The 123,271-nt window shown below is 34.0% G+C and overlaps 12 protein-coding genes and 2 pseudogenes across 22 annotated transcripts; 4 read left to right on the top strand and 10 right to left on the bottom strand.

Annotated features, from left to right (window-relative positions):
• The first annotated feature begins 1,028 nt into the window (after positions 1–1,028).
• On the top strand, positions 1,029–3,327 carry LOC129311398 (protein-S-isoprenylcysteine O-methyltransferase A). Of its 2 annotated transcripts, none has more exons than XM_054953690.1 (2): positions 1,029–1,229; positions 2,127–3,327. In XM_054953690.1, exon 2 carries the CDS (start codon positions 2,241–2,243, stop codon positions 2,856–2,858), a length of 618 nt encoding a protein of 205 aa, XP_054809665.1. In that variant the 5' UTR covers positions 1,029–1,229; positions 2,127–2,240; the 3' UTR covers positions 2,859–3,327. The 2 variants fall into 2 exon arrangements, with proteins under 2 accessions (XP_054809665.1, XP_054809664.1); XM_054953689.1 differs by having other exon boundaries at positions 2,035–3,327.
• A 6,408-nt stretch (positions 3,328–9,735) lies between these two features.
• On the top strand, positions 9,736–24,006 carry LOC129311072 (myosin-1-like). Of its 3 annotated transcripts, none has more exons than XM_054953039.1 (24): positions 9,736–10,054; positions 10,692–11,040; positions 12,403–12,501; positions 12,595–12,738; positions 12,830–12,980; positions 13,097–13,124; positions 14,202–14,367; positions 14,508–14,571; positions 14,693–14,706; positions 14,795–14,879; positions 15,769–15,872; positions 15,997–16,135; positions 16,427–16,545; positions 17,146–17,298; positions 17,416–17,505; positions 17,745–17,822; positions 18,643–18,801; positions 19,148–19,354; positions 20,591–20,796; positions 20,897–21,032; positions 21,723–21,852; positions 21,931–22,077; positions 22,548–22,615; positions 22,709–24,006. In XM_054953039.1, the coding sequence occupies exons 2-24, from the start codon at positions 10,708–10,710 to the stop codon at positions 23,405–23,407; spliced, it is 3,519 nt and encodes a 1,172-aa protein (XP_054809014.1). In that variant the 5' UTR covers positions 9,736–10,054; positions 10,692–10,707; the 3' UTR covers positions 23,408–24,006. The 3 variants fall into 3 exon arrangements, with proteins under 3 accessions (XP_054809014.1, XP_054809015.1, XP_054809013.1); XM_054953040.1 differs by having other exon boundaries at positions 12,400–12,501; positions 20,672–20,796; XM_054953038.1 differs by having other exon boundaries at positions 12,400–12,501.
• A 302-nt stretch (positions 24,007–24,308) lies between these two features.
• Positions 24,309–35,482, bottom strand: LOC129311171 (uncharacterized). 3 transcript variants are annotated; one of them, XM_054953239.1, is made up of 17 exons: positions 35,083–35,482; positions 33,973–34,171; positions 31,828–32,133; positions 31,454–31,543; positions 30,690–31,163; positions 30,414–30,521; positions 30,133–30,263; positions 29,906–30,050; positions 29,152–29,506; positions 28,566–29,060; positions 28,275–28,456; positions 28,038–28,196; positions 27,626–27,700; positions 26,725–26,842; positions 25,711–25,862; positions 25,229–25,444; positions 24,309–24,999 (listed from the first exon to the last, which is right to left on the bottom strand). In XM_054953239.1, the coding sequence occupies exons 1-17, from the start codon at positions 35,301–35,303 to the stop codon at positions 24,376–24,378; spliced, it is 4,050 nt and encodes a 1,349-aa protein (XP_054809214.1). In that variant the 5' UTR covers positions 35,304–35,482; the 3' UTR covers positions 24,309–24,375. The 3 variants fall into 3 exon arrangements, with proteins under 3 accessions (XP_054809214.1, XP_054809216.1, XP_054809215.1); XM_054953241.1 differs by having other exon boundaries at positions 28,275–28,408; positions 28,515–29,060; positions 29,921–30,050; XM_054953240.1 differs by having other exon boundaries at positions 29,921–30,050.
• Positions 35,483–51,411: 15,929 nt separating this feature from the next.
• Positions 51,412–52,848, bottom strand: LOC129312052 (E3 ubiquitin-protein ligase CIP8). The gene has a single exon (XM_054954615.1). The coding sequence runs from the start codon at positions 52,725–52,727 to the stop codon at positions 51,642–51,644; it is 1,086 nt and encodes a 361-aa protein (XP_054810590.1). The 5' UTR covers positions 52,728–52,848; the 3' UTR covers positions 51,412–51,641.
• Positions 52,849–54,873: 2,025 nt separating this feature from the next.
• Positions 54,874–57,279, bottom strand: LOC129310556 (F-box/LRR-repeat protein 4). 2 transcript variants are annotated; one of them, XM_054952429.1, is made up of 2 exons: positions 56,735–57,279; positions 54,874–55,985 (listed from the first exon to the last, which is right to left on the bottom strand). In XM_054952429.1, exons 1-2 carry the CDS (start codon positions 56,988–56,990, stop codon positions 55,102–55,104), a joined length of 1,140 nt encoding a protein of 379 aa, XP_054808404.1. In that variant the 5' UTR covers positions 56,991–57,279; the 3' UTR covers positions 54,874–55,101. The 2 variants fall into 2 exon arrangements, with proteins under 2 accessions (XP_054808404.1, XP_054808403.1); XM_054952428.1 differs by having other exon boundaries at positions 56,700–57,278.
• A 6,019-nt stretch (positions 57,280–63,298) lies between these two features.
• LOC129310575 (uncharacterized) lies at positions 63,299–66,637 on the bottom strand. 2 transcript variants are annotated; one of them, XM_054952460.1, is made up of 5 exons: positions 66,471–66,637; positions 65,410–66,191; positions 65,190–65,295; positions 64,413–64,603; positions 63,299–63,702 (listed from the first exon to the last, which is right to left on the bottom strand). In XM_054952460.1, exons 2-5 carry the CDS (start codon positions 66,165–66,167, stop codon positions 63,432–63,434), a joined length of 1,326 nt encoding a protein of 441 aa, XP_054808435.1. In that variant the 5' UTR covers positions 66,168–66,191; positions 66,471–66,637; the 3' UTR covers positions 63,299–63,431. The 2 variants fall into 2 exon arrangements, with proteins under 2 accessions (XP_054808435.1, XP_054808436.1); XM_054952461.1 differs by lacking the exon at positions 66,471–66,637 and having other exon boundaries at positions 65,410–66,451.
• Positions 66,638–75,645: 9,008 nt separating this feature from the next.
• On the top strand, positions 75,646–79,235 carry LOC129311206 (eukaryotic translation initiation factor 3 subunit D-like). The gene is given in 3 exon segments (XM_054953330.1): positions 75,646–76,962; positions 76,965–77,470; positions 78,883–79,235. Coding segments are annotated over 2 exon segments (1,680 nt in total). The 5' UTR covers positions 75,646–75,785; the 3' UTR covers positions 77,468–77,470; positions 78,883–79,235.
• A 6,523-nt stretch (positions 79,236–85,758) lies between these two features.
• Positions 85,759–86,896, bottom strand: LOC129311207 (GEM-like protein 6). The gene is made up of 4 exons (XM_054953332.1): positions 86,736–86,896; positions 86,566–86,646; positions 86,196–86,470; positions 85,759–86,112 (listed from the first exon to the last, which is right to left on the bottom strand). Exons 1-4 carry the CDS (start codon positions 86,845–86,847, stop codon positions 85,939–85,941), a joined length of 642 nt encoding a protein of 213 aa, XP_054809307.1. The 5' UTR covers positions 86,848–86,896; the 3' UTR covers positions 85,759–85,938.
• A 1,419-nt stretch (positions 86,897–88,315) lies between these two features.
• LOC129310911 (GEM-like protein 6) lies at positions 88,316–89,257 on the bottom strand (annotated as a pseudogene).
• A 2,126-nt stretch (positions 89,258–91,383) lies between these two features.
• LOC129310301 (GEM-like protein 4) lies at positions 91,384–92,620 on the bottom strand. 2 transcript variants are annotated; one of them, XM_054952113.1, is made up of 4 exons: positions 92,350–92,620; positions 92,173–92,254; positions 91,798–92,072; positions 91,384–91,692 (listed from the first exon to the last, which is right to left on the bottom strand). In XM_054952113.1, the coding sequence occupies exons 2-4, from the start codon at positions 92,225–92,227 to the stop codon at positions 91,519–91,521; spliced, it is 504 nt and encodes a 167-aa protein (XP_054808088.1). In that variant the 5' UTR covers positions 92,228–92,254; positions 92,350–92,620; the 3' UTR covers positions 91,384–91,518. The 2 variants fall into 2 exon arrangements, with proteins under 2 accessions (XP_054808088.1, XP_054808087.1); XM_054952112.1 differs by having other exon boundaries at positions 92,344–92,619.
• A 2,684-nt stretch (positions 92,621–95,304) lies between these two features.
• Positions 95,305–96,937, bottom strand: LOC129310369 (GEM-like protein 4; annotated as a pseudogene).
• A 3,949-nt stretch (positions 96,938–100,886) lies between these two features.
• LOC129310910 (GEM-like protein 4) lies at positions 100,887–102,553 on the bottom strand. The gene is made up of 5 exons (XM_054952803.1): positions 102,536–102,553; positions 101,952–102,078; positions 101,780–101,860; positions 101,297–101,574; positions 100,887–101,198 (listed from the first exon to the last, which is right to left on the bottom strand). The coding sequence occupies exons 1-5, from the start codon at positions 102,551–102,553 to the stop codon at positions 101,025–101,027; spliced, it is 678 nt and encodes a 225-aa protein (XP_054808778.1). The 3' UTR covers positions 100,887–101,024.
• Positions 102,554–103,740: 1,187 nt separating this feature from the next.
• Positions 103,741–104,940, top strand: LOC129310909 (probable transcription factor At1g61730). The gene has a single exon (XM_054952802.1). It carries the CDS (start codon positions 103,741–103,743, stop codon positions 104,938–104,940), a length of 1,200 nt encoding a protein of 399 aa, XP_054808777.1.
• A 2,390-nt stretch (positions 104,941–107,330) lies between these two features.
• LOC129310695 (transcription factor SRM1-like) lies at positions 107,331–116,823 on the bottom strand. 3 transcript variants are annotated; one of them, XM_054952609.1, is made up of 3 exons: positions 116,706–116,823; positions 114,323–115,064; positions 107,331–108,121 (listed from the first exon to the last, which is right to left on the bottom strand). In XM_054952609.1, exons 2-3 carry the CDS (start codon positions 114,700–114,702, stop codon positions 107,617–107,619), a joined length of 885 nt encoding a protein of 294 aa, XP_054808584.1. In that variant the 5' UTR covers positions 114,703–115,064; positions 116,706–116,823; the 3' UTR covers positions 107,331–107,616. The 3 variants fall into 3 exon arrangements, with proteins under 3 accessions (XP_054808584.1, XP_054808583.1, XP_054808585.1); XM_054952608.1 differs by lacking the exon at positions 116,706–116,823 and adding an exon at positions 115,724–116,201; XM_054952610.1 differs by lacking the exon at positions 116,706–116,823 and adding an exon at positions 115,843–116,201.
• Positions 116,824–123,271: the final 6,448 nt, after the last annotated feature.

Genomic DNA, 123,271 nt, shown 5'->3' with positions numbered 1-123,271 from the left:
CTGCCACGTTCTTTTGTCCATTGGATTCTATGGAAGGGGAGGCAATTGAAGTGGATGACATAATTTGAATGTATACGACGACGACATCTTCTCTAGGAAAACAGAGAAGGTAAAGTTATAAATTGGTGTGACAGCTTTTCATAATTCTTAGATTGAAAGATACATTGATTTTAAAAAGAAAATGAGTTTGCTGGAAAGGTAGTTCTGTCTTATTATTCTCCAAATAATGGCCAATATTGTAATTATATAATAAAAAATTATATACACCAAAATTTTTAGGGAGTTCAAAGTCATTTCTCCATTTCATAGGACCTTTGTCAAATTAAAAATTTTTTTATGGGACTTAACAATGATTTTTTCAACGGAGCAAAAATGAACACGAAAAGAGATGACTGTTTTTATTCAGTTTAGGGTTGTGGTCTTTTTTTTTTTTTTTTTTTTAACAATGATGTACATTCACAATATCACGAAGCATAATATTAGATAGTTCTAAGAAATGCTTCCCTCTCATCATTGACTATCTTAACACAGCAAGATGATGGTCGCTCAATAGTATAAAACTGCCTATCAAGTCATCAACATTTTTAGTTAAATAGTGGGCATAATAGTTTGTCACAGTGAACATGGCCGCGCAAGAATTAAATCCAAAGACCCAGTTGGCATTGTTGTCCCTGATTACCCCTTCACACACAGAAGCATCAACGTCCAAACGAACAGCACCTGCTTCCGCCCTCGTCATCGTTGGTGAGCCCGAATTAAACTTCTCCCCAAGGTTCCATAAGACTGTAGCATGTTCAAGCCCCCATTTTGCCTTCTGAAGAGCTGCAAAATTTCAAGCCCTCTCATCTAAATATCAAAAGTCAAACCCCCACCCAAAAATAAATAAATAAATAAAGCATAAAAGAAAAGAAGGGAAAACAAAGCTCTATTCGGGCACGGGGCACGGATACACACATGAACGTGTACCCGGATCGCTAATAGTGTAATGTAATATATATATATATATATATATATTTTGTATTTTTTTCCTTGTTTTCAATGAAATTTCCTCACCCCGGCGCTCGTGAGGATCCATTTCCGATTAGGGCAGCTCGCGCCAACATCCATTCTCATAACCGGTCGCTTCTTTCCTCCTTGCCGCGGCGAAACCCTGATCTCCCTCTTCTTATTCCGCTTTCGGTGTCTGCTGCGGCGTTCTCAGACTTGTTCCTGGTTTTCCCTTTCTTTTGGTGCGTCACTTCTGATATGTAAACTTCTCTTGTGTTTAATGCTTTGCTAACTGCTGATGAAATTGATTTTATCGCTTCATTTCAAGTATTTTCATGGCTTCTTTTGATTTTTGACCTGATAATATGTCAAACCAATGCTCCATTGCATTTTCCATTCTCTGGGAGAGGTCAGGATGGTATACAACTAGGTTAAAATAAATAAATAAATTCATTAGGAGGCGATAAGCCTATAACAGAAAATACATGCATATTTCTATCCAAAAAAAAAAGAAGAAGAAGAAGAAAAAGGAAAGAGAGAAAAGACATGAACGTTTTTATGTATCTTGATATAGCTGGAATATTTGATATATAGAGATAATAGTATTACAGCATCTCGGAGAGGGGGAATGTTGATATTTCTTGGTCTTCGTGATGGAAAAAATTTCTTTCAATTACATTTGGTGGTTTCCTGATATAGAGTGAAATATATGGATATTTCTGCCAAGGGTGTTAGATGCATCCCATGTCATCAAAATTTTGGTTATTTTCTTTTGTTGTATCTAATTCAAAACAAAACTTATAATGAGACTTATTGATGGTTCAAATGCTAGACCACACTATCTGTGGCCTGCGTATCAGTAAAAAGATTTTATTAGAAGTTTAGAACACTCATGAAAGCCACTATCAACGTGAATTGTGGAAGATATATTATCCGGCTTGGAAGTTCTAAGTTTATGGATAATCGTATTGCTGTGCTACATCAAATTACTATGGAGTTATATTTATTGTGTCCTAGGCTTCTGCATTTTGATGTATCCCTATTCAGGTTTTTTTTAGAGATGACCCTCTGGAAGAATTTTCTTGGTGACGAAACACAACTTCCTATGCTAGTTTTACAGTTCTCACCATCTTCTTCAGGTCTCTCTTGACCAGAAAGCTTTGTCATCCAAGTCCTTCTGTGGCATCATATATTACTTTAGAACTGATCAAGTTGCTGCACTGGAGAGACTGATTCACTTTATTGGACCAAAAATGACTGAAATCTATAGTCCCACAGCTTGCAGACAGTTATCTCAGATGGTCATCGCAATCATCTTCTTTCACAGTTCTGAATATCTCTTAGCCCTTGCTATTCATGGAAAATCGAATGTATCTCTTAATTCTCTTTTGATTAGCAAAAGCTACCTTCTGGCGATGTTCTTTTCATTGGTGGAATACGTTGTTGAGATTGCTTTATTTCCTGAGCTAAAGGAGCATTGGGCGATCAGTAATTTGGGACTTGCCATGGTTGTGATTGGGGAAATTATAAGGAAGATGGCAATTATAACAGCTGGGCGAGCCTTTACTCATGTTATAAAAAATTATTTTGAAGAGCGTCACCAATTGATTTCGCATGGGATATACAAGTTTATACGTCATCCAGGGTACTGTGGTTTTCTCATTTGGTCTGTTGGCACTCAAATAATGCTCTGCAATCCCTTATCAACTATAGCATTTTCAGTTGTTGTTTGGAGCTTCTTTGCTAAGAGAATACCATATGAAGAGTTCTTTCTGAGACAGTTTTTTGGAGCACGGTATGAGGAATATTCTCAACGAGTTGTGTCTGGGGTCCCGTTTGTAAAGTGGAGGTCAGCCAATTTTGTGAACTGAACTGTATGCTCAGCTTTTCATACTGATTCCATTCCAAGTCATCAAAATAGGCTAAAGAGTTTTCTTCTCAACTCACTGTGAGATCGACTCCAGTGCACGTCGCTGGAGGTGACAGGATGTCTTGATATGTCCATGTGCTTGTCTGGAACATTTTAACAAAACCATGTTTGTTACAGAGTGGTGATGCAGATGATGGCTTCGCGGTCTAAAAAGAGTTCGGAGAAACCTAGTTGGTTTCGTCCAACCTTGTCCCAAAATATTGCGTGGCATCCAGCAACATTATTACTTTTGCCTGTGGCAGATGTTCTGAAGTGATTCAAGCTTAGGCATGTCTAGTCAAATGATGGGAGCTTAGCATCCATTCAATTAGGTCCCTTTGGTTAGGTTTTGATTATATGCTTAGAATGCAAGATAACCGCTACTCATGACAATGATGTACTTGGTTCAATCTTTACCCTCTTTTTGGTAATTCTTATTTATATTTGATGAAACAAATATGATAACCATCCATATAAAATATAAAATTTGTAAAAAGTAATAAGTTGACAAATCATCGTGATCTCTAAACAAATGTATGGATCTATTCTAATTATAGGAGTAAATATTGTACTCTTTTATTGAAAAATATAAAATATTTTTTTATCAGATCTTATCGTCTAATAAAGTAATTATTGGTCTTTAAATCAATTTTATTTTATATATTTATTCTTATTTAATATGGTATTTTACCATAAAAAAATATAAAGTAATCTATTTAATGGGGATATTTTTTTAAAAAAGTAATGATTACACTTTAAAAAATTTAAAATCCTTTATATTTTGTAATATTAAATTTTTAAAAAAGATCTTATTTAATGGAGGAGTAATTGGTTTCATTACTAGTTGTGCTTACTTTGACCCAATTTGTATAATATATATGTATATACATTATGATTCTACTCTTGCTCGCCAAAGAGGGGGGAAAAAAACTACGTTAAATCCCTGAACATTCTTTACGAGCCAATTTACATATCTGTTAACTTTTTGTTTTTTTTTAGCATACTATATATTAACTTTATCATAGATATGCTCAAGCTTGACATTCCGAATTAAGGTTGAGTTTCTTAATTTCTTCAGTTGTACTTTCTAAGAAAAAGCCTCTCACATTATCTCAAACATAATATCAAGTACTTAAATCCAGTCGCTAGCAACCAAAACATTCTGGAGCCTATTACAAGGACTTTGAGAAATATCAACCAATTCCACAGCAATGATTTATAGGTTTTGTTTCTCTCTTTTAATGTGTTCCAGGGGTCCATAACCCCAAAGAGTACTTATATGAGATGGCTGTAGAACTTGTAAGCTTCACTTTTAGCATGTTGTAATGTAATATTTGCCCCCTTATCATAATATAATATAAATATGACATGAAAGGCAATCAATCTTACTGTGAATTTTGTTATGGAAAACATTTCCAATCCCTTCAAAATTTGTATGTAATGATAATAAATTGACATGCACACGGCACACAAAATATCATAACAAGAGAATCACATTCCAATCTGATGGCACTGAAAAAGGTAATCCTTTTCATAGCACGATGCTGGGAAGAAAAATATCAATGACATATTTATAACCATTAAGCATCTCTTATAATGATTTTTTTAAAATTTAAACTTGTATATTCAGCATTTCAGATTTCACATCTAAAACGTGGCTTTTATTCCTATTTCATTGTCCATTACTCTGATTAAACCAGCCTTCCATCCGCGAGATTATAATAATGAAGTGGGGAAGGGAAAAAGGGAATGGACACTAAGGCCCATTTGTTACAGTTTATTTTATAAGAAAAGATTAATTATTTTTAAAAATTTATTTTGTAAGTTTTTATAATATTTATTTAATTTTTTTAAAATAATTAAAATATAAAATATGTTTAATTATTTTAAAAATATAATAAAATATATTTTAAAGAGACGAGATATAAAAAATATAATAAAATTTTAAAATAATAGAATGATAAATTATTTTTATAAAGTAAAAATTAAGGAAGATATTGTAAAATTTTAAAAAAACTAAGTAATAATTTTTTTATTAATGTAATCAAATGTAAAATAATTTTTTTATTTTTATAAAAATTTAATAAAATAAATTTTTTAAATTATTTAAAAATTATTTATTTTTAAATTTTAAGTCCTGATATTGATTGGGATAAGATGAGGAACCGTGGGGCCCAGTTAATCTGGTTTTCAGATCTTAAAACGACCATACGATGGAGACAATTCCTGTATTTTACACTAGAGCAGCAAATATTTGCCGGCCTTTCCAGACAGTTCTCTGGGAGCTATAATCACCTGCTTCCTCACCCATCATAAGATCCTCCGTAATTGGCCCAGAAATAAAAATCTTGCATAGGTGGTAAATAATCACCTACACTGCATGCTGCTTTGAGCCTGGCTCGGCATCGCTGTCCCTCGCCATTGGTACATTGAATTAACACCTTACCATTTTCTTTTTCTTTTTCTTTTTCTTTTTCTTTTTACACTATTAAAGCCTTGGGGACTCTTTTAAAAAAAAAAGGAATTATTTAAGGAAAATAGTTAATATTCAATTATAAACATAACGCTAAAGCTCTTCGTCTGTCCAATATTATTTTGTACTGGTATTATCTCTCCTTTTAATGTCCATTCAAAATATTCTATTTTGATCATGAATTTTAATAGTTAATTCTTGGTTGGTTGCTAATTTGAGAATACATTTTGAAAGAAGTCTGATGGAAGAAAAAGAGACCAGTAAAAGTATCATTCTTTATTGATATAAAAAAATTATAATATATAGACTATCTTAAGAATAATTAGTAAATATTTTAATAATATTTAATAAATATAAAATAATTTTAAATATAAATAGAATATAAATCTCAACAGAAAACAAATCTCGATGGAATAAATTTTTAGGGATAATATATCCTAACACAATCAATAATTTACAAGCTTATATTTTTTAAATGACAATTTTTAATAGAAATATTTTTTCAGCTTAATTTCATTTGATATGGAACTTTTTTCTCATATCAAGTCAAGTCAATTTATACTCAATATCCTAATAGTTTGTATACATAATTTGTTTTAGCACAAAGTTTTCATTGTCTGGTCAATATAATTAAATTTTCAAGAGTTATTAGCAAATCAAAAGAAAATTATGAACAGTGTGAAATTGTAATTAAAGGAGGAGGAGGAAAAACTATCATTTGGGGTTCTTTCATGACTATACATCATCTATTAATCTAACAATAGCACGAAACCATTTAGCTTTTTAATCAATATGGATCGCATATGCACATCCGATAACAACAATAAGGCATATTGTCTGCAATGAACGTGTCGGGTTTTAAAAGTTGGGATCTTATTTTGGCAAAAAAATATAAAAAGTTGGGATCTTGCCTAAACAATTAAAAAAAAAGATTTAAGATTAAACGACTGCTTAACAATTCCTCATTAAAAAAATACGCCTCTCAAAGAAAATAGCCTCTGATAATTTAAAAAACCTTTGCCAACTAATAAAAAAAAGAATTTAATTTTACCGCTAGTTAAATATTTACGAAAAGGTTGCCTGTGTCTATGTGAGGAAGACTGTAAAATAATAAATATAAACGATAATACAGTTTCTGCCAAATAACACTATAGTTATATATCACTTCCTCCGTTCAAAAATTATAAAATATTTTTTAAGAAGTTTGATATTAAAAAATATAAGACATTTTTAATCTTTTGAAGTTAATTATTAATTTTTTTAAAGTATTTCTATTAATAAAAAATTATATTTATTGTTAGGTATTTAATAGGGATAAATATAAAATATAAAGTTAGCTTGAAAATAAATAATAATTTATTAGAAAGTAAAATTTAATTATAAATATTTTATATTTTTGAAGGAAGGAAGTATAATGTACTACAGGAGCATAAACAAATGTATTTACTATGCTGGTTGAGGAATAATCAAATATAATGATTTTTTTTTTTTTTTGAGTGAGAATCGAATGTAATGAAATCGTCAATTCATTGAGAGGGGATGGCGATTGAGAACCTCCTTGAAAACCCCTGTTTTTTTTTTTTTTTAAAGGCCAGCTTTAAAACTCAATTATTAGTCCCACATGATTTGACCCCCAAAAAAAAAAAAAAGTCCCACATGATTAGATTTTCGACAATGGACCACCCCGCAACTTCTTTGAACTTTCATTGTGAATTTGTTATTATTTTTAGGGAATTGCACTTATAATTACATGTTTTTGTAAATTAAACATATATAATTAACAGCTCACGACCTCATTATTTATTCTTGTTTTAATTAATGTCAAGACACAAATTTAGCATTTCTTATTTAAATATCCTCGTAATTCAATCAATAAGCAATTTTATGTGTTTTTTTGGTGATCCGCAAGAAGAAAATAACCAGGAGTTATTTAAAGGACCTCCTAGCCAGATACAGACACTGACATTATGAGAGGGTAATTACATTGTTATTAATCATGAGTCTTCATTCAATACTTTGACAACTTTTATAAATTTGCTTGATAGATATGTTAACATTAATTGCATCAGCGCCTGCTATAATATTTAAGTTTATTCTAATATAAAATATGTTCTTTTTTTAAAAGCTACCTCCACGTAAGCTTATGATAATTGCATATTATTGATTTTAAGTGTGTGTTTTTCATGCAAACAGTTCTCCGGTAAAAGTAACAATTCCTTGCGTCTCACGAAGGTAAATTTTAAAAACTGTGCAAACGAAGAAAGTTAGATAGAAATACAGAAAATAAACACGTCATAAATAGATAAATCAAGTTTTGAATAAGAAATGGCAGCAGGGTTATTAAAAGTACTTGAATCCAACGTATACATCTATTTGGGAAAAAATACAAACAAATATATGTTAAGTTTGATTTGTTGAATAATGAAACACCATATCAAATGTTTTGGTCTCGACTCTGGATTAAATCACGCACAGGAAAACGTATAAACGCTGCGCGTTTGTCTGTACATACATAATTTAATTAAAATTGTCAATGTCAATATTGACTTATTCAAGGGGGGAACGGCTTGTTTACATCACAAGATTAAGGTCACTATGGTCTTTGAAGCAGTCTGTCAACCAATAATGTTTGTATTTGTAGCTCGCCAAGATTTTTTTCTTGCAACCGCACAAATATCTTATCAACACATGGGTGCATTGAGTCTCATTCCCTCGCCAATGTTTACTTTATATCAATCTATTAGCTCTCGTAACAAATAAACATACACGAACTTCACGGGCCAACAAAAGAAAAAACATGAACTTGTCGGCAAAACCTTATAAAATAAACCTTGTTGGCAACAAACAGAAAAAAAAAAAACACACATTAATTATCCAGTTTGACCTAGAACCAAACTATCCAATAATTCTTCGTCGTGTCAAATTCTCCATCTCCCAAATCGTGCATGCAACAAGGGATTTTCCTCTCTCCAATAGGGTAAAAACTAGCTTTATATATATATATATATATATATAGTATTTTTAAAAAATCAAATACTTGAAAGTAGAATTGAGAATATAGATCAACTCAAACCATATAAGTTGAAAAAATATGGATTAAGCTGGGTTCAATTTATTTGTGTATGAGTTAAAAAGGACACAATTTAATTTTTGAGAGTTGGCAAGTTTAGGACTGTGCACTATACTCAAATACTTGATATCCAGCTTTGCTCGATTCAAATATGTGCTATTTTTTTCTTTGTAAAATTTTTCGTGAATAATATTTATCTTAATAGTATTATTTTTTTGTTAAAATTTATTATAAATTATATTATTTTTATGATTTTTTAAAATCATAAACTTTTAAATCTCTTTCAAAAATTAAAATTTATTTTTAATCTATTATTATGTAAAAATAATTGATAGTTGTTGTTTATTAGAACTTTTAAAAAATTACTTTTGATTATAATATTTATTTATAAAAACATGTATTATAAATGATAATATTAATTTTTTTTCAAGGAATATATATATATATATATATTAAAAAGTATATGAAAAAAATGTTTTCAAGTCAATAGGGCCAAACTCAACCCAAACAGTCAAGCATCGGATTGGTTTGAACTGCACGTTGGGTTGGGCACTGAACGGGGGTAATGTCTAGCTGTATCCTACCCATGTGCAACTCTAAGTGGGTTAAATAGATTAACTTGTTAACCCATTTATTTATTTTTTTAATTTATTTTTATAATTTTTTTAAAAATATACTTAAATGATGAGTTTTAATATAATATTTTTTTCATGATTCATTCTAAATACATTAAAATATTAACTCATAATATTTGTATAAAATATATGAATTGAGCTTGTTAAGTAAGTTATATTTTATATAGTTTGTACCCTCTTCTTGGTGACAAAATTTCTCTCTTTTTATTTTTAATTTTTTTAAAAAATAATATGAATTGAACGAACCAATCGTAACACATCATGATTAACTTATATGATTTACATGTTATATATTTTGGGAAAAAAACTCATTTTATTTAATTTTTTTTTCAATTTAATTCTATCGTTATGTTTGGTTATTTGAGTCAATCCAAATAATTCAGCCTATATCGAGGACTTTATTTGAAAGAACACGAGCCTAAAAATTTGCGAGCCTAGCTAGTACTGTATTGTGTATGTATTGAATTAAAAGCACCCGCCTCCCCAAACCGCCATTTCTACTGGACAGGGGTCGTTGCGTCATTACAATCTTTCAAAGTTTCCGAGGGTATTGGCGTGCTTTGAATGTCCATTTTCACTTTGTTTTTATTTATTCATTATTTTATTTTATTTTTTCAAATCTTTATTTTTTTTTTGTTAACTGTTTTCAGCTCTGAGAAGAAGAGAAAAGGCAAAGACAAAAAAGCTGCTGCTGCTTCCCCCGCCTGCGATCGTTTGCATATATTTTTCTTCTTCTTCTTAATTTTCCTTTCTCAACTTTCTCATCAACCAAACTCCTCCTGTCAGACTCTTCCTTCCTCAACTCCACCTCGTACAATTCTCCTTCCTCCAAGATCTTGCTCTTCAAGTTCTTGCTATCATTTGATCTTCTTGGCCCTGCTGTCTGAATTGCTTCTGCAATCGTCTTCACAGATTGTTCACGGCTTCATCTGCTCTATCTAAGGCTGGTAGATCGGCTGAAGCATAATCGGATAAACTAGGTGCGTTTACGTGTGTCTTTCACCTTGCTTCTGCATTGTTGCTTTTTCAATTTTTATTCCAGTGTCCTCTTGTTGCTGGGAGAAACGATGGAGAAAAAATCGGAAAGGTTGAGATTTGATAACTGGAGTTCCTTTTTTTCTTTAGTGGTCTTTTGTTTTTGGTTTCAACTTGAGGCATTGGAATTCTAGTGAAGTTTTTGCTTTTCTCGTTTCATGGAGGAAAAACTTAGATCAGAATTTTGGACTTTGGTCTTTGGCATACTCAGTTCTGGTAAAACAGATGATCAGCTAGAGCAATTTTTCCAGCATTTTCAAGAAAGAGTTTGCATCTTGAAGACCATTTCGACTTTTAAACGAGTCAAGTATGGGATCGTGAAGTTTTAGATTACGTAAACTTCAAGGTCCTTAGATTAGGTTTGGTGGGCTTTTGCTTTGTCAGATTGATCATGTACAGCTTAGTATGAGGTTAAAGACGTGCCTATGACAATTCAGGAGCACTAAAGAGCGGAGTCTGCATCTTGAATGGGACCTTGTTAAAAGTGGGAAAGGCCTTTTTGCTTCAAAAAGCGAACCCTTTAAATAATAATCTCTCTCTTATTTGCAATTGTTTGAGGGTATCTATTATTTGTGGTGGCAGGGCTGTTTAAGGGAAAATGTCTCAGACATCTGGCCTACTCCCTGCTTACCAGTCTCTGGAAGCATTGCCACCTAATTTTAAGTTCGCAGCCGATCCAACACTTGTTTTTGTGGAAAAACATGAAAACGATGCGCTAGGAAGGGAGGTTTCTGAGGAAGTTCAAGACCTTGCTGGTGATATGGATCTATTTGATGAGGATTCGCCGTATGGTGAAAGAACTACATCATTAGAAAGCAGGCCTTCAGCTGGTGATGATGGCACAGAATCTGCTCCCCAGCCACTCCCCTCAATCTCCTCATCTTCCAATGACCACAAGTGGAGTGATACAACACCTTACGCTTCAAAGAAGGTATTTTTGGCTCTTGATTCCAATTTCACTCTCCTTGTTTTGAAATCAACTAATCTCATTTGTGTCATAACGTTCAGCCCTGAAGTTTGATGACTAACTTAATTATTCTGGGATAATGTCTCAAGCATTATGGAATCAACTCAGCCTTTGTTTTTATTTGGGTGTAAACTTCTTTCTATGATTATTCTGTATTATCAGTGATAAATTAATTCTTATTTCATTTATACAGAAATATTAAGTTACTTCTTCATGTATTTATATATGCTTCTGTTTTTTCTACCTGTTTAAGAAAAGTTTACACTTAAAGAAGTTGTTGGTTATTTATGTTGTTTATAAGATCACACATATCTCACATAACTGTGTTGATTGTATTTAGTAGCCCTTCAGTAATCTTTAATTTAAATTGTTATCTGTCCTATAAAATAGATGTGTTAAAACAGTTGCTGTGCATGCTTCCAAAGTCATAGGACTTATAGGTGGTCGAGCTTTGTAGGTTTTGGAACATCTGTACAAAAAGATGGATGCTTAGAATTGAGTGACTTCTTTTTATTCGTGAAATAGCCTAAGATGCAGAAATAATGTTGGGGAACCATCGGATTCATATTGATTTATGATCTTTTGATGCAGTTTCAAATTTTATTTCAGATTTGGAAACATGGTCAGAATAAGTTGTATATTGAAGAATGAAGATACATGTTAGATTAAGGCAACTCATGCTTAACCATTATAAAGCAACTAGGAAGTAAACAATATAGTACTCATGAATGTTGCGTTGACATATAGGAATTGTTTGCCAATTACTTGGCAAATTTTGAGGGCTGGTATTCACAGATATATGATTTAGCTTTATCCTTCCAAATGTTCAATTTGACTGGTGCCTTATAGGGTGTTGAATTTAGAAACAACTGATGGAAGACATACACATATTGTAGGTGTATTGCCATTAGTATTAACAGCAAAAATCAGTGGCAATTCCCAGTACGAGAAATTTCTGCTTTTTGTTGGCTTTACTATTCTTGTCTTGTCTGCCGAAATTTCTTGGTGAAGAGTAATTCATGCAAAATTAGATGTTCATATCTTATATTTCTTGCCAGTATTTGGGCGTTAAAGAAAAGCATCTGTACTTTTTTTCCTTCAAAGCCTTAGTTTCTGAATATTTTTGGATGCGTATGTAAACATTCGTTGCTCAGGAAAGGATGTGCTTTTTTGATGCTATATATGTTCTTTTTTCTTTTTTTCTTTTTGGTTGATTATTTGTCTGTTAGCCAGGAAAAAAGTTGTTTTGTATGCACGCCATTATTAATTGATAATTAGACATTCATTACTTATCTTCCTTAGTTCTGAAATTCAATGTTTCAGAAGATTCATTCTTGGTTTCGACTTCCAAATGGGAATTGGGAGCTGGGGAAGTTAATATCCACTTCTGGGACTGAATCTGTTATCTCACTGCCTGAAGGGAAAGTAAGAAAAGCTTTAAAATTCAAAAGAGGGGTGCTCTTTATTTTTCATCCCCAACGTCTGATTAGTTATACTCCTTTCCTCCCTTTATTGTAGGTTTTAAAGGTTAAAGCTGAAAGTTTGGTTCCGGCAAACCCTGATATTCTAGATGGAGTGGATGACCTTATGCAGCTTAGTTATTTGAATGAACCCTCAGTTTTATACAATCTGCAATACAGATACATCCGAAATATGATTTATGTAAGCCTCTTCTTCTCTTTGAAGTATTGTCTTCAATTGGTGCCCTCCACCTAATTTAACACCTTTATGTGTATGACTGTCTGCAATTCAGACAAAAGCAGGGCCCGTTTTGGTTGCAATAAACCCGTTTAAGAAAGTCCCTCTGTATGGAAATGATTATATTAAAGCATACGAGAATAAAGCTATGGAGAGCCCTCATGTATATGCCATTACAGACACTGCCATCCGGGAAATGATAAGAGGTTCTTTTTTGTTGTACCTTTCCATATATGTGCATAAATATAGGCTGTAATTGTTAAGAGCTCTGCCAATTTTCTTAAGCACGAAATTCTTACTCTGTCTCTGCATTGTTTTCCAGATGAAGTGAATCAATCTATAATTATAAGGTTAGTAAATTACTGAACTTTTGATAACCTTCATGTAAATCCTCCTTATGAATTCATTTTCTTAAGTAGCTGCTTACCACTTAACTATATCCAACCGCACGACGAAATAGATACCTGGGTCCTGTTTGAGGTGTTGTTTCTTATTTGAATATGAATGTGGCGTTTTCCCCCTGAAGTGTCTGCTTCTTCATCTCAAATTGTTGGATGTTTTACTACATATTTTCTTTGCTGTAAGCTTATGCAATCTGAGTTTTATTTTCTTTGCTTAAGATTTTGCCATAACCTTTCTCTCAATGTTATGGATTGAAATTTGTCATAATCATTGCATTAATTATTATCTACACTTCATTCATGGAAATATGATTGAGCATCATCATTCCTTTCATCTAGTAAAACTAACAATAGAGGATCTGCTCTTAAAATTCTTTATATCTTTCCATATCAAAATAAAATTATAATTTTTATGGATAACTGAGAAATGCACATTCGAAGGGATAAAGACTACACAAAAGAGAGGATAAAATATCTTAAATATTCATGCAGCTGTCCCTGGAGAAACAAAAATACTTGCTTTACCTCAAATGTACAGGTGACCTTATGTATTCCTACAATTTATAGTCAATGATTCTAACTGGATATTTATGTCTTATAAAAATGATTATTTTAAAAACTTTTTTATTTTAATGTCCACTTAAGTGTATCAGCTAACGTGTATATATATATATGTTTTTTTTTTTTACTTTTGAATGCCTGATATGCAATTCCTCCCTTTCCTTGCAACCTTTTATCTTGGACGGTCCTTGCTAATAAGTTCGGCTTTGGGTTTCTATTACAATAGAGGAACTTTGCCAGACTTATTGGATGTGGCGAAAAGAATGAACTCCTTTTTTTACTTCATCTCCCCCCCCCGTTTTGTTGGGCTGAGACTGATCTATTAAATGAATATCAAGGCTTCCTCGTGCTATCATCAGTTCTCTCGGTTTATTGACCTTGTTAACCCTTCTATCTGTGATCATTGAATTGTCTATGCAATTTAAACCGGGATCAGTAAAATAAATTTTACTGTCTACTATTCAGTGGTGAAAGTGGAGCAGGGAAGACTGAGACAGCAAAGATAGCAATGCAGTACTTGGCTGCCCTTGGAGGTGGAAGTGGAATAGAGTATGAGATATTAAAGACTAATCCAATACTAGAAGCCTTTGGTAATGCAAAAACATTGAGAAATGACAACTCAAGTCGTTTTGTAAGACTCCCTACTCTTCATATTGGTTCTTAGTGTACCCTTCATGAGCGTATGGAGCAGTGATTCTCTTCATGCTTAACTTTTGATATTTTATTCTTTTGACGCGGAAAGTTCTCATAGTTTAATGGAATTTGTGACAGGGGAAACTTGTTGAGATTCACTTCAGTGAAACTGGAAAAATATCGGGTGCTAATATTCAAACATGTAAGTTTACTGCTGCATTTGTGGTTTAAACCACATCTTTGATTCCATTTGAAGGCCTTAACTATTATGTTTGTATTCACATGTCGAATCTATGTGGTGTTCCCTGCATAATCATAAACAGTTTTGCTAGAAAAGGTACTTATTCGTTTCTCTGAGCTATGTTTAAGTTTTATTTTGTGCCCTGTACATAACCACGCACTGTTTTGGTTTGGTATTTGAATAGTCTAGAGTAGTCCAATGCAATGAAGGGGAAAGGTCATATCATATTTTCTATCAGCTGTGTGCTGGGGCACCGCCTTCTCTGAGGGGTAACTATCGGCGTTTAACCTTCCTCTTCTCGTCTTTTTATATAATAGTTGCATGTTGTGGACAAAAAGAGTATAGGCTTTTGTGCAGACATTTTATCTGAGGTTGTTCGTGAAGAATAAAACTGTGGCTACAGGTTACAGCATATTTTTTTCTACAGTGGTTGTTCGACTCCAAATTTTTCTTCATATAATCATAGAGCGTAGTGACTTGTAGTGCACCTAATTAATGGGTATTAAACTATATAGATATTTTTATGCTTGGAGTACACCTAAATATTCGACAGAAACAGGTTCATTTTGTCTCAGGTGACCACGGCACTCCTGTCAGATAGTATTTCCGGACTTTAGAAAGCTTTCCCAATTTTTGAACATCGAAAGTATCTCTCAAAAGCCAAGCCACACAAGGAATCGCTAACAATATCACTGGAGTTATGAGTCCCCAAACTTCCTGGAATTTATTCTTAAAATGAAAAACTCTCGCTGAGCCGTAGAAAATAAGCTTTCTGAATATCCTAGCACTAAAGTCAGTGCGATTTACCATAGAAACTTAGATTTCTGAAGGCCACCACATGACGTACAAGGGTTATTGAAGTTTTTGAGAGCAGCAAAGACATTGGCTTTTTGTCATGTTTTTAATAATCCTTTCTTGAACGACCGACAAACTTCTTGCTCCCACTCTTTTATCAGCTTACAAGTGTTTGAGCGCAAGTGACAAACTAAAAAGAATGCTAAATAATCTTCCACGTATGGTGTTTTCATAACTGATTTTTAGTTTTCAAGTTTTGTTCCTTTTTATCTTTATTTTCTCTGTAACATTATTCGTTCAGTAAATTAGCTTGATATGTTTGTCTAATCTATGTATTATTATTGCTCTTATTTTATAACTCAGAGAAGCTAAATCTTCAAAGTGCGGAAGGATACAAATATCTGAGGCAGAGCAATTGTTTTTCCATTACTGGCGTTAATGATGCGGAAGAATTTCGCATAGTCATGGTACACTTTTTTGACGATTACTGTCAGTCAATTTGCTTCCGAATAAGCTCACAAGATTATTAGTCTTCCTTTGACCTTCTACAAAGGTGGTTTAATGTGCATTTGAGCTCATCATAAATTCCAGGAAGCCTTGGATGTTGTCCACATCAACAAAGAAAATCAGGAGAATGTATTTGCAATGCTTGCTGCAGTGTTATGGCTAGGGAACATATCATTCACCGTGATTGATAATGAAAATCATGTTCAACCCGTGGAAGATGAGGGTAAGAAATTTCCAGAACCTCTACTGAAAGTATCTACAGTATATCTTTTCTGTATGATAGACTACAGATCATAATAGCGGCACTCTTGTGGCATTGGAAACCCTGGATCCTACGTGGCAGGCATATAAATTTATATTACGCTTCCATGGATAGTAACACTATTTGTTTGATCTCTAATATTCAAGTTTTGAAAATATTTTATATCCTTCGCTTGCTATAAGTTATTAACTTTGCTTCCGAAGCTTTCATCACATAAGCTGAAGTTGTATTTTCAATTGAACACTTTTAAAGGTTTGTTCAACGTTGCTAAATTGATTGGCTGTGACATTGGAGATCTGAAGTTGACTTTATCAACCCGCAAGATGAAAGTTGGTAACGATAACATTGTCCAAAAGTTGACGCTATCACAGGTAAATTGAGTGTCAAATTGAACAATATAAATGCTTATCGCATTCTTCAATCAGCATTTGGAATTTAGGCAAAATTGATATCAGGATAAATGAAAGGGTAAACATGAATCGCCGTTGATGAGGACTGCTTCATATTTTATCTTTCTCTGCAGTCCAAGCAACATTTAAAGTGTGATTATTTTTGCAGTAGTTCATTGTTATTATACCATTATTAGGGCCGTACGATGTAGCTTATTGGATTTGTATTGATCATTTTTAGGGCCCAAGTTCATTTGTAGTTCAACATCTAAACACATTGAGGGACTTGCGCTTGACACAGTTACATAGGTTATACTGATTAAAGGAGATGAAAAAGGAGAAAACACTATGCTGAACGACATACATAGGTTATACTGATTAAAAAGAAGTGAAAAAGGAGAAAACACTATGTGCTGAACCATATATGGCTCTGTTTGGGTATGCCCAAACTCCATGGAGAAATTATGCACAGCATAGATAGATTGGACGGCCATTGTTTCTGTAATATTCATTATGAATATACCTTGATGATACTTTTGGTTTTCCTCATTAACTTAAGTTTTACATTTTCTTTTCTTCTAGGCAATTGATGCAAGAGATGCTTTGGCAAAGTCAATATATGCAAGTCTCTTTGATTGGCTGGTTGAACAAATAAACAATTCACTTGCTGTTGGTAAAATACGCACTGGTAGATCAATCAGTATTTTAGACATCTATGGATTTGAGTCTTTTGAGGTTTGTTATTATCACGCATTAACTTTTGATTGTGTCTATCTTAAAATCCTTGTCTTGTTTCGATTTTGAAATATTTTTCCTCTTTTGATGCTAGTCATTTGTCTGTTATATCTGCAGAGGAACAGTTTTGAGCAGTTCTGCATAAATTATGCAAATGAGAGATTGCAACAACACTTCAATCGTCACTTATTCAAGTTAGAACAAGAGGTATGGCCCACATGTTTGTGCTGTGTGCATATGACATTAGTGAGAGCTTATGTGAGATCATTAGATAATTTTTTCCATTCTTTTCTTCAAGACCATTTAGCTGCTTCCATGGCCATGGAAACCATCCTATTGAATGCTTCCATAAAAAGATGAAGGTTTATTTTTTACTTTGATTATTGAATGCTTATCTTTAAGCTAAGCATATTCTTGTACTTGTGGATTGAATGCTGTTGTTTCAGGAATATATACAGGATGGCATTGACTGGGCTAAAGTTGAATTTGAAGACAACCAAGACTGTCTTAATCTTTTTGAAAAGGCAAGCTTAATCAGAACAATGTGCTGTGTGGTTTCATTATCAACTGAATTGGAAGTATTTTCTATTAGGTGACTCGGGAATTGGAATGCTGCTGGTTCAGAGCTTGGCTTGTGTGTGCTTTGTATATATCTGTCTCTGTAGTAAAATTAATATCTTGGATGTAATTCTGTATTGATGTCTTGTGGAACTTCCTCAGGAGGATTTTTCTTTTTGGATACTGAATTCTGAACACTTGATGGGTACCTAAGTGGGATGGAGAACCCTACCCCAAAAGCTAGCTACTGAAGTGAGAGAACCAACCCACTTATATATCCTATTGAGTATCCCATACTATTAAATGTGGGACTTGGTATCCTATACTACCAAGTCTCCATCAACACTCTACCTGCATTCTTTTTGGATCTGATTGTTCTTGTAAAGTGTTTTTGTCAAGTCTGTGGTGCTTTGGCAGAAATAGTTCTTCCTCGGTTTAAGTAATGATATTACAGAGAATGGTTAAGAAATGAAATTTGCTATGAAAACTATTATTCTTGTCTAAACCAACATGATATCCAGATTGTTAAGTGAGAACCTGAGCCCCAAAAATTGGAGAGTGAACTAGTTAGCTTCAGAAAATAACAAATTTGTCACTTGTTATTTCTTTTCTCAAGTGTCCCACTAAGGCAATAAGGACTACCATGAAACTAATTTGTCCTTTTCGGAGGACTAACTTTTCACTTGATAATACAGGACCAAATTGTTAGTTTAACATTTATTATTTGCTTGGAACTTTGCCATTAGTGGTTAGAAATTTGAATTATTTTTTCTCATGTTTGTGCAGAAGCCACTGGGGTTACTATCCCTTTTAGATGAGGAGTCTACTTTCCCAAATGGTACAGATTTGACATTTGCTAACAAGCTTAGGCAGCATCTGAATTCAAATTCATGTTTCCAAGGAGAACGAGGCAAGGCCTTTGCTGTGTGTCATTATGCAGGGGAGGTATTACTCTTGTCATTATCATGATTTTATGAATCATATATGTCTGAGATGCTTGTAAGTTGCCATTATACGTGAACATGTCAGTATGATTTACAATGTGAACTTCCAGTAGTGCATTAGGTTTTCTCATCTGGTTTGGACGTGACCACTATGATTTGATGCCTCTGTGTTTGTGGACTTTTTAATATTAAGTGTGTGAGACACTAGATTCTACTAGGTTTGGATCCACGCATTAATTAACCGTAATTTTGATTGAATTTTCATATTCTATAGCTCCTAAATGCCATCTTTTTTCTAAAATGCGAAACAGTTTCACTGCGATAGTTCCACTTGTCCCTCCCCACAGGTCACCTATGATACAACTGGATTTTTGGAGAAGAACAGGGACCTAATGCACTTGGATTCCATTCAACTTTTATCCTCATGTACATGCCAACTTCCTAAGATATTTGCAGCCCATATGCTCTTACAGTCCGAGAAGCCTGTAGTTGGTCCCTTACACAAGTCAGGTGGAGCAGATTCCCAAAAGCTGAGTGTTGCCACAAAATTCAAGGTACATTACCAAATATAGAGCTTTCCAATACTTGAATGATCGTGAAATAGTTTTATGCTTAGCAAACTAGTGTATAGATTCTCCCAGTCTTCAATTTATTGTCAATGTAAATTCTTATATGCTACTGAAGTATTCCTCTTGTTCAATGTTTAAACATTACATTTTCTGGGGAAAGAAAGACTCTCTCATGTATTTGTTAATGGTACTTTTCGAGATCAGACTCGTGAGATGTCAAACTGATGGCCTCTCCACCAAGATGCTCTAAATTGGTCATTTTAATTGTTAAATACTTAATTTAATTCATTTTACATGTAAATATATGCAACATATTTTACTGCAAGAATAGTGCTTGTGGCTTGGTTTTGGTTCTCCAGCATAGGAGAGGGTGCAATTATGCTAATGTTCTTGATAGAAATATGGGAAATATTATTCTAGAAAGAATTAAGTTGCTTTTGTGTTATTTTAATACTTTTGTATGGAGGGAAATTGATCATTAGCTTTATATGGACAAGTTATTAAGGTTTCTTTAATAGGTAGGAAAGATTAGTTTATAACTTGACCAAGTTGGCACTTGTAATGGCTGATTAGTGAAATGGATAGCCAGCCACCGTAACTCCATAATCTCATGTTAACCACATCCGTTGACGTCCGTGTTCCAATAACGTTCCAGTGCTAACAATGAATAATAAACCCATTGCATGTAACCCCTGCCCCTTTTAGTTTCAGATTTTTCAGTATAAATATAGGCTTGTTTCCTCACCATTAGGGACACGACAGAATTATCATGACAAATTCTTTCAGAGAATTTCCTTTCTTTCGGTTTCTATACCAATTTGGTGAATGAATGAATTTCTGAGTTATGTGAATGCTCTCCCCCTCAACCTTGCTTTTCTCTCTCTGTTTCCCTCCTTCTCAGTTTCGTTCCCCTCATCTCTCTTTCTCTGTTCTGTTTCTTCTCCCATTTCCTTTCTGTTTGAGTTAGTGTGAGTGTGAGTGAGTGAGTTTTACATCAGGTTTTCTTTGTAGGAATGAAAATTGTAGTGGTGGGAAGTGGGGTGAAAATTGCCAAGTACCAAAACCATACATTATACTTTGATAAATTATCCATATTTATTCCTTCCCTCCTCCACTCCGTCAACTTTATCAGGCGCATCTTTGGTCTTTAATTTTTCCCCCTTCCGAAATGGTGATATTTTCTCTCTTAAATTGGCTATATAATTTATTGTTGGCGTTTAGAGTCAGCTGTTTCAACTGATGCAACGTTTGGAGAGCACCACACCACATTTTATTCGATGTATTAAGCCTAATAACTTCCAGTCACCGGGATCATATGAGCAAGGGCTTGTACTTCAGCAACTGAGGTGTTGTGGTGTCCTAGAAGTGGTTCGAATATCAAGATCAGGTTTTCCTACTAGAATGTCTCATCAAAAGTTTGCCCGAAGGTATGAAAGAGGAAGTATATAATAGTTCTTATCCTCTCAATTCCTTCCTCACTTTCTCCACACATCTAACCTTTTTCTTGGCTTGGGATTGGTGAATCAGATATGGTTTTCTTCTCCTTGAAAATGTTGCATCTCAGGATCCACTCAGTGTTTCAGTTGCAATTCTGCATCAGTTTAGTATTTTGCCTGAGATGTATCAAGTTGGCTACACAAAATTATTTTTCCGAACAGGACAGGTAAATATAGGTTTATTAGTGTGTTGCATGTTTTAATTATTTTGATTTTTTTTAGTGTATCTTCTAAGGAGACTGATTTAAATTTTTATGAAGATCATGAATGCAGTTGTATTGAATTTATACCAAGAGTTTCCATGATTCTGGAATTGTAGTTGGCATGACCAGCTTAAATTGGAATTTTTGACTGCATACAGGATTTAAATCCTACATTATCCTCCTATACTAATTAAGCAGTGTATTCTACATGTTACATAAATATGGTACAGGTAACAATACTAGCATGGGAAAAGGGAGTTGTATGGATGAAGAATGATTGATATTCGTGGATTTTTTTAATAGAAATAAAAGAATTATTTATGGCAAATGAGTATTTGCTTCTGGATCTTGCTGAGGGTTGCATATTTGTGATTTTGGGTTTTCATTCACGCTGGTACTTGTTTGAACCTGACATCTTTTAATCTCATGTTAGAGTTGCTAGAAAAAAGTAGTTCCTTTTTGTTTGAGAGAAAAGAAAGTCCCCATTACATCTAATTTGGATCTGCTTCGTCAGTCCTTGGAAATATGAACTGGCTGCGAAGTTGTCAGGTTGTATCTAGAGAATACAATGAGGGCCAAAAATTTGAAGAGGGGGAGTATGTAAGTTTATGATATTTCAATATGTCTTCAACATGCCTCTTGAACAAACTGCAGATTGGAGTGCTTGAAGATACTAGGAATCGTACTCTCCATGGCATCTTACGTGTCCAAAGTTGCTTCAGGGGTCACCGAGCACGTTGTTATCACAAGGAGCTTAAGAGAGGAATCACTACTCTCCAGTCATGTACTTCGTTTCTCTCCTCACTATTCTTTCTGCTTCTCATTTTCTCTGGGAACTATATTTTCTTACCTATTCATGCAGTTGTTAGGGGAGAGAAAACAAGAAGGGAATATGCAGCTTCACTTCAGCGACATAGAGCTGCTGTTCTTATACAGACGCAGATGAAAGCAGTATTTGTGAGAAACAGAATGAAGAATATTTGTGATGCTTCGATAGTCATTCAATCAGGTGACTACTCGTTCCCTCCCCACAAGCGACTATCTGCTTGGATATATGTCTCCGTTTCCATTGTTTGTTTGTATGAACTAATGCTCCTTTAGACTGATAGCCGTTGCAATCTGTTTTCAAGTGTGACGGGCACTCCTTTTTCCATGTATCTTTTTTTTCCTTTTTTGTTTCCCCGGCGTACCATGTCATCTTATTTTAACTATATTAAATTGTGGGTTAGTGAGGTGTTTAACAATAAGCCTTATCCCACTAATTGAAGTTAGCTACGTGGATCACAATCAAAATTCCCTTAATTCATTTTAGAAATATGGTACAAAATTGCAAATTAATTATACATCAATTTTTTTTTTTTTTAGTGTAAAACTGCTTTTTCCAGCCTAATGTGTTTATTTTCCCTTTAAAAAAACAAAATATGTTATTATAGGACCTTTTTACAGATAATTCATAAAAATATTTGGTTAAATTTACAGCTATTCGTGGTTCGCTGGCCAGAAGATGCTCAGGAGACATGGGATTGTTGAAATCTATAGGGATGAAGGTATCGTCCTCTTTCGCAATGAATGCTCTCACGGAATGCTTGTGAATATCGCAATGTGATGGCTATAACCTGAAATTATGAACTTGAAAACAGACCAACGAGTCAGACGAAGTGCTAGTCAAGGCTTCTTTCCTGACTGAATTACAGCGTCGGGTACTCAAGGCTGAAGCTGCTCTGAGAGTGAAAAAAGAGGAAAATGACATTCTTCACCAGCGTCTCCAACAGTATGAGAGCCGTTGGTCTGAGTATGAATTGAAGATGAAATCAATGGAAGAAGGGTGGCAGAAACAAATGAGATCCCTGCAATCTAGCCTCTCCATTGCAAAAAAGAGCTTAGCAATTGATGATTCCGCGAGAAATTCGGATGCCTCTGTCAATGCAAGTGATGAGAGAGATTACAGTTCAGATATAGGAAGCAACCATAGGCGCCAAGAAAGCAGCTCAAGTGTAGGAAATTATCACAGACGCCAAGAAAGCAATGGGTTTAGATCAATGGGTGCAGGTTTGAACGTCATAGGTGGGTTGGCTCATGAATTGGAGCAGAGGCGTCAAGTGTTTGGTGATGATGCCAAGTTCTTGGTTGAGGTGAAATCCGGTCAAGTGGAGGCAAATTTGAATCCAGACCAGGAGCTTAGAAGGTTGAAACACACGTTTGAAGCTTGGAAGAAAGATTATGCGGCGAGACTACGTGAAACAAAGGCAATTTTACATAAGCTTGGAACTGAAGAAGGTGCAATTGACAAAGTGAAGAAAAGGTGGTGGGGAAGAAGGAACAGTACGAGGTTTGGTTGATTCTTTTTCTGGTATTTTTCATTTTGGTCTTTGCACTGTTTCTAGCGCGTGACCAACTATTATATATTGAAATATCGGGAAAATTACAATAGGGAAGATAGAATAGGAGTGGCAGGAATTATTCAAGGGCTATTGATTTTATTTTTTTGCCTTCACTATAATTGGGCTAGTTGTTGCTAGCCGCGTGCCTTTTTTTAATTTATTTTCGGTTGAGAAATTACTGCACGAGAGGAATTGGTGATAGCGAGTTGTTCATTGGAAAACAGTGATTCATGCTACATCTATCTTCACCCCCACAATTGTATGTTTCAAGAATTCTATATCAGTTATGTTGCGTCGGACCAAAAGGTGTGCTATCAAGTGTCAAGCATGCAGATTGGCCGAGCGGCGGGCGGGAAATCTTTGTATACCACTTTCTCTCTCTCTTTTCATGTTATATATCTAGAAAATAGAAATTCATATATTGTAGGTTCCCATATGAAATTATTTGCATTGATCGATACAGCACAAATGCATATCCATCCAGTTGACGACAAAACTTGGAATGATTTTGAAGGCACTGTTAACCTAAAGAATATGAAGATGTAATTTTTCAGTGACGATGTTTATGATGTAATGGAGTTTTAACTTCTAAGAAAAAGGGCTTTTACTTTGGAAAATAAAACCTCGATTTTTCACCCAACAACTTATATTACAGTGTTTCAAGTCTGTAGGAAGAGCGAGTGCATGTTTGATATGCAAAAAAATATTTTATAAAAGGAAATGGAGAATCTATCTAGAGGAAAAATGGAATATGTGCATTTATCATTTCCTTTTTTAAAAAATATTTTTCTGTCTACCATACGTTGTATAAATTCTTCATCCATAGAGAGACAGTTCATGTCTGAACAAAATATTGGGAGAGAGAAGGAACAGAAAATCTTGCGTAAGCGAATTTGGATGTTAACTATACATTTGATTGGGTTAGCTCACGAGAAAAGTTTTGTGAAAACAACCTCCACAGAGGCAAAGTCCAAGTCAAAGCCATAACTCTGTCCTCCATACTGCACATACATATACTCCTTAGGGGATGAGGGAGGAGGAAGGATTTCAGAGATATGGGGTAAATCTGATCTAGGTGGGGCCAACGTTTCTGTCTTCCTCATAGTGTAGTAGACATCAGCTAAAAGAAGCCATACAAGATCAGGATCAATAGACGCAAGTCCATGAAGGGCTTTCAGAGATGCCTCACGAAGTCCAACAACCCCACTACATGCCATCCCTACCACCAGGCCACTTACCTTCTTCAGAACACTATCTAATGATGAGGCACTCCTCTTATCAAGGCACAAATCAGCTATCATATTCAGCACTGCAATCTGAACCTTGAGACTGGAACCCTCAGCTACTGAATCCTCTGAAGCTATGGGACTGCTTCTATAAGGGAGTTGTAAGCGGACCTTCTCATCTCTGGCATTGCCTTTTTTGTGAAATGGGGACATGCTTAAAAGCTTCCAGAAGTGTGTCCCATCAGTGAGGAAACGACGCGTGAAGAAGCTTCCACCGCAGAGTAGCACTAGGTTACTGATAGTATTCAAGCATCTCCGGACAGCCTGCCAATGAGTAAATTCAACAAACAGTAATGGGCAAGCCATACTACATAAATCAAATGGTCAAAAGCATACATCGAGAAGTTTTGTGATGAGGAGGGGAATTGCATGCAAGAATTGCTAGATTAATAAAGACAAGAGAATCAAGTTATCATTTACATTAAAACATGGAAATTAGAATTCAAAATCCCCCTTTGCAGAAACGAATGAGCATGAAATTAGGATTTCTCACCACTGGGTTCTTGTTCCGAATACAAGCAACCAGGAATGGCCATATCTTGTTCATTGCAGGAAGCAACCTGTTTTCGTCAGTCCCTTCTTCAACAGCATCCAAAGTATCCTTCAACCAATACAATGATTGTGACTGCACGGCTTCATCCATTGATTCTTTTGTTTCTCTTTCATGTTTGTATGCTGCTTCCACTTCTGCTAAAGCCAACATTCCACCCTTGGACCAGAAAAGATAATTGAATTACGCATCTGAATTTTCATCATTTTCCTTTGATAAGGAAGACTTAATACACCAAATAACAGCAGACAAACGTTCAGTCACTAATATATTTTAAAAAACAAAAAAACTGCATCAACGTCCAAAATTGGTTCAATATCTAACCAATTTTCCGGATACCCGGAAAGTCGCAGATGATGCGTACATCCTTATATCATTTGTTATATGATTGGAAGATAAGTAGAAGAATTTCCAACATGAAATACCTCAATTATGTCCAGGGCTGCCAAGCAAGTCTCTTGCTTCAATGAAGCTATAAGGGGGGTTGCTGTAGTGATACACGAACTAGCAATAGAACCAACCGTTCTTCTATATCTTCTGGAATCATTCAGCTTGAATAAAATGGCCTCCCACTGGTCTAAAAACATAACATTTCCATCAGCAGAATTTAAAAAACCTTCATTTCCAAAAGAGAGAGAGATAGTATGATCTGCTACTAGTTAATGGAGGAGGAACGAGTCTTTATATGCTAATATTATTGACATAGTCAAGGACACTAGAAATAAAGTCATACATTTCCAGAAGACAAATCCCAGCAGAAGGGAAGGGCTAAATGTCAAGGTTAATAAGCTTTTACCTTTTTTTCACCCATCAGAGCACTTGTAGTAATTTACAATTAGATCCTGTAGTTAGGTGCTCGTTTGTGTCACATGAGAATTATTTCTCAGGAATTTCCCTAAGTTTGAATTTTCATTTGTGTTTAATAGTGATCTGTTAAAACCATGGCTCCAAGGACCTGAACTTCTAGGTCTCCATATATGGTCACTTCTACTATTTATATCTAAGAAATGCAAGTACTGAAATGTAACGAACAAATGTCCACTTTTTTTTCCTTTTCAAATAAAGAACCATCCGGTATTTGATATTATAGATTAAACTGAATTTCAATTGAGTTGAGCCTCAGATAAGGTAAGTTCCACAAATGTGGCGTTTCCGAACTTAAAACCCAATGTTAAGTCCCTTATCAATCAATCTAACAAGCATTTGTAACAAATATCTGCCTTAATATCACAGTAATGAGAAGCAGGTAAAATCTAACAAAGAGGACCATACATATATGAAGAGGATCTCATCACTTTCTTGTCACAACTCTATTATGACTGAAATATAAGATCTGAATGAATTTTATATTCAAGTTTTAAAAAATCCAATATTCAAAATCAATTATCTTAAAGAACTTAAAAAACAATAATGCCATAAGTCAACAGCAATTTTTTGACCTTCTTTTTGTTCCTTTGCACATGAAATTATAGACCTGACATATACAGCAAATGACTCTGCTTGAGGGGTCAACAAGCAAGCTTCCTGCCTTGAAGCCTTGGCAATTTCAGCTACAGCCTGAAATCAACAAATTTAAAAGACCTTTGGCTGGTACTACCATTGACTAGATTTCATTCATATCAAGTTATGCAAATCCACATGCTTAAAGACATAAAGTTCATCACAAAAAGGATAGGCATAGGAGTTTACCCTAAATCAAGAGTGGTATAAACAAGTGGAATTATCATTATTTCAAACACTAGCTTCAACGAATCAGAATTCAGAGGTTATATTTGAGAATACTGGTTGCAAGAAGATTTGAGAGAGAAAGACAATAGACAGATAATGATTTGGATTGACCAGGATTTGTTCTCTCTCATTGGTTAATGGATTATAGCATGCATCAATCACTGCACCCCAAACATATAATACCTGTGATGGAGGCTTGGAAATTTGGAAAACTAAATCCCACATTGAGTAATATGGGATACTCAATAGATATTTAAGTGGGTTGGTTCTCCCACCTTAACAACTAGCTTTTGGGGTAGAGTTCTTCATTTCGCATCCTATTTAAGTACCCATTACTTGGTACTAGAGTCAGGTTGTTGGTGGTTCCAAAGAGAGTTACCCACAGAGGGCTCTAGCCAGCATTGATAGTAGGGGATACTAAGTCCCACAATTAGTAGTATGGGATGTTTAATGGAATATTTAAGTGGGTTGGTTTTCCCACTTCAACAACTAGCTTTTAGGATAGAGTTCTCCATCCCACTTAAATACCCATCAGCCTATAAAAATACTTCTGCATACATATGTGCACACTTAGATGGAAAGTGAGGGAGAAAGAATGAGATGGTAACAGACCTTTAAGAAGGGAATGGTTAAATCAGGATGCTGATGCCTACCAAGTATCTCGAGCTCCATTGACACAGAGCGCATCTGTTTGATTGAACATCATTTGACCACAAGATCACAACTCAAGAACTCCAAGCATGTTAAAGATAATTCTTTACTATGCACCTCAACAAAAGGAACAAAACAGTGACATAATTGATAGTACGAAGCAACACAACTTTGAAACATGTCAAAATAAATACCACCATTATAGTCATACAATGCTCAATAGATGTGTGCATTGTTGGGAAAACCTGCCTATCTTTTAAGCGCAGGATTGGAAACATTAGATAATTGGAATGGCAAAAAAATTATCATATCATACTACGAAGTCAAAATAATTGCTTGGTTACAGCAATCAGAATCGAGGGCATGGTAATACCGGTTCCTCTAGAAGAGGCAATATCTTAGAAGCCACTCCAATGTAGGAAAGTATAGAAGCTAGCACATTTGGCACATGATGGTTAAGGTCCAAATGACACAACTGTCGGCATATTGAATCAACGACATAGTCTGCATTTTCCAGAACTAGCTGTCCAACCTACATGAATGAATGCATGATAGTCATACAAGGAAAATATGGGAGAAATATATCCAAGTTTCAAACAGAGAAACTAACTGTTGAATAGCCATATGTGGTGGAAAGTATATGCAAGACACAGTCTGCAGCATTTCTAACTTGGAAACTTGGAGAGCTGAGATTCTCAAGCAACAAATAAAGAGATGAATGAAGAAACCCACTTGAAGCAAAATCTCTTCCAAGACATAGATTGAAGATTCCTAGTCCATCAATAATAACCTGTTCCAAATAAATGAAGCTATATCTTATTCAGTACAGGTGATCATATAATGAAAGGACCACAAATTACAGAGAATAAATAGACAGTCAAAAGGGAAATATGAATTTCCTCATGTAGCATCGCAGTGTCCTGGAAAAAGTATGGGCTAAGTTCTTCATCTTCAACATTAAGACGCATCTCCACAGACCTGTAGTTGACTGGAACACTCCAAACCTCAGCAGATAAATACTCGTGCAAGATCCCACCAATGCAATCCACTAAATGACTTCTTACACCTTCATCCTGTGGCATCTTCCAAACAGATTCATGAAGTGCACAATCAAGTTTGAAAGACTGAGCATGAACGCCTTCCCTTTTCGTGGCAGATCTATGAAACATTCTAGCAAAATCATTAATAGCTTGATCAGATAGACCAAACATTATCTCATTGAGCATGCATGCAGCTGTGCTTGCTTTCCGCAATAGCTGTCCTGAACCATTTCTCTCATACCAAGATTGCCAGCTTTCTTTATTGTAATCTTTCATACGGAGATCAGAAACCAATTTACGGATGTAACCAAGTAGAGTCTCAGTCACATATGACAGAAGCCCTTCACTTCTACTATCTAGGGACAACACACAAATGTAATGAGTGTGGGTACTAGTTATAGATTCACAGTCTGAGAGGCACGAGAAAAACATTGAATTAGAAATCACCTGCCACTAAAGATAATCCAACAAGTCTGAGAATCCTAGCAAGAGATTGGTACAGTTTAACACTACCCACATTACCAAACCAAGGGGGCATACGAGGAAGCTCATAGCCCTCTGCTTTTGTAGGTTTTTGTCCAATATTTTCCTCAATATGGCTGTACTTTGGAGCTTCCAACAAACCAGCGTTCATAATAGGAAGACCATGACATAAGAAATTAACACCAGATTTCAACTCATCAACAGAGGGTAGGTACCCCAATGTTGATGATCTTGAAATGATTTTGTCAAGTGAACCAGAGAACTCTGATCTATGGCCAAGGCATGCGGCAAATACATCCAGGAATCTAGCAGCTCCCACCTAATCAGTTACATGCGAAAGGATAAACGTCAACAACAAGAAATAGGATTAAGAAATGCATGAATATAAGATGTGCTAGTTATATACAGAAAGCAAGTTTGTTCAAGCAATAATTTAATGGCATAACCAAACATGAAACTAATTATTGCAAACTAACTTCATCCAGAATCAACTATCACATTAGAGAGTATTCCCAAAGCAGAAAAAATACAGCAATCCAAAATAATAATCATACTGTTTCTATATATACTACATAACAAATAACAGGCAGTTGATATGTTTTTTTTACTCTCGTTGAAATTGCAAGATACTACAATTTTGCATCGTAATGCATAATCAGTAGCCAGCACATACAAATCCGAAAAACAGAAATCTATAAAAGAACATAAGAAATATTACAATGGGAGAACATACAGGAGACTGAAGTTGATTAACTATCAGACGAGGACCAGAATAATATATTATCACTAATAACTGTTGCGCATTCAACATTGCATGGGACTCCTCATTGCCAAGCACCACTTTTGGAAGCTTTTCAACATGCCTAATTTCAAAGAGGTATCAGGAAGAGAAAAGGGAAAACCATCAAGAGTTAAGCAACCTGCATTCAAAAAAAAAAAAATTACCTGCTAAATATTTCAGAAGCATCTTGTTCTAGAGGAGGCTCCCAGTTCAGAGAGGATAAATATTCAAGAAACTCTTGAGCAGTAGAAGATACATCATCATAATCATCAACAACTAAAGCACATAAGCACTCCTGCATAATTAACAAAATGAAGATTAAAATGAAAAAACAAAGAAAAAGAGACCAAATGAGGACAAATATCCTCTAAATGTCAATCAAGAAAACTGTTGAGGACAAAAAACCTATCAGAATTAATTTCCATGTAACCAGTTCAGAGCTCACCAAAAGCATCAGTCTACTCTCTCCCAGAGTGTAGTGGCAGTTCAATAGAAGTCCTTGTACAGCATTAACAAGTCCCTTTCTCACCTTTTTAGAAGGGTGAATGCAGATCTGAAATTCAGTAATTTCACCAATTACATTAAAAAACAACAATAACAAGCCATTAAAGCAATACATTTAGACGCACGCATGCACAAATGCAAGTATGAATACAAACAACTGGAAGACAGTAAAAAGGCCAAGCAAATAAATTTCCTTAAATAATAAGTGGGAGCATACATGTGGAAATGTTACAGTCAACAACTTCTTTAAATGTGCTGATGTTTTCTCCAACCAATCTTTTGTTCGATTCACATGCAAAGATCCAATCCCTTTACTACAATCAGCACTCCCCATTTCTTGCAGGTCAGGTTTTGAACAAGGGATTTTCCCCAACTTCCCCCTTGTATCTTCAATCACTTCATTTTGAAGTTGAGCTTTAACAGGCAAGCAACGGAGCTCCTCCAAAAGAGACACAGTGGATACAGAGCTATCAGAACCAGAGTTAGATGAAGGTTCAATACCCAGGATCGGTGCATTAGCATCATCAGTGAGAACTATCATAAGATACTCGGTCAACCCTCTAATTGCTTGATCAATAGCCTCTGCACTTCCAGCTGCACCACTCATCATTGTTTTTGCACTGTGCAAAACTTTGGCAAATTGACTAACAACACCAGGTAAAAAGAAGGCTAATGCATCTGCAGTACCGACCTGCAAAAATTCAGTCAGATTCCCTTGTAATAGAAGAATTTATGAGTTCAAGAAGAAATTACTTAAACAGACCACAAGAAGGAGAAAAGATCACAAAAAAGGGTAAAAAAATTTAGCTCAACAGAGATCTCCAATTTCCCAGCTTAAAAAACAACACCCCCCCGCCCCAAAAATCACGCTTATCTGATCCAATAGCCTACAGAATCTAACTATGTGCACCAAACGCCTGCAGAAAAGAAATTTTCCACAAAACCTTGCAAATTGTTCAAAGATCCTGTTTAATACACTACCTTAGCCACCAGCAAGCGCAGAGTTCTGAAGGCTTCAATTCTCAGCCTTGCAGAGCCTCGATGTCCTCTCGCAGCCTCTGTATCTGCAGCCTTTTCAATAAAACCAGGTATTACAAACTTCCAAAGTATGATTTAACCAAATTTTGACAAAAGAAAAGGCATGTCCTCATATAGGTTCCTTTAAAGAAATTGTTTTCTACTTATTCTTAAAATTGTCTTGCACTATGGAGAGAATGCTTAAATACCAGTGACAAATTTTGGTTATTTTGTTATTAAATGAAATTTAGGAAACAAAGTGGGAAATTTCATTGTTTTAAACTGAATTCCCACTGGAATTTTCGTGGGAATACCCAAAAACAAAAGAATCAACATACTTTAAGAAGAAGAGACAGCCAGTGTCCAATAGCTGCTGATGCAGCTTGAGAACGAAGAAAAGCAAGTAAACAGACTTCTGATTCTGCAGTAGATTTGAAAGATTTCCAAAGAGGTGCATCGTCTGTATCCTCTGAAAGTGCAGGCAAACCAGGAATTTGTTCACATAAACAAGACTCATCAGAACAGGAATGTAAACTCAGAAGCAGTGCCCTAAAACACAAGATAATTCCTTCACGAAGCTCCTCTGAAGCCTGAGATGGTGAAAGCAAAGCCCCATACGTTAATTTCTTTAGCAGCACAACCATCTGTTAAGGAATGTTATCACAGTTCAGTTTCATCAACTCGATCCCACTTGTGTAAATAAACATCACTGCTCAATTTGAATAGCATCTCAAGTTTTCAATATGGCCTCTGCAGTGTATTTTCACTAACAAAACAAGCATGCAGCAAGGGGAAACTTAACAAAAGACTATTCCTACCTTTTAATATGTTTGAGACAATGAAACACTTACTCATCTTCACTGACTATGCATTACTTCATGCCTTTTAGATGATAAAGAATTTGTACTTCATACAATTGCAAGTCCGGGACAGTTAAAAGCTTATTGATTCTCATTGACCATGCATTGCTTCAAGACTTTCAAATGATTTTTTTTTTTTTTTTGCTTAATACAATTACAAGTTACTAGCAAACATAAACAAAATACAACTTCTGCTTTAACACTTGAGAGTATTATACTTTGCACATCATTCTATCTCATGTATAAAATTATGGAGCAGAATATAATCCCAGTAACTTAAAAAGCATTTGAATCAAAGTAATTTTATGCTATATATTGATAAAAAAAAAAAAATATATATATATATAGGTAAAGCTTACAAGATAAAGAATGTAAAACCACCTAAGTGAGTTTTTAAATAGCATAACACAAAAAATTGATTAAAACTCCAATAGTGGTAACAAGTATCTCCATCTTGCTGAATATACATAAGTGGGATTCTGTTTAATAAACCATGAGCAAAACCAAAAGGAGGCCAATATGAACATGAGCTCTAATAGTATACATTTATATAACAATAATGCACTAGAAATCTTTATTTTTTCCCAGTTTTAAACTTATATGGAAAGTAGTTCCCCATATTAGAGCAATTCGGGTGAACCAAGCTAACTCGGAGTCAGGCTTACTTAGTTTGGGCTTAAAAATTAAAATACTCTAACATATTAAAAAAAGGGAGAATCACATCCAAGGACCGTTCAAGCAAATTATTCACCGACAAGGGTTAACAAGTCCCATTTGAAAAAAAACAAGTTGTGTACCCATTTTTAACAACAATCCATTTTGTATTGGTCCTTGTCTGTGAATAACTTTTTTAAGTGATCCTTAGATATGATTCTCCCTTCAAAAAACCCATATAGTCAAACCTGACCCTAACCCCTCGGGCTCTTAGACTTGTTCGAGCTGGCCTGAATACCCAAATTGTTAAATATTATTACTATTTTATTTTTATGCAATTTCAATTTTTATTTTAAAAAATAATATTTTCAATTTTTTATCTTATTTGTACATTATTTTATAAATAATAAAAAAAAATTCAAGTATTTGAGGCTAAACATTGTCAGGTTCGGGCTTGGCTTGGATTTATTTAGGTTTATTTGGGCAGCCTGAATAAGCTCGAAGTAAAGAAAATTTTCTAAATTCTCAACCCAACCTTAAGATTTTTTGGACTTATTTGGGCCGGCCCATCAAATTTGGCCTAAATTACTGCCTCTATCCTGTATTTTCTTCTAAAGCACGGTGAGTGTGTGCTTTGGGGACCAAAAATTCAATTCTTAGAATTGAAAACCAAAATACTTTACAAATTCCTCGTTTCATTATGTTCAGTGCAGCATCATCATGCATCAAGAGAGGGTTTCCACATTTTTCCAAAGCCCATTTCTATTTGATTAATTTCTTCTGCTCTCATTTTCTTATGTTAAAATGGTCAGAGTCAATTACCCCAATTGCATATCCTCAACATATAGTTATTCAGATGTAGTTCAGTAACATATAAAATATAAAATGAAAAGTAAATAAAGGCTCAAAGCAGCTTTTCAGATATTTGTATTGCAGTTATAAAAAAATTGTGAAGGAAAATCAACTGACCTGATCCACGGATTTCAAATGACACTTCCTCAGAAGTTCCTCTAAACAATTAACCACACCTTCTGCCACAATATCGCTCACTCGATTAGGCACTTTTGGCACATCAGACATAGTAAACTTTTCTGTAGAGTCTAATTTTGGCATAGATCTGCATTCAATTGCAGCATCCAGGAGCAAAAGTAATGGGAACAAAGTGTAACTGGAAAAAAAAAGTATATATTTAAAAGTTACATAAGGCTGGAGTAAGCAACAAACTATCATACAAAAAGAACCAACGGAATTCAACAAGCAAAGCTTCATGATTTAAATCATGACATCTTATATTAAAGCAGAGAAAAGTTTGGAAAACACTGAAACAGATGTCCATTTCAACTGTATTTCCATAAAGGTCCAACAAGCTCAGAATCATCATACTCATCTTTCGCGTCATATCCATATAAAATATGTCTACATATTGACCACATAAAAAACATGCCTGGCCACGAATGATTATTTTTACACAACTATTATCAGATTTGAATGTCATCGGGTCATATGGGGTGCCTCTCCCAATGTATCATTTTTATTTTCCTGGTAAAAACATTTCAGAGAATGGCACAATGCCCAAATGGGACAGGATAAAATTGAGTCAAAACGTTGTGGATTCGCGAAGTGAAGGGATTGGAAAGCCCTTTAAAGCCAATTTTCGTGTAAATTTTCCATTTTTTTCCTCTTATCATGTTCTGGGAGGATTACTTCTCCTGTGTTGATGTATTGCCTTCTAGTCTCGTCAATGAACTGTTTCTGTCCACACAAAAAATGGCTTGAAAAGGATTTATCTGCACTATCCTCAACCAAAAGCACGATCACCATCAAGATTTAGCAACATAATTAAAACATATCAATCGTGAATTTAATAGACAATGAAATCGAACGCAAACATTAGAAAGCCCCAGTCTTTTCATGGCCATTTCATCCTTTTTTATACATTTAGTATAAATCTCAGTAAATTGCTACCTCATCATAGTATTGAAAGTTATGCTAGTATAAAGAAGAAATTTTCTTTAAATAAATAAGACTTAAGGTGGGTGATGCATGAATATGTAAAGATTTCTATGTAAGTAGTCATACTCGACGAAGGGCTGTAAAGTACTGGATGAAGAACTCTGAAGAAAATGACGAAACGCAGGGATTACAGAAGCATGCTTCTTGGGGTTCCGCACAAGCTCCAGAAGCTCTAAACAGAAAGATTTTAACTGTAGGAAGGCGCTGCTTCTAAGCGCTTCGCCTTGTTGACCACCTTCTAATTCTCCTATGCCTAACCCCTCAATTATTTTCTCAATATCTTCCATCGGAAGCACTATTTTTTGCTTCCAATGGATTGTAAATGTAACAACGGAAATTCTGAGCGATTAGTTCGGTCCAAAAATGAAATCTTTCAGTTCGAGCCAAGCATTGCGTAGCCTTTAACGAAGAGGTCAGTGTTATATACAATTCGGCTTTCTTCTCCCGCCCCCGTCTCCGCGTTGGATGGACTCTGGAGTTGGTTCTAGAGCCATTTTAACTTGGAAGTCAGAAATTTTTAAAATATTCTTCTTTTACATGTTTCTACTACCGGAAAAATGTCAATACTTAAGTATTAAAATTCTTTCTAGTTAATAAATTTCAACAGGAATGACAATTTGTAAGTTGTATTTAAGAAGTAATGATTTTTTTCTTGAAACATGAAATCATACATCAAAACCCAAAAATCATGTTTACCCAAAAAATAAATCACCTAAATTTTCTTATCAATTCATCACCTTCAAACAACAATGCCGCTTTAGGTGAGAAAAAAACATTTGATCAGTTACAAGTATGTACGTGTGTATAGTAGTGGCAGACCTACACAAACATGAGGGTGGGCAATTGCCCCCCTCAATTTCACTATATATATATATATATATATATGAACTGAGTTTTGATTTATTCTTATTGATATGTTAATTTTGAACCTACTGAGAGGAACCAAGGAAGAGGAAGAGAGAGGAGAGAACACTTGGATTTAGGTGAAGAATTAGGAGTGCAAAATGTGGAGAAGAGGAAGTATAATTGAATTGAAAACTTTAGATTTAAAAGATTAGAAAGAGCGAAATTGATGATAAGATCATAAAAATTTAGAACCGTTGATAGTAAAGGAGAATTGTGATTTTAGAATAATTTAAGCATTATAAATGATTATTTTTATTGAGACTTAATTTTATTTGAAACAGTTTAATTATTATATTTTTAGTGAAATTATTTATTTTATTTTTTTAAAATTTTTATATATTTTTACTAAAATCATTTATATAGTTGAAAATAATTTTTGATCTTTGCATCTTCAATTTATTGTTTAATATTTTTAACCAATTAAGTTGTTATATGTGATAGAGATTTCATTATTATTTAAATTTAAATAAATAAATAGTTAGAGTTCAATCTCTATTCTTGTAGGTGTAATAAAATTTAGCTTTTATGGTTCTAAACACTACTAGCAAATTAAAATGAAAAAACAACAATAAAACTTTTTTGCATTATATAAATAATAAGTTGATCTCTCAAAATGTCATAATACCAATAAAGCCTTTAGGGATCTCTTTGTTAATAAATTTTTTAACAAAAAGACCATTTTATCCTGGTTTGACAAATTATGATTTCTTATTTAATTCTTGCAATTCTTTAAAAAAAAGTTATGATTCTTTAAACAAAAATTGTGAATAGAGTTTGTTATTTTAAAAATTTATTTTTCAATAATAAAATTACACTTGATAAATTATGATTTTTTGTTCAAATCTTGTGATTCACAGAATAAAAATTATTATTTCTTAAACAAGAGTTGTGATTAAAACTTATTTTTTAATAACAAAAATTACTTTTGATAAGTTGTGATTTCTTATTCAACTCTTGCGACTTATAAAACAAAAGTTGTGATTCCTTAAATAAAAATTGTAATTGAATCTTATTATTTTTATTAAGGGTAAAATGATCTTTTTTTAAAAAAGTTATTAATAAAGAGGACCCTAAGAACTTCATTGGTATTATACATTTTGTGAGATTAAATTAACATTTTCATAATTTGAAAAAAATTTATTATCATTTTTTCAATTAAATTTGTTTTCAATAAAGTATTGCATTTCACCAAAAATAATTTTGCTTCCACTAGTTTCAAGTCCAAGATCCACCACTGTATATGTATGTAATCATTTCAATTTACAAGCCCTAATCTTTAGCCCAAAAGCATTTACAAGCCCTGATTAACAGGTATGAATACAAGTTCTATTTGTTTACACATTCTAATTTATAATTTACAACTCAATTTCACATTATTTACATGTGGTGGTCTTGTAATCAATATTAATTTTTATGAATTAGAACTTTGCTAAAATGACTTATACAAAGTTTTCTAAAATTTTCAAGTGCAATTGATAAGACTACCAACATAGTTATCCCAATTTACAAGTCTTATATGATCAATAAGGAATCATCTGAAACAAGATACGTGGAAGTGTGAATATAGAGTTTATATTTAAATTCACCTTCACATTTTACAACTTCATTTGATGCAGTTTTTATATGATTCTCAGTTATTTTATAAATAAAACATGTAAAATTATAAATATAATATGGAGCTATATCATTTAAAAAATTATAAGTTAAAATTACTTTTAATTTATTTTTTTCAATCTCCGATTTATTTTCCTGCTTCTATTTCTTTATTTCTTTCTTTTTTTGGAATACAAACTGAAAATTCTAAAACAAACTAAAACAAAACAAAAAAGATCCATAATCTATAAAACACATCTTCTCATAATCCACCAACTCCCTACATAAAGCAGGGGGATCATCAAAAGAGCAAAAGTCATACTGAAGGTCGTGGGATATCTTAGCAAGGTAGTGAGCACATTGAATAGCTTACCAGCAAGAGTATTGAAAGGAAATTTGCCAATTCATTTAAAAAAGAATCTTGCTATTTCAATGATGTCACTAAAAGGATGATTGGTATTGACTCCTCCTATAATAAGTCAGATTGCTTCAGCATAGTCAGAATAAACTTCAATTCTTTACAATCCAAGTTGGGAGCAGACATTAAGGCCTTCTATGACTACAATAACTTCCACTACAGCTGCTGAAAAATCACTAGTCTTGTAAGAAAAACCTCTAACCCATTCACCCTTACTATCCCTTATAACCCCTCCACAACTTGTTTTGCCAGTAATAAGAACGGATCCATCAACATCAAGATGAAAGTGACCCTCTTGTGGAGGTGTCCACTTAGTCCTAATATGGGACTTGTGACCAAAAAGAGAGGGGGAAGTACAAAGTTGGTAATCAATGCAAGCGTTATAAAAACTATTAAGACTATTGGAGGCAATCTCAGTCTCCTTCTCATCAAAGATAATTTTGCATCTGTTACACCAAATATCTTAGCAAATATATCCAAAAAGAGACTCCTACCTACCTTTTGAGTAAAATCTTGTCCCACTTGATGTTTTAGATTCCAAGCAACCAATCCTAGCCTTAAAGACATATAAATTTATTCCACAACTCAGGTTTGACAAACATTTTCCACTCCTCTAAAGCTTTTTCACAGTCATAAAGCAACTGCATAATAGATTCTTCAAACTCGCATCCCTGTAGGCAAAGAGCAAAGTCAGTAAGACTTCTTTGATGTTTGAGTTCTACCATATGCAACGTTATCGAGCAACTAGCCACATAAGACTTTATCTTCTTAGAAACCTTGCACTTCCAGATTTTCTTCCAAAGAAATTGTTCTTACTCATGGTACTTCTAGAAAGAAAAGAATAAGCAAATGTAACAGAAAAAGAACCATCAGTGGATGGTTTCCATACATATTTGTCCTATCCACTATTCTCACAAGGTGGTCAAATGTGAGTAATTGTGTCAATAGTAGATTGGTTAAACATATCCTCATCTTTTCCTTATCCCACCCCTCAGATCATCCATATAATCAACCACTTTTTCATTATTAACAATAAATCCCTCCCAGAATCAAATGAATAAGAGGCGTATTTGTGCCTGACCAATTTTCAAACCAAAAGGAAGTAGATTTGCCAATCCCAAGCCTCTTTCCTAGAATATCATTGAATTTCTCCTAAACAGAGTAGATTCCTCTCCAAGAAGTATATGCACTTTGACGTTTTGAGATTGAAGGAAGAGGATGTGGCCTACATTTATGCTTAGCCCTCAATACTTGAACCCAAAGGGCTCTAGAATAATTGATCAATTCCCAACATAATTTCATCAAGAAAGCAAATTTTGTTTCCTCATGTCTTTAATGCCTAGACCCCTAAAATTCTTGTCACCGATAACATCTCTCCAAGACATAAGATGCTTTTTTTTCTTATATTTAGATTCACCCCACAAAAATGTTCTACTCAATTTTTCAACATCATCTATCACTTTTTTTTGAAGAAGCAAGGTTTGCATATGATAACTAGGAATAGTTGTGAGAACATATTAATAAGAGTAGTTCTTCTAACAAAAGATAATGGACTACATTTCCAACTCGTAATGCGCTTACGAGTTTTTTCAAAAATAGGTACAAACATCACATATGAAGCTCTCTTATGAAGGAGAAGAGTTCCTAAATATTTAGCAAAGTTAATCTTAAAGGGAGGAAAAGATGATAAAAAAGTAGGCCCAAAGTTCTGTCACCACTGCTGAAAAGGAAATTTGTCTTAAGAGCACAGAATGTTGTCTTTGGGTCTGATTTATGTATTAGGCCTTTAAACTTGGGGTAACATTTAGTTGGGCTAATAGAGTTAAAAGCTGAGATAGAAGGATCAAGAAACACAAGCAGCAAGAAGATTTATAATAGTTGCTTGAAAGATGCAGAGTTAAATGCAATAATCAATATGAATAATATAACCACACCAAAAGAGCCTCCAAACCCTGTAAACATCTCAAATGTTCAAAATATAGATGCAAACACTGGTGAGTCAAATGATCAATGATTTGAGTCCTAAGAAGAAAATCAATAAGTAGAAGATGCTGAGATTGAGGAGGTGGTATTGTCTAAGGCCAAATTTTAATTGGTTTACTTGTTCTCATATCTAGATTTATGAATATATTAGCTTGAAATTGTAAGGGAGCTATTTCCCAATCCTCTTTAGGAAGGTTTAATGATGTTGTCAAAAACAGAGATGTGAAGATTGTTATTTTAGTTGAGACTCATGTTAGTGGGTTAAATGCTGACTTTATTATCAAACGTGTGAGGTACTCCAACTGGATTAGAATTGAAGCAACAAGATATGCAAGGGGGATTTGGCTACTTTGTAATGAACATTTTGTGCTCTACTACTCAATTATTGCATGTTTTTATGGAGTAGAATTGTGTAAATAGTAAATCCTTCTGGCTTACTTGCATATATGCTGAACTTAATTACATTCTTCAAAAGGAATTATGGGATAGCCTTATTAATATTAGCCTCAATATGTCTAGGCTATGGGTGACCATGGGTGATTTTAATGCTTTTCTGTCTATTCAAGACAAAGTTGGTGGTGCTAGCCCAAACATGTAGTCCATTCGTAACTTTAATGATTGTATCCAAAAAGCTAGAGTTGTCTACATGGATAGTATTATAGATCATTTTACTTGGGAAAAGAATCTTGTTAAAGAGCGTTTGGGTTGGGTTTTTGGAAATTGTGCTTGGTTTGATGAATTCTCTTCATGGAAAGTTCATCATCTCAGCAAATTTGGTTCTGATCATAAGCCGTTGATCTTTCTTGCTCTATAACAAATAATCAAAAATGGAATAAGCCTCTATTTAAAAGTCAAGCTGTGTGGCTTCTGGAGGATAGATTCTCTGATGTGATTAAAAGTTCTTGGAAGGAAAAAGAGTAGACTGATAAGGTAAAGTATTTTGAAATGAAAGTGTCTGCTTGGAATAAACAAAGAATTGGTAATATCCCAACAAAGAAAAAAAAAGCTTCTTAATCATAATGAAGGAGTTGAACGAGCTTGTGCTTGTAAGGAGAATCAAGTCCTCAAGCAAACTGAAAAAGAACTTTAGAAGGAGTATAATAAGGTGCTCACATAGGAAGAACTCATTTGGTACTAGAAGGCTCAATGTAATTAGCTAAAATAGGGAGATAGAAATACCAAATACTTTCATACTTTAACAAAAATTAAGAGAAGCAACAATTAAATTGAAGGTCTTGAAGATAAGTTGGAGAATTGGTGTTTCAATCAAGACAAGCCGAGCTTTATGGTTGTGAAATTTTATAAAAAGTTGTTCAAATTAGAAATGCAGGGAAACCAAGGATTATCAACAATTAATTCTTTTCCTCCTCTCAATGCTATTGAAGAAGCTAGACTTCATGTTGAGGTTACTAAAGAAGAAATCAAGGTTGCTTTATTTGATATAGGACTTTTTAAAGCACCGAGATCAAATGGGCTACAAGTTTTTTTCTTTCAGGATCACTGGAATACCATTAGAGAACCTCTTTGTGAGTTAGTCAAAGATTTGTTCCATCATCCAGAATGCATTAGGGACTTAAATGAGACTCACCTTATTCTTATTCCCAAGAAGGATCATCCTGAAGTGTTAGCAGATTTTAGATCAATTTCTCTTTGCAATGTCAACTATAAGGTTGTCTCTAAAGTGATAACCAATAAACTCAAAACAACAATAAGTATTATGGTTGGTAATCACCAATGCAGCTTTATCTTAAGAGGGTAGAGTAGTGATAATGTTATCATTGCCTAAGAAGTGATCCACTCCATGAGAAATAAAAGAAGGAAGAAAAGTTGGCTGGCTATGAAAGTAGATCTTGAAAAAGCATATGATCGACTAGAATGGTCTTTTATTTTCAATACTTTAATAGAAGTAGGAATTAGTAAAAATCTTTGTGTAGCAATTATGGCTTGCATCACAAGCTCCAAAATGAAGATCCTATGGAATGGTGTACCCTCTACCACCTTCTTCTGGGTTGGCTGATCCTGAAGGCCCATTCTTTCTTTTAGAGGACTTGCTTAAAGATGCCTTGGAAGGTTCTCCTTTAAAAGTAAAAACTTCCACATTTACTCTATATTCCTTACTTGCCGTGTTGTCTCCTCCTTATCCCTCCTGCACTGTATCCAAAAGTTTCCCATGGTCAGTTGTACCATTGGTTTCCTTTTTGTTATATTCTACTGCCTCTTTTAAGGTTATACCAGCTTTATTTTCCTCTTTCTACCTCTATTCTTTCACAGTCATCTTTCCTCCCTACTGATTTTTCTTCTCAATTGTCCCATCATCCTCTTTTAGATCAGCCAACACAATAAATCTTGAATCTTAAGCAAATTTCTATCCTTTTCCAACTGCTTTGCCCATACTACTTTGTTTACCTATCCCCTTCCTATCATCAAAAGGTCTAGGAGGTCCATGCCCATAGAGGTGTCTTTCCAACATCCATTTGCCATATTTAGACTCTAACAAAACACTAGGAATAGCAACCAGAGAAGTAATCTAAGAAATTACCGGCGTAGGACTTGAAGAAGGAGCTTTTGGAGTATCATCATTAGACATTCTTAAAGGTGTAGAAAATTTAGGCGGGCAATTTTCCTAACTATGCCTAAAAATTCCACAATTAAAATAGATGATATCAAAGCCTTCTTACAGCTAAGTAGACTTTCCTTCTAATAGCAAACTTTGATTTCAGCTGGCTTTAGAGATCTATTTCAACACTTACCCTTACATACCTACCTCTTTCAACAGCCATGCCTTTGTTATGGCATCTAGTAAGAGTGTTCATATCAACTTTAAGTGCTTTTCTCGCTAAATTACCCAATTCTAAAAGCAAATCTTCTGTATAACAGTGCATTGGCAGATTTAGGATTCTAACCAAAATAGTGAGCTCTCAGATGCTATTAGTATATGGGTTGAAATTAGGACTCCAATGTTGCACTGCGAGGTAGTAATCCTGTAAGACCTAAAGCCCTTCTGTTAATAACCTATTCGCTATATTCTCATCAGTTATTCTAAAGACAAAGTAGTTGTTAGCAAGATCATTGAGTTCAAACTCTTTAAGTTTGATTCTAAGCATCCGGGCTAATCTGTGTCTCATCTTTCACACCCCCAGACTACATCCCAAAAGCAACACTATAAGAGCATCTTTCCACAGCTTACACAGTTCCTTAAGCCTTTCATTTGGCATATCAATTTTTAGGAGGCTCTATATTAGTTTGATCTGATCATCAAAAAGGTCTGGTGATAACTCTTCCTCCTGAAGCCACTCTGATAGAACCCGTTATCTTCTTAAGACTTATATAAGGAAGACAAAGAAGGTGAATGACTCAAGTGAAAACACTTTGACTGGTTTAGTTGTTTATCCTTCAGATCCTAGCCGTAAGGAACAGTGACTTATGATCTTGTGTGATGATTATTATCTTTTTGGGCATATAGGCTGAGGGGAAGCCATGTTGTAACTATTAGAAGTCTTTTACTGGTATAGGGGGAGGGATATCTTTAGTGAGGATTTGTGAGGAGAGACTAGCCTCTCGAACGCCAAAAGGAGTGAACCCTCTTTTGTGAGGCGTATAACTTGTAATGCTATTACTTTTGTGATCTTTTAAGGAAGATAAGTTTTTGGCCAGAATCAGAGGAAGTCTTGTAACTCTAATTCGATTTCTTTCAAACTATTAATATCAAAAAACCTCAGTATTTTTCCCTTATTTGTTGCTGTTTTTGTCTTTTGGTTTCTGTTTGTTGTAATACTGGTTTGGCTCTTATTACTTGGTATCAGAGCAATGCAATCTCTGAGTGATTTGTATAAGGAATTATGGCAAAAAAAAAGTACAATACTCTGACCGAAGGTACAAGAATTGAAGGAGACGGTTGGGGGACTAACCAAGGATGTAAATGGTATCAAAAAAACCTTGAAGAGTATTCATGAAGCTCTAGTGCAAATACAAAAGAAGATGACAGGGTCATGAGGAGATGAACAAGAAGGAGATTATCATGAGGAGACCTTTACAAGTAACCCAAGAGGCGAGACAGAAGTGAGCAAGTACTGAAAATTAGAATTACCTGTTTTCATAAGGGAGGACCCTCTCGGATGGCTTTTTCGAGTGGAACGATATTTTCTGGTAAACTCCATAATAGAGCAGAGTAAACTTACAGCTGCTGTGGTATGTTTAGAGGGTAAAGCGTTGAATTGGTACCAATGGCTTGATAAGAGAACCCCTTAAGTTGCTATGCAGATTTCACTCCTCTCAACCAAAGGGAGAATACGAGAGGCTTTTCACAACTAAGCAAGAAAAGTCAGTGCTAGAATTTATTAAAGAATTTGAGCTTTTATCTACGCCATTAAAGGAGGCTTCGAAAGAGTGCTTGATCAATGCTTTTTGTTATGGATTAAAAGCAGAGATTAGAGCTGAGTTAAAACTGACAAAGACCCCCACGTTGCGAGAATTAATAGAGATGGTCGTGTGTATAGATGAGAAGAATCAGATGCTGAATGAGTGCAGGAAAGTTAAGGTAAACCGAGCCTAACATCCCTATTTTAGGCCCAAACCTGAACTGTAGCACTAACTTATTCCACACGTGTTTCGCATGTTTTTAAAGGAGAGAGAAACACGAGCACACTAGCACTTGCATTCACGAGTAACACGAAGAGGACTGAGACAAAAACAGAGCAATTAAAAACAGGGAGCTCTTTAAATCTGGGTTATGTAGTGAAGAAGGGAGGAAATTCTTGACGCCTTCCAGATGCAAAAATCACAAGACAATGTGAACTTGGACTGTGTTTCAAGTGTAGTGATAAATACAGCCCAACCCATTAATGCAAAAACAAGAACCTCCAAGTGTTAATCATGGAGATGGGGTCGGATAGAGCAGAAGTAGACGAAGCAGACGCAGCACCTGAAGAAGAAGATGGGAAAAAACCAGAATTTGGAGGAAGGGGTACAAATGGAATTATTACTCAACTCCATGGCTGGGTTTGGTGATCATTATACAATGAAGGTGAAAGGGGCTATTGGGGGCACAGGATTAATCATCTTGATTGATAGTGGGGGCCACTCATAACTTCATAGCCGAAGATTTACAGAACATATTGAGGTCAATAATTGATGAAATTTTTTATTATACCATTATGGTTGGGGACGGATTTACCGTGAAGGGGAACAAACATTGCAAGGATTTAAAGATAAGCTTACAAGGTCTCAATATCACACAAACCTTCTACCCTTTTCCCCTAAAAAGGGTTGATGCAGTATTAGGCATGGAGTGGATGAAATCACTTGGCGATGTGGAAGTGAATTGGAGTCATTTAATAATGAAGATTGGTAAAAAGGAGAAAAGAATATGTTTACAAGGAGATCCAACTCTCTCTAGAACACAAGCCACTTTTAAATCCTTGATGAGATCCGTGGGAAAGAAAGGGGAAGGATTCTTAATTGAATATAATGGTATCCAGAGTAATGAGGAGAACACAACAACTCTGAGTATTGAAATTCAAAATTTGTTAAAAAAATTTCCTATAATCTGTCAAGAGTGTGAGAGCCTTCCTCCACCCAGATCTAAGAATCATGCCATTGTCATCAAACCTGGAGAACAGCCCCCCAACATAAGGCCTTACCGGTACCCTCACTTATAGAAGAATGAAATAGAGAACATAGTAAAAGATATGTTGAAAGCCGGGATCATTCAGCTAAGCAACAGTCCCTATTCAAGTCCAATATTATTGGTGAAGAAGAAAGATGGAAGTTGATGATTTTACGTTGACTACAGAGCCTTAAATAAAATAATCGTCCCCGATAAATTTCTAATTCCAGCTATCAATGAGTTGCTTGATGAATTGAAGGGAGCGACAATATTTTCAAAGCTGGACCTAAAATTGGATATCACCAAATCTGAATTAAAGTTGGGGATAAGCATAAAACAACATTCAGAATACATGAGGGACACTATGAGTTCAAGGTGATGCCTTTTGGTTTAACTAAGACACCCTCAACTTTCTAATCCTTGATGAATGAGGTATTTAAGGAATATTTACGCAAATTTGTGTTAGTATTCTTTGATGATATTCTTATATATAGCAATGACCTAACCTCACATTTAGAGACTGTATTTGCTACTTTGAAAGAAAATCAGCTTGTAGTAAATTTAAAAAAATGTAGCTTTATACAGTCCAAGATTAAATATTTAGGACATCTTATATCAAGGGATGGGGTTCAAGCAGATCCAACTAAGATAGAGAGCATGATGAAGTGGCCTAAGCCTAAGAATGTGAAGTCCTTAAGGGGTTTCCTAGGGCTGACAGGATACTATCGTCAATTTGTCAATAATTATAGGAAGATTGCTAGTCTGCTTACTGATTTACTAAAAAAAGATGCATTCAAGTGAACACCTGAGGCAGAAGAGGCTTTTGAACAACTTAAAATTGCCTTGACCACACTTCCGATGCTTGCCATGCCCGATTTCACCATTCCTTTTGAGATTGAGACAGATGCATCCAGCATAGGTGTAGGGACAGTTCTGATGCAACAAGGTAGACCGGTAGCCTATTTTAGCTAAAAACTTTCAAATAGAGCCCAATAATGTTTCATTTATGAAAGAGAGCTCATGGCTATTGTTATGGCCATTAAAAATTGGAGACACTACCTTTAGGGACATAAATTCATTATTCGTACTGATTAGAAGGACCTGAAATACTTGGGAACAATGAGTGATAGAGGAAAATCAATAAATGGGTATTTAAATTAATGGGATTCAAGTTCGAGATTGTGTACAAGCTAGGCAAAGAAAATAGAGCAGTTGATGCACTGTCAAGGCAAGAAGAATCGTTGGAATTAATGGGATTTTCTGCATGGCAGTTTAATGATGCTGAAGAATAGGAGAAGGAGGTGCAATTCGATCCTAAATTGAGTCAGATTTTATAGCAAATCATTACTGAAAAGAAAGGAGTGGAAGGATACAGCTTGGTACATGGTTGTTTACACTACAAAGCAAGGCTTGTTTGCCCAAAGGACTCAACCAGAATTCCTATGCTACTAAAGGAATTTCATGACTCACCAATTGGTGGGCATTCGAGGTACTTACGCACTTACAAGAGGCTGTCTAGTGTTGTGTATTGGGAAGGGATGAAAAGAGACGTCCAACAATATGTAGCAAATTGTGAGGTGTGTCAAAAGAATAAATACCAAGCTTTATCTCTCGCTAGCCTGTTGCAACCCTTACTATTCTAGCAAGTGTTTGGGAGGATATTAGCATGGATTTTATTACCGAGCTCCCTAAGTCTAAGAGGTTTGACACCATACTGGTAGTTATGGACAAACTCATAAAATATACCCATTTCTTCTCTCTTTCCCATCCTTTTACCGCAAAAGACACTGCCAAAAAGTTCACAACAGAAATAGTTAAGCTGCATGGTTTTCCTAAAACCATAGTCTCCGATCAAGATAGAATCTCTATCTACCAGTTTTGGCAAGAATTGTTCAAACAGGCTAGTACTCAACTTTGCCTCAGTTCAGCTTACCACCTGGAGTCTGATGGACAAACTGAAGTGCTAAATAGGAGCTTAGAGACTTACTTACATTGCTTTGCAAATGAAAAACCTACTCAATGGACTAAATGGTTATCATGGGCTGAATATTAGTATAACACTTCCTACTATGGTACAGTTAGTATGACACCCTTTAGGGCGGTCTATGGTCAAGATCCTCCTACATTCTTGAAATTAAGTAAGGAACCTTCAGTTATTGAAGATGTGAATGAGTAGATTTAAGGGCGAAATCAGATCATATCTCTTTTACGAGATAATTTGGCTAAGGCTCAAAGTAAGATGAAAGAACAAGCCGATAAGCACTGAAGGGATGTGAAGTTTGCTGTTGGGGATCTAGTTTATGTGAAAATCAGGCCTTATAGGCTAAAAACTTTAGCTAAGAGGTCAATGAAAAGCTAAGTCCCCATTTTTACAGCCCTTTTAAGGTTCTTGAGACGGTTGGGATGGTAGCCTACAAACTCGAATTGCCCCCTATAGCTCACATTCACCCTGTCTTTCATGTTTCTCAACTTAAAAAATCTGTCTATTCGGTGGTTTTGAATCCTACCATCCCTTCAAGTCTTTCTAATGAGCTTGAATTGCAAGTGCAACTTGAGGATATTAGGAAGGTTTGAAAGCTTTTGAATGGACAGCGCGAAGTGTTGTGAAATGGCATGGTTTACCTGAGTTTGAAAATTCTTGGGAGTGTGCCGACATGATCAACAAACAGTTTCCAGTTTTTTTCCTTAGGACAAAGTGAAACTTTTAAGGGAGGGTAATGATAAAACTCGTTATTTTCCTAAGACTTATATGAGGAAGACAAAGAAGGTGAATGACTCAAGTGGAAACACTTTAATTGGTCCAAATGTTTATCCTTCGGATCCTAGCCGTAAGGAATAGTGACTTATGATCTTGTGTGATGATTAGTATCTTTTTGAGCGGTATAGGCTGAGGGGAAGCCATGCTGTAACTATTAGAAGTCTTTTGCTGGTATGGGGGGAGGGATGTCTTTAGCGAGGGATTTGTGAGGAGAGACTGGCCTCTTAAACGCAAGAAGGAGTAAACCCTCTTTTGTGAGGTGTATAACTTGTAATGCTATTACTTGTGTGATCTTTTAGGAAAGATAGGTTTTTGGCCAGAATCAGAGGAAGTTTTGTAACTCTGATTCGGTTTCTCTCAAACTATTAATATCAAAAACCTCAATATTTTCCCCTCATTTATTGCTGTTTTTGTCTTTTGGTTTCTGTTTGTTGTGATATTGGTTTGGGTCATATTACACTCCTCCATAAGTTCATCAAAATTACTGAGGTTTCTGCATAGTAACCCCCAAAAGCTTAGCTTTATACGAAATCTGTGTTTTAACAGGTCCATTCTTTACTTTTTTCTCTACACAGTGGGTATGGTTGGAACTCCCACCATCATTGTCCAGCATAATTTCATCTTGAAGTCCTAAAGGGGCTTCCTCCATTCTAGTATCACTGTCGATCTTCTTTTTCCTTCTTGCCAAGGCATCTTCTCTTCCTTTGACATACCACCCTTTTCTTTACCTAATAAGGATCCAGTCGAGCCCTCTTGAAGGACACTGCTACTCGCATTCGCAACACCCGGAACTGAAACACTCGCTCTCGGAACAAGTGCATTTTACCAAAAGAACAGGTGCATCATAGAAATTTTCTCTAATTAGTAACTACATGAACGTGAATTTTGAAATAAAAAAAAAAAAGAAAATATTGTTTTATTTAATTTAAAAATAGGATCTTTCGTTCTTTTCATCAAACAAAAGGATCTGGTGTTACCGTGGCACTATTGAAGTATTGATCAATTCTTCGCTCAGAGTAACAAATGTAGTTGAAGTGGGTAATCCCACGCAATTTCCTGGCTTCGCTGGTTTTGCAGATTGAGCCGACTATAAATAAAGTAATCATAAATAACAAAAACGAGTGCGCCTATGAATATTTATATTTATTACTAATGATGACAATTAACTTAATCGACAATTTATTCTCTTACAAACTGAGTCACCTTTAGAAATAATTTCTGGCAGTTCGCAGCTTTCACACCCAATCAGCTCACAAAGAACCAAATTTGACATTTAACGTTTTCATTAATTGGAAGCACAAAACCATAAAACTTCGGCTGAGATAGCTGGTTCCAACATCATAGTCTATTGGAAACCAGAAAGCTGAATTTAACCAGCAAAGTTCTGCTCGTTTTACTTGAAAAGAAAAAGTGATGGGAACGCAGTTCTGTTTTCAGAGGAATGCTGCCCCAACAATACTCATTACTCACTTCCCTCATGATTGAAAAAAGACGATCCGAGAAAAGTTGGAGCGAAGGGCATAAAGTCGCATCGTGACAATCAAGTGGCTTCCTGTTTCCTAGTAGCAAAAGAAGCGTTTTTCATTTGGTGGCGCCTACGCAAAGTTGTGTAACTGAAAAAGACAACCGCGTCAGACAGAATCTTCAATATCAGTGGATTTAAAGGGCTCCCAGGAAAGAGGATCACTGCTTAGCTTCCTGGGTTCAATGCAATGAACCTTCATTGCCATCACAAAGGAATCAAAACTAACAAATAGGAACACTACTCAGTGGAACCTGACCTAATTTTTTAGAGCCTGTAGATCAGAGTAGAAAATAATAAGAATGCCTTATTGTCCGTGTGTCACAATTTCAGTGTTGACAAGCGCACTAAATGGAAAATAAGCACCAGGAGAAGAAAGTGGCAAAGAAGCAGCAGTATTGTTCACCTCGTGTTTTCCAGATCAATTTCTGAAGTTTACATGGTCTCTAAATACCAATACAAGATTTCAGTGTTCCAAGACAGAAGGCTTTGGAAGGAATTCCATGCCAAGAAACAGGAATTAGCTATAATGATTTTTTTCCAAAGGAGCATCTACAGCAACCTCCCGATTATGTCCCATGCATATCAGTTATTCTAAATGGAATAAATTGCAAGACAAAACGCAAGAAATTCATTAAGTTCATCAAGTTACATAAATACCTTAGTCGAAGAATTTGTAAAATGCAAATAGCCACCCTTTTCAACTTTGAGCCATTTGTGATCATTCCTTGACTTTGAAAAATTGAAAAAACATCTCCTTCGGCTATCACCCTTTAAAGTTTAAACCCCTTCGCCCATTTTGGCGTTAACTCCAAATTCTATCATTCCTTGTTTCCAGAGGGATAGGAGTGTATTACTTTACATATAATAGTGTCTGACATGATACCTGTTAACATGAATACTCACAGAAGCAGATGGTTCCAAAATCTAAAAGGCAAGGGTTGGTGGGAGTAATATTTTTTATGTTCAAAGTTGAAGGTGTTAGCAATTGGCTCAAAGTTGGAAGGGTGATATTTGCAATTTTCTTTTCGAGGAGAATTTTGATTGGTAAAGAGCAGCTTATTATATAAGGCCTCAAGAGACAAGTTTCAGAATCTTCGTTGAAACTTGGTTCATTTAAATATTCTCAACATAGAGTATGGTTTTTTGGTAAAGCAGACAATCAGATTTATGTTTCAGCTCGTTGAACTTTTACCTCAAGTGGGTAGTACCTGGTTATAATCTAGGATTCTGCTGTTTTCTTGTTTCCTTGAACTTCAAATATTATCTACACAAATTTAGAATAAAGAATCTAACTCCAACTTAAAGCTTTAAATCTCATGAATTTCCAATACTGAAAACCCATAATCCTTGTGTGTACATTTGACTCAGCCAGAAATTATTAGGTGCTGTTAGTCAAAACTCAAAACATTTAATTTCAACAAAAAGTAAATGGAATACTAAACGAAACCTAAGTAAACTTTGAAAAATCATATACCACAACCTAGGCAAGGAGATTCAACCAATCAAAGTTCAATTTTGTTAGGATTATCTCCAGACAAGACATAACTTTATAATTCCAACAATCCAAGTGTCCACAAACAAAGGACATGCTTGGCAAGATCATGTCATAGGAGGAAACTTGAAATTGCATTGAAGCAGTATGATCACATGGATCCAAATTCTATATACAAAGAGAGTTAAGGAGCTAGCTTCATGAAACTTCCAGTAAATAAAGAAGAAGGAGAAAAAAGAAACAAGAACAAGAAGCCCGTAGTAGGCAAGTGAAAAAGTTTGCAAAGAAGATGTAAATCACCAAATATAATATATTACATAAATAGTATAGAACATACATTTAGAATCAACCCGATACCGCATCAGTCCCACCAGAACCCGATGCCCCATTAACGGTAGTGGCAATCACCTTCTTCTTCTTTTCCTCCTCATAATCCAGGTCATCCGTTGGAAGCTCAAATCTGCATACCGGGCATGAATTTCTGGAGCCCAGCCAAGGCACTATGCAATCCCCATGGTACTGATGTCCACAGAGCAATCGCTTTGCCATGCTTCCCACGCCCACCATATCTTTACATATCGCGCACACCAAAACTTGATCCTCTGACACAATCTCCACCGTCGGCAGCGACTCCACCGCAGATTTTGCTGCCGGTGGGGCTCCTCTTCTCCCACTTCCATCGCTTTCTGCCAAGGTCAGCAGCAGAGCTTCATAATCAGCAGCATCAACATAATCTCCCGGGTTCCCAAAAAATCGATCCGAATCAGGCACTTGAAGTCTCAGTTCTATGGAATTGTCTTCAAGACCCATCAGTATATCAGCCCAATCCAAGATCCTGTTCCTCCTGCTCCTTGTGCCGGTTGCCAAATCTCTGATCCGACTGGTCAAGTCTCTGATCCGGTTACGCATGCTCCTCCTTCGCAGATCTTCTTCGACTTCGTCTCCACTTGGGTCCTCTTCTCCCAGCCGATCTTCATGCTCTTCGGCACCTTCGTGCTCTTCTCCTTCATCGTGAAACTCCACCCCATCATCTTCTTCGTCCTCGTCGTTGTTATTGTTGTTGTTGCTTTCTTCATCGTCATCCCAATCCTCGAGCTCAACCCTGAGAAAATCATCGCCTGAGGAGAGGTTCCGAGACGGAGGAGGAGGCCCATCTTCATCACGCGCTGACTCTGCAAGTAGCCGAAGCACTCGCAAAAACTGCGATTCAAAATGAGGATCGTCGATCAGATCAGAAGTCGCAGAGGGCGTAGCCAACGACGGCGAAGGAATCGATTCGACGAAACCACGCTTGCACTCGCGGCAGAGAATGTCAGCGCCCTCAGGATGCGTTTCTACTGACACACGCTTGTCGCAGTGGTAGCACCAGTACTGCGAATCATCGGATTCCGGCAAGGGCTGCTCAGGCGTCGGAGAGGGCGACTCGGCCATTTTTTGTCCGACGAGTAGATACTTAGATACGGCGGGAAGGGACCCACCCGAGTTTCGCTGAGAAGCGAGAGAATGAGTAGAAGCGTAGAGAGAGGTGGGGGGAGGGGGGAGGTTGTTGGGTGTGGAACGAGGATGATTAAAATTGACCCAAAACAATGGGCTCAATTATTTCTTAAATTAATTAATCAATCAATCATCGACAAGTAACTGCACGCTCAATCTGGATCGTTGATTTTGAGAATAAAGTCCTACCACTATAAAACAATCAAAGCAAAAGAAGATATTATTTGTGTCACAGACCCAGGGGAGAAAAAATGAAAAACCAAAATATTTCCAATGTTGTGCTACTCAATTTGCATGATCTGTTTTTTTTTTTAAGATTTGGATTGTTTGTTTCAGTTTATTTTATAAACAAAATATTTAATTTTTTTGAAAAAAATTATTTTATAACTTTTTATAATATTTAATTAAATTTTTTAAAATTATCAAAATAAAAATATATTTCTAATTATTTTAAGAGATTATTTTAAATAATTTCTAAAAATAATTTAATATGATAAATGAAAGAAAATGTTTTAAAAATTAGGGAAACACAAAGATATTATTTAATTTTAAAATAATTAAATAATAAATTATTTTTATAAAATAAAAATAAAAAAGATATCATAAAATTTAAAAATAAGTAACTCACTTTTTTATTGTTATAACCAAACATAAAATAAATTCTGTTTTCTATAAAATTTGTAAAAAATAAATTTCTTTTTATAAAATTTTTTAAATTATCTAAAAATTATTTATTTTTTAATCTTAAAGTTGGTTGAGGAGTATGAAATTAATGATGAATAATTGGAATTTATTCTATATTTACTATTAACTTAAGGTTATTTTTACTATAAAAATTAATTGTAATTTAGATTATTTTATTTTTTAATAAATTTTCCTATTTTAATAATTGTTTTTGCTTAAAGCACAAGCTAGCTTTAAGTTGCTTTTTTTCCGTGGCATAAAAAAGAAAAAAGATTTAAGTTGCTAAGGGCTTTGTAAATAGAGCAGGAATTATTATCATGGTAGACTTTCGATTATATAATTACATAAAATTAATATTTGATATTTGAACACTTCCTTCTGTTGAGTTTATTATGATTCCGTTCTTCTCGTTTTTTTTTTTTATTACTATTCTTTCTCATCTATTCTCTTTCTTTTCCCTCTCTGTTGAATTTAGAATTAATATCGCATCTAAGAAAAAGTGAAACAAGCTCGACATTTTAATTCAATTTAGTAATTAATGACTTGTGATGCGTTAATTTATTGTTTTCTTGTTGTTTGTGCTTCACAGCCATTTGAGAGAGAAGCACCATTTTTCAACAGTATCCTAAGACTTCCCGGATTGTGAGTTACTTCAAGCTTATCTGGCGAGGATACTGACGTTTTCTCCGCCAAATCAATTCCATTGACTGTTCATAAAATAATCATTTAATTCGTCTGCTCTATTCTCCAAACTACTAATTATTATATGAACAATATATCATTTTATGTTATACCTATATTCACAGCAAATAAAACCTCAAAATCAATTCAGTTCATTGTTCATAAAATGATTAGTTAGTTGTTAAAAAAATGATAGTTGATAAATCTTAAACTATCTATATTCAGTTAGAATAGTTTGATTGAAAAACTACATAGAATAATTACAATTTCCTTTTTTTAAAATGGACAAAAACGAATTTCCCTTTCGGTAACTTTGTTATTATTATTTTTTTTTGTTAACCTCATTTTTAAACGAGCGTATTACAACGATTGAAGGAATATACGCGCTGAATCTGCATCTTGAGTGGATACTTTTTTTCGGCCAGGAACACCTCAAGTAGATAAATTTTTTGAAATTTGAACTTTTGGTATTTGTTGAATAAATAAGTATTGGAGAAGAAATTAAAAAATAAAAAATCAATTATATTATATTAAATTATTAAAAAAACAATAATAAATTAGATTATGTTTCAACATACATCCATGCACGCGAAATTTTGTATAACTAACCTTTGGTGGAATGATCATTGATCAGTCCAACCTGCACCCAGCATTAAGGGTCAGAAAATGCTAAACAAAGTTCACCCACCAAGCACGCATCGCAACACCGAACAACAAATTTTGAGGTGAAATAGGTGCAAACGATATTAGGATTCTCATGCATGAGGTGAATCAAGGAACAAGTGCAAATAAAGGGAGGATATAACTTGCAATGGCAGAAAACAAAATACAGATACAAGCCCAATTTACAGCTCGGGGAGAAATGGATAAGATACAGATTATAGAAGCACCCACTTCACATCTCCAGATGTCTTCATCTCTAGATGAAACCAAGTCACCAACCTTCTTAAATTATCATAGCATCAGGTTCGCTGAAGTTAACTTTACAGCATTCAGGAAAATGCAACCCAGCCTCGTCACACCCAGCCTTGGTAACATGCGGGCAGGACCTCACATCCAAATATTCTAGATAACTGCATTTACCCAAAAGAATGCCGATACCTACCACAGTGATCTTTGGACAATTATTCACCTTCAGAACCTTCAAATTCAACGCAGCTTCTTCACTGCTTATAAGCTGGAATGCAGCATCTGTCACCTCTTCACAGCAACCGATGTCCAGAGCTTCAAGGCTCCTGCACTGATTTAATATACAGCTCAATGATGAGTCGGAGATGTTTAGACACCAATCCATCCTCAAGTTCTTAAGATTTCTTCTACCAGAAGCAGCCAATGACTTCATTGCATCATCAGAGACATCACGGCAACCGCCAATGATTAAGGTCTCAAGATTATTACAGAATTCGGCTAAAGATATTATAGTTTCATCCCCAATTTTATAGCAATCTAATAATTTCAGTGTCTTGAGAGAAGATGAACAAGCCTTGGAAAGGCAAGAAACCCCTACATCACCAACATTGCTGCATTTGTTGATGTCCAAATGCTTAATTTGTTCACAACCACTTGCAAGGCTAGTCAGTCCCTTATCTGTAATACTCATGCACCCTTGCAACTCCAACTCTTCTAAATTATGACAGTTCTCAGAGAGAGCTTGTAATATACCATCTGTAACAAACCTGCATCCCGCCAGATGCAGTATTCGCAGGTCAGGACACCCCTTGGCAACTGCTGATAATCCCTTGTCTGTCAGCTTTCTGCAGTACGATACATCCAAAGACTGCAATGCTGAGAGGTCCTCACCAATTGCAGCCAGTCCAACATCTGTGATCCCTGTATATCATTACCAACACAAATAGTATCCTGTCAATTTTGTTTTGAGACTTTCAAACTAAATAACCAGATGATATTCCAAAATCTTAGGGACTTAATATCACTACAATTTGATTATGTGAAATTTTATGATACTACTACAGTCTACACCTACCAGAATGCAAAATTTCCCTTCTTTTTTAATTCTTTTCCCCTCCATCTATTTATTTATATATTGCTTCTCCATCTGCATTTACAAATTACAACTGCGAGACCATAAAAGAAGGTCGGAAGAATAATCCCTTCACCCTTTAGCGTGCGGCCGTGATAGCATAGTATCTATGCTTGAAGTCATACATCACATGAAGATAGGTTCAGATATTAGACTTCAACATTTTCTGAACCAGGACTCAGTGCTTGAGGGTTACAACTTACAAGTCATCTAGTCAAGTGAGTGAACATAACGTGTCTACCAACAGAAAATGAAACCAATGTAACAGTGGAATAAATACTAAAGCATTATCATTACAACTCCAATTACCACAGACCATAGGGTGATGCTCATTGCTCAAGCTCCACAGGCAGTAAATACTAGAATTGACACTTCATCATCATATCGTCATAACAGACATAACGCGATAAAGAAAGTTGAAAATGGGAGTCAATATGAGTTCATTCAAGGATTGCAACCGCAAAAGAAAAAACATTAAAAAAAATAAAAGAAAAGAAGACAACCTTTACAATTATGCAAATTAAGAACCCTCAAGCACCTGAAGCCATTGGCGATAACAGAAAGGTCGGAATCGGTGACCCCTGGATAGAAGGAGCGAGAAATTGATTGAGAGAGATCCAACTCGACCAAGCGATTGAACCTGGCGGCCATTCGGCGGAGCATGTGGGGCCCAGCACGAGCAGCAAGCTTCTTCCTCTCCGTGCTCTGCAAGTGAAGCCATCTCTTACATACAAGCCCAAAGATATCCTTATCCTTGTCGTTGTCGAGCCTGGACAGGATGGAACGGAGCTCATCGTCCGTCAGAACGTCGTTTATGCAGAGGGCAGAGTCCGAAACGGCGTCGAACGAGGCCATTCAGGGAAAAACCGATCAAACCCTAACCCTAATTCTACCCCCAAATATTCGTTGAGGACTAATCGCAGCGAGATTAGCACATGAGACTAACAAGCTTAAAAGAAATAATGCCCGTGAATGACGAGTTCCAACTGATTTCTTCCGCTGTTCAGCCAAACGTAAAGTGCACATAAAGCTCCCGATCGGTTGAAACTGGAGTGAGACGACCCCCTTCTTCCTTTTCACTTTCACCTTCTTTATTTATTTATTTATTTATTATTATTATTAGTATTTTCTTTATCATTTGTCGTGCCTCCGAAGAAACTGAATCTCCCCCAAAGCGCACCCACTGAGAAATTCCACCTTCTTTAGTCCTTTATTCACACACTAAATAGGAGTAAAATCTGATATGCTGCATTAACAGAAGAGAGGAGGGAAGTAAATGATAATTAATTATGAAACTTATGTTTTGTGTACGACGCCCTAGTGTCTACATTCATTGATTTTAGGATGAAGGAATGAGATCCAAAAACATTTTCCGGCCAGAAAAGTGATCCTCCTTGGTTAAAGAGTCTGGATTCAATTTAATTAGTAAATTTTAATCGTTTAAATTATCCAGTAGAAAATAAAATAATAAATAAGTTCAAGTAATATTTATTTGTCCAAGTAAGCGTTCAGTCGGTAGGTCGTTTAAGGATCATCTTCATGCCTTAATTTATCATTATTTCTTGTTGGTTGACCACTAACCACTTCGCCTTCTCTTTTGCAATTCGGTGTTATAACATATTCAGTTTCACTTTGATGGATTGTAAAATTGATCATACTTTAAACAGTGATGGTGAATCATATGCATTTATTATATCTGGACAAACTTATCATCATATAAAAAGTTTACTACCTCCATTAGGAGCCCCTCCTATCTATTATCAACTCTACATTTATGACACAGAGAATGAGACACTTAATAGAATTAATGCTATCAGGTAATAAAAAAATAGACTCACGTTTTATGTATAATTCTTTCTTAATTTCATTCACTCTATGTGACATGCATTAACTTTGATTATTCTTTATTCTTACCATTACATGCAACATTCAAGGAAAATGACATTACAACCTCAAATTGTTCAGTATCTCAAAGATATAATTGATCGTCACAATTCTTTGGCTACAAAGTATAGAATGGCAAGAGACATATTACAAAAAGATCCAGAAGCTCATGTAAGGATATGCTTGCTTAGACATAACAAAAGAGAAAGTAGGAATTTTAGTTTACCTATTGCTTCAAAGGTGGCAGCTCTTATTGTTGGGAATTTTGATGAAATTTATTACAAGTGTGATATAATAGCTGAAAAAAGAGGCCAACTCAAACATTGATGAAATTCACAAGTCATACCTCCCTCTTCAATATTCTCTACTATTTTCTTTTGGAAACAATGGATATAATTTAGAAATACTGCATGAAAAAGAAAGTCTAAACCATACATCAAAGAAGAATACACTATCCATTAGGGAATACTTGTGCTATAGGTTGATGGATAAAGATGATGAAATTTCTTTGATTCTTCATGAAAGAAACTATTACAACAATTCATTGTTGATGGATATGCAATGTTGGAAAGCCAAAGATTGGATTTCATTAAAAATCATCAACAAAAATTTAGAGTGGATCTATATCAAGGTCTTTCATATGCTTTGTTCAGAGGTGAAACTAAAGCTGCTGCAACTAGAAAAAGGATAACATTGCCTTCATCTTTCACAGGAGGAGCTCAATACATGATAAAAAATTATCATGACGCAATGGTAATTTGTAAATGGGCAGGATATCCTGACATATTCATCACTTTCACATGCAATCCAGCATGGCCTGAGGTTAGAAGATTCTGTGAAAGAAGAATTTAACACCAAGTGATCACCTCGATATCTTGTGTCGTATCTTTCAATTCAAGCTAAACAAACTTATGAAAATTATAAAAGATGACAAGATTTTTGGCTCAGTGAAAGCAAGTTTGTACTTGAAATTTTTATGAATTTAAAATTTTATGTCTTTCAATTTTTGTCCCAATTAAAAATGTTATATCTTTTCTCACCAATCATTATTATATTCCCATTTCAAATATATATATATATATAATTGAATTTCAAAAAAAGAGGTCTTCCACATGCTAATATTATTCTATTCCTTCAAAATAAGGGTAAAATTACAGTTGTTAGAGAGGTTGATGAAATAATATCTGCAAAAATCCCAAACAAGGAGAGGATCCAATTCTTCATGAATTAGTAAGCAATTTCATGACTCATGGACCTTGTGGACATGCAAAGAAAAAATTTCCTTATATGAAAGAAGGTATATGCAACAAATACTTCCTCAAAAAACTTTCTAACAACACAGTTATTGATGATAATAGTTATCTAACATATAAAAGGAGAAGTGATAGGAGGAAGATTATGAAGAATGAGATAGTGCTAGACAACAGATACATTGTTCCTTACAATCCAAAGCTACTAAAGATGTTTCAAGCTTGCTTAGATGTTGAAAAGACTAATCAATCCACATCCATTAAGTATCTGTTCAAATATGTCAGCAAAGGCAATGATCGAGTCATTGATGTACAACAACAGTGATGACAACAACTCTCAGACAATCTTTGATGAAATTAGTCATTACTTAAATTGTAGATACATCTCATCATGTAAGGGGTGTTGGAGAATTTTTGGATATAACATTCATCATCATTTTCCTTTTGTGGAAAGGTTAAAGTACCATCTTCCAAATGGACAACCTGTAATATTAAAAGGAAATGCAAATGTGTAGAACTTGATGAATAAAAACAATTAGAAAATCAATGTTTTAGCTTGGATGGAAAATAATTCAGATCCTCATGATCTCAAAGCAAGAACTCTAACTTATTTTGAGTTCCCAGCACATTATGTATTTGATAAGAACATGAAGATATGGAAATCAAGACAAACGAAATTTTCAATTGGAAGAATTGCGCATGCATCTCCATCTCAGGAATAACAATATTATCTTCATTGTCTGCTTACTAAAGTCAAAGGCCTAACTTCTTTTGAAGATATAAGAGCTGTTAATAATGTTCAATACTTAACATTCAGATCAGCATGCTATGCTCAAGGACTTATAGATGATAACCAAGAGTATATTGATGCCATCAAAGAGGCTTCTATATGGGCTTCAGGGCATTATCTGATGAAATTTTTTGCAAATATGCTGCTCAATAACTGTTTTAGCCAACTTGAGTTTGGAGTCATATGTCTTACCTAATATACAAGGATATGTTTTACTCAAGTGACGCTAGACATGATGAAACAGGTTAGCCTCTAATCCTTTATTATACTAATGTTTAGCTGTTATGCTCCTTCAAACATTAGAAGTTATAAACAAAGAAGGACAAGGAATCTCTTCATGAATATGAATCTCTTGATGAGTATGTAATTTAATCGGCCAGTTCTAATAATATGTCTTTGACAAAAATACCCTTCAATAACATGAATGTGATTTGGAAAAAAATCATTTACATAAAAAAATTATTGTAATTCATGTATTTTTATACCTTCTCATCACATTTTAAAATTTTTTTAGTTTTGTGAACTTCATTATTTAGTTTTCTTTTTTTTCGAAAATTGAATACATAAGTAAGATAAAATACAAAGTTAAGTGAAATACTATTTCAAACATAACAATAAATTAACTATAGTGAGTATAATATTTGATACAATGATGACAAATTAGCCAACTTAATTACTGTATATCTTTTTTATTTTTCTTAATTTTAAAAACATTTTGAATCCACTTATTTTTTAAATACAAATTTAAAGAGACCTATTTTAATGTTACCATATTTAATGATTTAAAATTGGGAAATACAACATTAGGCAATTATATTTTCATTACCTTTTTGTTTTTAATTCATACAGCTTTATTTCATATTTGAAATCCATTTAGTTTCACATATTTACAATATTTGTCCCAATAATATTTCTTCACTTCAAAGTTTTTTCATTTCTAGCATCTATTTTCACCAATAAAGACAAGGAAAATGCTGCACTATCAGAGATTAACAAGATCCTTCTTCAAAATGGAAGGTCTCTAAATGATTTTCCTTCATTGCCTAAACCTATAGTTGTTATTGAAATGGAAACAATTAACCATCTTGTGATAGAAGAATTGAAGTTGATGCAGAGTTTTACAAGACCAAAACAACAATGTATGAACAAAAAATGACTGATGAGCAAAAAAAAACATTTATCATAAAATCATATCTACTGTTCAATCCAAAGAAGGAGGATTCTTCATATATGGTTTTGGAGGAACTTGGAAAGACATTTCTATGGAATGCTATAATAGCTTACATTAGATCCAAGAAAAAAATTATCTTAAATGTTGCATCAAGTGCTATTGCAGCAATATTGTTACCTTCTAGAAGAATTGCCCATTCAAGTTTCTATATTCCTATTGACATAAATGAAGATTTTACATGCAACATCATGCATGATTTTGCAATTGCCAACTGGCTGATATCCACAAATCTCATAATGTGGGATGAGGCTCTCATGATGAAGAAACACTGTTTTAAGCATTAGATAAGACACTAAAGGAGATAATGCGTTGTGATCAAATTTTTGGAGGAAAGGTCATTGTTCTTAAGGGAGATTTTCAGCAAATTCTCCCTATAATACCTAGTGGCTCTAAAGCAGACATCATTAATGCTTCAATAAATTCATCCTATCTATGGTATCATTGTAAAATATACAAGTTAACTATGAATATGAGGTTGCTTGTGTCAAATTCTGAATCAAAAAAGGTTAATGTACAATCTTTCTTAAATTGGCTTTTAAGCATAGGAGATGGCTCAAATAGTACTAAAGGAGATGGAAAATCAATCGTACGTATACCAGTTGAATTTTTAATATTTGAGTTCATTAACCCTTTGAAGAAAATTGTAAAAACAATTTATCCCCAAGTACAACAAAATTTCATACATGAAGATTTTTTCACTAGCAGGGCAATATTGGTGCCAACCTTAGAAGTTATGGATCAATTGAATAATTACATTTGCTCAATTTTCCCAAGGGACATTGTTACATATTTCAATTTAGACTCCATATGTAAAGTTGATCAACATTCTAACTGTTTTGATGATATTTACAGTGCAGAATTCCTAAACACTATTAAATGCTTAGGAATGCCTCAACACAATTTGACTCTTAAAGTAGGAGTCCTTGTCATGATTATGAGAAATATAGACCAGGCTAATGGATTATGTAATGGAACAAGATTGAGGATTACTTTGTTAGCAGACCACTGTATTAGGAGAATAACCCTGAATGGATCAAAATCAAGCGAAGAAGTCCATATTCATTGTATGGACTTGAAACCTTCTAAGGGAAATCTTCCTTTTCTCATGCATCGTCAACACTTTCCTGTTGTCCTCTCATTTGCAATGATTATAAATAAAAGTCAAGGACAGACTTTGTCAAGAGTAGAAATTTATTTGTCAAAACTAGTTTTTACACATCGTCAATTGTATGTTGCTTTATCTAGAGTTACATCAAAGCATGGCCTTAAGCTTCTTATTCATGATTCTGAATTTCAGCCATTGACATTTACCATAAATGTAGTTTACAAGGAAATTTTTCAAAATGTTGTATGAGGGGACAAACAAGACGTTTTATATTAAAGTTAAATAAATTTATTCATATTATATATTATTTACATAAATAATGCATTGTAAGAAAATTTTATTTAACCAATCTCCTTATTTGATTTTTATTAAAATCCCATTTTTTTCGCAACTCACTCATGTATGATGGAATCATCAAATATTAGATATTTTTAACCTTTACCTATAACTTACTATAGGGTTGAGAAACAAAGGCAAAATGTTAACAAATCAAATATCCAAGAAAGAAAATGGTGAATAGAATAACACTTAAAAATGTAGCAATCTCACATTCATTTTTATCAATAGTATCAATTATATTTTTTTTTTCAAATTTCTTAATTCTAACCCGTGCAATGCTTGTTGTTGTTGTTGTTGTAACCCGTGCAATGCATGAGCAAGAGTCTAATTATCATTGTCCTCTATTGGTTGACCACTAACCATTTCGCCTTCTTTTTCGTAATTCGGTGTTTCCCTTGACTTCTCTTTTGCTTTCAAAAATGACGGATTGGGTCTTTCAAAACAATTTCTCACATGTTATGGTTTTTCTGGGGCTCAATGGCAAGAAACAGCACAGTATAGTGTAGGCAGAACTACGTCTCGTTTGCATTATAAATGCACCAGTTCAACCATTACAGTCATAAGCACCATCAATCAAGGACGGCTGCTTTGAGAATGAATCAACTATAGGGCTTGTGAGTAAAAGACAGCCAAGAGCTAGTGAGAAGACTTGGAACGAGTGAGCACACACTCGTCAAAGAATTGGACAAGCTGAGAACTATACAGTTTTGGGTCATTTCTGAAGTGATCGACATGGGGTGAGGATACGAAATTGCATGCCCTCACATCATGCCCGGCCTTACGCTGTTTCTCCACAAATGATTCCACTGAACCTGCTGGTATAACCCTGTCCGCTGAGCTGTAGATGTATAACTGAGGACAGCTAGGTTGCTTTGAAGACAACATGTTCAAAACATCAGTGAGCCTCCTGCAAATATGATTTCACATTATAATCGTAGATCGATCATGCCATTTCATATAGAAGGTTGCTGCAGAATATTGTCTTCTAGTAAGAATGAAAAGATCCATGTATCTGTTAGGCAAAATACAAGAGAAGTAGGAATATAACCGACGAGTTGATAATCATGTTGAAGGTTGGTAATCTGTTTGGGAAGGTTAGTTCGTTAATTATTACAATGTATCAGAGAATAATAGTGACAATTTCAGATCATCCTAGCGTCTCTCTTCTTCCTACCTTCTATAAATAAGCACACAATGCCTCCCCCGAAGCAATTTATCGAGAATTAGTCGTCTCCCATGAATCAAAATTATATAAGATTAATTACACCTAGGTTAAATAACTCTGTGCTGGGACTTCTCCGATGCCAGCTTTCCAAACATCACATTCACTAAGCTCTTCAGATGTGAATTTTACTAAAGTAATTCATTAGTTTAAAATAAAAAGGGCATTGCAAAATATCACTGTTCTAAAGTACCTACTTCTAGTGCTTCTTAATAGAATCCTATTCCAGAAGTTCTTACAGACTTAATCCTGAATTCTCATCTTTGATTCAGTGAACTCGCTTTCTAGAAGAGTACTTGGGATTGGATGGTATCAAAGACTTGTGAGATGGGGATGGGACCAAATATCATCTTTTGTCAATTAATCAGAAAAATAGGAGTTAGTGTAGTAAATACCTATTCACCGCCGGAAGATTCAGAACCACCTTGAAAAATTTCTTAAGTATTAACAGCAAAGCTGCTTCAGTTGCTGCAGGTTCATCCCTGGCAAGTGATGCCTCGATGTCTTTATAACTTGAGGATGAGCTTCCTCTTGTAGCCATACTATTTTTCTTGAGAAATGCTGCAGAGAAACCTGAAGCCCAGACCTGAAAAGACAATCAGATGATTTATCATACCTAGCATAGGAAATAAACATTTTAAAAAGCGGGCTGAGACAATAAAAGAATAAAGGAATTATATGTCAATTCACTCTAATTTTTGAAACAGCCCGAGAACTTCAAGGGCTTAAATTGAAAAAAATCATTGCATCATATTTTCTGCATGAACCCCATTGGTGACAACAATAAACTGTTTTAAAAGTTCAAATCTTAATATATCCTTCATCAATTTATTGCAACTCAACAAGTGAATCCATTTGATAATTTTAGATTTGTGGATATACAGCACAGCACTGAAGCAGGAAGGACTCAGAGATAGTGATAAAAGTATTAACAGAGGAGAGGATAACAAACAGTTTACAAGTTGCCTTTGCAGCAAACTGCTATGTTTCGTAAAGAGAGCATTAACGCATTAACATCAATACAAATTGCCTGTGCAGCAAACGGCTATGTTCCGTAAAGAGAGCATTAACGCATTAACATCAAGAATATTAGAAAGGATGGCAAACAACATATGAAACATTCCCACAACAAAAGGCAAGTTCACCAGAATCTAACAACTGCAAGTCTTTACCTCTGGATCAGGGTAGGCAACAGGCGCAGAATCTACAATGCAGCCCCTAATCCTATTCGTTATCAACGGATCATGCTTCTGAAACAGCTCCAAAATAACCCCATATCTGCAGGGTTTACCAAACCAACCATACATTGACAAATAGCTTCCTCAAAAATAGAAAAAGTGAATAATAATGTGCATTTGCTTGTCTAGAGCAAAGAGCAAAGAATTCACTCACGTTAACCATCCAGTGTTGCTGAAAGTGTGAAATACTAGATTCTTTTCACCTTCCCCTTCCAGCCAGCCTGCCAAGTGGTCCACTAGCAACTGAACATTTTGTTCTGCTTTCCCTCCTGGCTGGTAACTTAGAACCTCGCCCATTGGAAAGGTAAACGTAATGGCATGAAACCCTCTTGAAGTGTACCAATCTGCATACTTCTTAAGATGCTTCTGCTTTGATCCCAACCATCCCAATAAAACCACCACTGTCCTTGATTTCTCTATTGAACAGTTGGAATCACCTAAAAGACCCGAAGCATTTACCTCAGGCAAATGCCATAGGTACATAACCTCAGAAGGTGGAGACGATATACTTTTGGAATATGCCAATGGCCTGGATGCTTTGGGCAAGCCAGCAGAGTGATATAAACTGTGAAGCAGTGGAGACGAAGCAACAAAAGAATAGTGCAAATTTGAAACGTAATCGGGGTCCAAAGTTGGCACATGGAAATATACATTAGGAACTGGCACTCGAATTCGGGTAACAAAAGAAAGGTTAGCAAGCTTAGAATCGGAAATATGAGAAACCCATGACGAACTTGAACCATGAATGGGATTAAAAGCCGAAGAATTCGCCAAATCCGTGGTAGAACAAACATCCGATGCACCACGAGATGGCAACGGCAATTTATCCGAGAGGTCAACAGAGAAAGAAGCCGCAGCAACAGCAGCAGCAGCTACCAGAGGACGCTGAATGGCCCCGGAAAACGAACTCATCGAAGAAATTCAATGCAAAACCTCCTAGGCAAAAAAAAATTACAACAATCAAATTTCAAGAAAACCCAGATCTCCCAGAATGTGCGTGAAAATCGAGACACGCCAGCGGGATATGAAAGAACAATGACGAACTATTAAGAAAAATCAACGAATGACAAAAGGGTAGGTGGAGTTGTATCAAAATTGAACAAGCGAATAAACTGGAACCGCATAATTTACACGTAAAGAAAACGCGCAAGAGAAGCCACGCAAGAATCTAGAACAGCATGAGGATATTCGATCGCACGAAAAGATTATTCGTACCTTGTCGTTGGAATCCCTCCAAGAAATCGGGCTGTCAACGTCGTTTTGACAGCCCGATTGGAACTCTTGACGTTCTCTCGACTACCAAGAGGATTCGTTCGTGCTTTAAAAGGGATCGTTATCAGCTTTGGCCTCGTGACTTCTGCTACCTGCCAGTGAATCCCAAAACTCGGCGAAATATTAGCCTAAACTATTGTAAATGTAGTTTTTTCCCTCAAAGAAATGTGACGTGACGCCGTGACGGCTCTTGATTAATTAGTCAATACAAATTTTTTATTACACACGTGCGGAATCTTTTTACAAAAACAAAAACAAATTGAACTTTGAAGTCAAAATTTTCAATTAATAGGAAAATTAAGGCCATTTGTTAACATTTTTATTTATAATTTTGTATTGTAGAGTTACTTTATCGTTTAAAAATATAAAGTATTTTTAATCGAATCTCACTTCAATAAAGTAATTATTTATTTTTAAACTAACCGTATCTTTTCATATTTATTTCTAATAAACACTATATAATAAATATAAAATCTCTATCAATATGGATACTTTTGAAAAAAAATAATAATTGCATCTCAAAAAACTAAAAATATCTTATATTTTTAAACATCCAACTCTTTTAAAAAATACCTTACATTTTTTAACGGAGGGAGTGAGTGAGATTAATTGGTCCATTTTAAAATCATATTCAAGTTTCCAGACATATGCTAGCATCACTCAAATTTATAAAATTAGGTTATGTTTTATAAATAATTTTTATACATATAAAATTTTTATAAAAATATAAATATTGTATTAAAACAAATTTTTTGGCCAAAATAATAAATCAAATTTTCTATAAATTTTAAAAGTATTTTTTTTCTGAAAAATTTAATCATTCCTTAATAATTTAAATTTTAGAGATTAACATGCTTCATCATCAAATTGTAATGGCTTAATTAAAATAAGATAGATTACAAGAACCTAATTTAAAAGAAAGAAAAAATAGAATGATTTACAGATTAATTTTGTTGACTTTTATAAAAAAGAAAAGATAATATACTCCTAACACAAGCTTTTATAAATAAGAATAGAGGGAGTGATACTTTTGTCCAGCGATCAATTGATGGAGACCTTAATTATTGAGGAGAATTTTTCCTGTCCATTGAAATTATTAGTTAAATAAAAATTAATATGCGAAACTATCATCAGTAAAACAAATAGTGATATTATGATTAATATTAATAAAAGAATTATACTACAAGTCACAATATCAGGCGTGTTTGAGTGGAAGACGCGTATAATTAGCAAATTCCCATACTTTGTCCAATTCTTAAGAGCGTGGGGAAAAAAATTACATACTGGCCGTCGAGTTTCGGGAGAGAGCGTGGAGAATGCTCCCCATGCCGCCAAGGTCAAATGGACGGGAGCCCCCGCCGCCAATGAAAAAATAACGAAGATACCAAACCAGGACAAAAAACACAGGCAATAAATATAGCATATTTTCTTAATGTTGGAAATAAATAACTATTCATGATGTCTAGAGAGAGTTATACCAAATATGTGGAACACTTCACTCGAGAAGTCACGCAAAAAATAGACTGCTTACTTGAATCCTGAGTAGACGCGAGAAAAGAATTCAGTTTTGGTATCTCTCCCTTCACCCAAACACCTCTATTTATAACTACATTGTGGATGTTTAATATAAAATGAAAAGTCATATCATATTAAATCCTATCTTATCATAAGAGGATGATTACAATATGATGAAATTCAGTTTCTGTGGATTCTATCCAAAATTAATCCTTGATTACAATCAAAACTAATTTAACCATGATTTAATATAATATAATATTCCCAATCAAGGACGGATATGGTATTTAACACTTTAAATTAGAAGCTACGGTATCCCATTTTACACCAACCTTTTTTTTTTTTTTTTAGCGTCGTCGTGTAATTTACTAATCTTGAGAGAATACTTTATGAGCGGAGTTACAAGTTTGCCCCTTTTCCACGAGGAGGAGTGCTCGAGCAGTCAAACAGTCAAGCCGGTGCACATGAAATGAAAGCTACCACGCCTCTTGCAAGCATGAAACACGTGACCTGAGGTTTTTGTGAAGACGGGGGAGGAGCCCGGTCAAAGGAAAGGCGGTTGGCGACCACCGACCACACGCCACCAAAAAAAAAAAAAAAAAAAAAAATGGGGCCGTCAAGCCATAAAATATAATTAAATTAATTAAACAGGACTCTATAAAATAATAAACAATCAAAAAAGTAAACTATACCATCTTTCCCTGATCTATGTAAATATATAATATAAAAAAAAACAATAAGCTTTACTGTTTATAATTATAAAAATATTTTTGAAACTATATTATCATTATTATTGCTGTTGTTATCATTGCACGCATAAAAGTAGGATAGCAGGTCACATATAAATGTCACGTGCCCTTTTTCAGGAGTGTTGTGATTCTATTTTTGAGATATATTTCCTGCAATCATGTGCTTTATATTCAAGTTTAAAATTAGATTTAGGATAATTTATTATTTTTTATACACTCAACGAACTTTACTATGTCATTGCTGTTCTTGTCAAGCTTCTAAATCAAAGCCTCAAGCTGGTCCTCGCTCAGCTTCAACCCTGGCAATTGGAGTAGAGACCCAAGCTCTGTCCTTGTTCTTGTTGAACAATCAAAAAATCTAATGTGTCATTATATTTAATGGCTTTATTTTTAAAATATAGTACATTTTTAATTTATATCTTTTATCTCTTTCTATCATTGTAAATAGTGAAATTAATTTATATTTACAGTCATATGATATGTTATGTTTTTATTATATAAATCACAACTGATATAATGCACTGGATTCATATAAGTTTTTTTTTAATATATCAATCATATACATTGATCATCAAGGCTAATGTCATATAATTAAAAGCCTAAGGGAGTCATATCCATATTACCCATATTCCGTATAATTTATTCTAGAATAAAATATACTAATAACCTTTTTATTTTACCTAGATTACATAAATCTTTATCTCTATTCTATCTTGAAAACTTGTATAACCCTTAATTGAAATTAAAATGTATGTTACATAAGCCTTTCTTATATATTTTTTATTTTATTTCCACCTAAGCAACTAGTAGTTAACCATCAATTTTGATTTTTAAACTTTTATTTTGATCAAATTACCCCTATTTAATATAAGTATTATCTGAATATTTACATTTGTCAAACTATAGTTTTTAATACAACTAAAAAAATTGCAATACATGCATTTTCGAACTTTGATTACGTTATAAAATAATTTTTTATATTATAAAATTTTATGATTTTAATTTTTACCAAATTTATTCAAACTTATTTATTTATGCTTAAAACCATTTTTTATATACCATATAATATAAAATGATGTACGTTTGAAAGACCTTATAAATCCTTTAAATTTATAAACACGTTGTTTGCTACAAACATTTACAATCGCAATTAGTTAAACATATATTTATTAAATAAAAAAAACTGATTCTCCAAGTCTCTCTTTCTCAGTTGCTTCTTTTCTTTTTCATTGCCGAATGAAATTCCTCTAACTGTAAAAATACTTAATAATACAATTTAGGGATTTATTAGAATAAGAGGTAAATAAGTAAACTAAATTTTGTTTCAATATAAATTTTAAAGAAAAAAACATAATCATTGGTCCATATATTTTTATCAGGTTTTACTTTTAGTCCTTACAAGCGTTTCAATGTTTTTAGTATACATAGTTTTAATAAAGTTGGGTAATATTTGTTTTTCAAATCTGTGACGATGTTAAATTATTGAGACTATAAGGACTGAAAATCTTGAAAAAGAACTATAGAGATTAAAAATAAAACTCAATAAAATTATAGAGACTAATGATTGTGTTTTTTAAAATTTTAATTTTAATTAAAAAATAAGTTTTAAAATCTTATTAGAATGTTCATATTGTATTCAATGAATTGGATTGTATTATATATTTTTAAAATAGAATGAAGACATATATGATTAATGCAAACTAAAATGATGAGCAATATATTTTCCTCTTTATTTTATTTTAATAAAATTGTTGTTTGGATAGAAAAGGGGGCTGAGCCCAATGTATTGATCAAATAAGAAGGCAGGGGGTAATTAAATCCCATACAATCAGCAAGCACTGAGTCCCTTAAAAGGGAGGGAGCACTATCTAAGTAGGAAGAGATGGCCAATGCCTCTTTAGCAAGATGGTCGGCAATCTTGTTTTGGTTTCTTGAAATATAGAAGGCTTATTGGGATTTGAGTAAAGGAAATCAATGAGGTTCTTACAGTCGAATTCAAAGATGACACTCTTAAGGTCCAAATCCCATGCAAGTTGGAGCCCTTTCAGGCAAGCCCAAGCTTCGGCTTCAAAAGGAGTGCAATGACAAACATTCAGTCCCAATTTGATATGTGGAATGATTTTTAATGGAGTGAGAATGAGAATGAGAATGAGAATAGAATTTAGGAACGAGAATAGGAATATAATAAAAAAATATGTCTAGTATGTAATGGGAAAGGTTAAATCTTTTTATTTAATATTTGTAATTATAATGTTGAAATATCATTTTAACCTTATTCTTTCATTAAAAAAAAAATTGATGAAGCCTACCACATCAACAATCCATCATCCATCGATAATTAAAGACCCCAATAAAAAATAATGATCCAGGCATAAATAGTCAAAAATCCCAAATCAAAAGCAATGAATACAAGAACAAACAACCAAAACCCCGGAAAAAAAATAACCAACCATTGTTAAAAACTGCAAAGTGAAGACAATCAATGATATCAGAAAAATAAAAACCCAAATTGAAAATGATGAACCCAGATCTTGGTGCTTTTGTTTCTGGGTAATGGCTCACGAAGACATGCTTGAGTGAAGAGAGCATTATTAGAAAAAAAATAAACACACCATCCCTCCTCACTCTATTTTATCCACCGACTTCTTCTCACACGAGCTTGTCACATCATTGCTGGCATGGTGGAAGATCTCAACAATGAGCAGTAGGAAAGGCCATTTAATGAGGAGCGAACGGATTAGAGGAACAAGGGCGATAGAGATCTTCAATAGCAACAAATGGATGAGGGTAATGACAGTGAAGGGTAGTCGAAGATGAAGGGTGACTGGGTGAGACGGAAGAGAATGAGATATTATGGTAGAAGTGAGTGGGGTAACTTTGTCCATAAAATTAATAATCAAGGACACTTTTGTCCAAAAATACTCATTCCTATGGAATAGCCTCCATTCCCTTGGTCTAGTGAAAGATTGTTTATTACCTCATTTAAGGTAAGAGGCCAAACCTTGGCAATAAATTTTAGTCCTACCAAATAGTCAAAGTTTATGAATCCCTTTTCTATTCCTGTTCAATCCAACTCATTCAATCAAATCAAACATGGCTTGCAAGTATACCCTGCTATCCAAATTTCATTGTGAATTCTCTAAACTCCACCACACCTAGCTTGGAAATCAAATTGGAAGGTTGCACCATCCATGTTAATTTTAATCCATTCGAGAGGGGGTGGATGTAACACTTTAAACGTTACACCTTTTTTTTTTTTGCAATTTATATAACTTCATGATGAATTTTATCCATTAAGTACATATAATGGTAGAAGAGTTCTATCATAATATTAAAGAGTAAAATTACTTTTTAAATACTACCATGATAAATAAAGATTTATTATGATAGAAAATACTTTAAATAATATTTTAAAACCTTTCCATGATAGAAAATAGGCTACCATGGTAACTAAGAGTCGGAATTATTTTTTATAAAAGCACACTATGTTAGAAAGATCTTTTCTCACAAAAAAAAACACATTCTTTTCAAATTGGACTACCGTGTTAGAAAATATTAAATATAATAAAATAGACTTATCATGATAAATAAAGAAGTAAGTAACTTAACTAATTTGTATTAAATAAAGTACAAAGTTAAATCTATAAATAAAATAAATAAACATATTCTTTTTTAAAAATCATATTAGAGTTTTGGTTGGATTTTGGATTTAGTGAATCCAAAACTAGGCTTAAGTTAAAACATTCACATAAAAAAGTATAAATTTTAAGGGTTATAAAATGTTGGGTCTAGAGAGGATAAAATAACAAACTCTATACTACTTATTTGTAATTTCTTTTAGATGGAGGGAGTGCATATGCCCCCTTTAATTATATGTGGCTTTGCCACAGTTTGGGCATCACCTCACTCAACATCTCTTAACTAATTCACACCAATGAACATGAAAATGATGAACTTTATATGCTTGCTTTAGATGCATGCCAATTTTATTACATTAAAGATGAAAAACATAAAGACTAGAATGAAATTGTTCATTTAAAGCCTTGAGATCTTTATGATGTGGGCGGTAATGATGCTGATACGATGATAATGAGTCATACCAACCAAATAACTTGTAAGATTTCTTATTAGAAGAAGATGATCACTTACCATTAGTTAGGTAAAATTCTATTTTTAGAGTTACAATGTTTAAAAAAAAAATTCATGTTTTATTTATATACTAATAATATTGTAACAATTTTAATAGAAACTTGGATGGAGAATGACGTCAATAGAAGCCAAATAATTTGATTAAATGCTTAATGTATTTTAAATTCATCGAATGTATTAACATTTGAGAAAATATGAATGAAATAAAAAAAATTAATTTTCAAATTTTCAAAGCGGTTCACCAAAAGAAACTGCTACTATATTTTTTTTATATAATGGTTCTAGATAAAAATTGCTACAATATTTTACATTTATAGTGACTCCAAACTCAAACTGCTATAATAAAAAGTTAAAAATCCATAGCTCATGTTGTGGCAGTTTGGAGAAAATCACGACAATTGCTATTTGAATCGCTCTGACCTTTGAAGTCTATAAAAACTCGCAACAACCCCTCCCATTTGCTCGTTTCCTTTGTTTCACCCCTCTCCTCTCCTCTCCACTAATCAAGAGTCTTGGTAATTTTTTTTTTCTTATTTAATTTATTTCGTTTATTTCATTAACAATATTTAAATTATTTAATATTTTTATTTCATCTAAATTTTTTCTACCATTTAATATCTAATCTTCTGCTTCTTGGTTTTTTTTTCAGGTTTCCCAACTCAATATCCCAAATTTATTTTTTATATTTTAATTTATAACACTAAAAATAATTCAATAAAATATATTTATCCATTAATATTTTAAATAATATTGGTTAAATAATATACTAAAATTAAAATAGTCAATAAAATTTATATATTCAATTAAATATAATTAATTATATTTAATAAAATATACATATTATTAAATAATAAATATTCAAAATAAATTATAAATATAATATAAAAAATTAAATAAGAATTTTTAAAGAAAATGTAATAATAAAAAAAAATAAAATATGAATTTTTAACAAAAATAAAATATTAAAAGCTGTTTTTTTTAATAATGTAGCTATTTCGCAGCGGTTCCTGAACTGTTACCAACGTTGGTGGATTTTCTGAAATTTTTACGCGTCACAAGGGTTCTATAAACTGCTACCATGTTCACGCCAAAAATTCAAAAAGGTGAACAAAATTTTGAATCATATTTCATTTTGGCTCGGGCTTAGCGGTTTGCAGTGTTTTGACTACGATGGTAACAGTTTAGAAAATAGTTACTGTATACCTAATTACGCTTTGTATAGTAACGGTTTGCCAAACAATTACTAATATCATCTGTAGTTATTTAAACTAGTACTAAAATAGTTCTAAAACTGTTATTAAATATTTTTTTTGGCTAGTATATAAGTATTCCCCCAACAAGTGCAATCCTCTCTGGCGCAAGACATCATTTTTGCGCCAGAAACATCTTACTTGTGTGCTAACACCTTTTTTGGCCAGCCTTTCTCTCTTTTTTCTTGGTTGTGAATAGAGTCGGAAATAAGGGCCGGGCTTGACGGGTCACCCATTTAAGCCCGTTTTAATAAGGGTTTGGGCTTAAAAATTTAGCATTTTTTAGGGTAACCGGGCTTGAAAGCCCGGCCCTTTTAAGCCCTAGAAAAACGGGCTCGGGCCCGGGCCCGGGCGGCCCGTCAAACCCGTTTTACTATTCACAAAGTATTTTTTTTACCTCTTTCCAGATAATGTGCAAACATTGATTTGTATTTTGTACCAACAATTGTTTAAATTGTTTTGTGCCATTTTATAGTAATTTTTATATTTTATCTTGTGATATATGTATAGATATATATTTGATAATAAAACAATTTAATTAATAATTATTGTAGGTGATGATGAAGAAGCTACAGAAATAATTAATATTGAGTCTCCGCCTTTATCTTTCACAAGTAGACCTACATCTAAGGGTTTTAATATTTTATTTATGGATAATAATGAGGGAGATCTTGATTAGGATTTATGATGATGTTTGCCTTCATCTTATTTGGACTGTTAATTTTTTTGTTCATTTTTTAGATTATGTGAGACTTTGGTTTGATATATGTTAAATTTTAAAATATTTTAAATAAATTTTAATGTTAAATTTTATTTTATTTTATTTTTATCCGGGCTTACGGGCCCGGCCTTGAGCGTTATAAATAAGGGTCAAGCTTCAATTTTGAGGTAAAATTGAGGTAACCGGATTTTAGGGCCTAGGCCCATAAGGGCCGGGCCCATATGAGCTCGGCCCGCCCGTTTACCAACTCTAGTTGCGAACACTGAATGTCTAGACACACTAGTATTATATATTTTGATTTGATTTGATTTGTTTTGATATCTTGACCTGAACTCTTATATCACTGAAATATGCCTGTTTGTTTTTTGGGTATTTTTTAATGCAAAAAAATCACTTTTTATGAAATTTCATGATTTTTATTTAATATTTTAAAATAGTCATGCTCTAAATGGAGCAAATGCATTTGATTATTTTTTAAAATATTTTGGGTAACTTTTAATAACAGTTAGAGATAGTAAATTAGAGAATATACGCATGAAAATACAAAGATTCAAAAAATATCATAAAAAATTTAAATTACTAAATAAATTATTTTTACAATTTTAACAAAACACAATAAAATTTTTAATTTTAATATAAATTGTTTTTCATAAAATCTATCAACTATTTAAAAATGACTTTTTTTTTAGTTGAAACATACAGTATGAGAAAAACAAAAACTCTCCTTTGAAGCTTCAATTCCGTTCCCTAGACAAACGGGGCCTAACCGAAGAGCACTGCATCGGTTACTTACTGATAAACTAGGGTTTTTCTCTCATCTTCAGCCCAACCTGCGTTTTCCAAATCGCAGACAGAAATCTCTTCGTTCCCATCAATGGTTGGAACCCTTGAAATCGGAGCTGTACCTTTCAATCCAGATGGATGGGGTCCACCTGACGCCGCCGCCAGCAATCTCCCGGTGAATGTACCCTACGCCCCATTCTCTCGCTCAGACAAACTTGGTCGAATTGCTGACTGGACCCGCAACTTCAACAACCCTACACGACCCAAGAACCCGGCTGACGCCGTATTCGACTTCACCATCGACGATTCCTTCCCCGCCTCTGCCGACGATGATTCCTCCTTCCGCCTCGTCGACGGAAAGCCCCCTCCGCGACCCAAGTTTGGTCCCAGATGGCGGTTCCAGCAGCAACGGCAGCTTCCTCAACGACGTGACGAGGAGGTGGAGGCCCGAAAACGTGAGGCTGAGAAGGAGAGGGCACGCCGCGACCGTCTCTACCATCTCAATAGATCCAACGCGAATAACACGCGTCGTGAAGCCGCGGTCTTCAAATCCTCTGTGGATATCCAGCCCGAGTGGAACATGCTGGACCAGATACCATTTTCAACCTTTTCAAAGCTGTCATTCGCTGTTCCTGAACCCGAAGACCTTCTTCTTTGTGGTGGGCTTGAATACTATGACAGGTCGTATGATAGAATTACTCCCAAGAACGAACGTCGGCTCGAGAGGTTTAAGAATAGGAACTTTTTCAAAGTTACTACAACTGATGACCCAGTGATCCGAAGGCTTGCTAACGAAGACAAAGCGACAGTTTTCGCCACTGATACTATTCTTTCAACGCTCATGTGCGCACCCAGGTCTGTTTACTCATGGGATATTGTTGTTCAGCGAGTTGGGAACAAGTTGTTTTTTGATAAGAGGGATGGGTCGCAGTTGGATTTGCTGTCCGTCCACGAGACCTCGCAGGAGCCATTACCTGAGGCTAAGGATGATATTAACTCAGCCCATTCATTGAGCGTTGAGGCTGCGTATATTAACCAGAATTTTTCGCAACAAGTTTTAATCAGAGATGGGAGTAAGGTGACTTTTGATGAGCCTAATCCTTTTGCAAATGAGGGTGAGGAGGTTGCTTCTGTGGCTTACAGGTATAGGAGGTGGAAGCTCGATGATGACATGCATCTTATTGCGAGGTGTGAAGTTCAGAGTGTTGTTGATATGAACAATCAGAGGTCCTTCCTCACTTTGAATGCATTGAATGAATTTGATCCCAAAATTCTGGTGTTGAATGGAGACAGAAGTTGGAGACACAAAGGGGTGCAGTCTTGGCTACAGAGCTGAAGAATAACGCAAATAAGTTGGCTAAATGGACTGCCCAAGCTCTGTTGGCAAGTGCAGATATGATGAAGCTGGGTTACGTTTCAAGGGTTCATCCTCGTGATCATTTTAATCATGTGATCTTGGCTGTAAATGGTTATAAACCCAGAGATTTTGCCACTCAAATTAATTTGAACACATCTAATATGTGGGGAATTGTGAAGTCGATTGTGGACTTGTGCATGAAATTGAATGAGGGGAAGTATGTTTTAGTGAAGGATCCATCTAAGCCCCAGGTTAGGATCTATGAGGTTCCAGCTGATGCATTTGAGAATGACTATGTGGAGGAGCCACTGCCTGAGGAGGAACAAGTTCAACCTCCAACAGAGGGTGGTGATGGTGGGGAGGCAACTGCCACAGCTAATGATGTGGAAGATAAGCAGATTGATGATCAAGCTTAAATGGTAATTATCTGAAGCTCCCTTTCATCTAGAACTACAGGTTCATGACCTATTTATATCTTTGTATGATATGTGCAATGTGATTGTGTTGTTTCGACCTTGGTTTTTGGGAAGTTGGGGTCACAGTATAGCCTTTCTTTGCAGGTTAGTTTAGGTCATGCTTTGAGCCTTGATTTCTTGTGTTGATGGGTACTTTGATGAGGTTTGCACTTTTTTTTAGGCGTCTTAGTTGTAATAAGTTGAACTTGTACCAAAGTTTGGTTTTGATTCATGATGCCTTTAGATTCAATGTTTTTCTCTTCTTATTATTTGCACTTTGTGGATTATTTGTTGATTTTTGTTCAAGAAATTGTTTTAACCTCTCATCTACGAGAGAACTTAGGAGGTGGTTCAAAAATAGCTTCTTCATCTTGATGAAGCAGGACTTTATATTGAGGATTACTTCATTATCAAAGTTTTCCAAATGATGCACTCTGAAGATCATTTGGTTTTTGGTGCTACGAATACATGTTATATGTGTCTGCACAGCCATATAGATGTGTTTGAGTCTATAGGCTATGATTGTGGATTGCTTGATTTAGTCACTGGAACTTTTGTGACATGACAAAGTCTTTATACATTTAATTTTTTGTGGAAAGAGGTTACCAGGCTCTAAGTTTCAGGGTGATACCCTGTCTGTTTCTGTTATGATAGAAAGAGATGAAGAGAGAAGAAGAAGAAAGATAGGTAGACGAGAAGGAGAGAATAGAGAGACGAGTAGACGAGACGTTCTGAATAGTACGTTTTTAAAATGAGTTTCAACAACAACACTGTGCATCTGGACTTGGGTATTTATAGGGCTGGACCATTAGACTAAATATTAGTAACAGTACCGACCCAAAGAAATAACATTTATACCCCTGCCCTAACTAATCCTAATATTTTCATATCAGTTTCTTTGCTCTAAGGGTTGAGGGCTAGGCTATGTTTGGATGCAGTAGTGAAATTTTGAATTTGAGGCATTCTATTCCCTGTCTTAGGAGTTCCTCCCATTATTAAGATCCCAGCATCTATGTTTAGTAACGAGTGAAGCTGGAACTGCCTGTAGTCCAACTTATCTGCAAATCAACTTCTACTAATCAGCTACAAATCAAACATTCAAACTAAAAGCCTAATGTTTAGATTATATTTGAAACTAATTGAAATTATTGTGTCATTATCTCTCCTATTTACGGAATCAGGTTAATTAATATTTCCTCATGAAGCATTTTGCATAAATTGGAACTAGTTTTTTTTTTTTTTCCAAGACCTTTTGGGCCTTCATAGATTATCGATGAGTGGGCAATGCATGCACTTGACCGTCTTTTGATGTGTACTATTAGTTATACATAAGTTGGACATGTTATTTATCAAGTGGCGTTTTGTGTTGAGTGCAGGAGATAGCAGGTCCAGAATTTTTTTTAGATTCTGGACATTCACTTGAAAGCAGATTAGCTTGCCCTTCCCCAGATTCGTTGCACGGCAGCTTCGCTTGGACCAAATTTTTGCAAAAGCCTTGGCTTGACTTTGAGTTTTTTGTTATTTTTTAAAATTAATTTTAGGGATGTTACAACTATTTATATGGTTGCTGGGCATTCAGGAACACGTTTGAGCGGAATCATAACGCTTTAGTCGTCCAAACCAAACTAGCAGTCTGCTTTTTCGATCACAATGTGTGATATGGCTGATTGGTTGTCCTAATGCACTCTGTCCAGGATATGTTGTCAAGATAACCCCGCTATTTTACGTATATCTTGCATTTTTGTTTCCCCCAATCATTGTTATCTGTGGCCATATAAAGAAGAGAAGCCATTGAGGCTCAATGGAATTTTCTGGATAAAACTCGACAACTCTTCTTTTCATTTAATATGAGGAGAGTAGTGAAGTTGGAGAAGCTTAAACTCACCTCCCTGTCATGTGTGCTAGTAGAAGGATATGTCGTTGAGGTCGGTCTAGGTGGCCGCGTTGAATGCCAATATGGTTGTTGATGCGCAGGAGTAGAAGGAATGATGACGATGACTCCTCCGGTGGCGGCAGCTTGAGAAGAGCAAGAGTGTAATAGAAATTAAAGCTAACCTGTATCCCATCCCATGAGTCCCTTGCACATTTTTATTTCATAGTTTTGCCATTTGAGAAAGGAGCTCAAAAGTGATGGTGCGATTGGGCTGTTGAGATGGGTTCCGATGGTGATGGATTGCGAACTAGAAGATCAAGACAGAGGAGACCGAAGCTAGGGACTAAAGGGGGTGGCAGTGCTGGGTAGGGGTTGGTGTGGATTGACGAGTTGCAGATTGAGAGCTAAACCTAAAAGATAAGTTTGGATTTCAGAATCTGATGCTAGGAGTTTTGATGGAGTTGAAATCCATATAGCATCAGATTCCTATGTATCAACCTCTCCAAAATAACATTCCTATTCTGCCTCCATTTCCCTTCTTTTCATTCCAATGTAACAAATGTGGCCTAAGGTGCCGGGGGAGTGTGTTCAAATCAAACGGTATCTGGGGTCTCTTCATCTTTATTTTTCTCATAAACGAGTTCTGGAATTTGGGATTTGCAGATGTGTTCTCGCTGTATTGCACCTTTTTTTTGGGAGAATAACATTTAAGGTTGTCTTAAGAGAATTTATATAATAAAGGCTCATCAGTTTTGGATTGAATATTGTTTATAAATGTGTGTTTGTGTATAAGTTATTGTTAAAAGTTGAATTTTAACTTATTAAATTTTTAAAAAAATCATAACGAAAAATATAAGTTAAGATCTAGTTTTAACAATTATATATACGCTTTTACAAAATAATATCAGGTGCAAAAATTAATGAGACTTTACTATGATAAACTCTGAGGGGGTTTTAAATATCATTATTTTTTTTAAAGTGTTGTGTAACACTCCAATTTTAATTTTCATAATTTAAGTTATGCTAGAAATTGATTTGTTGAGTAAATTGATATGAATTTATTAGGTAATTATTTAAGGAAAGATAATTGGGTTCCGATGGTGATGGATTGCGAACTAGAAGATCAAGACAGACGAGACCGAAGCTAGGGACTAAAGGGGTGGCAGTGCTGGGTAGGGGTTGGTGTGGATTGACGAGTTGCAGATTGAGAGCTAAACCTAAAAGATAAGTTTGGATTTCAGAATCTGATGCTAGGAGTTTTGATGGAGTTGAAATCCATATAGCATCAGATTCCTATGTATCAACCTCTCCAAAATAACATTCCTATTCTGCTTCCATTTCCCTTCTTTTCATTCCAATGTAACAAATGTGGCCTAAGGTGCCGGGGGAGTGTGTTCAAATCAAACGGTATCTGGGTCTCTTCATCTTTATTTTTCTCATAACGAGTTCTGGAATGTGTTGGATTTGCAGATGTGTTCTCGCTGTATTGCACCTTTTTTTTTGGGAGAATAACATTTAAGGTTGTCTTAAGGAATTTATTTATAATAAAGGCTCATCAGTTTTGGATTGAATATTGTTTATAAATGTGTGTTTGTGTATAAGTTATTGTTAAAGTTGAATTTTAACTTATTAAATTTTTTAAAAAAATCATAACGAAAAATATAAGTTAAGATCTAGCTTTTAACAATTATATATACATGCTTTTACAAAATAATATCAGGTGCAAAATTAATGAGACTTTATTATGATAGATTCTCTGAGGGGTTTTAAATATCATATTTTTTTTTTAAAGCTTGTTAACACTCCAATTTTAATTTTCATAATTTAAGTTATGCTAGAAATTGATTTGTTGAGTAAATTGATATGAATTTATTAGGTAATTATTTAAGGAAAGATAATTTACACAATATATGTCAAATTATAAGGACATAATACCAGTCGTAATTTTTTTTAAAAAAAGGAGAAAATTAATCTGGTTGAATGGAATCAAATAAAATTTGGTAAATTATTTTTCTACTTAAGAGAATACACTTATTTAAATATTAAGAAAATTATATTTGAGTGAAGATGCAAATTAAGTTTACTCGTATGAATGTTATAAGAGCTTTAGAAATTATAGAAGATGATTGGAAAACTTATTAAGCCATGATATAAGAATTTTGGAGTAAATATAAAATTATATAAAATAAATTCATGTAAAAAGGGGAGGGGGAGAAAGAAGAGGAATTGAAAAAAAAAGAAGACGAATGACAAGTAAAGATCTTATAAGATAGTAATATCAAATTAAAAAATTTTAGTATTAAAATATGGTAGAAGGAGTATTGAAATTTTAGAACATCAGTGTTGAAAGGTTTTAATTTAAACCATTAATGTTCTTACAAGATTCTTATTTATTATTTTTTCAAAAAAGAAGGGGGGCCTCCCACAATATAACATGCACACTTCAAATATATACTCCATTCGTCTTCTTCGGCAACAAGGTAGAGGAGCTCGCATGTGGAAACTCCATTAATGGTTCAGAAGGATGCAAACTGCAGTATTTCCAGAAAATTAATTTATTCCTAGATTCTTTGGTTGCAGCAAACATGATTTTTAGAAATTGGTGTGCTAATTTTGCCATCAGGAATGAAGTGACTATAACTCGAGAACTTATCTATAAGGATTAGGATGTTACTGTCAAACAAACATCTAGAGACAATTTGAGACATGCTAACTATATAGCAAGTACTACCCATAGAGTAAGGGTAAATATTGAATTAATTTAGTCTGTCCTGTGAGTTGTCTAGACTTAATATTGTCTGATATGAGTGCCTCTTAATTACATTCCCTATCTTCAAGCCTCATCTTGCCTTTGTATTAAAAAAAAAAAAGAACTATTAATGGAGTTTCAAGAACTTCTGAGTTTTTTTTTTTTGTACTCATAATGTCTACAAATCATAAAACTCCCTTCATAAATATTATTCTATGTGACAAAAGCTTCCTAACGATAAGAATATTGTGAGTAGTAGAGCAATAAAGCTCAAAACAAGTATCGAGTTTCAACAATTAGGAACCTTATAATCATTGAGATAAGTGAGTACTTAAATATAATTGTTTTAATTTGTTAAATAAGATTGAATTTTTACTTGTAGTTATGTTGAGATTGATCCTAAGAATAAAAGAGGGATCTTGATTTTTGGAGTTAGTTAATACTTTGAAGGGAAAAACTTATATATTTAATCTTGTATATTTAATGTGCTTGTTTTTTATTTAATCAAGATATGTGCATTTTCTATAGATTATTTATTTTATAATTTTTTTGTAAGTATTATTAATACATTAAAATTCATTTATCTTAATTTGATTGAATAAAGTATATTTAGTATATAAGGTTAAGTATCTAAGTCTTGCCTTACTTTGAATTAGGATAATTGGTTATGGGCTTAAAAATACTTATTAAAATTTGATTGTGTAGTTGAATCACAAGTTTAAATGCTTTTTTCTATTTATAGGAGAATTTATGCAATTTTTTTGAGGTAATTTGGGTATGAACAATCTGGACAATGTTTGGCTAAAAAAAAATATTTCTGTTAAAAACTTTAAATAATAATGATCTATATTTAAATTTTCAAAATAATTAAGCTTGATTTATTTTCTATTGAATACTTGAGATTATTATTGTGAAAAAGGCTTTTTGACATAACTATGAAAATTGAAATTTGTAGGCCTTCTAATAGTTTAGGATGTAATTTGGGAATGAATAAAAGATTATAAAATGTTTAGAATTTGCAAAATTTATTTGGTATGCTTACATGGAAATTTTAAAGGAATGATCAAGAAATTGATAAGAAAATTCGAGGTGAGTGTGTATTGGATATTGAGCTTTAAATTGGAAAATTTAGGTGTTTGTGATGAATTAGCATTGGATGGTAATTTAGGGCTCTAATGAAGTATTTGGGGTTGTGATAAATTGAATTTAGATTGAAATGAGAAATTGATGTTAAGACAAATCTTGAGAATTTGGATTTAGAGTTAATTTAATTTAACTCTTTTAGCTTTGTTTTAATTATTTGTGATATGGATTATGTATATTTGCAATTGTAAGAGATATTTAGTACATGAAAGCACCCAATGGTTGGTAATTGTATCGTTAAGGTGAAAGGTAATATTAGATTATTTTTTCTTACAATGGGATATTTAGCGTTTTATTAATATGTATAAATATTTTTTGTTGGGAATGCTGTTGCACCCATTGAAGGCTTATTGACTGCTTTGTCTCGAGAAGATATTTAAACTGTTTAGCATACTTGTTAATATTTGAAATCAAGTATATACTACCTTATCCTTTTTGGCTTGCTAATTGTTGTGAAATGCTGGATATTTGAGAAAATTGCCTGTTTTCAAGCATGTTTTGGTGGTTAAAATTTTTATGAAATGAGTTTAAAGCTTTCAAGCATGCTTGATTGACTCTAAATATATGCAAAGAAGAAATAAAGTGGTTGATAATTGATGTGATGACTATATATAGGAGATTATGATTTGGTATTCTAATTGTCATGTGGTACACCACCACTATGTTTATAGTGGTTGGCTTTTCTCTTGCAATCTCTATTACCCTAGTTTGGGTCTTGGGATACCTTCTTTTAAGGAGGAGAGTTTTACTCTATTGGTAATGTACACTTGATTGGGTGTACTTGTAGTTTAGGCTCCAATTAGCGATAATAAGATATAAGGGACAAGACATAAGGTGTGATTGGGATAAGTATCACTTATTGATTTAGTTATTATTTGCTGTGAATTGTTTTGATTATGAAAAGCTGATATTTCCTTGCTTGAGAATGGTTTGTGAAAGGATTATGAAAAATAAGTTTGTGTATCTAAATATAGTTTGCAAATTAATTTTTAATTGATATGCCAGTGTAAGTTAGAATTTCAGTTGTTATTTAGACATTAAATTTAACATGTTTTCTCTTACCATTTTTAGGTAAGCAATCCAATAGTATTTTGGGAAAGGCATGAGAGTAGTGAGCTATTAGCTTCTTATCTCACGGTTTGGCACATGCTTTTGTTTATGATTTTGTTGCCATGATGTAGAGCTTAATTGTATTACAAACATTTTTTTTTTGTAATTATTGGGTTTTTGTTTTGGATAATGTTATGAAAATTAGGGGTTCGTCTTGCCTTGTTGGTTGGGGTTCAAATGCCCTAGGTTTAATTGTTTTATTTTGGGATTATAGATACTTATTCTGAACATGTTTTGGTTAAATTGAGCTGGTAATATGTCATATTTTTTGTGGTTGTGACAGGTTGCAAACGTTTATTTGACTTATTTTAATTTTGGTGAGGCTGTTGGACACTATTCATTGAAAGCATTTAATTCACTATACAAAGTTATAAGGATTGTCAATTGGAAATTTAATCAACAAGTCAATAATATGATAAAATATTGTTAAAAAATTCATAAAATCATTAGCCAGTATCAATGATCACAATAAAATCAACCTTAATTATAAATTATACTGTTATTATTTATATTTTATTAAAATTATAAACTTTTATCCCAGTTTTATATTAAAATTGAAATTATGAAAACTTTATATGAAAACGCATTCCAAAAAAAAAAAAAGAGCTACTCAAAACTCTCAAATAAATTATATTTACTATATTTGTTTTAGAAATATTTATATAGTGGTTTTATAAATAAAAGAGGTATGCATATTTATAGTATCTAAAAATCAACAATTTAGTCAAATAATTAATGGATCATATATATATAGTCTATTAATATCAACGTAATTTTAAAATAAAATCATTGATTATTATTTATTTACCATTTACTAATGTGAAATTAATATAATATAAAATAAAACTTCTTAAAAACATTGAAATTATATTTCTCTTATTTTATACTTATATTTTTATTAAAAAAAATTGAATATCCTTGTTCAATATATTATATGGAACTATTTTCAACTTAAAGAAAATTAAAAGTAAAATGCGCCGTTAGATTTATTAATTTATTATTCTCATATATGATATTTTAGTAATTTAGCCCTTTTCTTCTTCCCCTCTCTTGAATGGTTTTCAGCATTGCATGCATTTTATGATTTTATGTTGAAAACCAATTTTATCTTCTAACAACCCCGATTTGTAATAAGCGTAAACCGATTTTCTAATTACAGCAACCAAATTTTAAATGTTTTTTTTTTTAAACAACAAAAAAACTTTGATGAGTAGAGTGAAGCCAAATAGTAATTTTTTTTCCTGAATAGCTCCAAATAGTAATTTAACATGAGAAGTTAATGACAATATACATTATATTGACATTGGCGCTTTGGTTTGGTTTTGGAAGGGATTTAAGGAAAGGCAAAAAGTGAGAGAAAGAATAATGACAAAATGACATCTCTTTAGAAATAGACCTTGCGATGTTTTTGTGAAAGCTTTTCTATTCTCATTTCTTATTTCTATTTTGTCAAAAGGATCCTGGGAGGAAAGAAGTAAAAGGAATCTGAGAATGAATTAAGCACAATATCATCTCAGAAAAGAAAGAAAAAATTTTGTACAATCTTCCAGGCTTTCTCTAAGCTGATGAGAGAGCTCTCTGAAGATACTTCAAAGCTTTCTGATAGTTGAAGAAACCCATGAACCAGAAATCAAAATCATCCACTGTCACTATTTCCATGTACTTCTGCGAAGGCTTCTTCACATTTTCACTCTTGCTGACACACTTGATCTTTTCAAGTGGAATCAAGACCTGCCAAAAGGCCCTAAATTACACATTGCTATACATGTTAAGCAAAGCTTCAAGAGACTAGATATAGAGGCTCTGTGAGCTACCTTGTAATGGATTCTTGTGAGTGTTCCTGTTGGAGAAGATACCTTGATGGATCTGTCACTGCAAAAGGCAACTTTATGAGTGGATATGAAGAGGAGGCCTGCTATAGGGCCAGACGTGGTTGATAGATAGCACTGTGATGCATTCAACAGTCTCTCTCCTTCTTTAACACTAAGCATTTCAATGAAAACTTTCTCCACTCCACCAACTTTGAGAATTTTAGACCCTAATCTTAGCTTCCCTTTTACTGTCTCACTCATCTTTGGCCCCACTCTCACTGCATATCATTTCACAACATCATTTATCAGTCAATTTTAAAACTTCATTGTATGCATAGCTCAGCTTGGTTAATCAAGAACACATGGTACATACCGTGTTCTCTGACTCCATTTACAAAACTGTCTGCTCTTCTGCTAAGCTTGTTCATTTTAGCAAGAACTGGATTCACTTTACCTGATGAGAATAAGATCAGACAGGCATTGATCAGATGAGGTTTCACTTTTTTTTTTTTGTGTATAATTTTATGAGAAACAATGTCTTACTTTTCTTTGAATTTGTGGTGGTGACAGGACCAGGCAAGTATCTGTTTGATGATTTCCCAAGCTTGCACGTTGCTGCTAAATGTTGAAGAAGTGATGCCTTCATGTTTAACATTTTCCCTTCACTGGTTCTGCCGCTATCTGTAATGAGATACCAAGGGAGATTTTCTCACTTGGGTTGATCAATCCTTGCATTCTCAACAGGCTTATATAGGGATAAAATGAGTGAAAGATGAAAGAAAGAGGATGTTGACTTTTATTTTGGATGAGTCACCTTTAGATCATCATGAAGAATAAAAGGAATATAACTACTCATTGGTTTGAAGATGGCTTGTTTGGTCTCTTTTAGAAAATGTCAGATCCATGTCATCATATCTAATATATGCAGATTTCAGATTAAATAAGGAGACCTTCTTCCCCACTAGCTAAGCGTAGTAAATTCTTAGCCTGCAAGGCAGTTCTTTAAGAAGCAATATCTTTATAGAAAGGAAAAATATTTCCTGAGACGGTGGTAGTTTAAAATCCCATAAAATAATGTTTGGTTGACAAAATGAGGCATTAAAGTTTCTATGATGTCCTATATTTGCTACGCGAATAAGTTGTTGAAGTTTTATGAGTTGGCATTTTTAGCTTTCTGATGCCAGGTTACTTTGAGCCTTTTTTTTTTTTTGGGGGGGGGGGGGGGGAGGGGGGTGGGTGTGTGAGAAAACCAAGTGAAAGAGGGCAGGAAAAAAGACGTGCTACATCAAACTGAATCACATCACATGACATGCTAAACAATAACATTCAGAAATTGTAACTTCTAACAAGAATCCTTTTTGATGTCTTCTTTTAGCCTTGAATTTTACGCTTTCTATGATCTATACATATATTTTTTTAAGGCTCTCAACTTTTCAATTCATTCACCTAAATTGACTTAATTCACTATACCGTGTGATGAAATAGGTGAGTCAGGTATGTATGGATGCCATGTGAGGAAAGAAAGAGATGGGACATATATATTCATTATTTTTTTAGGAAAAGGGAAAGCCAAATCATTCCCACATCAGCCACATGACCAAAAAATGTGTGCCCACACTCTAACAAGATTTTGTAATATGGAGTATGAATATCCAAGATTTCAAAACAACATCACAGCAAGGTCTAGAGAGAGAGAGAGTGAGAGTTTTAAATTGGAAAAATCTAGGTTCATTGATCCTAGTCAAGCATAAGCATAACATCTTTTTGGTGGAAATGTTTCCAAGTCTAATACATGCCCTCTCTTTCCGATTATGCAAATTTAACACATCGGCAAAGATGATTAACAAAGATGGTTTCATACTTTCATTTCCGAGAAAGCAGTTGTTATGATATTCAAATCATATCATGAAAGAGTCAACAAAAATCTCAAGGCGAAAGAATTTTTTTTTAGTAATAGTATTGACTTCTAGTAATTCCTACACAAGATCTTAGTTGAAATTGTATGATGTAGATGAACCGGATCCTCTCCCTATTTTGTGCTCAGTACTCCTCCAGCATTGGTTTGAGAGGAAAATCATCTCAGAAAAGAAAGAAAAAATTTTGTACAATCTTCCAGGCTTTCTCTAAGCTGATGAGAGAGCTCTCTGAAGATACTTCAAAGCTTTCTGATAGTTGAAGAAACCCATGAACCAGAAATCAAAATCATGTACTTCTGCGAAGGCTTCTTCCACATTTTGTCACTCTTGCTGACCACCACTTGATCTTTCAAGTGGAATCAAGACCTGCACAAAGGCCCCAAATTACACATTGCTATACATGTTAAGCAAAGCTTCAAGAGACTAGATATAGAGGCTCTGTGAGCTACCTTGTAATGGATTCTTGTGAGTGTTCTGTTGGAGAAGATACCTTGATGGATCTGTCACTGCAAAGGCAACTTTATGAGTGGATATGAAGAGGAGGCCTGCTATAGGGCCAGACGTGGTTGATAGATAGCACTGTGATGCATTCAACAGTCTCTCTCCTTCTTTAACACTAAGCATTTCAATGAAAACTTTCTCCACTCCACCAACTTTGAGAATTTTAGACCCTAATCTTAGCTTCCCTTTTACTGTCTCACTCATCTTTGGCCCCACTCTCACTGCATATCATTTCACAACATCATTTATCAGTCAATTTTAAAACTTCATTGTATGCATAGCTCAGCTTGGTTAATCAAGAACACATGGTACATACCGTGTTCTCTGACTCCATTTACAAAACTGTCTGCTCTTCTGCTAAGCTTGTTCATTTTAGCAAGAACTGGATTCACTTTACCTGATGAGAATAAGATCAGACAGGCATTGATCAGATGAGGTTTCACTTTTTTTTTTCTTGGTATAATTTTATGAGAAAACAATGTCTTACTTTTCTTTGAATTTGTGGTGGTGACAGGACCAGGCAAGTATCTGTTTGATGATTTCCCAAGCTTGCACGTTGCTGCTAAATGTTGAAGAAGTGATGCCTTCATGTTTAACATTTTCCCTTCACTGGTTCTGCCGCTATCTGTAATGAGATACCAAGGGAGATTTTCTCACTTGGGTTGATCAATCCTTGCATTCTCAACAGGCTTATATAGGGATAAAATGAGTGAAAGATGAAGAAAGAAAGAGGATGTTGACTTTATTTTGGATGAGTCACCTTTAGATCATCATGAAGAATAAAAGAATATAAACTACTCATTGGTTTGAAGATGGCTTGTTTGGTCTCTTTTAGAAAATGTCAGATCCATGTCATCATATCTAATATATGCAGATTTCAGATTAAATAAGGAGACTTCTTCCCCACTAGCTAAGCGTAGTAAATTCTTAGCCTGCAAGGCAGTTCTTTAAGAAGCAATATCTTAATAGAAAGGAAAAATATTTCCTGAGACGGTGGTAGTTTAAATCCCATAAAATAATGTTTGGTTGACAAAAATGAGGCATTAAAGTTTCTATGATGTCCTATATTTGCTACGCGAATAAGTTGTTGAAGTTTTATGAGTTGGCATTTTAGCTTTCTGATGCCAGGTTACTTTTGAGCCTTTTTTTTTTTTTGGGGGGGGGGGGGGGGGGGGTGGGGTGTGTGAGAAAACCAAGTGAAAGAGGGCAGGAAAAAAGACGTGCTACATCAAACTGAATCACATCACATGACATGCTAAACAATAACATTCAGAAATTGTAACTTCTAACAAGAATCCTTTTTGATGTCTTCTTTTAGCCTTGAATTTTACGCTTTCTATGATCTATACATATATTTTTTTAAGGCTCTCAACTTTTCAATTCATTCACCTAAATTGACTTAATTCACTATACCGTGTGATGAAATAGGTGAGTCAGGTATGTATGGATGCCATGTGAGGAAAGAAAGAGATGGGACATATATATTCATTATTTTTTAGGAAAAGGGAAAGCCAAATCATTCCCACATCAGCCACATGACCAAAAAATGTGTGCCCACACTCTAACAAGATTTTGTAATATGGAGTATGAATATCCAAGATTTCAAAACAACATCACAGCAAGGTCTAGAGAGAGAGAGAGTGAGAGTTTTAAATTGGAAAAATCTAGGTTCATTGATCCTAGTCAAGCATAAGCATAACATCTTTTTTGTGGGAAATGTTTCCAAGTCTAATACATGCCCTCTCTTTCCGATTATGCAAATTTAACACATCGGCAAAGATGATTAACAAAGATGGTTTCATACTTTCATTTCCGAGAAAGCAGTTGTTATGATATTCAAATCATATCATGAAAGAGTCAACAAAAATCTCAAGGCGAAAGAATGTTTTTTTTAGTAAATAGTATTGACTTCTAGTAATTCCTACACAAGATCTTAGTTGAAATTGTATGATGTAGATGAACCGGATCCTCTCCCTATTTTTGCTCAGTACTCCTCCAGCATTGGTTTGAGAGGAAAAAGATGTATCTCATTTGAAGAGCATAAATTAGAAACCTAATATATTTGAATCCAAACCTCTTTACAAGTTCAACATGTAAAGTTTGTGTTACCCTTAGGGTACCAAGAGGAATCACTTGAGTGAACATAAATTCAGGCCTCACAGAAAAATGGGCCATAGTATTACTACTAACAAACTCTTACTGTTATCTTGATCCAGTTTCTTGAGACAATACCCAATTCTTCATTTTTCTCTTGATTTCTTGACACTGGGAATAATCTGTCTTTTACCTTAGATTGATACTCCAAATTACTTATTAAAGTATTGAGAAAGAGCAACAACAGCAACAAGCCTTATCTCAATAGTTGGGGTTGGCAAGTACTGAGAAAGAGCACATGGACAATTTAATTCCCTGATGTAAAACATCTAACAATTTATAAAAAAGTAAAGAGATACACAAATTTCACAAAAAGAAGTCTAAATTTAAGTTAAGCACTATGAGTTGATATGGTAGAATTAGCTTATTAATGAAAAATAATTATGCATTTTATAATTCAATGCGGTATTTGATAGTGCTCCTCCTAATCTTTTAAGCGTTTGAAAACATTGCTCATAAAGGCCTGCATACTTTAGTATCCATTCCATTTAGATTTTAACAGAGATGGTCTGTGTCTAATTATCTCTGTATTTAAATGTTTTAAGGCTAGTTAGAGTCTTAAGTTTGGATGCAAGAGTTCAGGATATTGATACCAATAAATTAATACAAGAACAAAAACATGAAGAACAAAGTAACTTTTTCTCATCCACAAAATCATGTACAACATTTGGACTTATATTGGTCCCGTTGCCGCATTACAAAGTAACATCTGATGAAGCAGGGGATAAACAATTATACATGAACTTTCTCTTCTTCTAAGATCTAGAGACTGCATGCTGAAGGTACTTGAAATTTTTCTGGAAATTTAAGAAACCCATAAACCAGAAATCAAAGTTGTCCGTGGTAACAATTTCTAAGTACTTTTGGGAAGGCTTCTTCAGGTTCTTACTTTGGTTGACACTCTTTATCTTTTCAAGAGGAATCAAGACCTGCAAATGAGATAGATTTGATGGTTTAATCAGATTAGAAAAGCTCAATGAAAAAAAAGATTAGAGAGGTTTTATGCATATGATATTAAGGTTTGCAAGAATTACCTTATAGTGGATTCTCATCACGTCTCCTTCAGATGATGTGAGCTTAATAGATTTTTCACTACAAAAAGCAATCTTTTCTGTGGATATGAAGAGAAGTCCTGCTATAGGACCAGATGTGGTTGATAGATAGCATTGCGATGCTTTCAGCAGCTTCTCTCCTTCTTTAACACCAAAGAATTGCAGAAAGATTTTCTCCACTCCACCAACCTGAAGAATTCTAGCTCCTAATCTTAACTTTCCTTTCACAGTATCACTTATCTTTGTTCCTAGTCTCACTGCATGTTCAAATAACAGCTTTAGGACATCAGTTAAATGATATAGAGATGTCACATAAGATATATGGAGAAAAATTAGAAGTCCTTCTAGGGTATGTACCATGTTCACGGAATTCATGTGCAAAACCGTTAGCCTTTCTCCCAAACTTGTTCATCCTACCAAAAAACTGAGGTTGCTTTGCCTGGAAAATTCATAATGCTTAAGCTTAGTATTATTTCAAAATCCAAAGGAAAGCTAATCAATCAAGTTTGTAAAGAAAGGATGTCCTACTTTGACCTGAAATTTGAGAGGACTTGTTGTACTGGCCAGCAGAATCAGGCAAGTATCTAATTGACGACTTCCCAACTTGGTAAGTTGTTGAAGCGAATGGAATTCTAATAACTAGATCCTGAAGAAGTAAAGCCTTCATTTCTGATATTGTTCTTCCACGAAGATGTTACTGAGCAACAATTAGTTTCTGAAAAGTATCGAGGACGGGTTTTCTCACTTTGGTTGATGAACACTTCTGTTCTGCAGAGACATATATAAGAATATTAGGAAAGAAGAACCTTGCCTTTTTGTTGGATGAATCATCTCGGGATCATCAAGAAGACTTAAACAACTAAAGTTTGTAAAAAGTTCAAATGGCTTGGTTGGTTGCTTTTAGCAAAAGACATGTCATCTTCAACAAAGCATACAGAAGATCAGGCTATCAGGTAGATGTTGAGTCAAGTGCTTAGACAAGGAAACTTCTAGGCATCATCAATAACAAATCCTTGACGACAAGGATGATCTATTGCCACTGTTTGTTCACTTTATTTCCCCCTCACACACACACGCTTCTTAGGTGATGTGTTTGAATTTTTCTGAGCAGAGTATGGGCCATTCTGATGTGAGAATTCTTTAAAGTTTACTTGTGATTATCATTGTTCTTTTTATGTTTAATTGTGATAAGCCCAGGAAAAGATAAATACAAAGGGTCATTTACTAGCGCTTGTTGAAGCTATAAACGAAGTAGTAAATCTTGAGAAAGATTCTGCTACGGGCTTTTCCTTTTTCCTTGTTTCCCCCTTTTTTTTAATTTTTATCAGTCTATAATTGTCATCGAAAAATTAGTTGTAACAGAAATAACTGAAGAATATTTAATTGAAAGCAAATATTTTATCTATGAAGATCATTGTGGAATGTAAAATCCAAGGAAGAAAAGGAATATTCCAGAATCTTAGAATCTTCATTGATAGAAGAAGCACGTGCAGCAATTAGAGAGAGTCATTAGTTTTTCTGGATGGGTCAAGAGGCTATATCATAAAGTGAAGAAGCTGACAGGGCTATGAACACCAACTTTTTGAATCAGCTAATTGAGATCAAGGGCTGGCTATGGACATCATGTGGTGAGACATACTTTAAGGTTTTGTGAAAAGAGGGATTTGCCAAATCATGCTTTCATCATCCCCATGTCCGACATGTGAAGAAAGTTTGTAGCGTCGAATGCCCCATATTTCAAAAGAAGTAATGGGATTGGATCAAAGGCTTTTCCTTGTTTCTTGGTTACCAACGATGCACGGGAGCTAAGCTTTTGAGAATATTAGAAGGACTAAGCATTTGTTGGGATGAAAAGATAGCAAAGTTTAGGTCTACTTTGACTTCAAGGAAGCTCTCACATTAATAAGCAACGAGTTCTCTACAAATCACCCGTTAACTGTTACAATCAACAAAATCAGAGATCTTATTATAAAAGATTGGATGGTCACCTCTGATCATGTCTACGGAGAGGCAAACAAATGCATAGATTAACTGGCACATTAGGCTTCTACTGATAATTTTAATGTTCACATTTTTAACACTCCACTATTTGGATGTAGGAATTTTTTGTACGCTGACATGACATAACATGTCGTTTGCAAGGTGTTCCCATAGCCTTTTATTCAAAAAAAAGAAAAAGAAAAGAAGTAATGGGAAGAGTATGGCGAGACACACTTCAAGTCTGAAGAAAAGGCAATAACAAAACTCAACAATCCATCCTCATTACCTCATATGTGTGTGTGTGTGTGTATCTCTATATCTATATGTGCACACCAACTAACAAGTTTCTCAGTATGGAAGATGCAAGATTTCAAAAAAGAAGTATTGAGGTGCAATTTCCCTTCTATGTTGAAAAAACAGTGTTTGACAATCAAACTTTTTCAATTAAAATGATAAGGTGATAAGATAAATGAGATGGAACTTCTCACTTGATAAAAACTCTCTTTAACGGTCCCCCCTTAATCTGGAGCATGTGTCTTATATGGTCTTGCTCCGAGCTTGTTACAAATTTATTTGATCTTCAGACTTTGTAAGGTGAGGCATACTATTTTTTGGCAATATTAATTTTCTTTGACAGACTTCTCAATTTATGTCCAAGACTTCAAGGTCCAAAGAAAGAGAAAGGGGAAAATGTACTTTCTCAAAAAAGAAAGAAAGAAAAAAGGAAAGGAAGGGAAAGAGAGAAAGTTTCATGGTTTAACAATGATATCTATATTTAAGCGTAACTTTTAGAATAGATTGTCAATCCCATAGACACAGGCATATAGCAGCATTTGCAGGGGCGGAGCAAAATTTTTTTTTAGGGAGTTAAAGATAACAAAGCATATATAATAATTGAAGAAAAATTTTATATATATATATATATTATTAATATAATATAAATATTTTAATGTATATATTTATATTCAATTTTACAAATATAATAAAAATAAATATATACTTTCATTTTTTTTAAGTTTTTCTTAATGATTTTTTATGACATAAAACTATTAATTATCATGTAAATGATAAACTTTTTAGTAATTTATTTTTCAATATGAACTATAATTAAATTGGTGAAAAATTTCATATTTCCTATAAGCATTAAATAATGATTTAAATGCATAATCAGGATATAAAGTTCCCTTCAATTTAAGAAATTTTATTATTTACTTACTCAACTTATTATTTAACTCTTTCAATTAATAATCGTAGTAAATAAATACATCAATATGATAATGATATTTAATTGTTACAAAATTTTTATGTCAATTATATCGTGTTGTTGTGATGCTTTGTACAAATGTGGATGAGGCCGTTAGATAATACACGAATGCTGGTAATTATACGAATTTTTTTTTGTTTTTTGGCCTGAACGTAATTATATGAATTTTAATTGTAAGGCTTCAAGAAATAGATATGATCTAATAATGCTTTTAAAAAGAAAGAAAGAAAGAAAGAACCAGAGGCTGAACATCAAGGTAACTTTTTATTACTTACATCCAGAGTTTTTAAAACCCTACTCACTACTTACACGCCCACCATGCTTTTACAACTTGATTTAGCCTGACATGGCTAGAGTAGCATTTTTCTTATCAATAAAATTATGTACAATATTGGAACACGTATTGCTCTCTTCGTTGCTATACGAAAGAATAACTGATGAAGCAGAGGGATTGAGCATCTATGCTTCAACTTTCTCTTCCTCTAAGATTGAGAGACAGCATGCTGTAGGTATTTGAAAGTTTTCTGATAATTTAAGAATCCATAAACCAGAAATCAAAGTTGTCCACAGTAACTATGTCTATGTACTTTTGTGAAGGCTTCTTCACATTGTTACTTCGGTATACACACAATGTCTTTGCAAGGGAATCATGACCTGCAAATGTGAGATAGATTTGAAGGTGTATATTAGCAAAGCGTGATGAGATAACCCCAAAAAAAAAAAAACAAAGGGGTAATGCTCGTGTTTCTATAAAATTTGGGAAAATTACCTTATAATGGACTCTCATCACTTCTCCTTTAGGTGATGTGATCTTTATGGGTCTGTCACTGCGAAAAGAAACCTTCTCTGTGGATATGAAGAGGAGTCCTGCTATAGAACCAGATGTGGTTGATAGATAGCACTGTGACGCTTTCAGTAACTTCTCTCCTTCTGTGACACCAAACAATTGCATAAAGATTTTCTTGAATCCGCCAACCTGAAGAACTCGAGCTCCCAAGCTTAACTTCCCTTTTACTGTATCAGTTATCTTTGGCCACAATCTAACTGCAAGTTAAATGCACGGTGTTAAGTTGATATAGTCCTTCCTATGAATGATGCTGTGTAGGACAAAAGTAAGTGAAAATATAAGTGTCACCTAAAGACTACATACCGTGCTCTTGAAATTCATGTGCACAATGTTAGTCTTTCTCCCAAATTTGTTCATCCTACCGAGAACTGAATTTGCTTTACCTGGAAACGTCAAGATGGTTAAGATTACTATGATATTGAACTTCACAAGAGAATTAATTAATCAAGTTTGTTGAAGAAGAATGTCCTACTTTGATTTGAAAATTCTGTAGACTTGTTGTATTGGCTTGCAGAGTCGGGCAGGTATCTGTTTGATGACTTCCCAACCTGGCATGCTACTGAGATTGGAATTCCAATAACTATATCCTGAAGAAGTGAAGCCTTCATTCCTAATGCTTTTCTTACTGGAAGATGTATTGCTGAGCAACTACTAAGTTCTGAGAAGTATTCAGTTGAGATTTTCTTGCGTTGGTTGAATCCTTGTATTCTGCAGAGGATATATATAAGAAAGCAAGGAAAGAAGATTAACCTTGCCCTTTTGTTGGATGAATCATCTGTGGCTCATCAAGAAGACCAAAAGACATCAAGTTATTGGAAGTTAGAATGACTAGGCTTTTCGCTTTTAGCAACAGACATTATCTAGAGGTTCATGACATGTTCAAGAAAAAGCATCCAGATGATGGGGTAAAGGATGAATTAACTAAGATAAGAAATATTAAAGGTGCCATCAATACCACATTCTTGATAACAAGTATGATCTACCATCTCTCTTTCAATTTATTTTTTTCACAATATACTTGTGTATTTATATTTATGTCTAAGTACGTGCTTCTGTGGCTCTGTCAGTAAAGCATTGTGAGCTGGCAATACACCTTTGCAATGCGAATTCTGTGAGTTTTTTTTTCCTGAGATATGTGAGTTTATTTGTAATAAGATTGGAAAAAGTAGAGAGGAAAGGAAAAGGTCATTTATCTCTACCCACATGCTAAAAGTATTGATAAAGTAGTAAATCTAGCAAAAGATTCTACTGCAACTTCTATTTTTCCAAGCTATGTAAATGGTAAGAAAGTGCCTCAGCGTTGTGTGTACTTCTGCTCCATATATTTTAAGTCCTAATTGTGACAGTTGAATAATAGTTAGTTGAAGGTCCATATTTTAAGATAGAAAATGAATTGTCTGGATTCCTTTTGAATCTTTGTTTATAGAAACTCATGCAGCAGTTAATGAAAGTCATTACTGTTTTTTGATGTCTTAAGAGGGGCTATATCATAAAGTGAGTAAGCTGACAGCACTATGGACAGAATCATTGGAAGTTTACGAGGCAGTTAACACAAGACTCAAAGGCTGGCTAAGGAAATCATGTGGTAGGGACAATATGCAGAGACATAATTTAAGGTTTTGAGAAAGAAAATTTGCCAAATCATTCTTTTATCATCACCATAAAATTTGCCAAATCATTCTTTTATCATCACCATGCCCTACAAGTATGCCAACCAGGTTCTTAAGTGTGGAATGGCCAAGATTTCAAAAGAATTGTTTGAGAAAAAGGGAATGCCAAATCATTCCCACATCACTCCCATACTCCTCCGCATACTAACTATCAAGTTTTGCAGCATGGAATGTCCAAGATTGCTGCAAAGGGAGGGAGGGAGGGAGAGATTTTGCATCATTTGTTATGTTGCTACATTTTTTTTGTTGTCAAAATTTCAAGGTAATGTTTAACATAAGAGATTTTATATAAAGAATAAAAAAGACAGCCCTATAGTGAAAAGCAGCTTCTTTAGAAAGTATTTTGGAAAAATTATTCTGAGTAATTGAAGTGCATTTGAATCATATATTTGGCTGACAAAAGATGACGTCTGATGGCACTTTGTTCTCTGCATATTGCTTCGTGAGGATATTATTTAAACTTTATGAGCCGGCACGTTAACTTTCTGATTACATACCTCTCCTAAGCTCTCTTATGATAAGATAAGAAAACCAAATGAAAAAAGTGAAAATGCCATTTACACCTGAGATCTTACTTTCCCTACCTACTTTCATTTTGTGTTTTCCTATAGCCAAAGAGTCATGTTAATTATATATATCATTTGCAGTCATCACATTTAACTTCTATATATGTCAAAAACATTCTTGTGAAATCTCTATCAAGATGCTTATAATTTTTTTTTTTTTATATACGTTACCATGAATCTCCTGAGTCCGGAGTTGGCTTCTCTCCATTTCCTCCCCTCTCCATTTTCCATATCAACCATTAGATCTATTTTTCAATGGTTCAGATTTGATGTTTCATAAAATTATTATTATATTTATTTTTTATAAAATTTTACATTTTAATTATAATTTTATGAAACATCAAATCTGAACCATGGAAAAATAGATCCAATGATTGATATGGAAAATGGACAAAAATGGAGAGAGGAAGAAATGGAGAGAAGCCAACTCGCCAACTCCCCTGAGTCCTGAGTTAGGGTAGAAACATAAGCAGTCAACAGTAAAATCCATGAGTTTTGATAGTATTTCCAAAAGGAGGGGGGGAATCAAGTTTTTGCGGCAGCAATCACAGTTAGCCTGATATGATTATGAAATATGTTTATTCAAACAACAAAATTACAACTCCAATCACGGTAGCTAACTGTAATTTAAACCTAGCATGTACTGCCGTTAATTTGGTTCTATTTTGCTTCTTTGAAAATAGATGGGTCAACTGTAGATGGATACCATGTGAGGGTGGGAATGTTTGATGAAAATGAATACAACCAAATCATTCCCACATGAACCTCCAAGATTTCAAAAGCAAGATTACAACAAGGTCCAAAGAAAGAGAAAGTGGAAAATGTTCTTAATAAGAAAAGCTCCAAGGTTCAATGATCCTTATCATGGAAGTCTAATATCAGCAAAGATAATCAACAAAGATATTTTCTTTTCCCAGAGAAATGTTTGTAGTGTTCAACCAAGGTCATGCGGTAGTACACAGAAAGCTTTAAGATGACAGAGTAATTTGTCAACAGTTCCTCTTGCAAATAAGGAAACACCTTGGTTCCATAAATACTACTTGTCTTTTGCCTTTTTCCCACTTGTGCATGCTTCTGCAGTGGCGTCATTAAAGATTTTTGTGATGGAAATGCACCTTTCTGATGCGAGAATTCTCTATGATTACTTGTGATAAGATAAGAAAAAGTAAAGAGAAAAGGCCATTTGCTTATATCACCCACGATTACTTGTTAAGCGAACAGTTAATGTCAGATTGGAGAATTCAGTATAAAATGCTTAGGTAGGTAATTCAAATGTTTCTTATCATTGTCTATACTTGTCCTCGGGTTCTAACTATCATAGTTAAGGAATATTCAGCTGAAGGTCCTTATTTGTTTGAGAGATCATTTAGGTATATGTGGAAAGCCCAAAAAACAAAAGAAACGGTGAAGCACTTATCAGTGTTCTTCCAATAGTTTGTGAATTTCTCCCATAACATGTCCCAAAATGTGAGTAGGAATGTCACCATCTTGATATGATGCATTGCCGAAGGAGAATCTGTCTCAAGCTCAACCTCAGCATGCATGATAATGCTCTGATCCAAGCATAAGTGTCATCACAGACAAGCCCTTCCATATCGTAGCTTGAAGTCAAATCCGCTCCTATAATACATTTATGTTATCCGAGAAATGGTGATACAAAAGAGTGTGTGTATAGGGTTTGCCTCTTTATTGTACATTCGTTGTAGTCAATTTATGATTGTAAGCCATCCTTTTTGCTGCTCTTGGATAAGTGTTGATCTTCATTTTCAAGAATTTAAAGCCAAATGCAACAAATCGAAGTGGGATGTGTTCATAAGATGGGTCAGCGGAGATTTGATCTTGATTAATGTGTACGTTATTCTCAGAATATTTTTAAAGTTCCAAACAACAATTGAATAATTATGCATTAGTGCTGTTTGGCGGGTCATGAGACAGTATCATAAAGTGACGAAGATGACAGGGCAGTGACAATAAACATTCTGAGTCAGCAATTAAGATTAAAGGTGGCTATGGACATCATGTGGTTGGGACTGCAAGTTGAGACATGCTTTAAGGTTTTTTGAAAGAGGAAATTTGTCTAATTATTTCCCCATCACCACCATCCACGAGAGCCAAACACCATGTTTTGCTGCATGGAATAGCCAAGATTGAAGCTAGGTCCGATGATAGATAAGATAAGGGGGAGAAGTTTTTTCATTTTTCTTTAAAAATAATTAAGGTTTAATGATCCTGTCCATTTTTAACTCCAAACACTAATCCAGCTGGCTATATTTATTTTAATTATGCGGAGTGGGGATGAGTGACTGTTATAAGAATAATTATAAATTCCTAGTTGTCCTTGAATTGGCAATGAATCACCACCAATTTATGCATGGTAACAAAGGAGGGTACAATCAATCTACGAGTTAAATGCCCTTTTTTGCTTCTTCTTCTTCTTCATGTTATTATGAGTTGTCATCATTGTTGGCTTCATCTAGTGTAGCTTCTCTTGATTATTTTAGTGGGGTTTGTTGAGTACCATAGCTTAGGGCCTTTCTTGAGGGTAACATTTAGTCTGTTAAAGAAACTTTCTGCTCCATGCCATAACATTTTGAATATCCATTCCATTCTGATTTTAACAGAAATGGACAGTCCTGGATGAAGCCATTATTTAAAGTGTAAATGCTATAATTCTCTGAAGTGTGAAGTTTTCAGGAAACTGAAATTAAATCATTAAAAAAAAGAAAGAAAGAAAGAACCATAACTTGAAGGAGAAAGTTGCTTTTTCTTATCAACAAAACTTTGTACAATAGTAAAACATACATTGGACCCTTTGTTGCTCCACAAAATAATAACTGATGAAGCATTGGGTGCGAAAAATTACAATTCTTCTTTATCTTCCTCTAAGATTGAGAAAGCGCATGCTGAAGATATTTGAAAGTCTTCTGGTAATTTAAGAAACCCATAAACCAGAATTCGAAGTTGTCCAAGGTAATGATTTCTATGTACTTTTGTGAAGGCTTCTTCACATTCTTACTTTGGTTAACACTTCTTATCTTGAAAAGTGGAATCAAGACCTGCAAATGAGAGATAGGTTTGAAGATGTATATTAGCAAAGCTTGACAAAAGATAATACAAGATTCAGTGATGTTTTGTGCAGAACTGTGAGAATCACCTTATAGTGGACTCCTCCAATCACTTCCCCTTCAGATGATGTGATCTTGATGGATCTGTCACTGCAAAAAGCAACCTTTTCTGTGGATATGAAGAGGAGTCCTGCTATAGGACCAGATGTGGTTGATAGATAGCACTGTGATGCTTTCAACAGTTTCTCTCCTTCTTTGACACTAAATAATTGCAAAAATATTTTCTCCACTCCGCCAACCTGAAGAATTCTAGCTCCCAACCTTAACTTACCTTTTACTGTATCAGTTATCTTTGGCCCCAGTCTCACTGCAAGTGAAAATAGCAGTTTTAAGAGATAATTTACACTTCATTTGCAAGTTTCAATCACAAAAGACTATTTGACATACATGTTTGAAAAACTTGTTTAGGCCAATGAATAATGGAGGGTAGGAAAAGAAAAGGTTTAAGCTTCACAAAGGCATTTTTAAAATTCACATGGGGAAAATCTAAAAGTCACTTAAGACTTTCATACCATGCTCTCGCACTTCATGGGCAAAACTGTCAGCATTTTTCCCAAACTTGTTCATCCTCCCAAGAACCGAACTTGCTTTACCTGGAAACATGAAGATGCTTAGGATTAGATGATGATCAAACATCACAGAAAGGATTGATCAAACAAGTTTTGTAAGGGAAGGATCGCTTACTTTGATTCGAATTTTTGTTAAACTTGTTTTGGCCAGCTGAATGAGGCAAATATCTCTTCGAGATTATTGGAATTCCAATAACAAGCTGCTGAAGAAGCGAGGCCTTCCTTTTTGTATCACTCTTTCTCTAAAATATGCCTTCTATGAGATTTGTGAAGGATGTTAGCCAAAAGAACTTTGCTCGCTTACGCTGATCTTGTATTCTGCAACGTTATGTAGAAGAATGCAAGGTGAGTAGGTGAACCTTGACTTTTATGTGGGATGACTCATATATCCATAGTCAAGAAGAAGAGAAAGTTGATATAAAAAATTGGACAGCTTGTTTGGTTTCTTTTGGTAAAAGATATCATCTACGTATGCATGTCAACTTTGATAAAAGCATGTAAAAGATTTGGTATAAAGGTGGAATCAACTTGCATCAATAAGGAAACTTGTCAGTGTTATCCAACCTCTTGTATTTTTTGATGAGCCAAACCTCTTGTATTTTATTTCCCTTACATGTGGTTCAGTGGTGGTGTGAAAGAAAGTTTCTGTGCTGGCCAGCTGGCAATGAAACTTTCTGATGCAAGATTGTCTAAGTTTACCTCTGATAAGAAAAGCATATTAAAGAACTATATATATATATATATATATAAAAAGTAATTAAAGAGAAAAAAACCATTTCCTCAGACCACCAAGAAGAGATTTTGAAATGGTTTTAATTTTCCGGTTAGCATAACTGGCGGCTTTTACGTCAAAAGTGATGTCAGCGTCAAAAATACTTTTGCAAGATACAAAAGTTCAAGGACATTGTAATTGAAAGTCCGTACTTTGATTCTGAAACCAGTGAGGCATCCATTGAAATCAATGAAAGTCAAGCGTATAGATCTTTTGAGGATATATATCATTCCATTTGTTTTCTTCTTATACTCTTCATTGTCATCATGATATCTTAGTTGCTAGTCATGAATATCTAAACCTCTTGGATCTGACGCTTTAGATAAATTCATTTGTCTAGCTGGATTGATTTGCGATGACTATAAATTATATTTCTATCCCATCTCGTTAATGAATCTATCGCCTTTTATTTATTTATTTATTCATTATTTCGGGTGATATTTACATGGTTTATTCATTATGTCATGTAGTAACGTAGTAACGGGTGAAATACAATATTGAATTATCAGGCATACAAGAAAAATAAACGTTGGTTAGACAGATGCATGTGACATGCATGATTTATGCATGTCAAGTTTTTGCGAGATAATTATACCGGATTTTAAAGAAATTATTGAGTTTACATTATTAACTCTTGTGATTGGAAAAGTCGACGTAAGACCAGTGAGGTAAAATCGCAAGGATATTATATTATTTTCCCTCGTCAGAAAAACATTTGTTTAATTTGATAATTTCTATTGTTATTGGTCATGCCTTTTAAATTACACCCTTTTAATGATAATGATTTATTAAAGGCAAAAGGATATACATAGATATAAATATAATATATATTATACCAACTAATAGGGGTGTGTGTGTGTTGATTGATATTGCTATAGTGGTAAGAATAGTGATATTTCGTGATTTTGAATTTTGATATGATAATCCTTATTTAATTTTAATTAGATATATATGGTCAAAAATTGAATGCATTTTATTGGGGGGAAAAAATACTATTGCTAGATGCATTCATCAGATTTTGATCTGAGGTTCAGGAGTTAAAAGCGTATAGTGGAAGAATAATATATTTTTTTTGAGGAGGCCGAAAGACAGGGTTAGCCACTTAGCCTAGCTTCTGAAACCCTAATCCTCAATGGCGCCGAAACGTGCTTCTCCTTTGGACGAACCGCCCTCAGCTTCTTCCTCATCCGAAGAAGAGGAAGCTTCATCCGAAGTTGGATCTTCATCTGAAGATGACGATCAACCTTCAAAACTTACACAACCTCTTTCCGCTGAAAAGAAGCCCACTTCCAAAAAGCCTCCACCTGCTGCCCCAATCGCAAAATCTCAGCCAAAAGCTTCGGTTTCGGATTCTGAGACTGAATCTGATGCCGAATCTGACTCCGATGATGAGCGCCCCAGTGAGAATGCGGATCTGATTGTCAAACCCATTGCCTCCAAGCCCAAAGGAGAGACGCCTAAAGGAAAGAAGTCAAAATCTCAGCCATCCGTTACGCCGGCCAAAGCAGCTAACAAGCGACCAAGTGATAACAATCGACCGGCCACTGACTCAAAAAAGGCAAAGAAGGGAAAGGATGCTGGTGGAAACGATGAGATCTTGGCGGCGGAGGAGGATGGGAGAAAGGCCGGAGATGAGTCCAAGAAGCTGTTTCAGAGGCTTTGGAGCGAGGACGACGAGATTGCGATCCTCATGGGTTTAGCGGAATATGCAGCCAAGACAGGAGAAGCCCCGCTTAAGGATATTAATGGATTTCACGATTTCATAAAGAAGTCGGTACATGTTGATGTATCAAATGAACAATTGGCTAATAAGATTAGGACATTGAAGAGAAAGTACGTGAAAAATTCCCAAAAAGGTAAGAATGGTGAAGGCCCCAGTTTCTCCAAACCATACGACAAGAAAGTCTTTGAATTGTCTAAGAAGATCTGGCCTGATGAAGGAGCCAATGGAGGGATAGACCTTACAAAGTCAAATGGGAAAGAGAAGAAAAATAAGAAGGAAGGTAACAGTGTCGTGGCTTCTCGGAAACGAGAGCCTGATCTGGTTTCAGATTCGAAGGAAGTTCGAAAGATAGACATTGATCCGCATGCAGGTTCGCCGCTGAGTTTAAGTGAAATGATTAGGTTTAACAAAAGTCTGGGCCTGTCAGGGTTGGATGATGATGTTATTAAGAGGGGATATGAATTGATTGGAGCATCCAAGAAGGCAGAGTTGGATGACAGGTGGAAGAAACTGCAAATTGCAGAGTTGGAGCTGTTTGTGAAACGAGTTGAGCTTGTCAAGGATGAGGCTAGTTTGATATGGGAGGCAACCAAATCTTCAGGCAATTAGGATTGTGTTACTGTTAGGTATATCATATGTTTTATTGGCGAGCTTTGTAATTTTTTGGGCTGACATGTGGTTGCTTTATGTTGTATTGTTAAATTATTGTTTGCTGGTACAAAAGAGGAAGATTAGAACTAGTGATCCTTTACTGAAGCTCGCATCTGGGACACCCACCGGAGGCTAGCTCTGTTGGTTAGCTGTTATGTCAATTAAATCAAGTTATGAAAATATGTAGGTGAATTTTTTTTTTTCTTTTCAAAATGATTTACTTTTGTTTCTTTATAGTGATTACTGAATTATTTGACATGTTTGTGTGTGTGTGTGTGTGTGTGTGTGAAGAAGAACCAAGAAATTGATTTTAATCACACATTCCAAATGACTGATTTAACTTGACTCCAGGTATATTGTTCTACGAACTAATACCAGAGTAATTGTGATATTGAACTTGGAAGTCTTTCAACAATCAATATTTCTTCTCTTTTCGGGGATCATGTGGTATTTTGGTTTTCATAATTTGATGATTTCTGGGTAGTGTTCTAGCTTCAGTTTTGTTTTAGTCACTAGATTATTGTGTATTTGTGTGTTTGCAACATTTCAGTACTGCGTGTGTTAGAGTTGTATTTACATGTCTTGAACATCATAGCGAATGATGAGGATGATAGTTTTGCAGTTATCTGTGAACACTGTTTGGTGGCTTGCTTTTTCTTCCCTTACCCCAATAAAGCAGAGTCTGATTTTCTTGTTCCTGGAGCTAGTGTATAGATTTTTTTACAACATGCGTTCTCACTGTTTTGATGTCACGTTCTGTTTGATATAATATCATGTGGTGGCTGAGATCGTTGTTGGTAGTGCCTCCGTGATATATCTTTTAAACGTGGGTTTGCTGGATGGGTATCGTTTGTTTCCAAATGTGATTGGTTTGTTAATCGTTTTAGAATGATCTTTATATGATTCTACTTGCGGCGTCCTCTGCTTGGGGCTTGCTTTGGTTTTGATTGAGTTTAGGCTTGCATGCTAAATTGCTAACTAGCTATTCAACTTTTCTATGGCGTTGGATCAAATGCTAATTTATTGGCTTTACTGGTTCCAAGATGAAGAAATTTAGCAGACATCTCGATTGGGATATATCAGTAAGAAATTCTGGTTAAAAAAAAAAATCAAGAGAGGACATAATTTTGTATTTCTGTAACGTTTTGTCATTGATTTTTTTTCAGCGTTTTAGGTTTTTATATTTTTATTTTTTATTATTTTAAGTCTTTTTATAAATAAAATGTGGAGATTTTGGAAATATTTAAAACAATGAAAAACAATAGTATAAGAATTTAAAATACTAAAAAAAAAGACAAGGATGAAAATTAAAGTGCAAGTAAAATGTAAAAAATTTAAAGTTATGTTTTTTTCCCTTCAAAAATCGATATTAAATGCTGTTTTTGTAACCCAAATAAAAATACCGTTTCACAGATCAAAGGTTGCATGGGACACTTAATTTTGTAGGTGTATGCTTAAGTTTTTTAATAATTTACCAAAAACAAAGTCTGCATGTTCTGTATTTATTATTTAGTATAGGAAATTTATTCAGTAGATATAGTAAAGTTAGTGTCTTTCACATAATATTGGTTGACAAATTCAATGAATCTGAATATGATTTTCTTGGGGCATTTGGCTGGTGATTTTAGCCCATTCCAACTAATAGGATAAGACTTGTTATTGTTATTATTTGGCTAGTGATTTATAAGACAGAATAAGTGAAAATTTATATTAAAATCAAGCATAAAAAAGTTTGGAAAATGGATTTTAACACTAGAAAATTACTATTAAAGTTTTTAAATTGAATTTGAAAATTTAAAGTCCTAAGTGTAACTTAAAGAGCACATAAGAAAGATGCCTAATTTATAAGTTTAGGCACTTGTATTTTAAATAGTTTGGGATACAAAGCACAGACCACAGTGGAGTGTTATAAGACCAAGAGAGGTATTTGCTATTTAGGTTATTCCTCACTTTTATTCAAACAATGCGCGGCTTTTATTACCAAAAAGTACACTTAATAAAAAAAAAACTGATTTTGAAATTGGATTCTTAGGAGACATTGTTAAAGTGAGATTATTAAAAAAAATTAATAAGATAATCTTGCATAAATATAAATGAATCTAATCTCCTCGGATTTCTGAGTAAATTTACTTTTAGAGATTGTCTATATCATTATTTTTAAAGGCGATTTTAAAAATAGGCTATTGATCTTATGCATATAAATTTTTAATCTAAAATCACATCGAGTGCATAACTTGGTACCGCATCGGCAGTACACTTGTAAACCTCACGAAATTTGCAGAGTCGTTTTGCATGAAGAAGAGGTGAGGGGTGCCGTAAAATTTAAAGCCATGAAACTTTCCTCTACATAAGGAGAAAATTCTATGAACAAAATATCAATTTAAAGATCTACAGAGCAACCAATCCTTTTATGGTATCACGTGGCAGGACTGCCAAGGACTCTAGTGCAGCTGATAAAGATTCATGTGCATTTCATTCCAGTGCTTCACCGTAGTGAAGCTTAAGCTTATTTGAATATCACTGATCAAGCATGATATACTCAACTGTCTAGCGAAAGAATTAAATTAAAGTGAATAGGCCTGCTAGTCTGCTGTTTCTTTGTACATATGGCCTTAAAATACCAATACTAGAACCTCACCTATGAGCAGATGTGTGTGGCATAGGGTATGGCATTGGACCCATGTTCATTGGGGCACCGGGAACAACTGTGCCGGACACTGGTGCTCGGACCCCATATGCCATGTGTGCTGGTCCAGGAAGATTTACTGGGGTGCCCACTGCAGAGACAAGGGGTCCTCCTATAGGTTGCCCAATAGTTGGAGTACCATATATTCCTACACCAGGAGGTCCGTTTGGAGTTTGAGGGGCTTGTTTGGTTGACTTCCCAGCAGCATTGGATGTAGAAGAACCATTTGTTTGACCAGTGATGGGTCCTTGAGGAGCTGAAATGTCTCCGTTGTTCACACTGGTGATATCATGTATACTGGATCTTCTTCTATCTTTATTCATCGAGTTCAAACGAATGAAGTATTTTTGAGCATGGCTTGCTACTTGAGTGGGCGTTCTAGTCACCACAAAGTGCCTAGATATACTTCGCCAGTCACCTTTTCCATACTTCTCCAAGCCAAGAAGAAATAGCCTGTTTGGCAAATTTTAAAATTTCAAAACAAAAAATCAGATGAATTTGAGCTTATCATGCGTACATGGAAGCAGATTTCTGGTACAAGTACAGCAAAATTAATATTAACTACAAACATGCTTTCCTGATAGATCATCTTTCCCATCAAATATAGTCACTTAAATTATCAATCACATTGCGAGTCTTTGATAGCGAATTTAATTCCATCAAGCAAAACTTTCAAACCAAGGTACATGAATAGCAATAAAGCATTAGATAGACAAGCACCTGTGTTGACAAGTGGAAGTTAATGAGGAATAGATCATGTAGCTAAGCACTCTAAAGAAACCAAGTTCAACCTAAATATCATACACAAGGGGAAATGGATCGCATTCTTTCTTTGAGGAATGCGAAATTAGTAAACTCCAATTGTCTGTAATTTCCTGTAAGCTTGAAGGAACCTATGAAAGAAGTTAAAATATGGAGCCAATTAGGTTCGATTCCTCAAGCATGCTAGAAGGAGAAAATTGATGTCACAAATTCAAGACAAGAGAGTGGAGATAATATGTTGGTATTTGGTCCAATTCAAATTTCTCTTATTTTTAGCAAAATAGTAAGTAAAATACTGGAAAGGAATTGCTAAGGTAGGTGAATCCGCCAGTCTCCCAGAAGTATTCTTCTATCAGAAGGCTTCAAGAAATTTCAAAAGAGAATCATACCTCGTAGCGGTTTTTTTTTTTTTTTTGGGGGGGGGGGGCGCAAACAGCAGGAACTTTCATCCATGATGAACTCTACTAAATGAATTATTTTCTTGTTTCTCATGGTCCCATGGAGCCCCAGAAGTCATAGTGGAATGGCTCTCTATAGACACTTTTAAGGCTATCGCATCATTTAAACAGTATCAGAATTGGATTCACATTAACTGTTTACAAAATTTTGAAAACCAGAGACCACATTAGTTAGTAACGAGAAATGAAAACAAAGACTAAGATGGGGGCTGATAGGAGTATGTTGTCAAAGGATATATAACTGGATTTTCCATTGCTCATAGTACCACTGTGTAATAGACTTTGTATCAGACACAACTGTAAAGTTAGCAACTGAAAGTCAAAGCAGTTACGGTGCAGTCACCTATCTCTTTGGTTTTAATGACCCAAAAAGAGACCACATCAGTCATTTTGCAGTATGGAGAAGTCTAGAACAGAGTGGATGGGGAAGAAGTTGAACAGTGTAACTTGATAAGACTGGTTCTGAGGGAGTTAAGGAGAGAGGGTCAGATCTGCATAAAACATGTACCTCGTGAGGGGAATCAGTCAATGTTTTCAAAATCAGACCGAATATTGAGTTGGAAAGGCCAATGGTTCGCATGGTCCAACATGATTGAACTGGTGACGTAATAATTAAATTAAAAAAATTATATGTATATAATAATCTAAATATAAAAAATAAATATGAAATTGCTACTTAACTTAAAAATAAAACCAAATATTTTAAGTTTATTATGACTGAACAAATCATATGATACAATATAACATCAAATGACTAAAAAAAATTATTTGATAAAAAAAATTTAAAAAAATAAAGGAAAAGAAAAAAAGGTATTTTTTAAGCCATTTGGTTTTTAAGAACTGGATCCAATTCCTGACTTGATTCTCGGTTCCCAGTCTAAAAGCTGATCCAAAGCGACCTAATCCAGCTCAACTCTCCCAACAATTTTTTTAGCTTGACCGAGTTCCATTAGCCTAACTGGTCAACAGTCCGACCATTCGCTCCATCCAGTCTAGTTTTTAATCATTAGAATTAGTGTGCTACACACTTACAGGTTACAGCCTGGAGCTTGAGTTGGGGACCCATGTGTGGAAGTCTTGTGGTAAGGGAGGGCTTGATTGTTTTTGCAGACAAATGGGGTATCCAGTTCGAGGGGGGATCGTTTGTTTCGTTTTTTCCTTTCAAGGCTTCAGGACTTGTCTTCTTACCCCGAAAAAAAAAAAAACCTCAAACCCTCGTGCAAATTAGAAAGACCAAAATTACAAGAAGCCAGAAAGTGGTAATGTGCTAAATAACATGCAACTATAAAATCCATTCAATTCATTTACTAAGAAATTTGTGAAAATGAAATGAGAATGAAAATTTAATATAGTTATATACTGCAACCACCATCTATAGACACTGAATATTATTACATCATAATACCGATGTCAAGGTGCTTCCAATTTAGTAACCCATACCCTCATGCTGAAATTAAGTCCAATCACCCCTTGATAGGAAGGATAACAAGGTTAGAATATGATTCTTGAAATGATATTATACTAAAGCCTTGCATTTGTCGGAAGGGGATTTCAAAAAAGAAAGATGCAGAAAGAATTTTTTATTTTGATACATCTAGTTACCAAAGAATTGATGCTTCCTTCACTTAAACCAAGGAAAGGTACTTCCTACCACCCAAAATATATATATATATATGTATGTATGTATGTATTGCCAATCTTACCCTAACTCATAAAACAGTTTGACTATTTTATCCCTTCTTTATCTAAAATATTCAAATTTTAAATTTATAAAAACGACTATTATTTTATATCTTTAAATGTCATTTCTCTTAAAAATGTTAGCCTCATATTTTACATTGAACTAGTGCCCTGATTTTGAATGCTCAACTTCGGTATTCTAATAAAGGGTATTCATATCTCTTGGCTACTTTAGCTCTTTCATGTCCTTTCTTGATTGCTACAAGCCCAACTTCCAATATGAAGGGAGGGGGGATGATTTCTTCCAGCCCACCAAGCACATTTTTGGTCCAAAAATCACATTTCCATGAAAGCATCTCTCCCTTCCCATTCCCCACAAAAATGGTTCCATCCACCCAAACATGGTCTAACAATGGTTTTCTTTTTTTCTTTTTTTCTTTTTTTTTTTTGGGATTATGGATGTCTATTTCAAGAGGTATAATGTATGAAATTATTGGCCGATTTGCCTATTTCACCGTAAAACTTAGACTGGAATTTTCAAGCTTCAATATTCCAAAGGGTGAGATGTCATAGTCTATTTGTCAAGACATATAAGAACAGTATTAAGTAATTAAGAAGGGCTTAAGGTGCTGTTCAATACATAAGAAATATATTTTCTCAACCAGGTAAAATCTATAAGATTTTTTTTTTTTTGGCCAACTATTGTCAAGAGGTTTAGATAAAACAAATATAATAATTTTAAAATTTGTCTTGTATGTCCGAAGTAATATAGGAATAGTATTTTTCAAGTTTGTAATGAGCTGGTTTAGATCAATCCTAACCCGATGATTATGAATTACTTATATTCTATATTACTTTATTACTTTATTTATATACTCATTTAGATTTCTCAGAATTCTCGTTTTATTTTACCTCATTTCATTCATTCAAAACAGAAAATAAAAAAATTCGAATTTATCTAAAAATTTCTATACATTTATATACATATGACTTGATACTAGCGCCCAACCTATGGGCTTTGAAGGGATAGAGGAAGGGAAGAAAACAAAGATGGTCACTCCTTTTAGTTTAGGAACATGGCTCGTTCATTCACTTGCTCATGAACTCGCTGCTTTCTACTTCCCAAGGCATAATGACAGATCGAGAGGCTCGATTAGAAAGAATCGGCGGAGAAATTTTATGTTATATATGGTAATCTTTCGGATATCCGAATTCTATGAGAAACTTACATACATTTTTATGCAAAAAGAGAGAGAAAAAGCGGGTTTCTAATATCACTCCACTCCACATATATTAGTTAATACGGGAAGATAAAAAAATCCAATGGATTTCAATTTTATGCAAAATGCTTTTCTATTTCTAAAATGTCCAATATACGTTTTACATCTTCTATGCGAAGATGTTCCATTTTCATAAGGTCTTCTTGACTGTTATTCAAAAGCTCCAATAATGTATGTATATTGGACCATGTTCGTATAAACATTGGACTGTCTATAAAGTCGTCTAATCTAGCATCAGGTGCCAAAGCGACCTGACAGTACCTTTTTAGGTATGAGAGACACTGGCGCATCCATCCTTGATAGAGAGAGTATTCATTAAAATCTCTCATACCAGGGTAAAAGATAAAATCTCTCTTTGGGGACCATAGTCTCCCGCTCATTTTTTTATTTTACATTTATTTTAAAAGATAAAGAAAGATTGATGAGAAAAACGTCTAAAATAAATTAGTAAAAAAGAAACAAAAAGTATGAAACTCCAATATTTTTTTCTTATCTTAAAATAATAGTATAATGGTAAAGAATGTTGAAGTAAATACAAAATGGATGTATCAAGAAAAAGACTACTAAAAAGTAAAGGGGAAGAATCCGCACGAATCGGATTTTTTGAGGAACATCTCGAGAGAGAATTGGATTTGGTTAGACAATGTTTGGTTGTTAAACAAGGATCGGTTTTTTAGCAAGGTACGGAATGTATCGTCAAATATTCAATATGATTCCACAAGATCTAGACAACTTAACTAAGAAATCATCAGAAGAAGACGTAATATAATTCCAACATGATTACTAGGCTCCTGATCCTACGTTATTGATAAAGAAACCCCAAACCGCCAGTCTGCCACAAATTCCTACTCATAAATCTTAAACCAGGACCACAATCAAAGCCATAATTAATATTGATATTAAATTCTATTTTCCACACTGCACCACAAACTATTTTGCCTCACAGACTATAGTACACATCTCTCAATAGAATCTGATATCCTATAGGTGTATTCACAGACACTCATATGACTGAGGAGCATAAGCTCATTCAATGAGGTTCAACATAAAGATTGTCAGCAACAGAAATAGCATCTAAAAGCAACAAAAAAAAATGGCAAGGACTCCATGATGTCCAAAGCAAAATAACTCGATGTGCCTTTTTATCTGCCTGGTTTCATCTTCTGAGTCTCAATAACCACAAACCATTGACGTAACTTAAAACAGATAGCTAACATCATCCAAATGAGATTAGCATCGGCAATATATCAACCACTAAAAAACAACAGTTTGCATAAACCAGTGTGCAGAGAAAATCTACTTGCAAGAGTCATTGTTGCACTCCAATCATAACTTGACGTTTTCCTGGTTGTTATGTGCCAAAAATTGCCGCAAATACAGATTCAAATAAAAAGTATACTCTCATTCAAAACAGAGTTGAGGCTCCAAATGCCAGTTAGGACAGGAAACATTTGCAATATTTTTATCCCCAAAGGATATAAAATTTCTCAATTTGGAGTGTCCATTTCTGATTTTTCTCTACTAAACCCTCATAACTTGTAGTTCACCTAAGTTTGGTCCCTCCACAATGCTGAACTGGAAATGCGTGGTTTACATGAAGAACTAGATTTGAAATTGACGTGAATTATACACAAATTCAATTGGCTGAATCAGAAACGAAAGGACAAAAACCAGAAACATAACTTTCAGATACCCTCTTATTAGAAAGTTCTCCTTCTCTCACACCTGCCTCTCCCTCTCTCTCCAATAATACAAGCCATTTTTATTACTAGTGATTTGAATCTAAAAATCCCATCACTGAACCATGTAACTGTTACATAGTTCATCAGCTCCCCCCCCCCCAAAAAAAAAACAAGAAGACATAGCATCTTTGGATTAAATTCCATATTTTCCAACTACTTTGTTACTCTGGATATTAACTTTAACGCAACAACCATGTGTTGGAAACAACAAATACCTCTAATCTACAAAGCTTATTAACCGTAATCCTCAATACAAAATAATTAGGCCTTTATGGTATCATAAAACTAAATCCTGAGAGACGAGAATGGTCATTGACCCAACAAAGAATAGCAAACATTAGAAATAACAACACACATGAAGAAACATCAAAGAAGTTTACCATACAAAATGTTTAGTAATCACAATGCCATCGTGTGGATGGAAACACAACCTTTGGATAACCATCAGAAAAAATAGGGGTTACCAGATAACATGTTAAACCAGCCAAAATCATTAAAAAATTGATTTAGTAAGATTAATAATGAACCATTGATTATAGCCATACGGCAACACCGGTCAATTAGGACAAATAGTCCACAATCAGATATAACTAACCTCAGAATTATATAATTAGACACGCTTGTGTTAACAATTATACAGCAAATTTAAAGTGAGAAAACATCCTTCAGCAAGTATAACCATCTATAAGCACATGTAGGTTTCTGTAAACATATAATCAATGACAAAATTACCTGTGTTCGTCTTCTGTCCAAGCAATACCCTTTCGCCGTTCCTGATCTGATCTTGAAGCCTTAGTTCCATGATTAGACTCACTGTTATAATGCCCAGAACCCTTCTTGGCCAAGCCTTCATCACTAGCATGGCTGGTTGACCCCTCTGAAGAAGAATTATAAGAAGGTATAGGCACACAACCAGATTCGATCTGGTTAAGATCCTCAACCAAGAGCTCATAGTGAAGTTTAATCTCTTCTACAGTTTTCCCTGGTACATCAGCTGCAATCTTCTCCCATCGATCTGATGCATCTTCAGGATGAGTTGCTAGGGCATTTTCAAATGCTTTATCTTGCTCTCTGCTCCACACAGAGCTACTACCCACTTCATCCACAGTCATCAAGTCTTGCTTGAACCGACTAGAGTTTTATTATAGTAATAACCAAAAGGTTTCTAGCTAACTGCTCTAAGATCTAGGTTAAACCCATCTTAAATTCCACAAATTCTCCGATTTGCGTGATGGGAAAACAATTCTAGAATATCCCCATGGAGAGCAGTGCTATTAACTTTGGTGATCTGCTAAATAACGGGTGGGGATGAGCGTGATATGTTGGATAATAAGTGCTAGTATAAAGTGACTAATTCCAAGGAGCTGAAGCAGAACAAGAATACTGATAAACTCCCAAAACTCTGAGATAGGCAAGAATTGAATGAAGATTTGCTTCAGAATTCAAAACACACGCGCTCTTGTGAATTGCCAGCCTATAGATGAAAAGAAAAGAAATAAAGTTCAGTAAGAACATGAGAAATATCTGACAACTATAAAGCCATAGATGCAGCAAACGGTGTTTTAAGGCAAGTGAAAACTTAAAAAATAATGTAAATGTTAGTCAATGGGATGGTAATTAAGGCTACGATTTAGATATACGAAAGAGACCTTTCAAATACAAACAAATAAGAAAACCCGAGAAGACTGTAATGGATAAGAAGAGTATTCAAATTTGCTATTTCCCGTTCCCACACCCACCCACAAAAAAATCTCAGTTTACCCAAACACTTCTATTGATAAGAACAGTTTTAACAGCGCAGGACCACAAAAATATATTCTTCCACCATGGATATTAATTTTGCAAAGCTCGTTTCTCACTTTATGCATCCCGCATTCTCATATTCCAAATTCTGTTCTTTATATAACGGCAGAAAATCACGCAAATGAAAACCAACAACGAGACAAATGTTTTGAAAAGAAAAGGAAAAAAAAATTATTGACCGGTAAATAGGTTTTAAGTGGATTCAAAGTGCATTTAAAGCTTCATTATCAATAATGACATCTTTAAGATAAAATATTGAACCCACCAAATATCCCAAATCTCAAAAGTTTTGATCGAACACCAAATTCAGGAAAACCCACCACAGCGTACCTCGGTAAAATTCAATGAAGAAAGCAACAGTCGGACAACAGTAGATTCCATTAAGATAGAGGGTTTATGGTTATTTATCAGGGTTCAAGATCACCAGCAGGTGATTAGAAAATAATCACCTCTTGAAAACACGGGATGCAAAAGCTTAGCAGGGAAACCCTTTTCCTATTGCTATTACTCTGAAGTTTCTGACGCCCTCACCAACAATCAAAAAGATATTTAAGGTCCAACACTAAATAAACTACATTCACAGCCAAGTTAAAAACCTAATCCCGAGCGTGACTGTGAAAGGCTCACTGAAGCACCCAATTTTATGCATAAAATTCTAGCCCACAAAACTCCAGTAATTACTGTTACATCGTACATGATATAAAAAGATGCACAAACAAATTAATCTCAGCCACAGGAACCAGAAGAGTTTAAAAGGAGGGGGGGAAAAAATCAGAATTGGAATGAAAGATAATCTATCAAATAAGTGAGGTTTAAGAAAAAGCCCTAATATTTGATTGAAATTTACGAAGGTAGAACTTAAAAATCAAGAATGACATTGATTGCTATCCTGAAATCCCACAAAGAGGTGCAGGATGGGTCAATTGGTCCCATCCCCAACAACTGCTTTGCTACAAATAGGACAGCTGGGCTAGAAAAAGCCCCACCCCAAGTTGCAAGCCACTGGAATCTGCGGTACCCATTAATATCTGACAGCTGATACAACATGAAGAGAGAGAAGTTGCGGAGCGTCGTGTTTAAAGCAGGAATCAAAAGGTCCGAAAAGTTAGAGAGAGAAACTAATATTGATTTATATTTTTATTCTTCTTCGCCTTATGATTTTCCTTATCCCTAACAAATCGAGAAATAAAAAACAATATCCGAGCTAGAACAATGATGAGATAACAATATTCAAGAATTCAGAGCATCGAGAGACAGAACGATTGAAATGAATGTTTATCATATACGAAGTTTATGTAAATAAAATCGTCACCTCTGTATTTCTCTGGAGATGCCTGAAGGCTTGAATCGATGTTTTCTATTTTCTTTTTCTTCAGCTCTGGCAGAAGCGAGCTGCACATAGTCCTAGTCAAGAATAAATACTGTCTCGTCTTTGATACAGATACGGGGATAAATTTTTACACAGTGAATTGGATAAGCGCTGCAATTTTCCCTTTTCTCTCTTCTCATCTTTGGGATTCTTTTTAATAGATTTTATAAATTTGCTCTATTAATTGGCAAAACAAATTTGCTCTATTAAATGGTTAATTTATATACTTTTTAATATTATTTTTACAAACAAATAAATACGCATGAATAATGAATAATCGCAGTAATCCATCTAAGATTCTGATACATCTCAATCCCTTCTCACTCATACTGCTGTGAACAATGGGAGCTTTGTCCTCCAGGAATAGTTTGAGTGTTGAAATCTCAACACTTGTATATACATTAACTTGATTGAAAAATGATTCATGCCAATTTAAATTTAGTGAATAGTATAAATTCATCCATTCAATGAATGTTCTAGATTGTATGATAGCACCCGTTGATTTAATTGGAATGATTATTAAAAATTTTGTCATATAATACTTATAAAACACCAAATCCCACCTCTTGCATCAAATTGCAATTCTTATAGATGGCTGTTTTGAATCTTTAGAGGAGATAATAAACATGAGGGATTTCCTTTTTTTTTTTTCCCTCACAAGTATCATCTTCTTAAAGACAACTGTATTTGAGGCACTATTAAAAATTAAATATAATTATTTTTTTAATAAAAATTTAAACTTTAATTCATCATGTTGTGAGAAATTAATTTTTTTATTGGGCAGCCCAACCCTCATTGGTGAGAAGGTGTTTTAATTGTAAAGGTTATCTTAAATTTTTGAAAGAATATATATTTTAATAATTTTTAAGCATTAATAAAATCCAGTAATTTTACCAAATAGGTGATCTGATTGGTGGATATCTCTCCATGGTTTGCTAAAGAATTTCATCGGTATGGTTGCTTTATTTGATTGCACTTTGCCTGTCTTACTTATTGTATTTGTCCCCAAAAATTTTTTAAAGAAATTTCATCTAGTGATCGTAATTAAAATACTCTTTGATTTGTATTGCTCACAGAATCCAAATCCGTCTATCATCTGCCTTCAATACTCTTGGGAAATTATTTCTATTGTAAAAGCCCTCTTTTTCTTTGTACTGAGAAAAATCATATTTGTTACTCTGGACTCTTGAGCCTCACTCTCTTGTGAGGGGGGGGGAATCTTTTTTTTTATTATTATTATTCATAGCTATTTTCCTAATCAAAATAAAGAAAAAAATTATTACTCACGTAATTATTATTCAATAAGTTTATTTTTTTAATGAAAACTTAAAAATCATTTTCTATTCGATTTTCTATTGTACTTTTATTTTATGAACCGAATAAAGTCACCTGCAGTGAGAGTAAGATTTACAATTATGTTATTTTTATATCAGAATATGAATGCCTGGAGTAGCCAATGGATTAAATCTGTAGGAAATTATACACTTTTCCAAAAGGACAAACTTCAAATATGTTATTATTGTTTAAAAAAGTATTTGAGGCAACCAGAGAAGAAATGAAAGAAAAAGGAAGGGAGAGGCAAAACAATGATTGCTCACGGGAAGGACAAAAGGACGAAGTCAAGAAAAGCGGCCGAAAACAAAGAAAATTTGAAGCACACCACAACCACCAGCGTAATTCAACCCTGCTTCATCCCCACACTTCTTCTTCTTCTTCTTTTCCTCCCTTTTCCTGCTTGGATCCATATTTTTTGAATCAAAAGCTGAAATTCATTTTTGCTCCCAAAAAAAAAAGCCGGAATTCATTCAACAAAAAAAAAAAAAAAGAACAGTACAATAAACCTAAGACAAATGTAGAGAGGGCAAACTCAATTATCATTCGCCTCCCAAAGTAAAACTAGATGAAACAAGATTAAAGATGCAAAACAAGCTATCCAAAAAACGAGTTTTCCTAACAAAAAAATGAATATGGCTAATAACATTTTAAAAATAAAATTAATTAAAATAATTTAATCTCTATAAAAAAAATAACAAGCTTTTTGAATGATATCATGATAAGGGTATTTTTTCAGGATAACCTTTGGTGATAAGGTTAATAGCTTCATTGCTGTTTGAATAGACTTTCATGTTCTTAAAACCTTTGGACCAACAAAGTTTGAGGATTTCATAAATTTCATATTTCATTCCACGTTTTTGTACTTAAGTTATTTATGTTTCAATTAAAGAATACATCTAAATTTAATCTTCGTAACATGTACTTTGATTTTTTTTCTAAAGGATGTTAATTTTTCATGCATTATATTATATTTTAATAATAGGTTGTATTTGAATGCATAAAATTATATTATTTTTTATTTAAAAATATAAATATACCTTTTCAAGCTTATAAATAAACTTTTATCCCGTTTTAGAATTTTAGACGTGCAGGTTGCAAGGGCAGAGCTTTTTCCCCCAAACCTTGATGGTTTAACTGTGTTATATAATTGGGCTTAGTGTTTTTTTCACGGGAATAGGAGCTGCAAGTTTCACTTTCTAGCCCATTGGAATTTGGTAGGTACAGATGTTTTGTATCTTACTCATTAGAGCATCTCTCTGCGTTGTTTTTTTAATAAAAAAGAGGCCATCTAGTTTTCAAACGATGTTTGGTCGTATTTATGTTCTAATAAAAATTATTCCATGCATTAAAAAATATGTAAAGTTAAATAACCTTTGTCGTCATAAATATACTGTGAAATCCCATCCAATCAATTCAACTCTTCAAGTCCAATGAAATGCATAAATTGCTATCAAGTAAATCCCTGTACAATTATAAAAATACCCTTATATTATATTTTTTAAGAAAATATAAAGTGGTCTTGAGGATTAGAACCCAAAACCACCATATTCCCAAAATGTTTGCCAACCATTTGATCACTTACACTTATCAAGTTAGTAGTGCAAAATTTTATAGATATTTAATAATTGGTGTTATCTTGAGCGAAAATAACAACTTAAGTTTAAACAAACAGCTAGATATATGAAAAAAAAAATAACTTAACAAAGAAAAATAACAATTTAGATATATGGTAAAAACAAATTGACAAAAAAAAAGTAACAACTTAGGTGTTAAGAAATAATAATTTATCAAGGTTGTTATCACTGTTGGTAAAAAATGAAATTAGTGATGGATAAACAAAATTTGTTATTAATTTTAACTTTATTATAGATTATGACATCATTGATTTAGTGACAGACACGAGTCTATCACTAATTTATTTTATAATTAAACATTTTTATAGATTCAAATACTGTCATGTCACTTTCTCATGCTACATCTCAAGTGTACATCAACCCAGTCACTTATCACATCATCGTCACGTTAATAATTTATTTTAATTTTATTTGCATGTGACATTATCAGATCTTGAACTCAAGATCTCCATCTTTTCATTCACACCTTTTGTCAATTGAACTACAATAACTTTTCATTCATAATATGCAAAATTTAATATATATATATATATATATATTAAACACATATACTTAACATTAAATTTTTTGATATATTATTTTTTAAATATGTTAATAATATATATTAATTTATATATACACATTAACACATATAACTGTATAAATTAGTATATAGTAGTTAATAAATATATTATTTAATATCAATATATATTTTATGGAAATAAATATTTTTTATATCATTTTATATTATCTATGTCATAATTAAAATAGTTTTATATGATATAGATTTTATTTTTATATTTAAATTTACATAATAAAATGAAAACATATTTTTTATTTTTTCTACACCATTTTATATTATATATTTTACTCTTAAGAAGAGAATAAATTATTTATGTAATTATTTAATTTGATAACTATTATTATTTTATTCATGTAATTCTTTCCATGTATGTTATAAATTTTTGATTTTTATACAATATTTAAGCATATTTTAATAGTTTTTAATTAAAAATATCCATCACTAATCTATCATTAATATAAAAATTTAGTGACGGCAATTAGTGACAGATTTAAATTGGTCGCTAAATTTATAAAATCTGATCAAAATATGATGACATCATATATCTATTACTAATACATCACTAACTTATGTAATTAGTGACAAATTTTAGTCCATCACAAAATTTTTATCACTAATACCTACAATTAGTGATAGATTGGAGATTTGTCACTAAATGTTAGTCACTAATTTTAACTTTTCTAGTAGTATTTTTTCTTTTGCTAAGTTATTATTTTATATTTTTAGTTGTTATTTATTTAAACACAAGTTGTCATTTCCTGACACCCAAGTTTTTTTTTTCTTGCCAAGTTGTTATACACCTAAACTCAAGTTGTTATTTTCTGACGCTTAAGTTATCATTTTCTTTTGTCAATTTGCCATTTTCGTATACCCAAATTGTTATTTTTTTTTTGCTAAGTTGTTATTTTATATTTCAAATTGTTATTTCTTGACACCCAAGTTATCGCTTTCCATTGCCAAGTTGTCATTTATGTGTCCTCAAGTTGTTATTTTTTTCAAATTATTATTTATTTAAACTAAAGTTGTTATTTCCTTGTACCTAAATCATCATTTTTCTTTACCAAGTTGTTATTTTTGTACACCCAAATTATTTTTTTTCTTATCAAGTTGTCATCTTCATATATTCAAACTATCTTTTACCCACGTTTAAGTCATTATTTTCCTTCATCAAGTCTTCATTTTCGTTTTTCAAGTTGCTATTTTCCCTAAAAAAAGTTGACATTAATTATTAAGTATATATAAGATTTTGCACCATTATTTAAATATGCATACATAACTCAATGGCTACTAAGTATTTTGGAAATTTTATGGTCTTAGATTCTAATCCTTCTAAGACCATCTAGCTCAAAAAAATCCTGCTACCAATCAACCAATAGCGATGGTTAGGAGGTCTTCAGTGGATGAATGATATCTTTTTTTTAAAAAAAATAATGTAAGGTTATTTTTATAATTGTATAGGAATTTGGATTTTTGACAATTTATGCATTCTATTAGATCTAGGGCAATTCAATAATTGAACCAATCTTCCCAAGGCTACCTTCCAAAAAAAAATTCACACCATTAGTTAACTAATAGTAGGGTTGTCAATTAAGGCCGAGTCCATAGGGCCGGCCCTTTTAGGCCTGAAAAAATCGAGGGTCGGCTTCTATTTTAGCTCTAAAAAAGTAAATCAGGCTTAAAAGGACCAGCCTTTTAAGCCCGAAAATAAAAGGGCCGGCCCTTTTAGGCCCTTTTATTATCTTTTTTAAAAAAATTATAATATAAAAAATAAAATATTAAATACATAACTCAAAGAAATGAACATATTAAATGTATTTATCTATCCTCATTTATTTATTAAGATTTAGCTGATAACATTAGTTAAGTTTAATTTTTATTGGTATTCATTTTGATGTTGCTATTTGATATTAGACCTAAATTTTTAGTTTTCTTTATTGTTGTGGTGTAAATTAATTTAAATTTATTTTCTTACACTTAACTTTATAAATAATACCTTTTTTTATGATTATAAATATATTTTTTATAATTTTTAATTGAAAAAATAATTTTAAAAAAATAGGGCTGAGGCTTTGAGGGCCGGCCCTTTAATCTTGAGGGCTAAGGTCGGGCCTTATAAAATGAAACCCTGACATATAATCAGGTTTATTAAGGCCAACTCATTTAGGCCTAATCCTTCAAGGGCTGGCCCTTTAAAGTTAAACTGGTCCTAATTGACAGTTCTAACTAATAGTGGTCGATGGGGGATGAATGATATATTCTTTTTATAAAAAATAACGCAAGAGTAGTTTTTGTAATTATTAGGGATTTGGAACTTGATAATGATTTACACATTTCACGAGAATTGAGAGTAATTGAATTGATTGGTTGAGAATTCACAATAATTCCCCCTTATAAATAAGGGACATAGTTTATAGTGAGTTGCATTACCAACAAGTTATAAATAACGCAACTCATCCTAAAATATGTGTAAAAAATGTTAAACAAAAAGATTAATAGTACTATTCTTATTTTAAATTATAAGATATTTTTTAAAAGATTTGGCGTTCTAAGATATAAAACACATAAATAAAAATAATATTTCATTTATAATTTTTTTAATGTTATTTTTTCCATTATATTTTATTTTTTAATATTATTTGATTAATGAAGTGTTAAATGAATGTTATTTTTAAAAATTCATATTTTTATTTTAAAAAAAATAATATTGTAAAGTGTACTGAGCTTTAGTGGCACGTGCATTTTTATCTGTCTTACAAATTAAAACTGGAGGGTTATTAGCGCACAAAAAAAAAAAAAAAGGAACACAGCACAGATCAGTTACACTAGAAATCTTCCAATTTGAAATCAACTTTGCCACTCAAAGTTGAGCCGGTTGACATAATTTGCATGGTTCAGAACTGTGAGTCCATTTGGAAACGAGCATTTAATTGCGCTATCGCTGATTCCATTGAACCAAATCACTGGTCTATCATTTTTCA

Source organism: Prosopis cineraria, unplaced genomic scaffold, assembly GCF_029017545.1.
Source record: "Prosopis cineraria cultivar Desert tree isolate PC_DT_omini unplaced genomic scaffold, ASM2901754v1 PC5, whole genome shotgun sequence".
NCBI lineage: Eukaryota > Viridiplantae > Streptophyta > Magnoliopsida > Fabales > Fabaceae > Prosopis > Prosopis cineraria.
The sequence above is the reverse complement of the archived record's forward strand: the minus strand, read 5'-3'. Positions and strand labels throughout refer to the sequence as shown.

What these genes read in the sequence shown, in the direction of transcription:
- LOC129310695 (XM_054952609.1), bottom strand. Translation starts at nt 114,702, where the DNA reads ATGACTGTGGATGAAGTGGGTAGTAGCTCTGTGTGGAGCAGAGAGCAA. An exon ending in TGGACAGAAGACGAACACAG is followed by an intron (nt 108,122 to 114,322) that starts GTAATTTTGTCA and finishes TTTGCCAAACAG; the next exon opens with GCTATTTCTTCTTGGCTTGG.
- LOC129310556 (XM_054952428.1), bottom strand. Translation starts at nt 57,051, where the DNA reads ATGGCCTCGTTCGACGCCGTTTCGGACTCTGCCCTCTGCATAAACGAC. An exon ending in TAATTTGCATAATTGTAAAG is followed by an intron (nt 55,986 to 56,699) that starts GTTGTCTTCTTT and finishes AATGATATACAG; the next exon opens with GGATCACAGATGTTGGACTG.
- LOC129310575 (XM_054952460.1), bottom strand. Translation starts at nt 66,167, where the DNA reads ATGAGTTCGTTTTCCGGGGCCATTCAGCGTCCTCTGGTAGCTGCTGCT. An exon ending in AGCAACACTGGATGGTTAAC is followed by an intron (nt 65,296 to 65,409) that starts GTGAGTGAATTC and finishes TAAACCCTGCAG; the next exon opens with ATATGGGGTTATTTTGGAGC. An exon ending in AATCTTCCGGCGGTGAATAG is followed by an intron (nt 63,703 to 64,412) that starts GTATTTACTACA and finishes TCATATTTGCAG; the next exon opens with GAGGCTCACTGATGTTTTGA.
- LOC129311207 (XM_054953332.1), bottom strand. Translation starts at nt 86,847, where the DNA reads ATGTTAAACATGAAGGCATCACTTCTTCAACATTTAGCAGCAACGTGC. An exon ending in AAATGGAGTCAGAGAACACG is followed by an intron (nt 86,471 to 86,565) that starts GTATGTACCATG and finishes AATGATATGCAG; the next exon opens with TGAGAGTGGGGCCAAAGATG. An exon ending in TCACAAGAATCCATTACAAG is followed by an intron (nt 86,113 to 86,195) that starts GTAGCTCACAGA and finishes GCCTTTTGGCAG; the next exon opens with GTCTTGATTCCACTTGAAAA.
- LOC129311072 (XM_054953038.1), top strand. Translation starts at nt 10,708, where the DNA reads ATGTCTCAGACATCTGGCCTACTCCCTGCTTACCAGTCTCTGGAAGCA. An exon ending in ATGGATTTGAGTCTTTTGAG is followed by an intron (nt 17,299 to 17,415) that starts GTTTGTTATTAT and finishes TTATATCTGCAG; the next exon opens with AGGAACAGTTTTGAGCAGTT. An exon ending in GTCTTAATCTTTTTGAAAAG is followed by an intron (nt 17,823 to 18,642) that starts GCAAGCTTAATC and finishes ATGTTTGTGCAG; the next exon opens with AAGCCACTGGGGTTACTATC.
- LOC129312052 (XM_054954615.1), bottom strand. Translation starts at nt 52,727, where the DNA reads ATGGCCGAGTCGCCCTCTCCGACGCCTGAGCAGCCCTTGCCGGAATCC.
- LOC129310301 (XM_054952113.1), bottom strand. Translation starts at nt 92,227, where the DNA reads ATGAACAAGTTTGGGAGAAAGGCTAACGGTTTTGCACATGAATTCCGT. An exon ending in ACATGAATTCCGTGAACATG is followed by an intron (nt 92,073 to 92,172) that starts GTACATACCCTA and finishes TTGAACATGCAG; the next exon opens with TGAGACTAGGAACAAAGATA. An exon ending in TGATGAGAATCCACTATAAG is followed by an intron (nt 91,693 to 91,797) that starts GTAATTCTTGCA and finishes TCTCATTTGCAG; the next exon opens with GTCTTGATTCCTCTTGAAAA.
- LOC129311171 (XM_054953239.1), bottom strand. Translation starts at nt 35,303, where the DNA reads ATGGAAGATATTGAGAAAATAATTGAGGGGTTAGGCATAGGAGAATTA. An exon ending in TGCCTCTTCTAGAGGAACCG is followed by an intron (nt 27,701 to 28,037) that starts GTATTACCATGC and finishes TCAATCAAACAG; the next exon opens with ATGCGCTCTGTGTCAATGGA. An exon ending in CAGCCCTGGACATAATTGAG is followed by an intron (nt 25,445 to 25,710) that starts GTATTTCATGTT and finishes TTCTGGTCCAAG; the next exon opens with GGTGGAATGTTGGCTTTAGC.
- LOC129310910 (XM_054952803.1), bottom strand. An exon ending in CCATGAAGTGCGAGAGCATG is followed by an intron (nt 101,575 to 101,779) that starts GTATGAAAGTCT and finishes TTTCACTTGCAG; the next exon opens with TGAGACTGGGGCCAAAGATA. An exon ending in TTGGAGGAGTCCACTATAAG is followed by an intron (nt 101,199 to 101,296) that starts GTGATTCTCACA and finishes TCTCATTTGCAG; the next exon opens with GTCTTGATTCCACTTTTCAA.
- LOC129311398 (XM_054953690.1), top strand. Translation starts at nt 2,241, where the DNA reads ATGACTGAAATCTATAGTCCCACAGCTTGCAGACAGTTATCTCAGATG.
- LOC129310909 (XM_054952802.1), top strand. Translation starts at nt 103,741, where the DNA reads ATGGCGCCGAAACGTGCTTCTCCTTTGGACGAACCGCCCTCAGCTTCT.